This window comes from Mus musculus, chromosome 11 (assembly GCF_000001635.26).
Source record: "Mus musculus strain C57BL/6J chromosome 11, GRCm38.p6 C57BL/6J".
Classification (NCBI taxonomy): Eukaryota; Metazoa; Chordata; class Mammalia; order Rodentia; family Muridae; genus Mus; species Mus musculus.
In genome coordinates this window covers 39577758-39721936 of record NC_000077.6, presented here as the reverse complement: position 1 = coordinate 39721936, position 144179 = coordinate 39577758, and the positions used below count along the sequence as shown (strand labels likewise).

Genomic DNA, 144179 nt, shown 5'->3' with positions numbered 1-144179 from the left:
CATGAGATGTTTAAGAAAATGGACAGAATTAAGGATCATTACTTTGAGTAAAATAAGTATAAAAAACAAATGTCAGCCATTTTCTGACAAGTCTCTAATCCATATTTAATTGATAACTATTCAGAAATAAAAACAGAGTCTGCAGTTTAATTATTTTCCTATAGGTTAACTAGATAATGCATAGAAGTCATAGATTTAAAATAGAACAGGAGGCAACATGATCTTGTTCTACCTGGAGTGGTGGGGCACTGTGCCATTAGTTAAAAATGTCATGTACTTCACACAAAACTTGTAGAACCTGTAGAGACCATATCCAGTGGTTAGGCACAGCTCCCCGTTGAGGGATAGGGCCATCCACCGTTCTCAAAAATATTAACCCAGAATTGCTCCTGTCAAAAGGAAATGCAGGGACAAAGAGTGGAGCAGAGACTGAAGGATAGGCCATCCAGAGACTGCCCCACCTGGGGATCCATCCCATCTGCAGACACCAAAACCAGATACTTTTGCTGATGCCAAGAAGATCTTGCTGACAGGAGCATAGTATAGCTCTCACCTGAGAGGCTTTGCCAGAGCCTGACCAACACAGATGTGAATGCTCACAGCCAACCATCTGACTGAGCACAGGATCCCCAATGGAGGAGTTAGGGGAAGGACTGAAGGAGCTGAAGGGATTTGCAACCCCAAAACAAATTCAACCAACTAGACCCCCTAGATCTCCCAGGGACAAAACCACCCACCAAAAAGTACACATGGAGGGACCCATGACTCCATCTGCATATGCAGCAGAGGATTGGCTTATCTGGTATCAATGGGAGGGGATGCCCTAATCTAGGGGAATGCTAAGGTGGTGAAGCTAGGTGGGTGGGTGGATGGGTGAGGGAGCACCCTGATAAAAGCAGGGGGAAGGGGGATAGGATGGGGAGTTAATGGAGGAAAAACTGGGAAGGAGGATAACATTTGAAATGTAAACAAATTAAATAGCCAATAAAAAAGGAAAAAAAATAAAAGAAAGCAATATTCAAAAAAAAAGAGTTAAGGTGAGATTTCCCCTGAATTTAAGATATCTCCCTCAAAAATTATTTGTCACTCATACTAAAAAAATTTTATTTGTCATTCAAAGTAAGAAAATGTCATTCATACTAAAAAATATAACAATTCTATAATGTTCAAATATGCTATTCCCATGTCTATAAAACATGTAATTAATAATGAATGTGCATATGTATATACATATATGTATATATATATGTATATGTATATATATATGGAGAGAGAGAGATCAGATAATAGATTTTTTTAACTTGTCTACCCACTTACTGAAGTTACATTACCAAGCAGCTAATTTTCTTAGAAAAATATAATAGATACTTATACACCTACTTTGTCATTTCTGAAGTGTTTTCTGACTCTGTTAGCAGAGAGTGTGGATTTGACACTTCTTCAAGTATTTGTTGTGTGATAAGTCACAAGGAGCAAAGCTTGCCCTCCATAAAACATGTCCCCCTCTGAGTTTCAATCATTGTACTTAACCAATTCTCAGAAATGCACACATTTCTTGTTTACCAATCTACTCAGACAAAAATTTCCATTTTGTAGATATCTTTCCTACGATTAACCTCCTTTTAACTTCTGCTCTTAGAGCTGATTATTGGCATGAATTTTTCCCCTAATATCTAAATTCACTGGAAATGAGCTGATGCAATCAGTTGTGCTGACAGACTAACCTCACCCAAGTCATCTGATGTTTCCACTCAATTAAGACGCTAACTAACTATATTATCACCATTTCAAGTGAAGAAACACTTGGAATATTTAGAATTCCTGAGATGAGGCTCATTCTCTGGTCATCATGTTGTGAGGCTATAATACAAAATTTAACCCACACCCCCTCCTGCTATCTAACGAGTTCCATTTAATTCATAGAATTACAATCTAAGCAGAAAATTACTGTCTGGTTTCCCTTTTGCAAAGATATAACCTAAATCTCCTAAATGTCTCCTATTAATAGAAGCCTCTCGCTGAGGAGAGCTTGCGTCTCCCGTTTTCAATAAACGGATGATGTACAAACACTTAGGATTCCAGGATCTATTTTTGCTCTTTCTGTCAATTTGCATTTCTCCCATCCCTGTTTATGTTGACACTCTCACTTTTAATTACGGATGTTCATTTTTCAAGATAAAAGAGGAAGAATTTCACTTCTAAAGTTGTATTTTAACACAGCCAATTTTGTATGTCTTACTAATTCATTTTCTTAACCTAAGCATTTTTCCCATTAAAAAAGAAAATGTAAATACGCACAGAAAAAGCCTAGTAGGTGTTTGGAAATCCCACAGTTTCTTAGTTATTCTGTGCATCCCTGGTGGAGATGAAGACTTGTGAAGTTAATTTAAGATATACAGTAGTAAGCTTGTGCACATGAAAATGTTGTTCATGGTGGCAATTACCCTGCGACTAGCTTGCTTCTGGAGCATTATGCCTTTAGGCTAACAAACACTCCGAGTTTGTTTAATCTTAATTAAACTTTTCTCTCAAAATTAACTTGCTCTCCTGGCAAATAGAAAAAGTGGTTTCTCCTCAGTCTCCTGAAAACTTGCATTAAAAGGCAGGATGTTTGGAATCCCTTAAGCGAAACACTTTTAGGCTTTCACATAAGTGCCAGCTAGGAGCTGACAGCCCAGGTATAAAATTATGCTCACCTGTCTATATTTCCTAGAGAAAGATGGTCCTGTTATTTTGGGTCTGAATTCAGATGCCAGAATAGTGTGATGTGGTTTAAAAAAAAAAAAAAACAATGTTGATTCGACTGCCCCAAACCCCAGTTGCAATGTTACTACTTTTCATTTGGTTTGGTTCTTTTCCTCTAAACCACGTGACTCTAATGTGTCACAATGTGGCTAACTGTGAAAGGAGGAAGGATGGAGTAAAGCACACTTGCTAACAGTCCAAGGCATTGATCAGAACTGCAAAGTTGTATTGCTTCTCAATTCCTTTTGAGCTGAGGCAGTAGGCTATAGAATTGCAGGTACAAATCTTTGTTACATACTTTTCATCTCACACTAGTTCATTTATGCAGCACTCAATGGGATTTCACAGTGACATCTTTTGGCCTCTAAATCTTAGCTTAGAGAAGCTACAAATTTCATGTTAAACAAATCTTGCTTGATGGAATCAATTAGTTAATTAATAGTTTTTAATTTTCCTGGAACTTAAAACCATAATGCTGAATTTTACTCCATACATTTGTCTACATTACTATTTGTTAATATAAATCTACAGTTATCTGTCTATAATTAACTCATACATCTATCCATCTTTCCCCATCTACCTAACATCTCTGTATATCTATCTATCTATCTATCTATCTATCTATCTATCTGTCTATCTATATGTCTATCTATCTAGCAGCCATTCATCTATCTATCCATTTACCTATTCATCCAACATCTATCTGTCTGGCTGGCTGGCTGACTGTGTGCCTATTGTACATGCCCAGAGACATGTATAAAGAGAATATTGATTATTGTATCCCAGACTTACTTCTAGTACATTTTTTCCCTGAAATATCAACTGGAATAATCAATAGAAGTACTGTGTAAGAATCCAGTAATATTTTCAAAGGCATTTTGAACATGTAATAATGAATATTAAGTTTATTTGAAAATAGAAAGTAAGAAAAGTGTATTTTATTGACATTACATCAAATGCAAGTTTTATGGGTTGAAATCCTGACAATACCACATGCGAATAACCATGGATATGAATGTGCCTGTTTTCTAGTTTATTAACTTTGCTTTTATATTCTTTGGTATATCTTTTTAGTTACTACAAGAGATTTGGCTCCCTTCTAATGTAATGTATTCAAAGGATGTAAGCATCTTATGCAAATATTTTTAACTAATAATTTTGCTTTTTATTCTGTTATGCTTCTGGTATTTAAGAAGAAAATGAATTGCTTCATAATATTTTTCATATGCAGCATCTTGCTGAGTTTGTCAGGTGTTTCTTTTTAGTAAGTGTGAGGTCTTACTTGCTTCCCATATTTCAAAAAGTGAAGGATTTTCACTCTGATTCTAACTTCTAATAAGGACTAAGCATCCACACTGCAAAAGAAACATACAAATAATCAAAAAACTAATCTGAAGGAAAGAATTTCTGTTTATTCCTTAACAGCAATGAAATTGTTTTCAATCTCTCACTGTAGTGTTGAATATACTTTTGATTAAAAACTAATTATTTTACTTAGGATATATATGTATATACATCCACATATTTATACAAATCTATATTTTATTTATATATTAAATATATACCTTAGTAATCACTTTTAAATAAAGGGTTTTATAAATTATTCTTCAACCCAAATTAGATGGTGTTTTAGTTACAGTTCTCTAGAAGAATTGAATACAGAAAATGTGTATTTACATATAAAGTACTTAATGGAACACTTTACATGTCACAGACTACATTGCCCAACAATGGTTGTCTGCGTGCTGCAGAGGCTAGGATACCGGTAGCTGCCCAATCCAAGAGGTTGGATGCCTCAGTGGAAATGATTTGATGCCAGAGGAGTGGAGGATTCCTAGAGAGCTGTTCCTCTTAATTCACATTAGGAAGAGAAAGAAGCTGTGTTGCAATCTCAGCAAAAGTTTGGAGGCTCTCATAGCTATGAAGTAAATACAGTCATCAGCAGGGGACAGAGGCAAGCAGGCCCTGCTGTCTCTTTAAACCCCTCTCTATCTGGATTGCCCCTGGAAGGGGCTGCACACTAAGCAGGAGGGCCTGCCTCCATTTACTTAATCCTTCCAAGAGATATCTGTTGCACCTACCTCAGTCGGCAAGGAAGACACAACAAGATCAGATTCTTCGCAACAGACTTTATTGAAGGAATGCCTCAATGCTGCTACAGGGACCCTGGGCACCCAGGGAGGTCTGCTTATAAGCACTCCAGCACAGGGAAAGGCCTCATGTCCTCCTGGGATTGGTCAGTTTACCGACACCCAATTAGCATGCACCCACTCGGGAGGGGTTGGCGCCAGATTCGGGCTTACACCTGCGCTGATGTTGTTTATGACAACAGCACACCTGGAACCCAGCGCCATCTTTGAGTTGGCTTCTTACAGATATCCTCATAAACCTGCTTGAGCCATGTCTCTTAGTCAATCCCAAATCTACTGAAGATGATCATCATGAGTAGGAGGCACATTTTTTCTGTGTATTTTACTAAGCTGTTCAATAATACTACACTTCTTGACATTCAGATTTGGTGCTTTCTTGGATTTTCTTATCAGTACTGGTTTCAGGTTACAAAATAGACTAGGATTTTTATTTTTGCTTTGAATGCTCCAGAGGACTAACATATAAAAAAAAAGTCATTATTACTTTTGAAAGCTCAAAAGAACTGAGCTATAAAACTGCTTAGACCTCAGGTTATTCTGCAAGGTAGCTCTTAGATTCCTCCTCCTCTTCCTCTTCCTTCCTTCTCTCCTCCTCTTTCCCTCCTCCTCCTCCTCCTCCCCCTCCTTCTCCTCTCCCCACTCCTCCTCTAATTTCTCTGCTTATTGGTCTATTCCATATAATGTTTCTTGGTTTTAAAAAAAAGTGTTTCACATTTTCACATACTTTTTAGCCTGCTATTTTCCTTCAGAACTAAGATGTATAAGTCTTGCATTCTGACACTGCTTTCTTTTCTTACCTCTCCTGCTGTATCTTATCATAGAACATGGATGTTACAGTGACCGATTCTGACTGTCAGCAGAAACTATCATTGGGATGTGTGTCAACCCGCATGCTCCACTAGGAAATAGATCTGTGATGTATCACTACAGAAAGGTGGTTAAAAAATAACTTAGTCAACACTTAGAGGGCATTTTAAACATACCTGCAAATGCCTGATTATTTTGAATACCTTTTAATTGACTACATATTTATCATAGGTATTCTATATTGGAGTGTACTATGTTATTGATTAGGAAAGCCAAATAAATTTAGAAATTGTTCTGTAGTAATTCAAATAATTGAAATAATTACCACATAAAGGAAAACAAGGTATTTCCTTTTATTTTTTTTTAGTTTTTGTTTCATTTTTTGATGTTATAATTACATCATTTCCCCCTTCTCTTTCCTCTGTCCAAACTCTCCCATATACACCCCCTTGCTGTCATTCAAATTCATGACCTCTTTTTTCCAATGATTTCTTGTTATGTGTACCTATACCTATACATGCATATATATTCTTTTTTTTAAAGATTTTTATTTATTAATTATATGTAAGTACACTGTAGCTGTCTTCAGACATCCCAGAAGAGGGCATCAGATCTCATTACGGATGATTGTGAGCCACCATGTGGTTGCTGGGATTTGAACTCAGGACCTCTGGAGGAGCAGTCAGTACTCTTACCCGCTGAGCCATCTCTCCAGCCCAATATATATCCTTAAATATAACCTGATTGATCTGGATAGTGTTACTTGTACTCAGTGCTGACCATTTGGTATTGGATAACCAATTGGTATGGTCTTCCTTGGGGAGAACTGCTTCCACTCTGGAAACCTGTTTTTAATTCTCTTCTGTGGTTACACATAACATCTGCAATTGCATTAGGTGATACTGTGAGAGAACACCACCATTATGCTCATCACCTTCTCTGTTCATGTTCTAGACTCTGTTCAAAGCACTGGGAACAAATAGAGCATTGCATCAGTTAAAGGTTTAGACGCAAACAAACCTGCATGTACGTTCTCAGGAAAGTCAAAGCACACAGCGTAACACCAGAGTGAAACAGTGGTTTGGAGTTTTTTTTTTGTTTTGTTTTGTTTTGCTATATTTTTATGCTTTTGTTTTTAAATGGATTGCTACTTTAAGTCAATATAACCCAGGGAGTGTTTTGATTTTTGTTGATTTTTAGACTTACTTACATTTTTCTGTGAATTAGACTTTTGCCTGCATGTCTGTATGTGCCTTTCCACTGTCACCCCTGAGAATCTTTAATGTACCCTTTCTCATGGGATCTTTGTCTTTTACTTGTGTTTGTCTTCACTGTACACTTGAGAAAAAGGTGGCTTTGTTTTGAAAACAATAAAATAATTTATTGTGTAAATGTGAAGGTGATAGAATTGACTTACATCCTCCTTTGAATTCATGAAAGATCATATGATATGATGTTTACACTGATGATTTCCATGTCATACTAAGATGATTTCTACATCATAGTAACTATACATTATAGCAGGACAGATATCACTTTTAATTTTTCAAAGGGGTAACTTGTAGCATCAAGGTTAAGTGATCTTTTCAGTGTCAAATATCTATATGATTATTAATTTTATATAAGGTTTCTAATGAAATGGGAGCAATATATCATCTAACCCTAAGCAATATTCCCAAGGAACCTGGCCGGAGATGCAAGGGGAATAGTGGATGTTGAGTATACACATTCAAATAAGACCAGGGAGGGTAATATTTCAGATTCCCTTTTTCTGTTAAACAGTAGTTACCTAAAAAGATCACTCCTTTTGAATTAGATATCTGCTACCTGTGAATTTGTTTTTTATCCCCCCCACTGAGGCATTTTTGTTATTGCTATTGTTCTAGATTTCTTTCTTCCCAGTCAACATTTGTGCAGAGAAAACACATGATTCTGGTACAGAGGAACTTGAGGAGTTAAATATTTGTTAATTATGACTTTGGGAAACACATTTTATAGTCTAGAGTTTAAAGGTGTTTTCTGCTTCACACAACACAGCATTCATTGTTCTCTGCCTCACAGTTTTCTTACTCTCCATCAGCACAATGGATAGAGTACTCTTTGATACAACAAAATCATCCAAGAGCAGATGAAGCTATAATTACAATCAGAGTTCACACTTGCAGGAGATGAAATAAAAATTAAAAGTACTAACTCTGTGACATTTTGATTATCTGGAAATTCTCCAAGTCTGCCAGATGACTTTAGGGGCACATGGCTACATTTAAATGTAGACCTAAGAGGCTCCTTGTAAATCACATAAATTTGTTGCCAACTGGGATTCCTATGTATTTTCCAATTCTCCTCTTCTTATGGAATTCTAGGTTTTTGATTGAAGATGTAGTTTTTTCTTCAAATTGTGGTTTGATTAAATGAAAAAGCAGCGCTCATGAATTTTACAAACGGAAAAAAATGAGAGAAAAAGGGAGCAACAAGTATGATTTCTACAGAGGAACTAGAGTAGAATAAGTTTTCATGTTAAGAAAGAAACAACTTTAAAGGGTAACTCTGTGGGAGGAGAGGCCCTTGGTCTTGTAAAGAGTATATGCCCCAGAATAGTGGAATGCCAGGGCCAGGAAACTGGAGTGGGTGGGTTGGGGAGCAGGGTCTGGAGGGGGGAGGGGATAGGGGACTTTCAGAGAGGAAACTAGGAAAGGGAATAGCATTTGAAATGTAAATGAAGAAAATATCTAATAAAAAATAAAGGGTACCTCTGGTAACAAAGTCCTTCAGCTAGGTTGGGGATGTTTTAATGGAGACCCATTGTGTGTAGCAATAAAACAGGTATTCTTGTATAATATTTACTTGCTTCAAATCTTCCAACTCTTGTGGGAGGATCTCATTACATTTCAGACAGAAATAGTAGTTATCTATATCAATAACTCTAAGAACTACCAAGAGTGTCCAAAATATCTAGAGAGTATTTTTTGGCTCACCCAAAAGCCAATGTATGGTATCCGGTTTGTACAAAAAGGAAAAGGCCTATTGTATGACCAAAGAGTCACAGTTGCAAAAACTCAATCCCTCCCCTATTTGTTTTGTATATAGGAAGAAAAGAGATGCTATTTCTTGATCAGATGATAGGGTCTGGACTATTAGGTTTGCTTTACACAAGTTGTTTACCTTCATTGTGTTCTTTTGAAGCCACTCTGTGCACCGCCTTATAGTGTTGAGCTTGTGACACGAAAAAGGTCATCAAGAAGATGAAGTTGCTTCCGCACATATCTAACATGCTCAAGATACATGTTTCTTACCTCTCTTGAGGATTGCCTTAGTTTGGGTTTCTATGACCTAACAATTCTGATAAAGGAAACACTTAATTAGAACTAGCTTAGTTTCAAAGGTTTAGTCCATTATCATCATGGCAGGAAGCCAGATTGTTGGAAAGGAGCTGGGGGAGGTCTACATCTTGATCTGCAGGCCACATGCAAAAGTCAATTTTATTTCCTCAAATATAATTCTTGTCTCAGAGGCTTACAGCTGAAGAAGGTCACCTGTTCTAGTTCCTTTTGAACTCTGGGTGACTGATTCAACTCAGCCATTCTGGCTTAAACTCCTCTCTAAGCTGATTGATTCCATCTGGTTTCTCACTGAATTACTTTGTTCGGACTCAAACCAACTCTGACAATCTGTTCTAATCTTCAAGTCCTTCTCATTCTCTGGCTCATTCTATCTTCACCTGAATCCTCTCTATGTAAACTGTCTCATTAAAACTGTCTCCTCTACCTCTATTCCCCTATGCCACTCTCTCAAGTTGCCTCCCTTTTCTCTTCCCAGGAGAGTTAGTTGTGTCCTATCTCTGACTCGTTCTGACAAATCTTTCTCTCTTTCTCACTTTGTCTCCCTCGATTAGAAGTCACTTTCAAACATAGATGCTTCCTTCTACAACCCAACCTTACTTACACTGCATTGGGATTAAGGGTGCTTAGTAAGGGGCATGTCTTTATACCAACTATATCATACTGCAATCCAACTGGATCACATAGACCTAGAAGGTCATTGGATGTGATCAGAGCACCCATGTCAGAATTTGTTGATTTATTTAAAATAAGATGTGGAAAATAATATCCAGTCAATCAAATCCATAGGTCAGGAGATAGAGAGAATGTAAATCTGTTATAAAATTTGGTATTGCTGTTATCTGTGATGAAATATTCACTGCTGTGCTTACTCCATGTGGATACTACTATGCCAGCACCTTCCCCATGTCTCTCTATGGTTATTCCATGAAAAAAGGAACTTTGGACTTCATGAGTGTCACTGTGTCTCAAAATAGTGTTTCTCTCTCTCTCTCTCTCTCTCTCTCTCTCTCTCTCTCCCTCCCTCTCTCTCTCTCTCTCTCTCATCTGTCCACTTCTTGAAACTCTTTTATTCAATCTATGTTTCATAGAAGTTATCCACAATTTATTAAGTAAGATAGGATTCCCCTTTCTCTCTGTAAGTAAACTGAAGGAAAATGAAAACTGTGCATTTGTAAATGCATGAAAAGAATACCTGCAAAAGAGTAAAAGGATGAATACCAGATATTTAGAATAAATCAAATTCTATCTAAAGAGGTATACCACACTTTGTAGCAACTTTGGAGAGTTACTTACTTTCTTTTAGGATAAAAACACACAGGGTTACAGGACAAGACAAATTTTAAATGGAAGCAAAAATAAATAACTGAGCTTTACCAATACGTAGAGCAAAAACTAGTGCAAATTGTAAACACTATTAAACACCTCTCCTCAGGGTGTGGTCTGGTTGAAACTTGTCTGAGATCTGGTTATACAAAGTTATACAAAGAATTCTGAAATAATCTATACTGCTATTGACTTTTCTGGCCCCTGCAGGAGCATCACTTATGTTCCAAGATATAGTCTTGCCTTGATGGATGTGACAAAATTTTTCTGGCCTGTACGGCTTTGCTCTTCCAGGAATCCCAGGTGACAGTCGACTTAGGACAAGGGCTTTCCAGTGTGCCTTTATCTAAAGTAAAGGAGACAGGCAGATACAAGATGAAGGCCAGCATGTCATGCTCTCATCTACTGCTCGTTACCATGTGGGGTCAAGTGAGGAGCTGGTGCGTTTAAAAAGAAGCTTGTAAGCAGCTGTTTCATTTCCCCCTGTACTTTATCCTTCAATCTTGAGAAAATTAGGGTGTCAGTCAATCGGACTCTGTAGGTTTCCTGATCCAGTGATAAATTAGTTCACAAGAAAAGGACAGGCTATGGCCATAGAAGCTTATATGAGAAAAGACTCAGATGCCTTCCTGTGAAAGTAGAAGCCACCACTATAAAACAGAATATAAGAAGAATTCAACACCAGAAAAGTAATGACAAATCCACTGGATGCTCTCTTTCCTGTCAAATAGATCCATAGTATCAATGAATGAGTTCTAGCATAGGAATTCAGTGTCAAGCAGCCATGCCTAGGACCCACTTGTCTTTAGCTGCCTGGCTTGAGTTTTGGTAGAACTGGCACATGTAACTCCATTTTTCTCACTGGCTTTGAGACAGGGTTCAAAGAAAACTCATGATTCTAGGGATTTTTCTGCATCTAGGGATTTTTTTATTCAATATTTTCTTCATTTACATTTCAAATGTTATCCCCATTCCTGGTTTACCCTCCGTAAAACATCCTCCCCCATTCCCTCACCCCTCCCCCTGCTCATCAACCCACCCACTCCAGCTTTCTGGCCCTGGCATTCCAGTGCCTCACAAATACAGAGTTGGATGCTCACAGCCATCCATTGGACTGAGCATAGGATCCCCAATGAAGGAGCTAGAGAAAGTGCCTAAGAAGCTGAAGGGGTTTGCAGCCCCCTAGGAGGAACAACAATATGAACTAACCAGTATCCCCAAGAGCTCCCTGAGATTAAACCACCAACCAAAGCACAACTAGGGATTTTATGCATGAACCATCATCACATGTGACTTCATTTCAACTCTGATCACTTGCGCTCTTGGATATGAACCATTTTGTCTGAAACGAATCATCCTTTGGTTTGTCCTCAGTTGCCTCCCATCACTCGGGTGGAATCTGTCTCACTTTGTCTGTTCTGATTCTACCTAGGAAGAAGAATGACACATGCAACACGTCAGTACCTATTAACACCCACCCTTCCATTTTTGTCAAATTTAATCAGCTAAGACTTTGTAGGAGCATCCCTATGTTGAACTTGCCTAGATTCTTTTTCTCTCTCTTTTTTTCCTTTCTGTTTTTTTTTTTTTTTGAAACCTGATCCCACTGTGTAACTCTGGCAGCCTTGAATGGAGCCTTGAACTCACCATGTAGATTAAGCTGGTTTGGAACTCCTAGAGTTCTACCAGCCTACATGCCTCTGCTCCCTGGGTACCAGAATTAAAGCCCATCTACCACATGCAGCCTGTGTTTCATTAGCTGTTAATTCTATGTTGTAAAGGTAAAAAATCTTCATCTCGAAAGTGACTGAGAGCTTTAGAAGCAATATTTCTATAGAATGATAAGAAAGAATAGTGGCGAAGTTTCATATGAAAAGTGAAAAATGCTACCAATAAAAGCAAATATTTTAATAACTGCATTAGAAAATTATGAGATTCATATTTCACAAGTTTGATTGCTAAAGTTGTATGAAAGTATCAACACTTCAGATTATGAATGACTTTGAATAGTCGTGCTTATACATTTACAGTAAGGATAGCTATCAAGAGCATTGCAAATGACGAAGTAATTTCATTGTGTATTATATTTTCGGGCAAACATTCCAACAAAAACATGGTGTCCTAGAACAAACTAATCACATTAACTTTCTTCTCATAAATATATCTAAATTTGTTTTAATTTAGAGAATAATAACATCTGTCAGGGCTAGGTTATGTGTATATATATATATATATATATATATATATATATATATATATATATCACCTTCCTAATTTGGTCAAATAGGATATACTAGTTTATAGAAATACTCAAAGATGATGAATAAAATACCATTAATTATGCTTGGAATACATGGCCTGTAGCCATGTCTAATTATCTTTACTTAAAGATTATTATCACAATACAGTGAGGAGCCCATGAACACAGGTGTTGAAATGTTAGCACCACCCACACTTTTAATATGGAGGATAGTACCTTGCTAAAGTGTTCTGAGTTGTCTATTCCAGAAGGCTTATTCTCTTTAGGGACATAAATACATTTAATACACAAGGAACCAGAAACAATTAGTATCATATTTACATAAATAAACTTTATATGTTAGCTTCTATTTCTGCAGCAAAATTTAAATTCCTTGGATCTGTAAGATAATAGATTTATAACATTAAAAAATCAAAACTTCAAATATCATTAATATTTAGGGAACACAATAGTAACCACAGTAGACTCATTCTTCATGAAAAACAATTATACATATTTTGCCCCCCAACCAACCTCCCACCTCTCCCCCACCTCTGTGTGTGTGTGTATAGACCAAAGGAGAGCTTGTAGGAGTAATCTGTTCTCTCTCATTTGGAATCTTATGGATATAAATGAGGATATTCGACTCAAAAGCTTCTCCAAACTCATATGGAAAGGGAAATGTGCAGATCATTATGCCTTAACTGGGAAAACTTCCCACGGGTCAGACTTCAGGACAAAAAAGTCCAAAGTATCTTTCTGTTTGGTCACTGGATGTTGATAGAAGGCAATTGAGACCAAAGTAGAAATATCAAACAAACAAACAAACAACAACAACAAAAACAAAAAACAAACAAACAAACAAACAAACCAAAACCAGTTCTGTGTTCACAGCTCACACTAGTCTTTCAGAGGATCTAAGTTTATTCCCACATATTGGGCAGCTGACAACCAAATGGAGGTACGTTCCCTTCTGGCCCTCTGCTGTGCCTTCCAGTGTGTGCCAATGCACAAACACACCACACACACACACACACACACACACACACACACACACACACTGTTACATGCATACACATAATTAAAAGTAAAACCAAGCAAGCAAACAAACAAAAAAACAAAAAAACAAACAAAACAAAACAAAACAAAAAAAAAACCTGTAGAAACAAGCCTCTGGGATTAAAGTGATTCCAACAACTGTGTTGGCGTTCTCTTTTTCAAGGTCAACATTTTAAAAGAGACTGCAGGTTTGGTTTTGTTTTAAGTCTCTTTCTTCTGATTCAATTCATAAAAGTTGTAATCGAAGTTGTTTTGGGGGTAACAAAACCACAGACTACAACAGCCTCAACAGCATAGACTCAGTCACTTGTCCCCAGTGAATAAATTAAAGAAGATAAAACTATTGATGAAAGCAGAAAAAAGTTTATACAATGTGTCCATATTGGGAAGAGTAAGAAATCAAGGGAGTCAGAGATGTTCAGTTCATCTTCGGAATGCTAATATGAGCTTAAACATGTAACCGATTATGGCAAAAGGACAGAAGTAGTCAAGGTATGGTGGCCAGGCTGTTCAACATTTTAGCTCTGATTCTATTAACTGGGACAAAGAAGTTCTTATGTCTACCATCCCTTAAGGGTATCAGTCTGGTTCTTACAGGATGGTCATTTCTGCTCTATGGTACAGCCATGTCTCCAAAGACAGTTTTCTCATGTAAGGGGCAGAAGACTGTCTATTCTGGGAAGCCCAGAAGATTGTAAGTTGAAAGAGAACACTTATCTCTGTCCCTTCCACCAAGGTAATGGGGATAGATGGTCAAAAATGAAGGCAAAGATGTCAGGTTTTTCTCTGATTTTAGTTACCTCATGAGTTCAAGTTAGGAATTGATAACATTGAGCACAAACATAGCTTCTAAGAGTTCTATTTTTCTGAGACTTCTTGCTGTGGATTTAGAGAAAAGCATTTGGAAAAAAAATGAAAAAAAAAAAAAAACGAAAAGAAAATCAACTTGTCCTTTTATAAGGGTGGTACTTGCAGGATAAGAAATCCACTTACATAAAAACTGCATTGATCCAGTTGTGAGCTCACAGTCCCACAGTCCAATCCTCTCTGCTTGATCCCTACCTCCAACTGCTGCACTGGAGACTAAATTCAAACAAATGCTTTGGGAGAAAAAAAATACACCAACCACCATGCTTGCACATACGATATCTATTGAATATAGAACAGAAAGAACATTAAAAGACACTAGCAGCGTACACATATATTTTGAGGCACACAGAAAGTCATTCAGTGGCACACTACACCACCCTTTAAATAATTTATGAATAATTGTTATTAGAAAATCAAAAATTTTGTATAGAAAAACATTCTGAAATTGAATGGATGTGTGTGTGTGTGTGTGTGTGTGTGTGTGTGTGTGTGTGTGTACTTCTATTCTTCTATCTTGATGTCTTATAATCTGGTCAAAATGAGAATCACAAAATTAGCCTAGTGTTAGTCAATAGGAAGATTTAAAGGTGCTATTTTGTAAGCTAGTGAGGTTTTTGTCCATGTGACAAAAGCCAGGGTCACCTGAGAAGAAGAAACCTAAACTGAAACAATTCCTCCAACAGATTGTCCTTTGAGCATATCTGTAGGGCATTTTCTTGATTAATAATTGGCACAATTAGGCCCCGTCTACTGTATAGAGTGACTGGGTAGGTAGCCCTCAGGAAACCAGTAAGAAGCCCACATCCATGACCTCTGGACCAGTTCCTGTCTCAGGTGCCTGCCTCTAGATTCCTTCTGGAGTCCTTGCCTTGGCTCCCCTGAATCTAAGCTTTATATGATGAGGTAAACCTCCTTCCTTAAGGTGGGTTCAGGTTTGGTGCTTATCACAGCAATAAAAAGCAAACTAGAACACTTTCCAAGTCACTTATTCTACATAAAGCAGAAGGTGAAAATGTGTTTATTAAGGAGATCAACACCAATTTGAGAGTTTACTTTATTTATTAAGATGAAATCAGCTGACTGACCTGTCTTGCTATCACTGGCTGAGGTAGCCTGTACTGCCCACCTTCATTTGGTTAGTGTGGCTTCAGATATTTTATGGAGTTGTTCCTTTTGACATTCCAATTCTTGTTATTTTACATTTTAATCAATCTACGCTGTGTAAAACTGCAATTACAATTAATCAATACTTCTATCGACAGAGACAGTACAATAATGAGAAACTGCTGATCAGTAATAAACAGGTTAGAGCTGTATTTTATAAATAAGGGAGGCCTGGTCTTATTGACTAACTTACAATAATGATTTACAAACCATTTTCAAGCTTTATCTGGGCCAGGGAGTTTCAAACTCAAAGTTGAGTAAGTACTTTCCTGGAGAGAGCATTCCTATGGGAATGAGGTCCAGCGAATGACTACAGAGTATAAGGTTACTCCAACAGTTAACTCAGACTGCTATCTGAAAACCCTTCTCCAAATCTTACCACACATTAGGCTTGTAACAATTATCCCTCATGTATTCCTAAATAGTTATTTTTTTTAATTACCTGGCTAACTTGTACTCCCCACCCCCAAATAATTTATTCTTAAATTTACTTCTTTTTAGTCATACAGATGTCCTTCCTTTGTGTATCTTTGCTCCCTTTATCAACTTCACATGTCCATGGTCTGTTTATGACATGCATTTACTATGTGCACTGAACAATTGCTATTTTACGTGTCTGCTTATTCTCCACACTGCCTGTGAGTATTTTAATACCTAGAGAACGACAAAATAAAGTACTGATGACAGAAAATAAGTTTGAAACTCACTCATACCCATAGTTTCATAACACAGCAGAGCACCCGGTAATGATTCATAAATATTTACTTCATGTTCTATAATCTCAGACTTACACGAGTCAAGTAGTAGAAAAACAAGCATAGCTTGAGAGAGCTATGAGATGCTACGGGGTAACTAACCTTCAAAACTGCAAAGATTCTGCATGTGAATGGAATCTTGATTTCTTAGAAGAGGCAGGTACCATGAAGGAGTTCCAGACGGTGCTCAACTTGATCTTTTCACTACTGGAGAAAAACATAAAAAAAACAAAAACAAAAACAAAAACACTAATTCTAGTTTCTCTAGAGGAGTCATTGCCACAATTCTATTAGGATTTTATTTTATTTTAATTTATTTTATTTTATTTTATTTTCACTAATTTATTTATTGACTTTACCTCCCAATCACAGCTCCCCACCCTCACAAGTCCCCCCATTATCACCTACCCTTCTCCTTACAGAAGGGGAAGACTCCCCTTGGCTACCACCCTGCCATGGGACATCAAGTCACAGCAGGATTAAGAGCAGCATCCTCTACTGTGTAAATGTACCACATTTTCTGTATCCATTCCTCTGTTGAAGGGCATCTGGGTTCTTTCCAGCTTCTGGCTATTATAAATAAGGCTGTTATGAACATAGTGGAGCATGTGTCCTTAATACATGTTGGAACATCTTCTGGGTATATGCCCAGGAGAGGTATTGCTGGATCTTCCAGTAGTACTATGTCCAATTTTCTGAGGAACTGCCAGACTGATTTCCAGAGTGGTTGTAACACCTTGCAACCCCACAAGCAATGGAGGAGTGTTCATCTTTCTCCACATCCTCGCTAGCATCTGCTGTCACCTGAATTTTTTATCTTAGCCATTCTGACTGGTATGAGGTGGAATCTTAGGGTTGTTTTCATTTGCATTTCCCTGATGATTAAGGATCTTGAACATTTTTTCAGGTGCTTCTCAGCCATTCTGTATTCCTCAGTTGAGAATTTATTGCTTAGCTCAGTACCACATTTTTTAAATAGGGTTATTTGATTTTCTGGAGTCCATCTCTTGAGTTATTTGTATATATTGGATATTAGTCCCCTATTGGATTTAAGATTGGTAAAGATCCTTTCCCAATCTGTTGATGGCCTTTTTGTCTTATTGACAGTGTCTTTTAAAATGTGGTACATTTACACAATTGAGTACTACTCAGCTTTTAAAAACAATGAATTTATAAAATTCTTAGGCAAATCGATGGCTCTGGAGGATATTATACTGAGTGAGGTAACCCAATCAAAAAAGAACTCAAATGATATGCACTCACTGATAAATGGATATTAGCCCAGAAACTTAGAATACCCAAGATACAATTTGCAAAACACATGAAACTCAAGAAGAAGGAAGACCAAAGTGTGGATACTTCATTCCTTCTTAGAATGGGGAACAAAATACCCATGGAAGGAGTTATAGAGACAAAGTTTGGAGCTGAGACAAAAGGAAGGACCATCCAGAGACTGCCCCACCTGGGCATCCATTCCATAAGCAACCACCAAACCCAGACACTACTGTATATGCCAGCAAGATTTTGTTGACAGGACCCTGATATAGCTCTCTCTTGTGAGGCTATGCCAGTGCCTGGCAAATATAAAAGTGGATGCTCACATTCATCTATTAGATGGAACACAGGACCCCCAATGAAGGAGCTAGAGAAAGTACCCAAGGAGCTAAAGGGGTCTGCAACCCTATAGGTGGAACAATATGAATTAATCAGTTTCCCCCAAAGCTTATTTCTCTAGTTGAATATGTAGCAGAGGATGGCCTAGTAGGCTATCAAAGGGAGGAGAGGTCCTTAGTGTTGCAAAGATTATATGCCCCAGTACAGGGAAATGCCAGGGCCACGAAGTGGGAGTGGGTGGGTTGTGGAGCAGGGCAGGGGAAGGGTATAGGGGTATTTGGGATAGCATTTGAAATGTAAATGAAGAAAATATCTAATAAAAAAAAAATGAGCATCATCCTTTTCCACTGAGGCCTGGCCAGACAGTCCAGGTAGGGGAACGGGATCCAATGGCAGACAACAAAGTCAGAGACAGCCCAAGTCCAATTTTTAGGAGAACCACATGAAGACAATGGTGTACATCTGCTACAAACATATAGAGGACCTAGGTCCAGCCCCTACATACCCTCTGGTTGGTGGTTCAAGTGGATACATGTTTAATGCTATCAATTATTTCAACTATTCCCACCATAGTAACAAATGAATAAATCCATATTCTGGCATTACCTCTGTCAATTACGAAACCTACTGCTCTAGTGTGCTTTCTGTTCCTATAATGAAAAATTTAAAAAGGCAGCTTGGGAGAAGAAATGGTTTCTTTGGCCATATCTTCCAGGTAACAGCCCATTACTGAAGGATTTTCTTTTTTTTTTTTTTTTTCCATTTTTTATTAGGTATTTAACTCATTTACATTTCCAATGCTATACCAAAAGTCCCCCATATCCACCCACCCCCACTCCCCTGCCCACTCACTCCCCCTTTTTGGCCCTGGTATTCCCCTGTACTGGGGCATATAAAGTTTGCAAGTCCAATGGGCCTCTCTTTCCAGTGATGGCCGACTAGGCCATCTTTTGATATATATGCAGCTAGAGTCAAGAGCTCCGGGGTACTGGTTAGCTCATAATGTTGTTCCACCTATAGGGTTGCAGATCCCTTTAGCTCCTTGGCTACTTTCTCTAGCTCCTCCATTGGGAGCCCTATGATCCATCCATTAGCTGACTGTGAGCATCCACTTCTGTGTTTGCTGGGCCCCGGCATAGTCTCACAAGAGACAGCTACATCTGCGTCCTTTCAATAAAATCTTGCTAGTGTATGCAATGGTGTCAGCGTTTGGATGCTGATTATGGGGTGGATCCCTGGCTATGGCAGTCTCTACATGGTCCATCCTTTCATCTCAGCTCCAAACTCCGTCTCTGTAACTCCTTCCATGGGTGTTTTGTTCCCAAATCTAAGGAGGGGCATAGTGTCCACACTTCAGTCTTCATTCTCCTTGAGTTTCATGTGTTTAGCAAATTATATCTTATATCTTGGGTATCCTAGGTTTGGGGCTAATATCCACTTATCAGTGAATACATATTGTGTGAGTTTCTTTGTGAATGTGTTACCTCACTCAGGATGATGCCCTCCAGGTCCATCCATTTGGCTAGGAATTTCATAAATTCATTCTTTTTAATAGCTGAGTAGTACTCCATTGTGTAGATGTACCACATTTTCTGTATCCATTCCTCTGTTGAGGGGCATCTAGGTTCTTTCCAGCTTCTGGCTATTATAAATAAGGCTCCTATGAACATAGTGGAGCATGTGTCCTTCTTACCTGTTGGGGCATCTTCTGGATATATGCCCAGGAGAGGTATTGCTGGATCCTCCGGTAGTACTATGTCCAGTTTTCTGAGGAACCGCCAGACTGATTTCCAGAGTGGTTGTACAAGCCTGCACTCCCACCAACAATGGAGGAGTGTTCCTCTTTCTCCACATCCTCGCCAGCATCTGCTGTCACCTGAATTTTTGATCTTAGCCATTCTGACTGGTGTGAGGTGGAATCTCAGGGTTGTTTTGATTTGCATTTCCCTGATGATTAAGGATGTTGAACATTTTTTCAAGTGCTTCTCTGCCATTCGGTATTCCTCAGGTGAGAATTCTTTGTTCAGTTCTGAGCCCCATTTTTTAATGGGGTTATTTGATTTTCTGAAGTCCACCTTCTTGAGTTCTTTATATATGTTGGATATTAGTCCCCTATCTGATTTAGGATAGGTAAAGATCCTTTCCCAATCTGTTGGTGGTCTTTTTGTCTTATTGACGGTGTCTTTTGCCTTGCAGAAACTTTGGAGTTTCATTAGGTCCCATTTGTCGATTCTCGATCTTACAGCACAAGCCATTGCTGTTCTGTTCAGGAATTTTTCCCCTGTGCCCATATCTTCAAGGCTTTTCCCCACTTTCTCCTCTATAAGTTTCAGTGTCTCTGGTTTTATGTGAAGTTCCTTGATCCACTTAGATTTGACCTTAGTACAAGGAGATAAGTATGGATCGATTCGCATTCTTCTACACGATAACAACCAGTTGTGCCAGCACCAATTGTTGAAAATGCTGTCTTTCTTCCACTGGATGGTTTTAGCTCCCTTGTCGAAGATCAAGTGACCATAGGTGTGTGGGTTCATTTCTGGATCTTCAATTCTATTCCATTGGTCTACTTGTCTGTCTCTATACCAGTACCATGCAGTTTTTATCACAATTGCTCTGTAGTAAAGCTTTAGGTCTGGCATGGTGATTCCGCCAGAAGTTCTTTTATCCTTGAGAAGACTTTTTGCTATCCTAGGTTTTTTGTTATTCCAGACAAATTTGCAAATTGCTCCTTACTGAAGGATTTTCGATCAGGAAATCAAGGCAGGAAACTGAAGTCAGGAGCTGAAGCAAAAACCATGAATGAATTCTACTTAATGGCTTGCTTTCCCTGGATTTCTTAGCTACTTTTCTTACATATCCCAGACCGACCTACCTAAGAGTGACAGCAACAGTTACAGGCTGAGCCATTGTATACCAACTGAAAATTAGTGAAATACCCTACAGACATGTAAACTTTCCATCTAATTGAGTCAATACTTCAAAGGACATTCCTTCTTCACAGAATTGTTTCAAGTTACCAGCTGAAGAATAATGTGACACTCACTTTTATTAAAAATTAATCTATTATTTTGTCAATATTAGCTCTTTTACCTTACAGAAGTATATATAAGATAGTTCATTGATTAAATATGCCCCTTTCTTAGACAAAATCAAATAATTGCTTGTGCTTCCAATTTTCACCTGAAGATGTAAAAAAAAAAAAAAATTAGTTAAAACAATTTAGATAAAAATGTTGCATAGAGTTTTTTTTAATAAAGTATCTGTCCTTATCAGAATGGTTTCTAAGTTTTAAAACTGATAATGAATTAGTTTGAAGGGGCTATGTAGGTCTAAGCAAATATAAATGATTTCTAATATGAATATACATTCATTCTGTGCCTCTAAGGAAACTCAAAATAACAGAGATGGTCTTGCTCTGTTTTCAATTACACACTCTTTAGGCTTTGAATACTCTGTCCTAGTCATAATTGATTAAGAAAAGTGTTATAAAATAGCAGGATATATTAAAGGTACCTTTGTGTGTTTATGGAAACGAGAGAGAATGAGAAGAGGGAACGATGACTGGAGTCTCCAGCCTCCCAATATTTTTTCCACTAATAATTATACTGTAGCAAAACAATAAAAACAAATAATTCATTTCATATCTTTATCCAGTGAGCATGACCATTAAAGGGACAAAAGAATTGAAATGGTTGACAAAAGTATGAGGAAGATGGAAGCTGTGTCCACTTTGGTGTAGATATTGGTGTTATTTCTGAGTAAAACCATATGGAGGAATATGGTTCAACCGTGTGACTCAACAGTCTTATCATGGGTACTTCCCTAAGGAAGGAGCATCGGCTTTTCAGAAAGTTGTCCACCTTCTATGTGGATTGCAGCACTGTTCACAGTAGCTAACAAGTTTTCCATCTGTGCATGAATGGGTGTTGAATGTGGTACAAATTCACTATGGAATTCTTTGCAGTTACTCAAAGGAAGATACTATGATTTTTCAATGACATCGATGGAACTGTATGGCATTCAGTTAAGTGAAATAATGCAGGCATGGAAATACAACGGCCCCATGACTTCACTTATATGTGGGATATGCGTTTTCACTAGCACTAGTGAGCAGAAAAGTTGTTACCAGAGACAGAAGAGGTTAGCTTATGGGCATAAAACTACCATTCAGCAAGAGGAAGGTCTGCAGCCCCATTGGAAGAACAACAATAGGAAGCAACCAGTAACCCCAGAGCTCCCAGGGACTAAACCACCAACCAAAGGGTACACATGGAGGGACCCAAGTCTCCAGATGCATATGTAGCAGAGGATGGCCTTGAGAGGAGAGGCCCTTGATCTTGTGAAAGCTTGATGCCCCAGTGTAGGGAAATCCCAGGACAGGGAAGCAGGAGTGGATGGGTTAGTGAGCAGGGGGATGGGGGATGAGATAGGGGGGTTCTCAGAGGGGAAATGAAGAAAGGGGATAACATTTGAAATGTAAAGAAAATAGCAAATAAAAATTTAAAAAAACAATAGGAAGAATTCAGTTGTTCTGTTTCACAACTGAGTGAAACTTATTAATGATAATTACTTATTTTTTCAGGTATCTAAGGGACAGAATTTTAAATGTTCTCACCACTAACGTATACTCAATGGTTTTTGTCATATATTTTTTAACTATTTGGGTTTGACCACTACACTATACACATGTATCAAAACACCAGGCTGTAACACACAAATGTCACATAAAAATACAAATACAGATAAAATAACTGAGTAAAAATTAATGTGAAAAATGTTTAAAAGAAAGAAATTTAAAACTAAGGCATAAGTAAACTCCAGTTAATGTGTTAGAGCTATTTAGAAAGAGAGATTTATTGTAAATATTTCACACATTTCCTTTTTGTTGGGTAATTATTTGTTTAGAAGTGTTATTCAAGATCAATAAAAATGTATTGAATTTTTTTCTATATCCTAAGAGCATATTTGAATGAATTAGGCATATATTTCTTTTAATAAATGATACCTTTACTGTGAAATATGCTACATGGTAACTGACTCTATTTATTTTAAATGCAATTCTTTGATGCAATATTGCTTTGATTTATTAGGTAGTTTTCTGATTAAGTGGTAGGCAGTTTTGAATCAGATGGGAGGGTTGATTTCCTAGAGATAGCATTTCATTTGACGGATGATGTATCTTATTCAGTATTCAATAAGTAATGATTCAATGGTCGATGTGTGATTTCATAAGTCAACTACTAGATTTGATTTTGATCTATTTCTCAGTAAGAGATACATTTATTTTAATAGTTGATGTATCTATTTTAATGCATAGTGTGTCACATTTGTGATTCCATGTTCTTTTTTTCTGCATTTGTGATTTATGCATTTTACTATTAATATATATGTTTCAATTAAGTGTTATGTGGAACATTCATTACAATCCACCATAGAGCTGAAGCATTGCAAAGTGTATCTAAAAGTTTTTACACATAGTGCTTGCCATTAGTAAGGTGATAAAATAAATCTCAGTTCATGGAAATACAAATGTATCTTTGATAGAAACAAGAGGCACATGTGTATGCCTCTTTGAAATTGAAGTTAAGGTATATTGCATATTTATATTAGTATGTGGTTTCCTCTTTCCCTGCTCTTACCAGGAGTTTCTTCTAATGTTTTAGTTGTTTCCGACCTATATAAATGAGCTTGTTGATGCCAATTTTTAAATGTAGATTAGCTCAAGGACTGTTTTCATTAGGGTTTACTCAAAACTTTTATTTTATCTTCATGACTTACTTCCCAGAGCTTTGTGGATTGATACATGAATCTCCATGTATTCAAGGCAACAATTCTACTTGATATGTTTTGGAACCATGACAGTTATAACTCACTAGATCTGATCAGAGAGCTACACATGGTTGCAACATAAGCTAAGACAAAAAAAAGTGACAAAGGCTCAAGAGAAATAAAATGCCCAATAACTGATGTCTTAGATTTTCACATTGGAAAACCAACAGGCGAAAGGAAAACCATGAGATGTCTTTTATATCATTTTCTCTTGATCTCTGTTCTTTGAGTAGTGGCATTTGCTGTTTCTCTAGCTCTGTGTCATGTGTGTTTGTGACATCTGTGTACATATGTGTGCAAGGGAGGACCATGTATGCAGTTAGCGGCCAGGCAAAGGTGTCAGGCGTTCTCCCATGCTCTGTCACTCTCTGTTTCATTCACTGAGGGAGAGTCTTCACAAAACCCAGAACAAGGTTGGCAGTCAGTAAGACACAGCAGTCCTTCTCTGCCCTGAACAAGACCTAGGGTTATAGACTTATGTATGCATGATGCTAGACTTTTCTAATTTTTTTCTTTATTTTGTTTGATTTTGAAAGCCTAGAGCTGGAAATATGAACTCAGGTCTCCGTGCTTGCATAGCAAGCTCTCCTACATATTGAGCCATCTCTCCAGTTCTCATGCATTTCTTAATAAAAGATTGAAATTGTATGTCACATGAAAAATGAACTGTAGTGCATTCTCTGTTGTTACCAGTCTTGTTCACATCTGGGCTCTGGCTTCATAATTCTGTCCTATTTGGGAGCCATTTAATGTTTTCCTGTCACTTTTCATTTGGGGCCTAGAAAAAATCCATTGGCTTTAGGATGGATGCTTGACAGAGACGCAGAATCCTGTCTGCAACATCATGAAGACTAAAGGCATGTGTTAAGTGAAGACTATCCAAATATGACCACGGTTTACAGAAAGCCAGAATATAGATGTCAGCTTACAATGTCAGTCAGCTACTAGGAATTGACACAGCTGGTTGGTAAGCTTAACCCCACAAGTATGAAAGTTTCTGAAAAAGACAAAGGACTGAAAAAACAAACAAACTAACAAACAAACAAAACAACAATAACAAAAACTTCTGCTAATTCCTTCCACAGATAAGCAAAACAAAACAACGAAAAAAACACCTAGCAGTTTAAACAATAAATGATCCCTGTATTATAAGATGGATATTTATATAAATTTTCATACATTTATAAAATAAAAAATAATGTAAGTACATTATCTAATACAAGGCTCCATCTCAAAAGGTTTAATAATATCAAAATAGACAACAATATCGAAGGACATTTTAACTTACATGTAATGTTCTAATCTTTTGTTTCATGACCAAATGCTCCAATTTTTAAAAGCATTTATTGCATTAGCGTAGGGCATTAAATTTAAAATTGAATCTCATTTAAGATGATTTACTTACAAAATATTTCTTTAAATTTGCTTTGCTAGTCATTATTTTTTGATTTCAAGATGTGCAGTTAACCTAGACTAAGAAAAAAATTATAGCACAATCATAGCATGGTGGTATCTATATTTTCTGTATTCCAGTAGTTGAAGTGGAATGTCTGTAGGTTTGAGACCACCAGTTTCATATAGAAAGAAGCAAAGCAATCTCTTGGTAACAATTACATTTTAATTTTAAAATTGCCTGAGTGCAGGATTTTTTTTTTTTTGAGTTTATCCTTGCCAATTGGCATCCCAAGTGGAAGTCTATCTGATCACATTAAGAGATTAAGGCTTATTCTATCCCTTACCTCTCCTTAGCCCCCATCCCCAGATAACAAACATCACAATTTTAGTATTCCTCTGGGGAACAGATTCTTTTCTGGGAATATGATCCCTGATGCTCAGTGTTTGGTGGTGGTACTGGTGGTAAGGAGAGCAACCTACTTTCTTCTTTCCGTGATTGGAGATACATGAACATTCACACAACCACAGTTAAATATACAGCATCCCTATGATGTTTCTATTACACTGAAACAGCTGGTAACTGGGATCAAAGCTCCTTGGATGGCTAACTAGAAAGAAAGGATTGAGAAATAACACCCTGTGGGAATGACAAAAATGTTGCTTTAAACACTCAGTAGTTGCGTTTCTCTACTAAATTGTGGCACACTGCCCAGATAAGACATAGGATCACCAGGGGGATTTCGAATGACAATGTAAGTATAGAAACAGAGCAGCTTTGTGTTTGCTTACAATATTCCAGTACTGTAGGGAGGTAAGTTGAAATTTAATGTAAATTCTGTAGGGAAATGGTATAGTGTGCTTTCTTCCAGAATCTCAAGCAATCTAAGTTTCAAGCACAGGATATGAGCTGTGAAAAGTTCAGGGATGAGAAAGGGGGCATTGTCCACAAGTTTGGGGTGTCAGCCCTACTGCCTCCTGAAATGTAATTAGCACAGCACCTAGAGAAATCATCTACTTCTCTTAAAACCCAACCACATTTTCTCAAAAATAATAATCTCCCCCTCCCAAAATAACATAACATGTTCTATTGCTAAGGGATTAAGCACATTATTTTCTTAGAAGGAATAAAATAGTATGTATCTGTCTTTACTAGGTAGAATAGTAATATTAGCCAGGCAACCAGATAGGCACTTTGAACATACTCTCATACCTGCATTTTCCTGATGAGGTAGGAATCCCTGGTCAATGGAGGAAAGCACAGAAGTTCTAGGATTAAAGAAAGGGTTGTGTCATTATTCCTCAGAGATAATGCAGAAAGGATTACTAGGATACAAGGACGATAATAATAAACAGTCTTACAAATCCAAGTCAACTTATGTTTTCTTATTTCTGCTTTGATAGTTTTTCATTCTGATTGAAAATATAATCCATAGATATGTTCACATGTGAGATAATAACCTTTGTCTTCAGTCATTCAGTAAGGAAGTAGAAAAAAACTGTTTGAGTTTTTTTTCTGTTTTTTTTTTTTTTTTTTTTTTTTTTTTTTTTTTTTTTGAGACAGGGATTCTCTGTGTAGCCCTAGCTGTCCTGAAACTCACTCTGTAGACCAGGCTGGCCTAGAACTCAGAAATCTGCCTGCTTCTGCTTCCCAAATGCTGGGATTAAAGGCATGCACAACCACTGCCCCAGCAAGAGACCATTTGAACTTGAGATTTATCAGCTCCTAGTAACAACCACTGTCTTGGAAGCTATTATGTCATCTTTTCCCACTGAGTTTCTAGGATGCAACCCTTCTTTTTTTTTTTTTTTTTTTTTTTTTTTTTTGGAATGTTTTATTAGATACTTACTTTATTTACATTTCAAGTGTTATCTCCTTTCCTAGTTTCCTCTCCGAAAATTGCCTCTCCCCTCCCACTTCCCCCTGCTTGCCAACCCACCCACTCCTGCTTCCTGGCCCTGGCATTACCCTATACTGGGGCACAGAAACTTCACAGGACCAGGGGGCTCTCCTCCCATTGATGACTGACTAGGCCATCCTCTGTTACATATGCACCTGGAGCCATGAGTTCCACCATGTGTTTTCTTTGATTGGTGGTTTAGTCCCAGGGAGCTCAGGGTTACTGGTTAGTTCATATTGTTGTTCCTCCTAGGGGGCTGCAAACCCTTTCAGTTCCTTGGGTACTTTCTCTAGCTCCTTCATTGGGGACCTGTGCTCTGTGCAATGGGTAGCTACAAGCATCCACTTCTGTATTTTCAAGCACAGGCAGAGCCTCTTAATAGACACTATATCCTGTTAGCAAGCTCTTTTTGGCATCAGCAATAGTGTCTGGGTTTGGTGGTTGATTATGGGATGGATCCCCAGGTGGGGCAGTCTCTAGACTGTCATTTCTTCAGTCTCTGCTCCGAACTTTGTCTCTGTAACTCCTTCCATGGTTATTTTGTTCCCTCTGCTAAGAAGGATCAAAGTATCTACACTTTGGTCTTCCTTCTTGAGTTTCATGTGTTTTGCAAATTGTATCTTGAGTGTTCTGAGCTTCTGGCCTAATATCCACTTTTCAGTGAGTGCATATCAGGTATGTTCTTTTGTGATAGGGTTACCTTGCCTAGGGTGATATCCTCCAGATCCATCCATTTATCTAAGAATTTCATGAATTCATTGTTTTTAATAGCTGCATAGTACGCCATTGTGCAAATGTATCACATTTTCTGTATCCATTCCTCTGTTCAGGGAGATCTGGGTTCTTTCTAGCTTCTTGCTATTATAAATAAGGCTACTATGAATATAGTGGTGCATGTATCCTTATGACAAGTTGGAGCATCTTCTGGGTATATGCCCAAGAATGATATTGCCAGGTCTTCAGGTAGAACTATGTCCAATTTTCTGAGGAACTGCCAAACTGATTTCCAGAGTGGTTGTACCAGCTTGCAAACCCACCAGCAATGGAGGAGTGTTCCTCTTTCTCCACATCCTCACCAGCATCTGCTGTCACCTGAATTTTTGATCTTAGCCATTCTGACTGGTGTGAGGTGGAATCTCAGGGTTGTTTTGATTGGCATTTCCCTGATGATTAAGGATGTTGAACATTTTTTTAGGTACTTCTCAGCCACTTGGTATTCCTCAATTAAGAATTCTTTGTTTAGCTCTGTACCACATTTTTAATAGGGTTATTTGTTTTCTGGAGTCTAACTTCTTAAGTTCTTTGTATATATTTGATATTAGCTCTCTATTGGATTTAGGATTGGTAAAGATCTTTTCACAATCTGTTGGTTGCCTTTTTGTGTTATTGACAGTGTCCCTTGCCTTAAAGTATCTTTGCAATTTTATGAGGTCCCACTTCTTTCTTCAGAGACTTGAAGTTCTTATCATACATATCTTTCACTTGCTTAGTTAGAGTCACACCAAGTTATTCATCTTGCTGTTCCACGTGTAATCTCATTTATTTCTTTCAGTAGTGCCCACATAATCACCATGAGTATACAATCATTAGCTCTCTCTTGCAGGGTAGGGAAGGGACTTGTTAAGGGAAAATTAAGGTCTTTCAGATACACCATGGTAGAATTAGAGTTCTGGATGCAGTGTGCCATTGGAGGGTTAGATGTTAGAGCAAACTTAGAAGAGAGGCAGCATGTGCCCTCAAATCCTTCAGAGTCCACTTCAGCTATTTTAGTACCTCTAGAGGTACTGTGAGGCCCAGATTCCAAGGTTACTACTAAAAATCAGCAAGCTTACATATCTACAACGTCTCCTTTCCAGATTTGTTATTATTTTGCTTCTCTATGTCCATCTACATTCAAAGCAGCATACTCATAACTGGGTTCTGTTAATTATTGTCACCCTATAGGCATGGTATAACCATAAATTGTCAAAAGCAAAACCAGAATATACCTCATAAAGTTAGGTATTAAAAGATGCTATTTACTAATATTTTCAAAATTGTCTACCAGTTCATATGGTGTGGAGAAAAAGCTGTGTGAGGTATCTGTCATTTCAGTCTAAATTGCATAAAGTAGTCCCTGGTTCTTATCCACTAACAACTGTCCAAGCTGCAAATCCCAAGAGAGGCCATCACTAAATTTACACATATCCAACTATTATCAACCTATAGATGTTTCTAAGTGCCCTGCTACATGAGTGATCTTTTCATTTTTCTAGCCCTGCTTGCTCTGGCCTCACTTTCTCTGGCCATATTTATTTCATATATGTGGGTATGCTGTCACTGTCTTCAGACACAGCAGAAGACAACATAGGATGCACATGACAAATGGTTGTGAATCACCATGTGGTTTCTGGGAATTAAACTCATGACCTCTGAAAGGTCTCAATGTTCTTAACAGATGGACCATCTCTCCAGTCCACATGAGTGGTCTTTTAGTGGCTTGGTGTCTAATTTTAATTTCTTTGAGATCTTACTGAACTATGGTAGAATCTAATATAATATGTATCAGAAGATTGCCTAGTCGGCCATCAGTGGAAAGAGAGGCCAATTGGTCTTGCAAACTTTATATGCCTCAGTACAGGGCAACACCAGGGCCAAGAAGTGGGAGTGGGTAGGTAGGGGAGTGGTGGTGGTGGGTGGAGGACTTTTGGGGTAGCATTGGAAATGTAAATGACAAAAATACCTGATTAAAATAAAATAAAATAAAAAATTAAGATTTAACAGACTTCTAATTGTTTAAATGTATATTGGTTTACAAGTGTATCACAGGAATAGAGTATTTCTTAGGCAAGGTTATGTTATGAGAACTAAGTTCATAACTGAAAAACATATGTAAAATAAAATAAAGAAAAAATATGGAAGAATCCCTGAAAAAAAATTGCAGCCTAATGTCTCCCTGGTAATCTCTCAATGTATTCTAAATAATTTCTCCAAGGAATATAGGAAGGCCTTGAATGAAAACTAGAAAAATAGTATTTGGTAAAAGAGCTACATATGCAATACAGAAAAGGTAAAACCACTAAAGCTAGAAAAGCTGAAACTCAGTTTAAACCATACAGAGTCTTGCTATGGTTTGACATCTTTTCTGCTCTTCCTTTTTTAATAGCATGTCAAGATTTCAAGTTTCCACAGTAGAATTAAAATGTCCCCCTGAAATGTGGCCACAAATGTGGACTAGATATCGAAGTAATTTTCAACTGTCAGATAGTACATGGATCATTAACCATTTTCAGGAAAAAAAAGTGTCCCCAAATGGATTTTGACATAAGTAAAACTAAGAACATGATTCATGAGTGTGCTCCAAAGGTTCTTTCAAGTTATTTAAAGGACTTAGATCGAATAGATTTTACCAGTTCATCTTTCCAAGCAAAGTCATATTTTTTAAAGGGCAGGAACAGTAAGGAGGAATAGGGAAGGAATCGCCAGTTTCATCTGCGGTAAATTATTAAGATATGTGACATTTTATGGCTTACTACAATTTTAAAGAAGGCTATTATGAGAAGAATCGTGTTTCTTTAAAATTCATACATTGGAACTCTGAGGTCTTTTGCCGCACAATGTGGCCATATCTGGAGATAGGTTTTAAAGAAAGAGGTAATTAAATACAAGAGAGACTGGTTGAATGGACTCTAATACAACCCAATTGGTGTCCTTATAAGACCAGGAAATTAGAGTGCATACAGGAATGACCCGAAGCAGGGAAGAGAGAAGCCCTGTACAAGCTGGGGAGAGAGGATTTAGTGGAAATGAAGGCTGCTGATATCTTACCCCTGGGGAAACTGCCTCTGAAAGGCACCCTCAGAGAAGCAGGACAAGAGGATGGGCTAGGGGATTTCCAGAGGGGAAACCTGGAAAGGGGATAACATCTGTAATATAAATACAGAAAATTTCCAATATAAAAAGCGTCAATTGGCCACACAGCCTGGGTCACTCTGTTAAGGCAGCTTGAGCTTCTAGTTCTCTCTTGACCTTCTCTGTGTCTTCAGTAATGGCTGGGCGTATCCTGGGATGATGTCCTACGGTCTGTGCATGGCTCTTCTCCTGCCTCAGCACTGTACTCTGTTTACAAAATTTCAGAAACTTCTGTAACAGTAAGAAATGCTGGGGTTTTCTAAACATAATTATCTGAACAGCAAATTTTGTTATGTAATAACTTTAAATGATTATTTGCTTTGTAAAATTAAAACACAAATACTTGTTATTTATCTTCAGTGCTCAAATACTTAATGTGATACTGATGTAAGCTGTGTAGTTGAAGTAGTTATCTAAACACATCTACAGCCTCACCAGAAACCAAATGATTGGTTGGTTTGTTTATTTATTTATTTATTTGAGACAGGGTTTCTCTGTATAGCCCTGGCTGTTCTGGAACTCACTTTGTAGACCAGGCTGGCCTCGAACTCAGAAATCCACCTGTCTCTGCCTCCCAAGTGCTGGGATGAAAGGCATGCGCCACCACCTCCTGGCTGAAACCAAATGATTGAAAGGGAAGGAAATGCAGAAATTGAGAAACATTGCATATATGGAAACACACACTTTAAAATTTTTATAAGTAAAAATACTCAGTTTTTTGGATGAGAAGAACCTTCAGCTTGGAGTTTGAAGAAACAAACTCAACATTATAAATAAGTTTGTTTCTGAGCCTAGCAAGAAGGCTCAGCAGTTAAGGGCACTTTCTTCTTTTCCTCAGGACATATGTTTGCTTCTAGGATCTACATGGTAGCTCACTGTCATGTGTAACTCCATGTTTGCATCATCCAGTGCTCTCTTCCTGCCTCTGTAAGCACCAGGCATCATGCACACAGTGCATATGCATACCTGCAGACAAAACACTCGCACACATTAAATTACACACACACACACACACACACACACACACACACACACAAAATATCCTTTTTAAAAAGTCACTTCTCTACTAGGAAATAAAATTAAATATGGTAAATATAATTTAAATCATGTTTTATCTTATATTTTAAAATACATTTTGTTTTGTATTTTACTTATATTTTCAACAATTTTGGTCACTTTGTGGAATCCTGTACAGTTAAGATAACTGTAAACAATATTTCCTACACATTGTATACATGACATGGTTAACCAGGAAGAGGTCCTTCATGTGTTCATTTTATGTGTGCTAGTTTAGTTACATAGATTTGCTTATACATTGTTATTTGAACATAAATTAATTGTGGTTCAGGCTTCAGTATTATATATTATTTTTTAAATCAACCAAAACCAATTGAAAAACTTCACTCCCATACAAACTTAGCTCTGCCTTAGAAACTGAAATTCATATCTGGTCACCCTAGAAGAATGAAATAAATATCTAATCAAACTTTTCTGAATTCATACACAGCATAAATCGAGTGTAGGTGGATTCTTTCTATGTTGCACTTCTTTTTTTTATTGTATCTGTTTTTTATTTAGACAATTTTATTTATTTTTATTGGTTATTTCATTTATTTATACTTCAAATGATTTCCTCCTTCCCAGTTGCTACATCACCTTGTCAATGTCCAGTGAATCCTTTTATATGCAGTGACTCAGAAGCAGAAGGTAAGGCTGGGGAGATTCTGAGTCAGGAAAGTGCTTTCAGTGAAAGCATGAGGGCGTGAGTTCAGATCCCCAGCCCTCACTAAAAACCAAAAGCAACAACAACAAGCAACAACAACAAAGCCTAGGTGTAATGGTGTGTGCCTGTAATGCTATAATCCCAGTGCTAGATGGGAGAAAACAAGAGGATCCTGGATCCTTTCTGAGCAGCCAGTGTAGCAGAGTCATCAACCTTCCCTTTCAGGGAGAAACTCTGCCTCAAAGCAGTAAGGTAGAGAGAGGGAGTAATAAAGACACACAGTCTCTACCAGATCCCTCTTTGTGTGGACACATGTGCACACACACTTACAAATATGTGTATAGACACACTATACACAAAAAGAAAATACGAAGAAGGCTAAAAAAATAACAAGACATCATAAACACCCCCATTCTTATACATTTGTTTCTGACTTCAATGTTGTTTAAATCATTTATACTGCATGTTAATTTAAATGGCCTCTGTCGTAGTTTATGAAGAGAGCCCTCCTCTGAGATTCACTGTTATGCTTTCTGGTCACACAGATGTTTGTTTCTGGTTTTCAGTCACTATCCAGTGCCTATCACTTCCAACCCTCAGTGGCACTTGAAATGTAGTTTAAATATTGAGAATCTTCTCTGTCAGCTTCTTTCAGGGAGCTTGTTGCACATCACTCCAGTGGAATCCCTGTCCACAAGAGCTTTTCAGTTCTGAAATTTAGATTTCGGTTTGCTTAATGAATGCCAAATATCTTCCAAAATGCAATAGCCTAGAATTGTAAAATATGGTGGAATATAGATCATTCTATAAATATATTGAGCACCCCTTTTATAGAAGAAAATGATTTTTTTCACATTTCATATCAAATATCACATAAAACATAGTATATTCTCAGTCCAAAGAATATTTATATCAATCTTTTATTTCTTTTAGTTCTTTGAAGACCATGAAATTGTTCAGTACAACATTATTCATTATCCCTTATAAAATATATTTTTTATTATTTTGTGACAGATGTCTTCTTAATGAAATACAATTGTTTCCTTAAGTGTTATTGCTATAACGAAGTATGGCATATTTAAGTACTCCTTAGCAATGATTTGTTCTGTGTCCATCTGCTTTCTGGAATAAAATACATTTTAGAGTCACTACCCTGATAGTCTCAATTGCAAAGGAAAGGCCACTATTTCATACAAGGTAGAAAAAGAAGATTCAGCATGGAGTAACATATATCCACTACTATATTCTCTTCAATCTATTAAACTTTTTTATTTTTAGAGAAGACTACTGTATGTCAGTTACAAAAGCTATTATAGATTTGCACTATATCAATAAATACATTTCAACAAATTGCATTAATAAAGATAACTGTCTGATGAGGACACAGAATAAAAATAGTCCTGAGAAGTTAGAAACGATGCTACATAGTCATGTGGATCTGAATTCAGAACTCCATCATACAAGAAAAAGCTTGGTGCAGGGCATGTGCCTGTGATCCTAGTATTGCAGAGGCAGAAACAGGAGGTTTTCTCATGCTTACTGAAAGTTCAATACAAGACTTTCCCTTGAAAAACAGTAAGGTGGAGAACAAACGAGATAGACATTTGACCCTGACTTCTGGTCTCCATATGCATGTGCACATATGTGAATAAGCATCTCAGACACATTTGCACGTGCACACGTATACACACACACACACACACACACACACACAAATCTATAATGACAAATTATAAGAATGCACCAGATGTTGGCAGCATGTCATGATAATAGATAATAGATACAAAAATCTTTAAAAAGACACATGTATAGAGTCCTAACAACTAACATCACAGAAGAGCAAGAAGAGCTGTTCAGTCAGTAGGAAATTGAACCATGTGTAAAGTAACTATATTAATCAAGGCAATAACCATTAAACTAATCATATTTGAATTAAAAAGTGATGAAGATGCTAGGGGTATATCTAAGTGGTAGGACACTTAACTAATGTGTGCAAGACTCAGAGTTATTTACTCAATAGAACAGACAAATAAACCAACAAAGCCAAAAATTGCAACATGAGTGGCACAAAGAACAGAGTGTAAAGTCTAGTGGTGGGACAGAAGCTGCATGTTTGAGAAAGACCAAGAAGACCCCTGTGTGTAGAGTGGACTGAGTAGGAGAAGAAATGGTGGTAGGGAGGCCCATTTATTCCTCAACATCATCAGTAGTTTGGTGCCAGGACCTCTCTCAGATACCAAAATCTATAGATGCTTGTCACTCATGTTAAAGTAGAAAAAAGTTCGCATATAACCTATGCAATACTCTGATTAAGTTTTGGAGCATCTAAGTATTGTATATGTTAGAAATAGTATATATATATATATATATATGTATATATATATATATATAGTTATATATATAGTTATATATAGTTATATATAGTTATAGTTATATTCTTTTGTTTATTGACAAGAGGAAAGTCTGCAGATTAAAGACTAAATGCAATTAAAGATATTCTTAGTTTTCAGTTACACAAATCATCTGAGATGTGAAAGACTAACAAATTCAAGTAGTTTGTGGGGTGCATTTGCTGAAAAGGCATTGTGTAGAACATTGAAGATCCTGTACAGTATCCTTGCTACAATTTCTGTATAAATAATGTACCCACCACCAGCAAACACATTCCTCTGAGTTGACAGATTAAAGGGTGACAGGATTTGTAAAAGCCCATAGAATAAATTCTTCAGCCTGCAGAAATCATGGTCTCTATGACAACCAGTTCAGTCTGGTATAATAATAATAAAGTAGCAATGAACAATGTATATACACTATATAAATAAATATATGTGGCTATGCATAGCAAACCGTATATAACCTTTGAAGCAGACTTTATTGATCCTATAGAACTTTGTTTGCTGATCTTGTTATATACAAACTTTTTAAGTTGATCTTCCTAATATTTCCGTGTACTTTCTTTCTTTTTAAAAGAAAATTTAAAGATATTTATTTATTTGTTTATTTATTATATTCACCATTGCTCTCTTCAGACACACCAGAAGAGGGCATCAGACCCCATTGCAGATGGTTGTGAGCCACCATGTGGTTGCTGGAAATTGAACTCAGGATCTCTGGAAGAGCAGTCAGTGCTCTTAACCACTGAGCCATCTCTCCATCCCTCCCTGTACTTTCTTTTGCAATTTATTAATCTATCTTTAAAAAAAAATACCCTGGCATGATGGTGCATGCCTTTAATGACATCACTTAGAAAGCAGAGGTAGGTGGATCTCTGTAAATCCATGGTTACATAATAAGACACAGTCTCAAAAAGAAACGATCAAATAAATAATATCCAAATGAAACCCATGTACTTTCAACCTTTGTTCATTTGCTTTGTCATTGCTTCCCAAAATATGTTCATAAAAGTAATACACATATAAAATATGTTGTAACTTTCCTCTCATAACTATATGATACTTCATAAGTAGGCATGCTATAATTTTGCCAACCAATCTTTAATAGATTAACATTTGATATGTTTTCAATATTCGTCTGCTGCAATTACCTGCATACTTTTGTATGTGAGAAGACACATGCACACATATATTTAAACCATCCAGAGCCGCCTCTCTGTCTCTCTTTCTTTCACACAGAAACATACCCACAGAGACACATTATAAACTGAATATTATGATCTTATAAATAAAATAGGGTCAGAAAATATTAAATATTTTAGTTATAATTTCTTAATAAGTTTATGTGTTTACTTATGCATATATATGAATATGTATGCTCCTTAGTGTAATATTATTGTACAAAAGAGAAGATGTCTCCATGCAGTGTATCTGATCAATATTGCAAAGTTCCTTTCCACGTTCACTATAAAATATTGCAACACTAAAATTAAATATATAAACATCCTGGTTTTTCTACAGGCTTTCAATAGACTGTACTGTTAAGTTTTTGAACTTTTTCCAACATTATGTATGAGGAATAGTGTATCAGGGTATTTTTAGTTTTCATTTATCTTCTTATGAATGAAATTGAACATCTTTCCATCAATTGAAGGGCTATTAAAAGATTCACCTTCTGTGAAATATGTATTCTTTTACTTCCACTTTTTACTGGGTCACAGGATGTATTTTCAAATTAATCCCAAGTAGGCTTCCTAATATTGGATTTGATATGTGAAAAATGGGAATTTCAAGTAAAACTCTAGGATGTTTGTGTTCAATAACTGAAAAAGATTAAGTTGGCATTTAGTGGAATTGGGAAAGTTATGTTGAGCAGCTCTGTGCAATCAACCAATGGTAAGGATTTAATTTTGGACAATACCATTGTAATTGGTTTATTAGAATTTCACATGAGCAAACAGAAGGACTTGGACGTGAACCCTATGAAAGGTAACCATGTGCTGCAAGCACAGAATCAGTGGAGTAGAGGCTTAGATCAATGTGTGCAACCCCAGGAGGCCACAGAGTAAGTCCTAGGAGGTTTGACACTGAAATCAAGAGAGAAGAGAAAAACAGTGGCCCAGAGGAAAGTGGGGAGTATCAGGCATGAAGGCAGGTGAAGTTCAGTGTGACAGATTAATAAGCAAGGGTGACAATAAATCCAGAAAGGTGATGGCAGTGATTTATATAAGCCTTAAACAGTGTTTTTTTTTATTTTAAAAAAATAGATTCCTTTCTAATACAATACACTACAGTAACAATACACTATACTATACTACCATTCTAATGCAATATGGTTTCTCCTCCTCCATTCCTTCCAGCTCTACCCCACATAGCTTTCCCCCAGACCCACTCTCATTCTTCAGAAAAGAGCAGGCCTCCAAGAAACAGGACACTTTAGGTAGAGAACATAAAGACTGAATCTTGTCCAAACCATGATGCCTGAAAAATTCAAAAGCATGGTTAAAAAAAAAAGTGGCAGATATGATCAGAGTGATTTGATTTTATAAGAAGTGTGAGTACACTTGAATATAAGCAAAATATATTTCATTAAACACTGAAAGATTTTCATTAAAAGTCTAGTGTTTGCTTTATATATGAATTTCACAAATGCATTGAAAGAATGGTCCATTCTCTCTGTAGAAAAATTATAATTAGCATTGGTAAGAACATTGATAAGTACAAATGTAAAGAATCAGCTCTTCAAACACCCATAAAGTCTGCAGTGGGAGAGGCTTAAAATTAACTTGCAAGTAAGTGGAATACACAATCAGTATAGTTTTGATGAAGTAATTAAGTAAAACAGATTACTTAATTTTTTTTTTTTTTGCTTCTGTAGTGATAGTACTAATATTCAAGGTTGCAAATCAACAACAAACAAATATGCACACATCACTTTTAGTAGCTGTTGTGGTCACCATAAAGATGCTCATCCTAGAATTTCTAAATTATGGCAAACCCAATACCCTGAGAGGAGCTACAGAGCTGGTCCAATAGTTAAGAATGCATGCTCCTCTTGCAGAGAACCTGGGTTCTGTTTCATGGATGCAAACAACCATCTTTAACCCTAGAGAATCCAACACCCTCTTCTGGCTGCTGCAGGTACTGTATGCCCATGGTTCCATGGTGCAAAGGTGTACTTGTAGACCACACACACACACACACACACACACACACACACACACACACACGAAATCTTAAAATAGAATAGTACTGAGTCTTTAAGAAATGATTAGAAAATAGTATTTGTATCTTCTGGCTAGTCAACGCCTTGCTGAGTGCTCAGAGTTAGTCAGTGTACTAGTTGTTGGCTGTGTGCTGACCTTTGCCAACTAGAAAGCTCTGTACTCAGATGTCAGCCTTATCGGGCATCAATGGGAGAAGAGGCCCTTGGTCCTGTGAAGATTTGATGCCCTAGTGTAGGGGAATGCCAGGAAATGAAGGCAAGAATGGGTGGGTGGGTGGGTGGGTGGATGGGGGAACACCCTTTTAGAAGCAGGGGGAGGGAGGATGGGATAAGAGGGTTCTGGAGGTGAAATCTGGAAAGGGGATAACATTTGGAATGTAAATAAAGAAAATATCCAAAAAAGGAAGTCAAGAAAGCTAGAGATGAGAATCAAGAAAAAGAAAGAAAGAAAGGAAGAGAGAAAGAAAGAAAGAAAGAAAGAAAGAAAGAAAGAAAGAAAGAGAAAGGAAGAAAGAAAGAAAGAAAGAAAGAAAGAAAGAACGAAAGAGAAAGGAAGAAAGAAAGAGAGAAAGGAAGAAAGAAAGAAAAGGAGAGAAAGAAAGAAAAAGAAAACATGAAATAAAAAAAGAAAAAAGAAAGAAAAGAAATTCCTGTACTCCAGGCACTTCCTAAAGCCTGCATTCAGTGCCTGCTAGTTTTCTACTCAGTTGTCATACCTGGTCTATTGTTACAGCTACAGTTTCTTTGTGCAACAGAGCCTTCTCTAGACCCTTAAACAACATGTGCCCTCATTATTTGTTCCCTCTGTCCCAGAATTTCACTTAACAGATTTGGTCACCTCTCCTATAAAGACATGGAATTATTCCAGGGTAGTGGTCATCCCTGCTTCCATGTTACTGTGTATCACGTTACTTTTGTAGCTAAAATGTGTGTAACAAATATTTATTGAACAATTTAAAAGAGTTGACATTTTGTGTGTAACTAAATGCACACCTCTGTGCATGCCATTTACCTGTGGTAGGTGGGAGGTAACTCCTTTTTACTTACTTGGTAAACCCCAGGCTCTTTTTTTTCTAAGTAAAATGTATAAAAACTGTATCTACTAACAATAACAATATTGTGACAAGTAGCATATCATGGTAGATATATGGTAGACAGAAAGTGGTATTTATTTAAACAAAAAGCTGTCAAAAATAGGAGTAAATATTCTATGCAGAGTGTGTTAATAAGTGTTTTTGCTACATAAATCTTCCATGGGGGGGAGGATGAAGTTCTTTCATATGGTCAAATGGTTATTAGTGAAAGGACAAAAATATAGACCTTAAAAATTAGACAACTACATCATTGTCCTATTTTATAAATAGCAGGTCAATAATATCCATATCCAAGTCCTGAAACTGGACTTACTCAACATACTGCTACATATCAATTTAAAAAATAAAACAAACAAACAAAATCCCAAAAAACAAAAACTCTCACAAGCTCCTAGAAGTTTTAATTCTGCGTGTAAGTAGAATGATATTGTAGTGTGAGTTATAGAAGCCAGAGGAATATGTGCAAGATAAGAATACAATAAAATTCCAGAGATATCACAGCAAAGGGTATGAATATTGACTGAATGGGACAAAGTATGAGTTATTTTGGTCAGTACACAGTATTGCATTGTTACACAAAATTCACTCTGAAATCTCCCTGTACATCCTTTCTATTGTTTTTCCATCCTGAAATTCATAATACTACTTAAGTAGATATATCTGTACTTACAGTTTGAATTATTATGCTTTTTAAAAATAGATAGCTAAGGTAAATATCACTGAAAGTCAACACAAGGAAAATGCTGTTAGATGCTGTGAGTTCAATTATCAGAGTAGAAGCTTCATAGAGAAAGAAGACAGCTTTGCTATACTGGAATCCGAGCATCATCTGGTGACTCAGCTCTCCTCTCTCATCTGTCACCTGTCCTTTCAGCTGCTAACCCTGGACTTTTAAAATGATACTGAATTTGTGAAGCTGCAAATTTTACCATCTGCATCTACCTCTCCATGTGCATTTTAATTACTGGGTTCTGATTTACACAGACTGATCAATGCCACTATGATAATATCTTGAAAACTTAGGAATCGCTTCATCAAGAGCTAGTTATGCAAATGAAATCAAGAGACTCAGAAAGAGAAAAAGAGAAGAGACTCTAACACTTAGTCTCCTGTCTTGATTGCATGTTGCAGCTTCTGTTGTGTGCTACCCAAGCAGGATTTTGACATTTTACTTTTCCTAGGCAATGTCTTTGATGTTATCAAACAAACCTCATTAATACCGTTAGCAGTCAAAATTACAACTGTAGAAATATGCACAACCAGATATATCCTGCTCTTTAGTATCTTCCACAAACAATGAACAAATAATATTTATGATTCTTGCATTGAATGGGAAACTTATTGTTCACGTAAGCAAAGTTCGAAGGGTAGCAACAGCCAGTTTTTACATTTAAATGATTTTGGGGAGTTTACAATAACTTTGGCTAAGGTCTTTGGGGTCTGGCAACACACATTCTAGTAGATAATAACTCACACAGAAAAAGCAAGCCACTGACTAATGACTTGCTATGAAAGGAGAAAAGAAAAAGCTATCTTATAGATAGCTGATCTTTGCTTTACTCATGTTCTTACTTGGCTTTATTTTGTGTTGCTGTTGCTTTATTTTTCATTTTTTTCATGTAATTTATTCTTATTACAGTTTCTATTCCATCTCTTCTCCCCAATTTGTCTGCACCTCCCTTCTCATCTGGATCTATTCTCTCTCTCTCTCTCTCTCTCTCTCTCTCCCTCTCCCTCTCCCTCTCTCTGTCTCTGTCTCTGTCTCTCTCTCTCTGTCTCTCTCTGTCTCTCTGTCTCTCTCTCTCTCTCTCTCTCTCTCTCTCTCTCTCTCTTATTAGAAAACAAATAGCTGGGGCTACAGAGTTGTCTCAGCTGTTAACGGTACTGACTGCTCTTTCAGATGGACCTGAGTTCAAATCCCTCCACCCACATGTCATCTCTCAACTGTCTGTAACTACAAGGTTTGACACTCTCGGAGACATACATGCAGGCAAAACACCAATGCACATAAAATAAAAGTAATTAAAAGTATTATGATTAAAAAAAGGAGAAGAAAGAAAATAAATAGGTTTCTAAGAGATGATAATAACCTATAACATAATGTAGGGTCCATGATTTACTAAAAAATGATATCCCAGACTCAATAGTGTGTAAGCACAAAGAGGGTTTTATTCTGTAGAAGTCCATCATGCTGGGGTCTACCATCTACAAAGATGGAGACACCCCAAAGTGAACTAGCAGGCCTGATTTAAAGCATATTAGGGGAACTCTGGAGAGGAGTAGGTGACTCTTCATCTTGGCTCTATCTTTACTGACATTCCAGAACCATTGTTGGGACTGGGAGCTGAAAACTGTTGCTCAAAAAGTCTGGAAACTGTTGCCGACCCATTGTCCTTGCTTGCCTTAAGCCTGGTGGCAAGGCAGCTTCTGAGTCCTAGACTTTCCTAGACTTGCCCAGTTTTGGGGAAGAGAGATTTAGCCCTAATCTCCCAAAATGCCAATTTGAAGCCTGTCATGGTGTCAGCCTAGCCTTCTCACTAATAGGTTAAAACACAAAATAATAAATCAGAATAGAGCAAAACAAACAGAAAGAAAATTGCCCAAGAAATATAGAAGAAACAGATATAGGCAAAAAGACTCATTTGCTCACACACTTGGAAATCCCATAAAAACACTAAACTGGAAGCCATAATAGATTCACAAAAGACCTATAGGGTAAACATAGAGAAAAAATATAAATAAAAAGAAATAAAAATTAATATAAAACTAAACAAACAGACAAACGAAAGCTCCGACATAACATTATAAGACAAGAAAGCTCCTGAGTTCATTTTCTCTGACCAATTATTGCAGGACTTGCAGCCTACCCTCAAAAATAGTTTCTTTTTTTCACTGAGACTTCTTTGCAGAAAACTAAATGTTGACTTGGTTATCAAGAGGAGATAGCTTTTGTCTGAGAAATAGAGACACTATGTCACTGTCTTCTTTCAGCCCTAGGATCCCACCTGGTGTAGACCCATGCACCTTCCAAGCATGCTACCTCAGTGTCTGAGAGTTTCTATGAGTATAGATCTTCTGGGTTTAAAATGCCTGTTTCTCTTAGTGTCCTCTATCTACTCTGGCTCTTACACCCATTCTGCATCCTCTTATCTAAAGTTCCCAGAGCCCTGATGGGAGGGATTTAATGGAGACATACAGTATAGGGCTGAGTGTTCCAGGTCTCTCACTCTGTGTATATTATCTGGCTGCCTGTATTTGTTCCAGTTGTATTTGTTCCCATTTGCTTCTCTGATGCTGGCTGAGTGAGGCACTATGAACTGGGTAAAGCAGAATGCCATTAGGAGTCATTTTCGAGGATCTTTTAGGAGAACGATAGTATTTGCTTTTCCCCTAGGACTCTGGGCTATCTAGTCTCATGTTCTTGGTTACTAAAGCAGGGTAGGGCATAGCTTCCATCAAGGGAGGTAAAGCTATTTTTAATAAAAGGGGAGAAAATTTACATTGAAATTGGTAGCTGTGTTTCAGAAGCTCACATACCGATTCTTAAAGTTATTCAGGAGAAAATGAGTGCAGAAGGCTTGGAAGAGGTCTTATTGGCCCATCTAGAAACTTTCCTTGAGGCTCAGAGAGTAAAGGTGAGGACAATTGTTCCTCAGAGAGGGAGTTAGAAATGCAAAGTAACTTTTTGTCATTTAGAGGACATAATCATTGAGATGTAGATTATCCAAAGCCTCAGGCCAGCCCACTTTCTCCTTTAAGGGAGACCTACAGAAAATTAAGTCCTTATCAGAAACTTCCTTGGAGAACAAAGTTTAAACACACCTCAGTTCCTCTGTGTATTGAAGGTGTCCTTTCTTCGGGACTGCTTGAGAAGATGGAAAACCATTGCTCTGGGGACCTGTGTTGTGTATTTGCATTGCAATCATCTATCCTCCCATTACCATAGTTCTCCCTCTGAAGCTACTTTTTTGGCACCAATAATATCCTTAAGGCAATAGGCATATCAATAGGGAAGGAAAGCAGGCCTTTCCTAGGGAACTAACCCTTCAGCCCTCTGAACCTTGTCTAGGGTAGAGCCTGAAGATGGGTCTGCTTTATTTGCATCTTCTAGTTTGCCTTCTTTGACTTAAACTATTAGGTCTAGATCTAACATTCAAACTGGGCTAGTTCAATTTCTTTGGTTGAGAGACCACCCCAGGAAGGTGGGTTCCCCTTAAGCCATGCTAGAAACAGACTGAATAATTCATTCTTTAATGGGGCATTGAATTTTCCCTTCACAGAATCCTTGCCCTTAGTACTGGGCCACAGTCACATGAAGACTATGACTGCCCATGTTTCTGAAATCAGAAAAGTCTGATTTCTAGCCTTCTCACTACCTCTTTGCTAAGTTTACTTTTCTTAACATTCCATGCCTTCCCCTACACACAAAACATTTTCTCCAAAGCCTCCTCCCTACAATGTTATTGCTTGTGTGCCAGGCATCTGGCCCCATGCTAGCCTAACAGGGCCTGAAATTTCCTTTCTCATCTGCATTCTTCTCTGGGCATCTACAAAGGAACTACAGCTTGCTTGCACCAAGTCTTTTCCTTAAACACACACACACACACACACACACACACACACACACACACACACACACACACACACAGTCCTTGAATGCTTATTTGAGTCTCTTCTTGAATCCATTTATCAAAGGGGACTCAGGTTTCACCATTAACAAAACACTGACTCCACCTCTCCACTACTTGCTATCCATTGAAAGGCTATTTACTTAAGTCTTCGTTTCCCTGCGATTAAATGACTACAAGAATAATGACTATTTTATACAGACTTTGATAAAAATTATCCACAAGAAGAGAGGATAGCATAATTTCTATTAGCAATTAAATACTCATTAAATTTTATCTTTTTAATCAGTTTATTTCCAAGTGTGTGGTGAATCCATGACCTTTGGTCCTGCAGCAAGGAACCAAAATATTTATATAGTTCTTTACAGAAGACAAATGCTCAGCCAAACATTTCCTCTTTGGAATGAGCATCTAAAAGCTGAGGATCCTTGACCCTGTTTTGGTTCAAGTGGGATTTGCATATGGTGACTACTATTTCAGCAACTTGAATTCAGCTAATGCCCTTGACTCCAATGCATAAATGTATGCCACAAGAACCAAAGTATTATCCTATATTGGGCAGACTGGTCCAGAGCAGAAAACATGGGTGATAGAGCGTGTCTGACAATAAAAATACAAAAACAAACAAACAAAAACAAAACAAACAAAACAAACAAAATAAAACAAACAAACAAACCAGAAGTGAGCTTTAGACAGCATCTGAACATCTAAACCCTGCCATGCCTGCAGGAATAAGTGGTTATCACTCCTGTGATCCAACTGTTTTGTTGTTTCTTTTAAGACTGAAACTTGTTTTTTGTTTTTTCCTGTTTATTTATTTTGTTGAATTTTCTTTTGCTTATTATTGAAGCTTTTGTTAATACATTTATGTATTTCTATTTTAAGTGCATATGTGCCCAAATCTGTGTTTGTGGACCATGTGCAGTTCCTTTGATTTTGTTTTGTGACCCATTTGGTATAACCAGGCAGGATTATTTTATTTTTTATTTTTTATTTATTTATTTATTTATTTATTTATTTATTTATTTATTTATTTTGGTTTTTTCAAGACAGGGTTTCTCTGTGTAGCCCTGGCTGTCCTTGAACTCACTTTGTAGACCAGGCTGGCCTCAAACTCAGAAATCCACCTGCCTCTGCCTCCTGAGCGCTGGGATTAAAGGTGTGCACCACCACTCCTGGCTCTAGGACTATTTTAAAATGCAATGATTTACATTCAGACAAATATTGAGTGGAGTGGAAAAGAGTGAGGTTACTATTTTTCACAGAGCACAGCCAGGGTATTATTGCTCACTCTCATCATGAAGGCACAGAGATGAAAGCTAAATTGGTATTTGTTTGGTGTGCCTATTCTCAGGATGACTATGAAACATGATGTCTCCTGATGATGGGAGGAGGGAAAGAGGCAGTATCAGAAAGCCAGGAAGGTTCTAGGGATGAGACCCTGTCTCTCTTTGTACGTTTATCCTCCACCTTTCAAAGTAATGGTTGGATATGCTGTTTCAAGAACTCAGTAAAATTGAAGCTAGCTCAGAATGCATTGGAGTTTTTTTTTTTTCTTCAGAGTATGTTTTCTTCGCTATGGGGAAAAGACTAAATTTATAATATTGAAATGTAAATAAATAAAATATCCAATAAAATATTTAAATAAATGAATTTTATCAACTATATATGTGATATTGTATATCTCAAGAATTGTTTTTTATGGAATTTGTTAAATATTGAAGAAATGCCAAATGATCAGTGAAAATACCTGTAAATACTAAATACTAAATACTGTAAATACTCAACTTACCTCAGCGGACAATCCTAGTTCTAACCGTCCACTTTAAGTTGATGCATTTAAGCTCATGGATTCAAGACAATTCTGGTAACCTAGAGACCCTCTTTTTAAAGTATATTTTACAACATATGTTTTGATAGGTTGATTTCTAGTATTATAATATTGAACAACAATATGAACTAACCAGTACCCCCAGAGCTCATATCTCTAGCTGCATATGTAGCAGAAGATGGCCTAGTCAGCCATCACTGGGAAGAGAGACCCCTTGGTATTGCAAACTTTATATGCCCCAGTACAGGGGAATGCCAGGGCCAAGAAGTGTGAGTGGGTGGGCAGGGGAGCAGGGCAGAGGGAGGGTATAGAGAACTTTCAGGATAACATTTGAAATGTATATAAAGAAAATATCTAAAAATAAATAAATTAATTAATTAAAAATAAAGATTAATTAATTAGAGTGATTTTTTCTAATATTAAGTGATTTTTTAAAAAAATCATGTATGCTTCATTTCCATAGTACTATCTTTAAGCAAGTCATTCGAGTGGACTTTATAACTCATAATATTGAAGTTCCAAGACACAGTTTCACTTTGTAATACTACACTTCTCTTTTCAATTACCAGAGCTAGGCATGGAGTAAAAGCCTTTCATCTCAGCTCCAGAAGCAAAGATAAAAATATCGAGATTTCAAGTACAGTCTTAGCTATACACATGGGCCATATGTAATCCTGTCTCAAGGAATAAACAAAAATAATAACAACAAATTCACAATTGTTAGATGAAAGTGGTTTTTAAAAGACTTTCTTAAAACAGACAGGTAATAAACACTTCATATGTTAACCAACAGTTTTATTATTATTTCTAACTTCAGTTAGAAAAGCCATTTAGTTTCATCCATATTACATTATTTTCCCACATAAACACGGAACTTTGAGTGAAAACTGCACATTAGTACACAGAAAACTGACCTCAAAAGTGGTCAGACCAATTTCCTCAAGTATTAATTACAATATATATGTCAAACTGGCAGATCAGGACCAGCAAGGACGCTCAAAGCGTGAAAGATCATGCTTGCTGCCAAGCCTCCTGAACTGTGTGATTCTCAGAGCCGATACGGTTGAAGAGAACTAACTCTTTCAATTTGTATATTGATCTTCACATACATATGGTGGCGCATACAGTAATACATACATACACACACACATACCACTGGAAGAGAAAGAGAGAGAAAGAGTACTTAAGTATCTCTTTTCCTATTTGACCTATTTATGTCTTTGCAGAGAGCTAACTGGAATGAACTATCTTATTCAGATTTTAAGACTAATACATCTTTGATGATTTGAGTCAGTATCCATTCACCTGTACATCATTCATATTTTTAAAAATATATCTTAAATATATTATATAAAATATTATGAGGGTTCACAAAATAATAAAAACCAGAACTACCATGTGATCTAACAATTCCCAATGCTGACTATAGTCAAAATTAAAAGGTATTAGAATGTTGAAGAAACTCCTTTATTCTTGGCTTTATTGTAGGAGAATTCTCAATAGCTAAGGCATGAATTCAACGTCTATCAGCAGAACAGATAAGGAAGCCGTGCAACAGAGATGCTGTGGTACTATTCACCTACGAAAATGATAAAATCCCACTTTCATTTGCACCAACAGACCTGAAGACATTATGACAAATCCATACCAAATGGAAAGGAAAACTGCTGAGTGATCTCATGTATGCGTAGTATTTGAAAAGGGCAATCTAGAATTAGGAGATTCCTCACCAGAGGAAACGAGCAGGTAAGGGGAGAGCAAGTAAGGCTGAGCAACAGGGTTAAGGATGCTGGATGATTAGAGAAAGCAGTTATGACACTCTTTGACATCACTAGGAGATACCGCTAGCTTTATGATGTCATAAATGTTATACTTGCTGAAAGAAAGGAGTTTGCATGAAGTTAACCCAAAGAAATAATAAATGTATGAAACTATAGTGACACTGGTTACCTTGATTTAACCAATACCCAGTGCACTCACATGGAAACGGAAACGATACACTGTATCCCAAAATTATAAACAAAAATAAATGCATCAATTAAAATATAATAAATTTTGGGGAGGTGTAACTTTTTCCATATGCATTAACCTTGCAAGAGACTTGGTGATAGTATTGTGAGCTCATTATTTCCTGTGAACTGGATGCAAACTAAAACCACTTGGGGAGAAGGGCTGCAAATGTTAAATTGCCTACATCTGATTGACCTGTGGGCATTCTGTGAGGCGTTTTCTTTATTAATGAATGATATGCAAGGTCCCAATCCACTGTTTGTGGTGCCATACCTGGGCAGGTGCTCCTGGGTTATATCACAATGGCAGAACAGATGAACGGGAGACTGGGAGCAAGCAGGTAGCAGCGTCTGCTTCAGTTTTTGCCTCCAGGTTTCTGCCTTGAGTTCCTGGTTTGGCTTCCCTTGATGGTGGAATATAGCCATAAAACAAAACCTCTTTCCTTTTCAATTTTGTTTTTGGTCAGTGTTCCATTTTAGCAAGGAAGAGAGTTGGTGTTTCTATTATGAACGAGATTCTGCGGCTTCTATGCCTTAAGCATGTGGAGGAAGGTGAGGGGTTTTAGAACTTTGGGCTGGAAAAACCATTTAGTACTCGGGGCTTACTATGATGTAACGGGAACTTGGAAGACAATGCTGAAAGAACTGTAGGGAATGGTGGCTGATGTAACACTTCAGAGGAAAGCAAGAACTCTATAAGTGATGTTCTTGTATATTTGAAGAATATGTACAAGTGAAAATTTTTGTGCTTTCCTGGGACAGCTGCTGAAAACTTGAGGCACAACCTCCTGGGGAGTATTTCCTCAGAGTCAATACACAGAAGCTGTCATCCAGTATCCTAGAGCTAACTGCCTCTCTGCTGGGAGTGGGTTATGGCAGCACCACTAGGGAGAGCCAAGGCAAATTCCAGTGTCCTCAGTAGTTCCTGGTCTCCTCTCTGGGTACTTGGGTGCCACTGGTATACTGCAGAGAGAGGGAATCAAGAACAGGGGGTCTGAAGTCTACATTTTCCCTCAGGGCATCTGTAATGGCTGCTTTTGTGTCAACTTAATACAAGCTGGAGTTATCACAGAGAAAAGAGCCCCGCCTTGAGGAAAAGCCTCCATGAGAGCTATAAGGCATTTTCTCAATTAGTGATGAAGGAGGGAGGAACCAAAGCATTGTAGGTGGTATCATCTCTGTGCTGGTAGTCTTGGGTTCTATAAGAAACCAAGCTGAGCAAGCCAAGGGAAGCTAGCCAGTATGTAACACCCCTCCAAGACCTCTGCATCAGCTTCTGCCTCCAGGTTCCTGCCCAATGTGAGTTCCAGTTCTGACCTCCTTTGGTGATAAACAGCAATGTGGAAATGTAAGCTGAATAAATTCTTTCCTCCACAATTTGCTTATTGGTTATGATGTTTTGAGCAGGAATAGAAACCCTGACTAACAAAACTAGTACCAAAAGTGGGGTATTCCTGTGATGGCCTGACCATGTGTTTGGGAGACTGTGGAAGGACTTTGGAGTTTTGAGCTAGAAGAGCCATTGGTATGTTAAGAGCTCTGTGGAATGTTCTATAGGAGCTTGGGAGATAATGTTGAGAACAGTGCAAAAAAAGGAGGCTCAGATTATAAAATTTCAGAAGGAAGATTAAAGACTCTTATCAGGGTCCTTACTGTTTTGACTGTGAAGATTCTGTTGTTCTGGTTAGCTGAGGCTGAAGAATCAGCTGTGATTAATAAGACACCAGAACTACTAAAGTGAAACCCTTGCATTACTCTCCAACTTGCTTCTTGGTCATGACATTTTGTGCAGGAATAGAAACCCTCACTAAGACAGCATCTGTAGTAGGTAGAGAGAAACAGGCTAAGCCCACAATGATAGGAATTTGGTCTGATTGGGAGTGAGTGCCAGAATATTGGAGGAAATAGAGGGGTGAAAGCCTGCCTTGGGAGTCTCAGGAGTGGCTCTTTAGTTAAAGGCTTTCACCAAGGCAATCGTTAATGAAACAATTCTCCGAGACAATCCTTGGTTATTCATAATGGTTTATTTGATGGTGGATATAAATGCATGTAATTTATTTGGAGTAAACACGGAATTATTTACTTCTTGTGTGAAGGAATACCTAGGAAGGGAAAGTCATTGGCTGAAGATTCGTGGCCATATAGATATTTCATTAGCACAGGGAAGAACTCCAGGTGTTATTCAATGTGACTGAATACCCATGGCCCTCAGTGGGGTGCTATGGTTATGTGTTCCAGCACAGGTACTAAGACAGGTAGGGAATGGCTCCACTCACCATCGAATCTCTGAGATGCCCAGTGTTTGAGATCCTTCAACCTTACCAGGTTTGCTGTCCGATAGAGCAGTCCCACATGCCATACAATCTATCTCAGACCAAGGCTGCACTTTAAAATAGCATTTGAACAAAGAACTGTGTAAGGATCTCTCACATAACACTGGTTTTCATGGCATTGAAGCTGCAGGACTAAACAGGATAAGGAGAGAAGCCAAGGTATGGAACTGTGGGAGCCAGGAGAGTCTCTTGGGTGAGGTACAGCCCAGTTACAGTGGAAACCCCAGAACTGAATGGGTCAGGGAAGGAAACTGTTGTTTGGTACTATGTGGCCAGGTTCACATCCCTGCATAGAGACCACAAACTCTTGCTGAAGGTATAGCTTCTGTTGCAGACAGGACCACAACATGTTGTATATGATAGAATCAACCATTGAATGCCCATCAAGGACAGGAACAAAGGTGGAGTAGACCTAGGCTGGGCATGCAAAACCAGCTCTGAGTGTGGCAGAGAGAGATAAATGGTACTTTCCAAGCCCTTTGGATCTAAGAGCATCATGAGGAAGTCTAAGATGTCAGACATTGAGAAATTTATAGTTACTCTGCTAAACCTTAGTTTTGCTTTAGTGAATTTTTTTTTATAGCCTGGTTTTTCCTTTCAGAGTAACAGTTTGTATTGCTTATTTCTGAACCTACAGGAGACCACAAGGGAAAAATGTGTCGCTTTAAAAAGATATTTAATATTCAAAGTATTAGAATAGTTTTTCAATGACTGTGAGACTTTTAAATTATGATAGTAACATGAGATCTTAGATATAAACAAGAAAGAAACATTAGGTTTAATTGGGATGTGTCTGTGGGTCAAGTTAATAAGGGGTTCACTTTGTTTGTCACCATGACAAAACTTAATTCACCCAGGAAGAGGGAACCTCAACTGAAGAATTGTTACCCTTAAATTGGACTGTGACATATCTGTGTATGCATTTTCTTGATTAATTATTGATATAGGGCATTCCAGGATACCACAGGTAGTATTGTCCCTGGGAAGACAGGCCTCCTAGTTTATATAATAAAGTAAGCCAAGCAAGCAATAGATAGAAGCCAGTATAAACAGTGCTCCTCTATCTTCTATGCCTCAGTTCCTGACTTGTTCCCCTTTGGCTTCTCTTGATTATAAATTGTAAGTTCTAAGCCAAATAAACCCACTTCTTTGCAACAAGTTTTAATCTTTGCAATATCACAGCAACAGAGAAGCATTATATATATGCTTATATTCTTAGCCATATATATATGGCTAAGAATTTTGTTTTTCACTTTTTTTTTTGTTTAAGGTTGTTTCCAAAACAATTGTTTCAAAAGAAGTCTTCTATAGACTTAATTGTATCATTGATTGAATACAAATTGTGTGAATGTTTTTATACTAACGAAAGAGATTTTAAAATGAGCAAGCCTATTGGAACATTTTTTAAATTGGTACCCTTGTCTGACAGTAAACTAAATCCTGACTCACAATCACTAAACATTGTGATGATGTCACTCACATCATAAAGTCTTCACAGATTTTTTTCCAGAAGAAAAAGAAATAAAAGGACAAAATAGAGTGTGGAAAGATGGGTCATATTTCATTCTTTCTTAGAAATTTATGACTTAGATATAGGGTCACAGAGATTTCAAAACCATCACATCAGTAACAGAACAAGACAAACAAAATACAAAATGGACATGATAAATTTGATTTGTTCTAGACAGAGACTCACCAACTGAGAGGCATCTTTTGCTGTATGAAACTATAAATGTTGTGGTTCTATGCTGGAGAAGATAAACAATCACTTACTTCTGTTAATTTTCCAGTGCTAAATTTAAGCTGGAGAAATATTTCTCATTTGATGAGCATTTTAAGATTAAGACTTATAACCAAAGTAAAATTAACCGCATATAGGCACACTGACATACAAAAAACAAACAAACAAAACAAACCCCATAAACACACAAATGAATACACACGTGCACACACACATATACACAAATGCATATACATGCACATACACAAATACACACACATGCATACACACATATGTGCTCACATACATACACACACACACACACACACACACAGAGAGAGAGAGAGAGAGAGAGAGAGAGAGAGAACATTTTTCTTGCAAACAATTCTATTTACCCTTTAGTTGACAGTCCAGTGGTTGGGACTCATGTAAGTAATTTTTTATTTATCAGTTATGTACTTATTTATTATCTACTTTCTGATTAAATTACTTTTGCTTCATGACAATCTCAGGCTGTCTGAATGAGGTCAAGATTTCAAAGTGTTCCTCTACATCCCTCAATGTGAACATGTCTTTATCCCCCAGATGTTGCTGTCATAGGAACATCTGTGTTCCCTGCCAGGATATAAGAGTGGGAAGACAGCAGACTCTCTCACCGGTCAGTACTTGATCCAGTAGCTGAATCTTCCAATATTCAGTATCCTTTGAAGTCCTTTAGACTCTCTGTGCCTCTTTTTTGGCTAATATTTCTCATCAATGAGAGAAAACCTCTGTGGTTCGTGAGAAATATATTTCAACTTTCATCATTACCCTCTTTCCTAGGGTGGTAATCAATGTGCTTATCAAAATATTCTTTGGATATAGTTGAATGGAATTGACATTTGTAAAATTGCATTTTCTTTAAGAGCTAACAGTTTAAAAGCAAATACTTAAAATGGGAACACTCTCAAGCAATCAAACAATATCCTAATACACAAAATGCATGATTATATGATACTGGGAATGAGATTTAAATAAAATATTTTGTTCTGGACATCAGAGTATAAAAAAAAACCAAACCCATTTGAATATATATATATATGCATATATATGCACATACATGCACATACACAAACAAATACACAAACATGCATACACACACACACACACACACACACACACACACACACATATATAGTTTTACTTGAATAATTAGATGGGGAATTTTTATCAGTATCAACCTGATAGTCAAAATGATAGAAACAAAATGAAAATTAATTTAAAAGTAGCAAGAAAAGTTGGTCGGCTGGCATAGTTAATGAGGTAATTAAATAACCAAGCAGAATGGATAAGCTTCTTGATGCAGGCCATGCTGGATGCAGCAAATAAGAAAGGCATTGCTTTGTTTTCAGCTTTTTCTCTCTATACTCCTTTAACTACAGATAAATTTTGTCCAAAGGACAATGTTGGAAAAGAGCCTCTTTAGCTAGTTTCATGAGAAAAAATTTATTACATTTATTATGTAATTTACAAATTACCTGAGACATGAAAAGATAGAACACAGACTCAGTTTCTAAGAATGGTACTTAGCATTACATTTTGGAACTGTCCTACTAAGACAGCTGTTGGCTCTACCTTGAATTTAAAAATGCCAACAAGTATAGAGGCTTCCTCGTGCAGCAGAGGGGAGCAAGAGAAGAGATCCATAACCAGCCAAACACTATGTGAAAAGAGAGTCTAAAGCATAGTTCTCCATCAAGTCTTCTCACAGTGACTGGAGAATCCAATGGAGGAAGCAGAGGAAGCATGGTGGTAGGAGTTAGAGGGGTTAGAGCATACCAGGAGAGCAATGCCCTCTGAACCAATTAAGTAGGACTCACATGGACTCACAAAGACTGAAGAGGCAACTATGGATTCTGAATGGGTTCCTATCATGTCCTCTAAATATATGCTATGGCTGACAGCATGGTGTTTTGGTGGAAATCCTAACAACAGGAGAGAGTATATCTTGTCACTCTTCTGCCTGCTCTTTGGAACTCCTTTCTTTCCATTGTTTGCTTTATCCAGTCTCAGTATGCGGGCTTTTTTTTTTTTTTTGCCTTTTTCTTATTGTATATTGTTTTGTTCTGTTTGTTTGTCTTCTCTTGGAGGCCTGCTTTTTTTTTTTTCTGAAGAGGAAAAAGAGGGGGAGCAGGTCTGGGAGAGAGGGGTCTGAGTGGGAGTTTTCTTTGAGGAGTGAAGGGAGGATAGAAGGGAGTATGGTCTGGATGTATTGTATGAGAGAAAATCTATTTTCAGTAAGAAATAAAGGAAGGAAGGAAAGAAGGAAGAAAGGAAGGAAAAGAAGAAGAAAGGAAGGAAGGAAAGAAAGAAAAGGGAAGGAAGGAAAGAGAAAAGGAAGGAAGGGAGGGAGGGAGGGAGGGAGGGAGGGAGGAAGGAAGGAAGGAAGGAAGGAAGGAAGGAAGGAAGGAAGGAAGGAAGGAAAAAAAAACCTAGTCACAGAGCTCCATCTCTGTTCCACTTTACACTAGTAAAACTTTCAACTTCCTTCTCAAGATTCAGTTTTGAATTCTTGTTTCATCATATGTTTCATCCGCAGAGTCCAAAGTTCACTTAGAACCCAAACAGGCAGGAAGAATGCAAGATGTAGCTTTAGTGTATCACCTTTGACAGGCTAAGAAAGCAGTCCAGGAAGGAGCTGGAGAGGTAAAGTACTGAATGAATGAGCTTTTGTTGGGAACCTTGGAATGATGCTGGGAAATTCCTGAGTTTACAGTTAGATGCCCAGCCATTGCAGAGGTTCTGGTTTTAAAATTAACAAGGCAAAAATTAAAAACAAAACAAAACAAAAGAAAAGAAAAGAAAAGAAAAATTAACAAGGCAAGAGCTGAAATTTTACCTCTTCCTTGATTCATGTAAACTTTACAAATCAACTCAGATGAGTAGCCAGGAATACCTTTGAGGACATTCTCATTCTTTTGATGGGTGAACTGTCAGAAAAAAGGCTAGATCAATATTTCCAAATTTTACTGAAAATTTGGGGGGCATCCTGGTGAAGTTGCTATATGTTATGAGGAAAAAGATGCCCTCTCTTGGGGTTTTTAGTTTTGTTATGAAAAAAATTTAAGAACATATCCATGGGAGCTTGATGATAATTTTATTGGAATGTAAAAGAGAAAAATCTCAGGTCAGGTAAACTGGAAATTTTGACTGCTGCTTGTAAGAAACAGATGGACAAGTGGAAGACCAGAATGGAGATCAGTCCCGTGGTGGTCAAACAGCCACAGGCATGGACCAAAATTTGGGAGAAAGAATGAAGCCCAGAGTGTTAGGGAAAGTATGCTTTAGACAGAGACAGGAAAAAGACCAAGAGAATTTATTAATTATTCAGAAAAACACACCAATGCAGCATGACTATAACTATACTAAATACTACATGAGGCAAGGGGGATTCTGGGAAGGAGCTGTACATTCTCTTAGCACAGGGCTAATTAGTCCTCCTATATCTTTATCATGGCTTAAGGTGGTGGTGCCACCTGACTGAGGGGTTGTCTGAGCCAGATAAGTGGGTTATCTCCTATGAGTTGAGACAATGGCAAGTTTCCCCGCAGAGATAGATTCCATTCTTTCCAGTAACGTGTGATCACAGTTTTGGAGGCATGTGTATAAAAGTCTGAATGTTATGATTTATCCTTTCTGTGTGTATGTAGCTATCCTCCCTTCTCTGTACTGCATGCCTACTTACCTACTGGGAAATTTAACGTCAGACAGAACACTGTGAGTAGAAATATCCAAATAAGTGATAGTGTTGTAGAAATTTGGCTCTAAATGTCATGTGATCAAGTAGCTGTGGTAGTGCCTACATTGGCCCCTTTCTCCAGAAAATGTCATTATGTAAAGAGAAAAAAGATACAATTGAGGATTACCACTGACATGACCTACACTTGGAGGACTGTGAGAAAATTTGGGAAATGTGAAGCCACATTTTCATTAACCTTGAATTGCCATAAAAGTGGTACCTCTGGCAGGATGTTATTCATGAGAGCATTAGGCAGAATTTTTTAGGATTTATCTGGAGGTATGTGAAATACAAGTAGAGAAGAAAAAGCTATAGGAGCAACAGATAGGAGGAAGGTCACATCTATATAACACATTGATGCTACTATACTATGGTGGAGGGAGGAACAGTGAATGGAAGAGACAGAAGGACTAATATTTACCATCATTTCATACTTTTAATATTTTTATTTATTGTATACTTTCTATAAAACTTATCAATTTGGAGGGGTATAAGGACAAGACCTCAAAATAAAACTTGTTCTTAATATATTAACACATGACTAGATGAATGAAATAATATGATGATGTGTCTATACTAACATATGACCAAACGAATGAAATAATATGACAATGTGTCTATATGTGCAATGCCATCAAGAATTAAAGAAGACCATCTTCCAAAGCAAATCATGGAGGTTACATTATTATGCCAGAGGTAATGGACCCCTCTGGTCAAAGAAAGTGAGTGGTGGGAAGTTTAGCAATCTGTTGCCAAGTCTCAGAAAAGCTGGCTGAATAAAAGATGTGGACTGACAAAAATTTGTGAGGTTTGCTTCTTGTATATGTCGTACTACAAAGATTTGAAAGACTCAGTTTTCTTGAGATGCAAACTAGTCAGATAAGGAAAAGTTGTAAGTAAACAAGAATAGGCTAAAAACAACCACAAAAACAACAACAAAACCCCTTGAGACCACTGCTATTATTTTCATCCCTTTTCTGCAGATAAATAGATCCTATTACAACAAGGCTATGTCCTCATGTAATTCCAGAAGGGCATGGACTGCACTTGCTATGCGCTGTTCAAATGGTGTGTGTGTGTGTGTGTGTGTGTGTGTGTGTGTGTGTGTGTGTGTGTGTGTTTTGCGTGGACCAGAACCATTGATGATAGGATGATAGGAAGACAAATGGTTCTGCTTTCTTGCTTGGCTGCCCCATGTTTACTTTGCTGATTATAGCAATTAGAATTTAGGTTGTTTTATTTTATCAGTCATTTTAACTGTGTTTTATCACTCTGTGGTTTTAAACTAGAGTGCCAGTGTGTAGTAAGATTTGTAATGGTCCTGTCTCCAGGCTTTCCTCCAAGGACCTACTGAGTCACTACACACTGATGAGATGCAGCACTCTCCCCAAGTGCAGTGCATTTGGGGAATCAGATTTTATTGAGAGAAGGCTAGAGAGAAATTCTCAAGGTTGGTCTTTAAACAAGCATGACAATCCACTGCCCATCAGTCTTTGTGGGCCAACACTTTCATTTATCTACAGCGTGCCCCTCTTCAGCTTAATTTTGTAGCTTTATTTCTCTGTCACTTATTTGATCTCTGTTGACACATGCCTTATTCCGAGCTTGAAATTTTCTATTTATAACTTTAAGAATGTAGAAATTAGAACTTATTCCATGATCCTTTAAAAAATAAACTTAGTTGAGCTACACGCAGTTTTCCGTTCAGATGACACCTGAAATCAGAGATACTGAGGTGGTTCAGTGAAGGGATAATTCCCTAATATGTAAAATATTAGTGTGTTTAAACTGGCTTTTCCCTTTGTTCACCACTTTCATTCATGGTAATGCCTTGACCTTTATTCTGAATGGTGTTCCCTCTATTTTTATTTCTCAGAACCCCAAACAAAACATTAAATAAACCACAATACCCACTACTAATAAATGTAACTTAAAAACAGGGAGAAAAATTCTAATTGCTTTCTTTTCTTCTTTGGCTTGGTTCTATATGTGAATCAGGAAGGCTGCAAACCTCTATTCCAGTTGGCCTTGTTTATTTTCAGTGAGACCTTGAAATAAATTTATTGTTTTTCATTTATACTTAAGGTCAGAAGAAAGATAAGTTAGGATCTATTGCAATTCACTGTTGCAACCAATAAAGTATTTCACCACAGTCTGGGGAATACATATGACCTCATCAGAAACAATATGAAACGGAGTCTTATTTCAGACTTTCCCATTTCACACCACATACACAGTCCATGTAAGAGAATATCTTATAGGTTTATCTGCCAAATGGAAGTTTCCACGATAAAAAGTAGTAGATCTAGGCAACATTTGACAAATTCTGTCACCCAAATCTCCTGAATACTAGAGTTTAGCATAATTTTTTGATCTCTACCCATTAAATATTTGTAGTAAATTTAAAATTGCTTTCACTAATATAAGAGCCTAAATAGTTTCTCATCTGTAACAAGCACACACACATACACACTCACACATACACATACACACATATAATATTTTAGATACAAATTGTCTAAAATAAATAAAATAAAATCATTGGCTATGTCCTCCCTTACAAATGTTGGCATTTGTCCATAGTATTTGTTATATAATAAATGAATTCAACTAACTATTTATAGAAAATGTCTAACACTTGAAGTAATATTTTGATCCATAACATAATAATGCTTTATAAGGTTTAAGGCTATAATATCATACATTTTAAAAATGTATCTATAGTAATGTAATTCTTAACAAAGTATGGTTATTTCCTCAGGTAGGTTCTAGTGGTCTTCCACAGACTTGTTGCTATAAAGGCAAAATCACTACAAATTTATCTATAAGCCTATCTGCATTTATTTATTTTGTGGTGTGTGTGTGTGTGTGTGTATGTATGCATGTGTACATGCGTGCACACATGTGTATGTAGGAATTTATAAAACCTAGCATGCTTGCAGAGGTCAGAAGACAACTGTTGTTGTCTTCAGTGGCCAATGACACACAATAATTTTATAAATCATGAAGTTGAAAATGATGAAAGAAAACAATAGAAGTAGTAGAACTCATTAATTAATGGCAAGTCACTCTTTATGGAACTTTTTCCCTTAAAAATTAAAGCAGAATATACTTTCTAATTATATTGGTTCAAGTAAATGGAGATCTTTTGATTTCAGAAAAAAATGTTTAGGTAGACCTTAATTTTCTTATTCAAATTTCTAGTATGATTATGTAATCTTAGCACAAAGAACTCCATTTTGGTTTGTGTGTCTGTTGATGCTATTGTGAGAGTTTAGTCTGGTCTCCTATCTTCATGTAAATTTTAACAGTCATTGTTTATTCCCATTCCCTTCCCTAGCAATCACTTTCACAACAGTTACAAGTTACAGCTCTTAAAATGACATACCTAAGTAGCATCAAACATATGCACTCTTTTGTTCTTGGCTTACAGAGTTAACACATACTTTTGATGTTCTGTATGTGCTAGTGGATTGTTCTTTTATCTTTTCTGGGTGGCTTCTTATATGACTTCAGTTCCATGCTAAGGGAAGGTGGTATAGTCAGAGTGTTTTCTCACATTGTCTCTGTCTCCTTAAGTAAATTAACTTCTTACAGTATGTTTGAATTGCTCATTCAAGTTATGATGACATCTACATTACTCTGTCAGGTTGACCCTGAAGTTTAGAATGAACTAAAAATGAATGCCATTTTGAAAAACATATTTTAATTGAAATAAAAAGATACAAGTTTTCCCCTTTCTTTTTCTCCCTCCCACTTACAGATCCCCTTCTTTTAACTGTTCCCACGTTTTCTTTCCACTTTTGCATTAGTGGCCTTTATACTTTAATTATTATTTTGATTATTATTTTACACACATATTTATATGTATATATACATATATATGTATACACACACACACATACACACACACACACACACACACACACACATATATACACACACATACATATATTACACAGAGTCAGGTTTTGTTGATTGAAAATATGAGGTTTCAGAGATAACCACTTGACATTAGATAACCTACAAGTGACTCATCCCTGAGAGAGGTAAACTCTCTGCTCCCAGAAGTCATTTGTTAGTTGCTTGTAGTTCTTTGTCGGGTTGGGGCCCTTTGGAATCTCTCTTTTCCCGCATTAATATGTCTATTGATATCACCATTGGTCCAGCCTTGTTTATGCAGCCATTTCTAGGAAAAAAACATTTTACAGCAAACTTCCTGGTATTCTGGCTCACTCAAGCTTTCTTGATATTTCCTGAGCTGGAGAATAACGGACTGTAATATATGTGTATCCACTGGGGCTGGGCTTCTCATGGTTCATTCATATTTGCATTTTGTCCAGTTGAGGTTTTCTGCTTTCAAGTTTTTTAGTATTTTTTTTCTTTATCATTTAGATGAGTTGACAATAACCCACTTCTGTATGACATTTTCATACATAATTAACTTTGGCTAACTGTCAAGTGCCATCCTGTGTTTTTTTCTGCTATACCCTTTCATGCCCACGATCCACCCCCCTCCTGACTTGTTCTATTGTCTTCCTCATCCTTGTTGTGTAAGGCATCTCACAGACCACTTCCTGGTTTTCTAGACTTTACACAAATTAACTCCCAGCTGGATAGACAGACACACTTAACTCTAGAGTAGAATTCACACATGACAGAGGACATACTTTGTTCATTCTGATCCTGGGATATCTCTTCCTATAACATTTTCCAGTGTCATTTGTTTTCCTGAATATCTGATAATTTATAGCCAAATAAGATCCCAGTGTATATGTTTTAGGTATATATTTTTCACAACATACTTAATAAGGTTTTAATTTCCCCTCTAGCTCACAAACCACCAGTAGTAGTAGAAAAGAAAGGTTATTAGGATATAGGGTAAGTGGACTTCTTTAGAAATAATTCTTTGGGGCCAATTCCCATCTTCATTGTTGTTAGTCTAGTCTACTACAAACACCAAACATGAATCAGCAGTTGTAGTCTAGTCCACTTGACAGAAAAGCTGCAAGAATTTCACAGAAAGTTCTTTGGCAAGTTTCTTCACATGAAGTAACACAAGAAAAGCTCATTAATGCCATGTAAGGTGAATCAACACCTGTGTATGCTCATCAAAGACCAGTGAGGCGAGGTGAGGCAAGACAAAGGCAAGGCAAAGGCAAGGGCAAAGGCAAGGGCAAAGGCAAGGGCAAAGGCAAAAGCAAGGCAAAGCAAGGCAAAGCAAGGCAAAGCAAGGCAAAGCAAGGCAAAGCAAGGCAAAGCAAGGCAAAGCAAGGCAAAGCAAGGCAAAGCAAGGCAAAGCAAGGCAAAGCAAGGCAAAGCAAGGCAAAGCAAGGCAAAGCAAGGCAAAGCAAAGCAAAGCAAAGCAAAGCAAAGCAAAGCAAAGCAAAGCAAAGCAAAGCAAAGCAAAGCAAAGCAAAGCAAAGCAACATTCCAGCTCCCACTCAGTGGGTCATAGTTATATGTACCTGTTCATGTGTTTGCTATAGCAAAGCATCCTTTCACCTGTGTCTGCTTCAAACAAACATCATTTTACCTGTCTGCTTTAGCAAAACATCCACCTGTCTGCTACAGCAAATCATCATTATTACCTAACTGGGTCTCCAAAGAAACAAGAAATTTCCACTTTAATATATACCACATTTTAATTATCCATTGATCAGATGCTGGGCAACCAGGATGACTGCATTTCTTTGATAGCTTAAAAGAACAATGGTCTGTAAAGATTTTTTGAGATTCATTTTTATTTTTCACTTGAAGACATGTAGGCCAGGAACAAGAGAATCTGTGACTAAGTATTACTGCCATATTTGTTTGAAAAGCGTTTAAGTCATGGTTATAATTTCATGACTGAAATATGTACTAGAAAGAATGTAACATTTTAAATCTGAAGTTGTTGACTTTATTGACATAAAATTGTATGGTTGTGCAAGGAAGCGTTCATGAGCCCCAAAAGACCACCAAGGATCTGACTCCGATGTAATCACATTAGAGTCTCTTTATCACAAACTCCAGTTTGGGCCTACTCACTCCTGGCCCACAGGAAGGTTTGGTGAAGCAGCCCTGAATTCTCACTGGGACAAGATTTTATAGAAAACGAAGCAAGTGAGGTTTTGTCTATTCTGGCAAGCATTTAAATGACTGATTATTTTAAGTCGAGAGGTGAGTGCTCTGAAGCAAGGTTGCATAAAACTATAAGTGTTCTGAAAGCACATCTGAAACAGTCAGATTAACCTTGGACTGTGGCTAGGAAGTAGCTCGGAAGTAGCTATGGCCAAGGACAAGTCATGAGGTCCTTTCTGGTATTTGGGTTTAACTGCAGGTCAAGTTCTCAGACTTTTCTTCCCCTTAAGATGGAGGCCAGTTCCAAGATGGAGGAGGTTTGGCCTCTCATAGTTACTACCTGGTTGACTGCGAAGGAGCTACACGATTCAGCTCTCTGTTTCTTTCTGTAATACAATCTCCACCTTATGGTCTTTTCTATAAGTTGAGCTATTTGCTCATTTTGTCATCTTTCCCGGCACCATTTGGTTTCACTCACTTGCCCACATGGTTGCTTTGCTTCATCTATTTCTGTCAGATGCTTCTGGTCTTTTCTCTTTGAGTCTTATAATTTACTAAATTTGGTTGTCTCTTTCACGCAGGCTAAATTTCTGGCCTTGTATTAAGTTCTTTCCTTGTTGATGTCTATTGGTTGAGCTTTTTAATCTGTTCTAATATGATGATGGAATGATGCCCATTGCCCTCCATAAACTTATTGTCTTGTATCAACATATTCTGTCATGCTATCACTTCATTTTTATTCTTTTCAAAAATATTATCCAATTTTAATTTTGATATATTTTAAGCATAAGCTATTTGGAAGGTATTACAGAATTATCAAATATATGGGGGCTTACAAATGTCTTTCTATTATTACATTCTAATTTCACTACACTGTATTTAAAGAGCACAATTTTACTATTAAAAGTAGTAGTAGTAGTAATAGTAGTAGTAGTAGTAGTAGTAGTAGTAGTAGAAGAAGAAGAAGAAGAAGAAGAAGAAGAAGAAGAAGAAGAAGAGGCAGCAGCAGCAGCAGCAGCAGCAGCAGCAGCAGCAGAAGAAGAAGAAGAAGAAGAAGAAGAAGAAGAAGAAGAAGAAGAAGAAGAAGAAGAAGAAGAAGAAGAAGAGGCAGCAGCAGCAGCAGCAGCAGCAGCAGCAGCAGAAGAAGAAGAAGAAGAAGAAGAAGAAGAAGAAGAAGAAGAAGAAGAAGAAGAAGAAGAAGAAGAAGAAGAAGAAGAGGCAGCAGCAGCAGCAGCAGCAGCAGAAGAAGAAGAAGAAGAAGAAGAAGAAGAAGAAGAAGAAGAAGAAGAAGAAGAAGAAGAAGAAGAGAAGAAGAAAAGCATTGGTAGTGATATAGGAAGAAATTTATTATAGGCTAAAATTTGATTTATCTAAATAGTCTGTTCACCCTTGAAAGTAATCTGCCTGTATTATTCTAGTGTTGGAAAAGTATTGTCATAGATTGTTGATATCTTTAATTTTTAAAAAAAATTATTTGTATGTGTGATATTCTGAATGCTTTTCCATAAATTACCAAGAAAAATTGGAAAATTTCAGAGATATATACAAATAAAGACTCATTTACACTTGATGTTACAGACAAGAGAATTAAGAAGAGAATTAAGTCTTTCAAGAAGTGCTTAGAAATTTAACAAAATAATATCAGAGAAGAATTTTAGAATAAAAGATACATGCATCATTAAAATGTTATTTAAATTTCCCCATTATTTTCTACCTGTAATAAAATTTTAAAACACTGTATTCAGGAATTTCTTCTTCTACTTTGAGTAGTGTTAAAAAGTAGGATTTGGAAATTTATGTAAAATTAGAGTGTGCGTGTGCATGTGTGCTATGTGGCAAAGTAAGAACCCAGAGTAAGGCTTTACTCTGAGCTTAATCTGTGGCTGTCAAATCTCTCACTGTCTTTATTTCATTTTGCTGCCTTGCGTTATGAAGATTTGTCTTGCTGGTGAGAACATAATTTGTCTTGATGAATAGACCTTATTGCTTTGCCATATGTGGTAGAAGAAAACTGAGAATATTTAGATTTGTTTTTAGGCTTAGGTCATGATGAGTACATTGAAGTATTAGAGTATAATTATAAGTTGAAAAGCTGCACATCTTCTCACACGTTGACAGGTGAAATCTGGGGGAGTGGCAGCTTAAAGTGAGATGTGATTCATCAAATCGTGCTCTGCTTATTCTATTGGCTTGATATTATATTTTGATGGTGGAAGAAGTCACAGAAGAATCTTAGAGACCGAATAACTTAAGGATAAAACATAGAGTTTTTCAAGACTACTTTTGCACGAAGGTGGAATAATCACAACAGTAAGAAATTATTGGACTTTTGGAAATTTCATATTTTAACCAAATAGCTATGGAAGCACAGGTGATATTTAAGGCAGTGGTTAGACCTCTTGGAAAAGTGCTTCTGAAGCCTATGTGCTGTACTGTAATCATCATTGAAGTTGTTGCTTCTTTGATGATTATTAGACAAGGGATATCAATATAATTATGCTTGATGGAACTGTGACAGACATTAAACTAAAAATGGAATAATCCCTAACCTTATTGGAAGGGCAGCACATGCTTTCGTAGAATGTAACATACATCGTTCAGACTGCCTGGGGCTTTCTCAGGAAGAACGTGGTAGAGAGTCTTAAAGGGAAGTTTGGCTTTTAGCATGAAATCCTGGAAATGAATTAACTTGCCAGAAAGGATGGGAAAGGTGAATATGAATAGTAATCTAGGGAACAAGATGGGAACAGAAGTGACCTCATGTAGTCTGCCCCCACTGTGGGTCTCTCCTGGAAGAAGTCTTAGTGCAGCTGCTTAGTGAGACTTTATCTGTTTGATTGCCTGCTGATATCAAATCGATGGCATAAAATGATATATTTTTGGCTTTGGTTTCTGAAACTATTTTCAGTTTCACAAGATTTAGCTTATATTTCAGCCAAATTTTAAAGTGGTTTGGTTTTGTGATTTTTGCTTAGTTGTCCTAGCATTTCTGTTTCGTTTTGTTTTATTCTTTCAGTGTTTATATCCATGGGTTATGGTATAATTTTCACTAAGTTAAATATATTAATTTTGATGTTCTGAGACCTCATCAATTCCTTTCCTCCCTCAAACAAAGTAGGCATGAAACCCAAGGGTTATGCCTCTTTAGGGAAATGGATAAGCACCATTAATTGTAAGAATGTGTAATTACTTTGCTCTTTACTGCTGAGTAACTTTCCTTTGTGTGAAGCCTGTTAGGGAACCCAAATCACTCTCCTATCTTTCCACATCCATTGTCACTTGCCACAGATAAGCCATTGTTGAATGCTGGAGTCAAGAGCATGCTGATCTCTCATAGCAGAAGCAATTTCCTGTTTTCAGAAACTTATAATGAGATTTAAAAAATGCAAACAAATCTAATATATCCACAAGAGAGATTGCAGAGTTGGATAAACACAGACAAACTGATGTTTAAACTTTTGTAACCTTCTCTAAATTTCTTTTATTAATTTGCCAGCAAGTTTATTTGCTCAGAGGCTGTACTGATCTTGAGACAAATATTCACAAAATATATGTTCTAAAGTTGAAATTATAGTCATTTGTAGATGGAAGACTTTCACAAATGTTTGTGTGGTGTTTCTCTCTCTCTCTCTCTCTCTCTCTCTCTCTCTCTCTCTCTCTCTCCCTCTCTCTCTCTCTCTCTCTCTCTCTCTCTCTCTCTCTCTGTGTGTGTGTGTGTGTTTGTAAGTCCCAACAATTTAGGAAATTGTTTTTAACTTCAAAATATATGACAAAGAATGTGCTATGTTTATTGGAACTAGTTTTTATTATGAGAGGATGTACTATGGGAATACTTGAGCACATTTGTTTTTTCCCAACTAGAAAGCTGGTGTGTGATTACTGAAAGATGTCTGGTATATTAACTCTATAAGAAAAACTTGGGGTCCTCAACTTGAAAGAGATTCTTTCAGCATTTAGTAAACTTAATTTATTCTACTATAATAATTGACCTATAATTACATCAGAATATCCTGATAAAATATAATTGTCCCACTTGACATAAAATGTGAAGAATAACACTCTTTGAGGGATTACCCAGATCACATAGGGCTGTGCGCATCTCTGCTGGTCATTATCTTGATTGCTAATTAATATGGGAGGGTCCAATCCACTGTAAGCTCTATGATCCTTAGACTTGTTGTCCTGAGCTATAAACAAACAAACAAACAAACAAACAACAACAACAGAAAACTAGAATGGGATGGAGAATGAAATAGCACCAGTGTTTAGCCATGGTTCCTACCTTCACATTTGATTTCCTGCCCTGATTTCTTTCTCTGATGGTTATAACATGGAAGTTTAAGTAAATAATACCAATACCAGTACTAACCTCCCCCAAGTTAACTTGCTCCCCAAGCTCTTGGTCATAGTGATTTATCACAGTGACAGAAAAATAACTAGGAGAGTTGTCAAGCCTTAGGCATTCATGTTGGCAATAAGAATCAGAGAAATCCAGGAATATCTTCAAACTGGACACAACAAACATGTGGCTGTGTCTCCCTGACTCCACATGTGCCATCACTTTAGTTTCAAGTGAGTCCCTAAGTTATCCTGACATAGTTCCACCAAAACAGAGGGATAGTGATATTTGTTCCACGTGGGTCTCTTCCTTCCACCTTTAAACCCTAGCCTGTCATCTCTAGAGTAGCATCCTTGAAAGTTTTCTTATTAGGTTATCAAACAAGGTGGCTGGGCTGCCAGCTGTTAGTTTGATCTCTAGAAGTCATAATTGTATTTTCTAAATGACAGCTAAGGAACCAAGCCAGGTTTTGCTGAAGCATTACAGGATTTTCTATTGATAGCATAGGGAGAAAATACTGTCTTGATAATCTTCTATATAGTATTCAAACTTACTGAATTTCTTCCCCAATACTGAAAGTGTGTGTGTGTGTGTGTGTGTGTGTGTGTGTGTGTGTGTGTGTGTGTGTGTTTCTTTTATGAGAGCATATCCAGGGTCTGTATGTGCTAGGCAAAGGAAAGGCAAACTCCCTAATACTGAACTATATATTTCAGGGGTGATATTTCAGAAAGACTTGTTCCTTACCAGTGGCTATTTGCTTTTATTTATTTTTGCATCAGCTGAACCCATCCCTTATCTGTTCACTATGCTATATTTGCGCTGAGACACACATAAAATCTTGTTTAAAGTATGTTTTATATTAAGTAGAATTCCATCCCTTTCCCACTTTTTCCCCCTCCAGTTGCTCCCATGCACTCTCCCTGCAAGACCTTTAGGCCCTTCTCAATTCTCAATTTGATATCCTCTTGGTTTTTTCTTTGACCATTATTGCTTTGCACACACACACACACACACACACACACACACACACACACACACCCCAAATCTTATAGTTCTCTGTGTAGATGTCATAACTTTTCCACTTTGTAATTTTGCTGCCATGGCCAATTTGCTAAAGCTCATAACTCAGACAAGGTAGTACTCAAATACTTCTATGTATGTCATCCTTGAGGAACTGTAGAATACATAGAACACTAACAAGTTCTTGCTTTCTCCTAGACATAATTATTTTACTCTGTGCCATGTCTTAGTCATGATGTGCTGCTTCCTGTGAGGTCAAAGAAAGGAGGCCACACATTGGAAGCCCAAGATTCCAATATTGTGAGTCCAAATGAACCATTTGTCCTTTTAAGTTGATTTGTCTCAGATAATTAAGAATGGAAATACGAATAGTGCACATGCCTTTCTGCACTTGATGATTGTGGCTTCTCAGTATGTTTCAGGGAAACAAAAACAAAACAAACAAACAAACAACAACAGACAATACTATCTGCATATGTTAAAATATCTTTTGATTTCATGTTTTCCTCCAGTGTTCTGTGTGCTTCAATTTACCAATTGCAAATTGAGGAGCAATATGAATTTATATTTTTACAAAAAAACAATAATCTTGCAATATCACATTACAGAAGTCTGGGTCCATAACTCTATCTGCTCAAAGGAGATTCTTTGTTTGAGCTTTATTATGTGTTATGAAACTAAATGAAATACAGGAAGCCATGATTTAGTATGCAGCATGGATTTGCCAACACTAGTTCAAATTAGACCTGCCAGCTAACCCCTATTTCTCACTTGTGAGTCCAACAAATAAATTATAAATGTTGGCACAATATTTATATTATTACTTTTATAGCCTACGATTTACAACCCTTGCTGTCCTTGAGCGGCTCCATGTATTTGTTACAGTCCCCTCCAGGGAGGATTCATTGAATGAAGGCTCAACATCTGTGCTCAGGGAAAATTCGGGCTCAGTCTACTATGTTCCATTTCCCAAGAAACATTACTATTCCACATTGATTGTGTAACGGCGGATTAATTATGCTGTCAGGTAGTGTATTTATGTCCTTGGTAGTTGTATTGGCTTGCTGACTCTAAAATGGCCAGCATACATCCTCCAGTGGAACACATATTTGTTGTATAAGATGCATCTGTGCTGTATATTGCAGGTGAACAGGTGCTGTATCTGTGTCTGAGGATGACTAGTGGAAAGGCTTCCTCAGCAGTGTTTTACTTTAACTATATAAAAGAATATGAGATGGTGTGTTACTAAATTAGACACTGGTACACACTGATTCAAAAGGAAACTACCTACATTTGAACCCCACATTATCAATTATCAACTCTGCAACTTAAGGTAGGCAAATATTTCAAACAGATTAGTGACTAATCCTCTGAAATGTGTCCATCATATGTTAGCTATTGTTATTGCACCATGAAACCCTTTTGGGAAACTATAAATAAATGACCTTTCCCTGACAAATGTGAACATTATTCATAGGGGAGTACATATAGGAGTATGAAATACTCTTTTTCAAAATACAGAAATTACATTCAGTCAAATCACACCCCTCTTAAACTTACCTTCCCAAGACCTGAGGTAAAGACTATATTAAAAAGTTGTTCTTATTATACAGATCTTTCACTTCCTTAGAGTCACACCAAGGCATTTTATATTATTTGTGACTATTGTGAAGGGTGTTGTTTCCCTAATTTCTTTCTCAGCCTGTTTATCTTTTGTGTAGAGAAAGGCCATTGACTTGTTTGAGTTAATTTTTTATCCAGCTATTTCACTGAAGCTGTTTATCAGGTTTAGGAGTTCTCTGGTGGAATTTTTAGGGTCATATATATATACTATCATATCATCTGCAAAAAGTGATATTTTAACTTCTTCCTTTCCAATTTGTATCCCCTTGATCTCCTTTTGTTGTTGAATTGCTCTGGCTAGGACTTTAAATAAAAAGACCCAGATATAACTGTCTCTTGTGAGCTTATGCTGGGGCCTAGCAAACACAGAAGTGGATGCTCACAGTCAGCTATTGGATGGATCAGAGGGCCCCCAATGGAGGAGCTAGAGAAAGTACCTAAGGAGCTGAAGGGGTCTGCAACCCTACAGGTGGAACAACAATATGAACTAACCAGTACTCCCCAGAGCTTGTGTCTCTAGCTGCATATGTAACAGAAGATGGCCTAGTCGGCCATCATTGGGAGGAGAGGCCCCTTGGTATTGCAAATTTTATATACCCCAATACAGGGGAACGCCAGGGCCAAGAAGTGGGAGTGGGTGGGTAGGGGAGTGGGGGGGAGGGTATGGGGGACTTTTGGGATAGCATTGGAAATGTAATGAAAATACTTAATAAAAAAAGAAGAAGAAAATGTTGTAAAAATTTTAAGTGCTAAATTAGTCCAGAGTTAATCCTGAAATAGATTCTTTCCTTTCATGTACTCAATGGCTTTTGAGTACAACTATACTAAAGAACTCTGTCTCTTCCCTGAGAACTATTAAGATATGTGCATGACACAGGCACATGAGAAATCTCATCATTAGTAATGTAAGAACCAGAGCACATCCTGCCTACAGCTGCTGAACTGGTGTTTCTTAGTCGATAAACACAGCCCTTCCATTATCCTACTTAGTAGTAATCTTGCTTTAGTTGGAACAAATCCCAAACTCCTTACCACAGCCTACCTGCCCTTGTATAATGCACACCTGCCTTTTTCTCTCTTCAATAGTTTCTCTTTCTTCCTAGAATAAAAGGTTCTCGTCACAGTTTGATTTCATAACTTAATAAGTTATTTTCTGGTCTAGGAATTTTGCTGCTTGTTCTCCCAAAAGACCTCTCCCCCCTCTCTCTCATCTCTCTCATCCCCCCTCTCATATATGTGTGTGTGTGTGTGTGTGTGTGTGTATATATAATCAGGTCAATAAGCATTTTTTAAAGCCTTTTCTTCTCTGAAAATATAATCTTTGTGGTGTTGCTATTATTCTCAACCATTCTTCTTAGAGTAATTCGGCTGTTTCTTTCCCACATCCTGTTTCTCTTTATGATACGTGTTAATATTTGTAATTTTATTTGCATTCATTTACCTGTTGCATTATATAACCCTAATAAAGCAAGTACTTTAAAATTTTTATTTATGGTTATATCGCCACAGATGAAATTACAGAACAGTGTCTTAGTAAAGTTTTCATTACTATAACAAATAACTAATGCAATATATTTATTTTAAAAATCTGCCTTTTGTTTCATAGTTTAGGAGTTTTTAGTCTGTGGTTGATTGGCTTAATTGCTTTCAGACCTGCAATAAGATAGTCTGATATAGCAGGAGTATACTCAATTCATACACGCCTAAGGGGGAAAGATCTGAAAAGTAACAGAAAATGGTCCCACAACCCATACTTCCCTACAAGAGCTTATGTCTAGAGATGCAAGGACCTCCCACTAGATAGAACTTAATAATGATTCTGCTGGTTCTCAATAGCAGTTTGCTGGAAACCATGCCTTGGCCTCAAAAGATAGTAAAGATCTATGCCATGGCATGCAGTAGCCAGAAATGGTTCAGACAAAGCAGATAAACAAGAAAAGGAACTGATTGCAGGGGCATCCACCCCAGATTACTAACTCAAATTCACTGTTGAATTGCAGAGAATAGTAAATCTAAGCATTATTAGTTTAAAAAACAATTTTTGTTGTATGGTTATTTTGTTTTTGCTTTCAAGAAAGTGCTACCTGCTCTATTCATCCTAATTCACTATTTAATCATGCAAATAATACTAATGAATAAGCTATCACTATAAAATATGTATTTTATCAAGTAAGACTAAAAAACTACTGAAGGGAATATTAATAGCCATGATTCATCTACATAATTCCAAGGTTATATTGTTCACCTACCAAACAGTTTGACCTACCATTTTAGGAAAAGTCAATGATATCCCTAATATGAAAGCAGTATTTTTCAAATACCTGGGGACTTTTTTTTTTTTAGAAGAATATATAGTTATGAGAATGTCAACTGTTTTGGCTACCATATCTTATTAGCTTGGCTTAATTTTAATCAGAACTTGAAGTTGTGTGGTGCAAAAACAATAATTTTTGCCTGACTTAATTCTGCCAGTTTTGGTGCAAATAATTAGATCATAGTAACTAAATGTGGGAGTTCAACATAGAGAACTGAAAACAGTTCTGATAACAAGCTATTTAAACAAAATGGAATTTGTTCTGAACTGCAACATTGAGCTGTGGGTGTTAGAGCCATTACTGTTTATTGCCCCTTACATAATCAGCACTAAACAGAACCACTTCAGGTTCCTCCCAGAAACTATTTTCCTCCTAGGTGAAATTATAGGTCTGTCCCTCTATGATATATTCATTGGACCATATTTCGACAGATATTTCATATTTCAACAATAAAGTCTCCAGTAAAACCTTATAGAAAAAGTTCCTTTTATTAAAGAAGAATTGTAAAATATCCCCAGTAATCTGGGAAAATGTAGACACACATTGTCAGTATATGAACAGATTCTTATACATATGACAAGATTTTCAAAAATAATTACAATATGCTGAAAAATAAAAACAACCCCCCTATAAAGGTTCTCTCTACTCCATGAACAGAAGATGGAAGGATTGAGTCACACCTTTATCCTATAATTCTTTATTGATTATCTTACATGTCTCTGTGTCCCAGATGGGGTTCTAGCTATCAAAGATAAGAAACCCCAGAAGGCCCTCGGTGTTTATTAGGTGAGTCAGACATATATATGCAGAGAACATCTCTGTCTCTAACATTAAGAATAGATGAGCCCTATAGATCCTGTCCATCTTTCCAAGTACAATTTACACCTGTGTCTGAATACTACAAGTAGCACATGAAAATATGCTTTGTCTGATGCCTTTGTATATATTGTCCTCCATTCCTAAACCAGATGAATGCATATTGTGTAATATGAAACTATGATCTGTTAGTACTGTTGTACATTTAAAAATCCCAGCACTGTGAGAGATTCAGAGTAGACATGAATCCCTGAATAAATAAACAGTCATGGTTGCATTCAATCTCGGTCATATTGCAACTGAATTGTGCTTCCTATTAAAATGCCAAGGTAAGAAATCTAAATCATGTAACTTTTGATCACGTATTACTTAAAAATAACAATTTCCTAAATTCTAACTCCTTCCTTTTAAAATACATTTACCCACATTGGTTTTCATTATCAAATAGTTTATAGTTTCTCTGTTCATTTTCTTTTATCAAGACACTCCAGAGTAGATTGGAAGCTCCATTGGGATAGGGATTTTTTTTTTTTTTTTTACTTAATTATTTCACAGGAGGGGATTTCTCAGTGGCTAGAAGCATGTACTGTTCTTCTTAATGATTTGTTTTTATTCTTTTAAATCTCAAATGATTAAAACAGTGCCAGATCCACAAAAAGTGTGAGACAGATATTCACAGAGTGAAAGGAGGAATAATTACCATCTTCAAAAAAGTCAGTGCAGTTTGCGTTACACGTGGGAAATATATGAGGAATGTAAACATAAACATTATTTTTCTATAAGTGAAGAAATTAATGAGCACAATGACTTTTAATAGGATCACAAGTTCCCTGACCTGTTCTAAAATATGTGTGCAAAATTAAGATACATGTAAAACTCATTAATAAATTGAAAATAAGACTGCATCTTAAAAAGCATATATATGCTTTATATTATGCATATACGTATATACACACACATATATATATACACACAGATACACACACATACATATATATATGTGTGTGTGTATATATATATGTATATGGTGCTTTAATTATTTTCTCTCCATGTAAAGACTCATAATCCATTTATAGCCTTGATATAATTGATGTTTTATTAACACTGAGGTAGTATTGGTGTTTTGTGTGTATTGATTGTCAGTCTCAGTCATAACTCTCGCTGGCTATTGCTAATTGTAATGGGCAACAGGAAACATTTGGAATGAGAGATAGGTCTAATGGCCAAAGCACATTTCCTTTCAGATATTTTTTCTCAACAACCTCATACTGCCATGTAAATTCTTTTCTGGTTTGTTCCTACTCAATGAATTCTGGTGCTAGGGTTAGCAAAACATGCTTCCATGCTGTAAGATTACACAACTCAGGGTGTTACCTTACGTTCCAGTTGTTGCTGTATGGATGAGACTCAGGCATCAAGATGAATCATCTGTCCCAGGTTTGTGTGGAATCTGGGTTAGAATCAAGATACCTTCTGCTCTGTCTGAGATATCTTTCCCTGCTTGCTTAGCAGCTTAAAGACAGAGCCTGAAGCTACCTTTGCGGAGCAAGACCACATACACAGTCACAGGAATTATCCATATATCAACTAGAAACTTCCAAGGAACTTCTCCTAATATTACCATGCCCCTTATACTTAGTTGAAGTGCTTGTTGTCAGAATTTTGAAACTCTTAATTTGAACAAGCTCCATAGTACTTTTGTTTTGCACTCAGCTCTATAAATTAAAACAGTAATCTGACCCAATCAACAATTTAGCATGGTAATGATGCAGAATAATTTCACTTCAGTTATAGTATATTGAGTATTTTTCTTTTGGAAAAAAAATATATAAGCCAAATAAATGTACTACCGAAGATGGATATATGCTAGACATCCCTTCATGTAATCCCATATAATGTGAACAAAATCTCACTGAGAATCCCAAACAAAGGGCCCTTTGTGCCATTCATTCAGATTTATCTTCTCTTTGATGACTTCCTTCTCCCTCCAAAACAACCTGTGGGGAATTCTTCATCATTTTACTTTTAAAAACACATTAAGTTATTTCTCGGCCACTTAACCTCCTTCATACCATAACTGAGGCTGCTAACTCAATTATTACTTAAATATGAATGAAGAAATTATAGCAAGTCACCCACAGTCACCTGCTCAGAACTTCAGCTTACTACCCAGGTATGCTTACAACTTCATCCTTTCAAGAAAGTAATGCACCAAATGGATGCAGCTCTCTCTCTCTCTCTCTCTCTCTCTCTCTCTCTCTCTCTCTCTCTCTCTCTCTCTCTCTCTCTCTCTCCTTCCCTCCCTCCCTCCCTCCCTCTCTCCCCCTCTCTCTGTCTCTTTCTCTACCCCTCTCTTTGCCTCTCTCTCCCTCTCTTTCTGTCAATGTTACCACATGCTTCAAAAAGTTTTTTTTCTAGAGAAACAGAAGCAATGCACTTATGGCCAATGGGGGCTGCATGCTAATTATTAATCTGTAATGACAAAACTGAAGTATCACCAACAAGCAAAATGAGAAGAATGTGCAATTGTTATAAATTTAATAAAAGAAAAACATGACACAAGCGTGTGTGCAGTGGGAGCCCCACTTTAGAAAATGTGGTTCCAAATAAGTGGTTATTATGAAGAAGCAACAAATGAAGTGTGACAACATGTTTTTTGTTTGCTTTGCTTCTTTTTTCTACTAATATTTTTCAGTGATAGAAAATAATGGAGTTATGCCCTTTTAGGTCATATATAAAAGCACTTATGTTAATAAATTATGTACAGAATTTTTATCTCTTTAACTTTATGTCCTTGAGGAAGAGGCTCTAACAAATTTGTAGTACAAGAAGAATATTTATCCCAAGTGAATCTTGTTATATTCTTTTAAGATACAGTGTTATTTTTGCACCTGCTGTTTCCCCAAGGGATTCGACTTAAATAAACAAAGGCCTAGAACAATGTATTTTAACTATTTCACCATTCCTCTAGATCTCTCAGAAAATCCTTAATCAGAAAGTTATGTTATAGTCTGGGCTAGGTTCTCAAATGCTACTGCAAAGTTGGAAGAGAGAAATGTTTAGGAAAAGGAGCCTCCTGTTCCCCTTCTACCTTCTCCTGTGGTGGATTCTGCCTTCTGGATACTTGGCGATTTAAATCTTACCTGTTGTTTCCTAAAGAAAAGAATATTTTATCTGTTAGTTAAACATTATTGCATTATGTAGATATTTCTCAACCTTCTTATGAGGACCTTGCATCAGAGTTGTGCCAGAAGTCTTCTAATTCCCTCATATACTATGCAATGGCATTATTTTGGAAGTAGAACCCAAGTTTATTAGTGCTATATTCCTTTGTTAACATTAGGAAGATAGGGATGTAGTCTTGTCAATTATTGTTCTTGTAAGTGACTGTGATAGATCATTACATACAAAGCAGATATTTGACTTATATGGGTCAGAGTTAATAAGAGAGTTCAGGCACCATCAAGCCATTGCATGGCACTCGCTAGCTATCAATTTTAACAGAGATGGAGGGTTTCATATCTTCTGGTATGCTACTGTCTTGTTTCTCTATATTCTTGTTGAGTGCAAGTTATTTAATTTTCTCTAATAATAGCCTTAAGAATGAATTTATTTACCTTTTATCTCCCATCTTTGTAGATTATTGGAAATAATAAAGAGAGTCAAGTTTGATTCTTTTTTTTTTTTTATACCAATGTATTGACAACCTTTTAAGTTTGGCCAATTTATTTTTGTTAGGATAGTGAGAATCTGAACAAGATGTTCATGAGCTATCCCTAGCACAGAAGTAAACATGGATGTCATCTTTCAATAATGTAATTGATTTATTCATTATCTTATGAAATAACTCCAAGTATCTTAAGGCATTTTGGTATGCACAACAAAAAGTACCTTTTTATAGGTAAGATGTGATGTATGTTCTGAACTTGCAAGCTAGAAAATGTCTTTCTCAACAGATGCTCAGTTTAGTTAGGGAAGAGACACTTTGATAAGTGCAAATATTTTAAAGGAAAGCATTTCATTGAGCCTAGCTTACAATTTCAGAGGTTCGGGCTATTATCATCATGGTGGGAAGTACAGCAGCCTACAGGCAGATTGCTGGATGGGCCAAGAGTTCTGCATCTTAATTGGAAGGCAAGCAGGAGAAGACTCAATTCTGAACAGCCAGGAGAAGGATATCATTTTCACTGGTCAGAACCTGAACATAAGAGGCCTCAAAGCCCAGCTTTGCAGTGACACACTTCCTCCAACAAGGCCACACCTTCAACACTAAGGCCAAACCTGCTGATAGTTTCATTCCCTTTGGCAAAGCATTCAAACTACCACATGAACACAAACTGGTTCAACTCCTTGAGAAGTAACAACAGCATCATTCCAAAGGCCAACTCTACATAATGAAGGCTATTGTCTAAGTTGGAGCTTTGAATCACACATTATACCTGGGTTGGCCTTTCACAGGGGCATTTAAAGGATGTTTCTACTTATGTCAGTAAGCATGGCTTATGCCCATCATCCTTAAGTCAAAAACTATTGTTAGATATTCATAAAAGCTTGCTGTAAAACTGTGCATGGTGATACATTAATGCCAATACTCAAAGTTGTCAGGTAATCGAAGTCAACATAGGATAGAAAGAACGACCCTGTTCCTGAAAAGATTGATATTATTTCTTCATTACCACATTTATCTGGCCAAAAGAGGCACTAAAACTTATGAAAGAATGGTATATCTTACATAGTAAACATCTGAATGTAATAATCATTTTTAAATATGATCAAAGTGAACTAAGTCCGATGATGCTAAAGATATTGTTGCCTGTCTAGTATGTCATCAATTACTTTGTTTTATTTAAAATTCATTTATAAAGTAAGAAGAGTTAGGAGGAAGTAGAAAGTTAATAGGGCTAGTTCATATATAGTAATGATATTATGATTCACTTTATTATTTAGTTGCACTGGAGTCATAACTAAAATGGGTCCAATAGACTTAGGCTGAATATGTACTATAACTGTCCATAGTTTCCTACATCAAAGTTACTTTTGGGGGTGTTGATGAGATGACTTAGTGGATATAGTATTTGTTCCTTGATGTGAAGACCACAATTTGAATCTTCCAGAATCAATATAAAAAGCCATGCATGGCATCATGCTTCTATATTCTTGTTCCTATAGTGATACCTAATCAGAAACAGGAGAATCATATGTACTTCAGACATGTGCTATGCAGCAACACATACAGAATGTAACCCCCCTACACACACACACGCACACACACACAAACACACACAGGAAAGGATAAGTGGTTTATTCATTGGGGATGATAATGTATATCTGAAATAAGTCCTAGGTAAGGGAGAATGAGATGGGCAACTAAAGGATGCAGGCTTTCCTTGATATTTTTAATGACAAGATTTAAAATAGTCAGAGATGTCATATTTAAAAGTGATAAACTGCATTCAAAGACATTTTGCTGTTAGGAATGATGAATGGCATATGTTTCATTTATCACTCAGTTTTCATTTGATGCTGAGAGCTTGCTCTGCCACCCAGATAAGCTCAGTACAAAAACATTCACAGAATGCAATCATTTGTAATCCTTGAAAATTCCCCAGGAGCATCTATGGATGAGGATACTTGACTGCTACCTAAGCTTTCGTCTGGGTCTACAATTTATATTACTAGTTGACTTTCTTGAAGAATTTGTACTAGAAAACAACTTAAAATATAACCCCAGTATTCACTGTCCTAGATCAACCATTACTTTTACAGCTTAAGAGTCTTGGAAAATAGTCAACTTAAAAAGGGTCATTTAACAAGTTAGTGCTCAAAATTTAGATGAACAGATCTTCTAGTGTTAAATAGGACCTGCTGCTTGTACACTGCAAAACTTTAAGCTATTATGAATAATGTAGACATGTGAAAGCAACCCAAATTTATTGAATATTATGATCTTAAAGGAATTTCTACATATGCATTGAAATTTAATATTAAGAAAAACTATAAACTATATTATAATGCATATGAAAACAACTCTAAAATAATTATTTGATTCAGAAATAAGTCTACTGCTACCTTCTTAAATACCTTTGCTTGATCTGAATGCTTAATCCTGAGAGTTCAACAAATGAAATTATTTTTTTGTGTGTGTCACAATATTAAGAGGTAGCGTCTTTAAGGGTGATTAGTCCTTACAAAGGGACAAAGGGAATATATATATATATATATCCACATAAATACCTTGCAAAGTGGTGCTATCTATGATGACCTGGTCTTTGCCAGATACCAAATATACTGAACTCGTTCACTCTGACAGTAAGCAATCCATTAATTTTATTTATAAATACCTGTAAATACTCTTGTACTTTGTTTTAGGTGTTCAATCAAATTAAGATAACATTGCTAGTAAGGTAGATCATAGTATTTGTTGTAATAAAGTCCTAAATAGGTAGAAGAAGCTTAAAATGTTAGAAGGTGTACTTAGAGGAAAGAGCTTCAGCACCCCAATGGAATGTTAAGGGGAATTTTACAAGGAACCAGCAAGAAGCTGTGGTCACTACAGCTTATTCTTCTTAGCTATAGTCATGCTCAGAACGTTGGTAGAACTATAGGCAATAAGGATCATTTTGATGGCAGTCAAAACACAATAAAAGACATGCTAATGGGAAGCTGCAAGAAGGCCATCCCTTAGACTGTGATTCAATTCTAATGTTTTGTGGAAGAAAACTTAAATGATAACTGGATGTTTGACAGAAAAACAATTTAATGGTGTTAAAGATTTAAAAAGTAAGAAACAAAATGAAGATTTTATTTTTTATTATAAAGTATATGTGATATATATCTATGTCTACAGACAGACAGACAGATCAGTATTCATGGAGGCTAGATGAAAGCAAGCACTGGATTCTCGGGTCCTGTAAAAGTGCTGGGAATGCAACCTCTGCAAGAAAGCTCGCTTGTAATTGTGGAGTGGTTTCTCCAGACCCAAGTTCTCAGCCTTGCCGTGACATGAAGGATGAAGAGTGTTGTGAGAACAGTAGTGGTGCCCAATCAATGTTTTATATGGAGATTGATTGGAATAGAAATTTATCTCAATTAAAACCAACCTTGAGCGTCTCACCATTATAAATGGTACTTAGAGAATTCGAGGGTGATGTTGGGACAAGTAGTTGAAGGAATAGTGGGAGTTAATGGACTTATTTTCTTAGCAAAAACAACATAAATGGGGGCCAGAGGGGCATTCTGTGTTCTGAATGTTATCTCTCATCATCACAAGTTGAAATGTACTAACAAATGGAGTTGCATTAAGACATGACCTTGAGGTCACACTGTTCTAATTACATAAAAGAGGGCTCTTTTGGGGAACTTGGAATAGTGGCCTGGATGGCCACAGAAGAGTCTGTAAGCTGCAATCCTTCTTTTTTTTTTCCCCTCACTTTTAATTTTTATTTCTGAAAAACAAAACATATATATATATATATATATATATATATATATACATATATATATATATATATATATATATAAAACTGATGTGAATGAAAATTCTACCTGTAGATCCCAACACTAATATAACAGGGTTCACAAATGCACCTTTCAATTTTCTAGAAGCTACATTGCAAAAGGGAAGAAAAACAGATTAAATGGATTTTTATAATGTATTTTCTTGGCCAATGTATCAAAATGTCTTAACTTCAACATAAAATCAATGTAACAGTATTAACGAGATATTTTATCCTGCTAAGTCATTGAAGCACAGTGTGTATTTTAATCTTACAATAGTTCGCAGTTGGTATTAACACCATTGCAAATGTCCCCTAACCACAGATGACTTTTGGCTATAGTATTGAGTAATGTGGTCCCAAATTATGACTTTTAATCATTTCTTGAATTAGGACACTAGGAATGACTTTATCAAGGAAAAGACTTACTATGATCACTGCACACAGGAAGACTAGTACAAATACCTCCATTTTAAGATATTAGTAGATTTTTCAGCTAAATGAATGTGTACTGCTAAGTCGTTGTAGAAACCTTAAAACCTTAACAATAGAGACCTTTAGTAAGGAGTACAGCCATGAGGTATTATTCATTTCGTTCATTTTATAACAGTACAAAAAGGATAAGCTCACAGGAGTGTATATAAATAGAGCTTATATGCTACTAATTGAAAAATAGATTACGTCTGCATTTTTCATAATAAATATTTCTGAGAAGAAAATAAAACAATTTTATCATAAAAAAGTAGGAAAGCTGTTTTGAAATTGTAATTCTATCAGTGAGTGGGTGTTATTTTTTCTTAATGCCTACATATGTCTTCTTCTAATTGTACAATAAAAATATATTGCTGTTCTATTCATGATTTGTAAAAACAAAAAAGCAAAACAAAACAAAACAAAAACAAAAACAAAACCAACAACAACAACAAAAAACTACATTTGTGCATTTTCTACATGTCTTACTTTCCTTCAGTTACTATAAAATGCCCTGAAAAAAATTAGCTTAGGGCTTATATTAAATCTCAATTCCAAGTTGTACTCCATCATTGCCAGTATGTCAAGACAACATGAATTTGAAGCAGCTGATAATATCCACAGGTTCAAGAGCAGAGAAAAAGATTGCTGCAGGCTTCTGGTCAGCTTTCTTTGTTTACCATTATACAGTTATAGTCTAGGACCCAAAGCCAAGGGTATGGTGCTGCCCACAGTGGCCTATTTTCTCACATCAATTAAAATAATCAAAGCAATCCCCCACAGATATGCTTATAGGCCAACTTGACCTAGACAAGTCTTCATCGAGATTCTTTTCTCAGAAGTTTCTTGAGTATATCACATTGACAATTAAAATTAACCTTCTCACCCTTTCCCTTAAGGTGAAAAACAAGGAAATATAAAGTAAAATATGAGTAAAATTAACTCAGTGATACAGAAGGCATATATAAACATGTACAAAAGAATCCAGAAAAAATATATCAAGTTACCAGGTAATATTTTATTAGATATTAGCATTGGAAGTCTAGCAAAACCATAACTGGGGTTTTCTCATGTTCCTGAAAACATATTTACAGTGTGACAATTTGGTTAGGTTTTTAATTTTTACTATATCTTAAGTAAATAAAATCTAGAAAAATACCTGCCAAGGTAGATGATATATTTCATAGTCATCTGGTTGGTCTTTGATGTATTTTCAGAGTTTTCTGAAGTGAAAGCTCATGACATGATGACCCAGCCAACCAATTCAGTTGCTCAAGTAATAGGACTTTTCCCTGCAGAATATGCATTTATTCAAACCATGTACAAATAATGCCATTGTCACATAGCATTTTCATAGATCTCAAGTTCTTGAGGACTTAGGTAGCACTAAAAACATAACTAACAAAATAATAATTTAGGAAGCAGGGTATCTGAATTGGATATTGTGTTCAGTTAAAGCAGAATTCCTCCCTGGCTTCCAACACATTGAAAAAATGTTCTGATTTTCTGGACATCATAGACTTTATAGGTTTTAAAAATATTGCCATTATATTATGTTGCTTTAATGATAAAGAAATTGCTTATGCAGTTTTCCTCACCTAAAAAGCAAGTTTAGTTCCCAAGGACAAAATGACCCATGGACTTAAGAAGGTACAGCACACACACACACACACACACACACACACACACACACACACACACACTAAATAAGACCTTAAGAGGCCCAGACTAAAAGATTGTTGGCAATAAAACTATAAAATAGAAGAGGCTGGGGACCCTGTAGAAGAAACAGATCACAGGAGCGTGTAATCACTTCTCTCATGAGGCATCTGCTAATCTAAGGAAACCAAGCTTGCAGCTCAGCAGTTCTGATGGGAAGACAGAGGGAAAACAGTAGATGCCTGCCTTCTGGGGCTGAGGTTCCCAAGGGAAACCAAACCTGTGTTAACAGGCACCATAAGAGCCGATGATCCTGAGCATGCCTCCTGAAGTGATTCATGAGTTGGTGGTAAGGGAATTTGTTGTCTACAGTGGTGAAAATAAAAAAAAATAAAATAAAATAAAAAGCAAGTCAATTAGCTGGGTTTGCTGGAGTTTTATCTATGACACGATTCTTCAGAGTTGAGTCAGGAGAATCCAATGGATTATCAGCCTCAGCTGCACAGCAAGAATGAGACCAGTGTGGGTTACATGTGACCCACTTATTGGAAGAGAGACACAGAGACAGAATCAGAAAGAAGAGACAATCCCAAAGAGAGAGTGGGGAGAGAGACAGAAAGACAGAGAGAGGGACAGAGACAGACACAAAGAAAGAGAGACAGAGAGAGAAAGACAGAGAAGAGAGGAGAGAGAGACAGAGAGTGGGGACAGAGAATGGGAGGGAAGAAAGGAAGGAAGGAGAAATAAGAGTTCTGAGAACATCTACACCTTGTAAGTTAGAAATTTGTCTCTTATGCTGACCAAGTTTGGGGCTCTTGTAAGATGTACAACAGAACATTGAAAGGCATGATCGCCAGATTTAGTATGTAAAAGACAGTCTGGAAGAGAAAGGATGGGCACAGAAGAGCAGCTATGTAGTTGTGTACTGTAAAGAAGAGAAACCTGGACCTCAGTGGCATCTGGGAGATGAGGAAAAGAGGTTAAGGCTAGGTGTCAACTCTACATCACTTTGGGATTTTTTGAATGTACAGATTGTAAGCAAAAGGAGAGTCTGACATAAATATAGTCAAAAATATAAATAGTCTACTTTTGAAATATATCCTGAAGTTTTCCCTGTAGAAATGGAATCCCTTATGGGATGAGTACACACAGACATGTACATACTATGTGTTTTTCACTGTTACTCTGTTTCTATCACCAAGAAAATAAAAAGACAGAGGTAGTACATTCAAATCATAGAATATCACCCTAAAATTAATGTGAACCTATCAATGTGTATTAACAAGGCAGAGCCTCAATTTAAGATGAACTGAAAGGATGGAAATTAACAAGTAGAATATAAAGTGATATATAAAATATGGCATCCAGTTCAATATTGTGTAATAAACACACACACACACACACACACACACACACACACACACACACACACACACACACATACAGACACACACACACACGTCTTAAGAAGCAAAGAAACAAATTAGTGTGATTTGAAATACCTATGGAGCACTTAATTTTTAACAATGAATAAAACAGAGTAGAGTTGATATGAATTGGTTATTATATTCTGTATTTCTTTGAATTTTTCAAAATTTCCTTAGATTACCTAGGGATTGAAGCCAAAATACATGTAAAAAGTTCATTTTAGGAAGAGTAAAATCTCTCACTAGTTAAAAATGCTTGCACCAAACCTGATGACTTGACTTCAGTCTCTGTATGGTGGAAGGAGCAAACTGACTCTCACAGTTGTCCTCTGACGTCCACAGGTAGCACATGACATGTGCCCTATGCTGAAGCATCAACCTGTAGGTGGTGACTCCTTTGGGAATCACATCAGCTATCCTGCATATCAGATGTTTATGATTCATCACACTAAAAAAAATTGCAGTTATGAACTAGGAACAAAATAATTTTATGGTTGGGGGTCACCACAACACGAGGAACTCCATTAATGGGTTGTGGCACTAGGAAGGTTGAGAACCACTGTAATAAATGCAAAACAAATGTCAAGAAAACATTTTAATCAATAGAAAGCTAGTCACCGATGCCATGATGCATTCTAGTTAGCTCTCAGACTTAGAGATTCTCCAATTCTCTTCAGTAACTTAACAAAAATCTCATGGGGAACCGGGTGTGGGTTCGGTTCTCTTTGAGACATTTGGAATACCACACAAAGCATGCCCTCAGGAGATCATTAAACCAACACAGGGAGCTCCTGCAGATACGGAGATACGGAGATACGGAGATATGGAGAGAGCAGAGACAGTGTGAGGGTTCCATGCCTATTACACTGTAAGACACTAAACAGGACAAAAGTCTGTTCAAAATTACATGACAAATAGATTTGGTTATTTTAAAAAAAGATAATGTTCTACATCACAGAATCATAGAAACAAAGCATAGTTAGCAAATGCTGTAAATATAGTCAAACTCTTAGAATTCAATTGTAACCTTAACCACACTGGTGTAAACATGGAAAACAAAGGAATCAGCAATTTATTTCTTTTTCCAAATGCAAGCTGCACACTTGGAATTTATATGCCATTTCTACACTTAAAAATGGTGAATGTCAAAGCCTGATCAATACATTTTTTAAAAGAAATCAAGTGTTAAATAACACGTATGAATATACTACATTTAACTGACTCAATGAATCAAAGATACCCAGTCCTTTACATGAATATACATGAATGTAAGTAAAATTGTGCAGGCTGGCTAGATGGCTCAGTGAGTAATGTACTGTCACACAAACATCATGAATTGAGTAAAATTCCGGGACAACACATAGAGATGGAAGGAGACAGACAGCCAATGACTGCATGACTACGTCTCCCAACCTCCATAAATGCACAGTAAAGCATACAATCAATTTGCCTCTTTCTCAAATAATCATAAAATTAAAAAAAAAGATTAATAAAATCCTATTTTCCTGTCTCAGAAATGAAATTCTGGAAATTTTATATGCACAACAAAGCTCTCTACCCCTAGACCTTATTGTCTAGCTCTGGAAATCACTTTTTAAATGCACATTTACTCTGGGTCATGCATAATTGAAATTGGAGTATTAAACTATCTCCATGTATTGTTTATTAAGTTATTATCTCATCTCTAAGAGGTTGTTGGTACTAACATGAATGTCCTATTAAAGATGAATAGCATGCATTTTAGATAAAATAAATGAATGGATCAGCTACAAGGTTCTATAATGAAATTACTAGATTTGTACAGCAATAGGGTCTTCCTGCGAGTAACACTTCAAATCAATGGTTAATTTTAGTTTGGTAATCAGGGTAATCATGGCTCAAATTTTACCTCTACAAATTCCTATCTCATTTAAAACATTCTCTTATATTTACATTTCTTATTTATGATATTATATCATGCTGATTATATTAAAATAATATAAGGCTATTGAGAAGATTAAAGAAATCATTATTTCTTTATCATGATTCATTGAAATAGTCCTTTATGTCTAATGAACATTTGCTATTGAATAGTTTTAAGAATTATTGCCAGGCAGTGGTGGCACACACATTTAATCCCAGCACTTGGGAGGCAGAGGCAGGTGGATTTCTGAGTTCAAGGCCAGCCAGGTCTACAGAGTGAGTGCCAGGACAGCCAGAGCTATACAGAGAAACCATGTCTCAAAAAAAATTGCCATTAGACAACTATGAAGATGATAATGGTCAACTTCAGGAAGCAATTAACTGAATCACAGGTAAAAAGTGGGGAAAATCAAAACATATCTTAAGCTCAATTCTCTGTCATGAAGAGTTTTGTCCTAATTGGGATAAAGTGCAAACCTAAAACATTCACTATAATCAACATCACACCAAAAATCTAAGTCCTAATCATATACTGTTTGTAGGTGTAGATCAAACTTGTATTGGTATAACAATCATTTGTTGGTGTAAACAACTGAAGTTTGATCATCGCTGTTTTTTCTTTCTGGCATAACTATAACTGATGGTTGAATTTTTATGCAATTATCTATTATTCTCCTTCATCCTAAATGCATGAACTCGTCTTATATACTCAAAAGTATTGAAGGATGGTATTCATGATCATTATAGAAGTTAGGAGCTTGAGAAAGTACCCAAGGAACTAAAGGGGTCTGCAACCCTATAGGAAGAACAACAATATGAACTAACCAGTAACCCCCACCCCCCAGAGCTGTGTCTCTAGTTGCATTTGTAGCAGAAGAAGGTCTAGTCAGCCATCAATGGGAGGAGAGGCCCTTGGTCTTGCGAAGATCATATGCCCCAGTACAGGGGGGAATGCCAGGGCCAAGAAGCAGGAGTGAGTGGGTTGGGAGTGAGCAGGGTGGTGGGAGGGTATAGGGGGCTTTCTGGATAGCATTTGAAATGTAAATGAAGAAAATATCTAATAAAGAAAAAGAAGTTATTATCCAATGTTTTTGTTACATGATTTTTCTTGGGGGGGTGGGTGGAGGCTTGAAAACAACAGTTTACACCTGGTAAAGCACTGGTGACCATGGGAACAATTGTACCAAAATCAACCCTCTGAATCACTAGTTTTCCAGGGGTTACTCACAAATATGTAAGTTACTTGCATAAGTGTTGGTGACATTTAGGGAACTGTAGCCGTAAAAAGTTCCACTCAACCATGAGTGATAGCTCAAAACGTTGTATTACTGGAATTTCTTACACAAATTGGAGGCAGCTTTGTTACAGTTTCTATACTCTGCCCAGCAATTGATTACTGCCTATATAAAATGGAGAGAGGACTCCTGAATTATTGAACTTCCTGATTATTGTGAATTTCCTGAGCCTTACAAATTTCATTTGCTTTGTATCAGTCTCTCTTCTGTATAGGAGGTAGCAGTTTAATATGCAGACAATAGCACACAAAAGACCATTTTATAATACATCACAAACAAGAAAGAACAAATATTTCAGATTATATTATTAAGGTGTTTTTCAGATTAAAAACAATCATATATTAATTCTAGCATTTGGGAGACAGAGGCAGGAATTTCTCTATGAATTTGAGGCCTGATCCACATAGTAAGTTCTAGGCTATGCAAGTCTCATAGAGAGACTCTAACTGGAAAGTAGTTATCTCTCACCAATATCATTATAATATATTCAAAAAGGACTTTGACAAAGTATTGTATTTTCTAGTATTATCACTTCTTTCATTGTGTACTAAAACTATGATACCCAAGTGTTCTTTCACAAATTCCAAACCAAATTCAAAATTAAGCTAAATGCACAAAAATTCCTCATTCCTTACTCAATTCACTTTGCCATTCCCCGATGCTTTAACTTATCAATTAAGCACACATTTAGTGGCTTTAATTTACTTTCCTAAATCAACTTAGTTCTCAGTATCCCTTAATTGCACTCCAGGAAACTAGAGCACATGCAAGTAGCTCTCTTTATAAGATGGTGAAAGATTGAAAAGTAGTTTTTTTTTTTAAAGCATTATCTTCACACTTTTCTATGTACATAACTCAAGTTGTGTGAGATCACCATTGTCTCATGTAAACTAATATTTATTGGAATCCAGACTAAGTCATATGTCTTTCTGGTTTTTTTTACTACTTTGTTCAAAATTCTGTAAATATTTTGATCATAATCACCCTCTCTTTCCTAAACTAGTCTCAGATCCTTGCCTCTTGTCTTTCCACCCAACTCTGTCTTTTTCTTTACCATCAAATGGTCAATTTGACTGGTCCAATGATCTTGGGAACGTGGGTTTCTCCAGGAGCATGACTGGCTGACTTATCAAGGGCTATCCTTTCAGAGAAAACTGGATTCTCCTTTGCTGGGAGCTAAGAATTGCCATTAGCTTCTCGGCTAAGTCAGAACTTCATATCCGTGCTGGGATTTGGAGTGGTTTAGGCTTGTACAGGTCATGTTCCTGATGTCACTCCCTCTGAGTTCATATGTGAAGCTGTCTTCCTTTGTTCAAGAGGCACTATTTCCTTGTTGCCACCCACCACTTCTTGCTCTTAACTTTTTGTGAGCCCTTTTCAAAATGATCCCTGAAGCTTTGGAGAAGGGAATGCAGTATAAATATATTACGTAGGGTTGGGCATCTGCAGTATCTTGTTCTCTTGCACCTTTGTCAATTGTGAGTCTTTAAGTTGATCATTTACTGCATGTAGAGGCTTCTCTGATGAGGGTTAAAAGGATTTCTTAGTCTCTGGGAATAATGAGTCATCATGCATAGGTTTAATACTATATCCATATAGCAGAGCAATGCTAATAAGTTTGCTCTTTGGATGTGTGACTAGCTACACATTCTTGGCCTAGTAAACGTTCTGAATATGTGTTGCAACTTGTGGAGAAAGCCTTATATCTAATCAGAAAATGTTTGGTTACTTTAAACCACACATAAAGACAAGCAAACTACATAATTGCCTGGCAATTGGAGTGAAATGTTAATGTTCCTTGGTAGAAATGCTCTCATGAAAACAACAGAAAACAGAGCACATACATATTAAGAGAGAACTGACTATGACTGTGTTGTTGTAGTTACCAAATCCCTTATTGATGGATTAGTTTTCCATCCCTCGCTACTAGTTCATATTTAAAGTAAAAGTCACGCAAAGCTAATAACAACATACTCTTCCTACGAATATTTTTTTAGTAAATCTAATCACAAAGGTAAAATAATACCAGGGAGAAAAATAAGAAACTGTAAACTCTAAAAATCTGGCCTCAAATCATGGCTGCTCATATAAGGCCTTGTGTCTCTGTCCATCCAATCCAGTTCCACATGAAGTGGTTATTTTGATCGTGAAGTCATCCACAGTCTTTCTTACTTAAGCTCATTCTTAACTCCTTTTGTGTATATGATAGGGATTTTCATAGGATATGTGTAAGAAACTGTATGTGCCAATTTTCTAACAATGAACTATGCTATAAATGTTGTGATATTCTCATAAGGTTGCTTGTAATAATGTTTTTTGTATCCAGTAAATCTTTACTTTCAAAGTTGACAAAACTGTTTTGAACCAAGGTAGATTTTAAAAGTTTGACCTTGTAAGTGTAAAGCAAGCAGGAAAAACAGATTCTGAAACAAAAAAGTAATTGCAACTGCTATTATGATCATTGAAATTGATATTTTTAATGATTTATTATTATACGCGTACACTGTAGCTATCTTCAAACACAGCAGAAGAGGGTATCAGATCTCATTAAGGATGGTTGTGAGCCACCATGTGGTTGCTGGGAATTGAACTTAGAACCTCTGGAAGAGCAGTCGACTGGTGCTCTTAACCACTGAGCAATCTCTCCAGTCCCAAAATTGATTTTTTTAATCACAGCCACATATGACCAAAACAACAAAGATGAAAACTTAAGAAGATAGAAGGAATGAGAAGATTTTACTTAAGAGCCATATCAATCCATATTGAAATATATATTTTGCCAGGCAGTGATGGCACATGCCTTTAATCTCAGCACTTGGGAGACAGAGGCAGGCAGATTTCTGAGTTAGAGGCCAGCCTGGTCTACAAAGTGAGTTCCATGACAACCAGGACTATAAAGAGAAACCCTGTCTCAAAAAACCAAAAAACAAAAAAGCAAAAAAACAAAAAGGAAAAGAAAAAGAAAAAGAAAAAGAAAAAGAAAAGAAATAGCTATTTTATTTCTATTTTCCATATATCTTTCATAATCTCATACATATATACAATGTGTCTTTACTATATTCACCCTGCTCCACCTTCAGATTCCCATATACCCCAACACAACCCACTCGTACCTTCATAATCTCTCCTGTTATTAGTAACCAACTGAGCCCAATTACTTCTGCCCAGTGGTATATTAATTAATCCCAAGGATTTGATCAATTTCAGGTCTTGTTCAGGTAACCATAGCTGCTTTGAGCTCATAAGTGCAATAGCCACGTAATGTCAAGAAGATAGCATTTCAGACCTCCTTCATCCTCCAGAACTTATATTCTTTCCAACCTCTCTTCCCTGATAGTCACTTAGTTTTGGATGATTGGTATATATGTCCTACTTCAATCTGAGCACTAAGTAGCCACTTATTCTTGGAGAATAACTAGCTATGAATCTCTGCATTAAGTGCAGCCTACAGAAGATAATGTTTCTGGTCCCAGTAAAAAGCAACCCTAATATATGGGTATCAATACACGTATTTAGAAAGTAGTTTAGCAACATGAACCTATATCAATTCAGCAATAGTAGGTTACTGCTTAGGGACTATGACCTCGTGAGCTGTGGGCTTATATCTACGGTGACAGCACAAATCACAAATTCTCTCATGTCGGCAGGCTGCTAATTCAAATCAAAAGATCTGTTATCTCCACAACCTTTATTATATTGCTTCATCATTGTATACTTTTGGTCTGGTGAGTTTGTATATTGATGTATTCAAAATTAACCACAGGATATTACCATTCATGACTCTTCTTTGCCAGAGAGTAGAATTTAGGAAAACCACTACATAGTGTTCTATTTTAAGATTGGTTCCACTGTATCTCATTACATAGATTTTATGCTCCCTTCTCTGTCTCCAAATAAAAGAAATAATGTTTTCCGGCACGGAAAAACACAATAAAATGGGCTAACATTTCTAAATTATGTTGCCTACTTATTTCTTTTTTATATATTGATAGAAATAAATAGTTTTTATTACTATTGTGATCATCAAGGAGACAGATAATCTAAAAATATTGATATGAATTCCTTTCTTTTCCTTTCATGTCCTAATATTTTCTCCAATTAAGTACTTTTTTATTAGATATTTTCTTTATTTACATTTCAAATGATATCCCCTTTGTTAGTTTCCCCTCTGAAAAATCTCTATCACCTCCCTCCTGCCCCTGCTCCACAACGCTACCACTCCCATTCCTGGTCCTGGGATTCACCTATGCTGGGGCATAGATCCTTCATAGGACCTGGGGCCTCTCCTCCCATTGATGACCAACTAGGCCATCTTCTGCTACAAATACAGCTAGAGCCACAAATTCCACGATGTGTTTTTTTTCATTTGGCGGTTTAGTTCCAAAGAGTTCTGTAGGTACTGGTTAGTTCATATTGGTGTTCCTTGTATGGAGCTTAAAATCACTACAGCTCCTTGGGTACTTTCTCTAGCTCCTTCATTGGGGATGTTGTGCTCTGTCCAGTGGATGTCTGTGAGCATCCACTTCTGTATTTGCCAGGCACTGGCAGAGCCCCTCATGAGACAGATATATCAGGCTCCTGTCAGCAAGCTCTTGTTGGCATCTGCCATAGTGTCTGGATTTGGTGGTTGTTTATTAGATGGATCCCCAAGTGGGGCAGTCTCTGGATGGTCATTCCTTCAGTCTCTGCTCTACACTAAGACTCTGTAACTCCTTCCAAGGGTATTTTGTTCCCCATTCTAAAAAGGATTCTGAGCTTCTGGGCTAATATCCACTTATCAGTGAGTGCATATCATGTGTGTTCTTTTGTGATTAGGTTACCTCACTTAGAATGATATTGTCCAGATTCATTTGTCTAAGAATTTCATAAATTCATTGTTTTTAACAGCTGTGCAGTACTCTGTTGTGTAAATGTACCACATTTTCTGTATCCATTCCTCTGTTGAGGGACATCTGAGTTCTTTCCAGCTTCTGGCTATTATAAATAAGGCTGCTAAGATCATAGAGGAGTATGTGTTCTTATTACATGTTAGAGCATCTTCTAGGTATATGTCCAGGAGTGGTATTGCTGGATCTTCCTGTAGTACTATGTCCAATTTTCAGAGGAATCACTTGACTGATTTCCAGAGTGGTTGTCCAACCTTGCATTTCCACCAAAAATGGAGTAGTATTCCTCTCTCCACATTGTCACCAGCATCTGCTGTCACCTGAATTTTTGATCTTAGCCATTGTGACTGGTGTGAGGTAGAACATCAAGGTTTTTTTGATTTCCATTTCTGTGATGATTAAGGATTTTGAACATTTTTAGGTGCTTCTCAGCCATTTGGTATTTCTCAGTTGAGAATTGTTTGTTTAGCTCTGTACCCCATTTTTTAACAGGGTTGTTTGTTTTTTCTGGAGTCCAACTTCTTGAGTTCTTTATATATATTGGATATTCGACACCTATCAGATTAGGGATTAGTAAAGATCTTTCCCAAACTGATGGTTGCCTTCTGGTCTTATTGAGAGTGTCCTTTACCTTACAGAAGATTTGCAATTTTTTTTTTGTTTTTTTTTTTTGTTTGTTTGTTTGTTTTGTTTTTTTTTTGTTTTTTGTTTTTTGTTTTTTTGTTTGTTTGTTTGTTTTGTTTAGTTTTTTTTGTTTTTTTGAGACAGGGTTTCTCTGTATAGCCCTGGCTATCCTGGAACTCACTTTGTAGACCAGGCTGGCCTCGAACTCTGATATCCCCCTGCCTCTGCCTCCCGAGTGCTGGGATAAAAGGCTTGCATCACCATGCCCAGCAAAGCTTTGTATTTTATGAGGTCCATTTGTTGATTCTTGATCTTACAGCACAAGCCAATGGTGTTCTGTTCAGGGAACTTTTCCCTGTGCCCAGATCTTCAAGGTTCTTTCCCACTTTCTCCTCTATAAGTTTCAGTGTCTCTGGTTTTATATGGAGTTCTTTGATCCAGTTAGACTTGAGCTTTGTACAAGGAGATAAGAATGGATCAATTGTCATTCTTCTACATTCTAACAGTCAGTTGAGCCAGCACCATTTCTTGAAAATGCTGTCTTCTTTCCACTGGATGGTTTTAGCTCCTTTGTCAAAGATCAAGTGACCATAGGTGTGTGGGACCATTTCTGGGTCTTAATTCTGTTTCATTGATCTACCTGTCTGTCACAGTACCAGTACCATGCAGTTTTTGTCACAATTGCTCTTTAGTACAGCTTGAGGTCGGGGATGGTGATTCTACCAGAAGTTCTTTTATTGTTAAGAAGAGTTTTTGCTATCCTAGAATTTTTGTTATTCCAGATGAATTTGCAAATTTCCCTTTCTAACTTTGTGAAGAATTGAGTTGGACTTTTATTGGGGATTACATTGAATCTGTAGAATGATTCTGGCAAGATAGCCATTTTTACTATATTAATCCAGCCAATCCTTGAGTATGGGAGATCTTTACATTTTCTGAGATCTTCTTCAAATTCTTTCTTCATAGAATTGAAGTTCTTATCATACAGATCTTTCACTTCCTTAGTTAGAGTCACACCAAGTATTTTATATTATTTGTGACTATTTTGAAGGTTATTCCGCTAATTTCTTTCTCAGCCTGTTTATCCTTTGTGTGGAGAAAGGTCATTGATTTGTTTGAGTTATTTTTATATTCAGCTACTTGAAGTCTTCCACTATTATTGTGTGAGATGTAATGTATGCTTTGAGACTTAGCAAAGTTTCTTTACTGAATGTGGATGCCCTTGCATTATGCTCAGAATTGAGAGTTCATCTTGGTAAATTTTACATTTGATGTGTAAGAAGTGTCCCTCCTTGCCTTTTTTGAGATCTTAAGGTTGAAAATCTATTTCATTCTATATTAGAATGGCTACTCCAATTTGCTTCTTGTGACCATTTGCTTGGAAAATTGTTTTCCAGCTTTTTACTCTAAGGTAGTATCTTTCTTTGTCCCTGAGGTGGGTTTCCTGTATGCAGCAAAAAGTTGGGTCCTATTTTCGTTACCAGTCTGTTAGTCTATATCTTTTTATTGGGCAATTAAATCTATTGGTATTAAGAGTTATTAAGGAAAATTTGTTGTTGCTTCCTGTTATTTTTGTTGTTGCTTCCTGTTATTTTTGTTGTTAGAGTTGGAATTCTGTTTGTGTGGCTGTCTTCTTTAGGTTTGTTGAAAGATTACTTTCTTGCTTTTTCTTGAGCTTAGTTTCCCTCTTTGTGTTGGAGTTTTCCCTTTACTACTTCTTGAAGGGCTGAGTTTATGGAAAGATATTGTGTAAATTTGGTTTTGTCAAGGAATACCTTGGTTTCTCCATCTATGGTAATAAAGAGTGTTATTAGATGTAGTAGTCTCGGCTGGCATTTGTGGTCTCCTAGGGTCTGTATGATATCTGCCCAGGATCTTCTGGCTTTCATAGTCTATGGGGAGAAGTCAGGTGTACTTCTGATAGGGCTGCCTTTATATGTTACTTGACCTTTTTCCCTTACTGCTTTTAATATTCTTTTTTTGTTTTGTACATTTGTTGTTTTGATTGTTATGTGACAAGAGGAATTTCTTTTCTAGTCCAAACTATTTGGAGTTCTGTAGGCTTCTTATATGTTCATAGGCAGCTCTTTCTTTATTGGAGAAGTTTTCTTCTATAATTTTGTTGAAGATATTTACTGGCCTTTTAAGTTGGAAATCTTCCTTCTCATATATACCTATTATCCTTAGGTTTGGTCTTCTTTTTGTGTCCTGGATTTCCTGGAGGTTTTTGGTTAGGATCTTTTTGCATTTCATATTTTTCTTTGATTGTTGTGTCAATGTTTTCTATGGTATCTTCTGCAGCTGAGATTCTCTGTTCTATCTCTTGTATTCTGTTGGTTATGATTGCATCAATGGCTCCTGACTTCTTTCCTAAGTTTTCTATTTCCAGAGTGGTCTCCCTTTGTGATTTCTTTATTGTTTATACTTCCATTTTTAGATCCTGCATGGTTTTGTTCAATTCTTTCACCTGTTTGGATGTGTTCTCCTGTATTTCTTTAAGGGAGTTATTTTTTTCCTTCTTATAGTCCTCTATCATTATCATGAGAAGTGACTTTAGATCCATATCTTGTTTTTCTGATTTGATGGTGTATCCAGGACTTGCTATGGTGGGAGAGTTTGGTTCTGATGATGCCAAGTAACCTTGATTTCTGATGCTTCTGTTCTTATGCTTGCCTCCTGCCATCTGATTATCTCAAGTGCTTGCTGCCCTCAATAGATCTGATTGGAGCCTGTCCTTCCTTTAATCCTGGTTGAGTCAGAACTCCTCAAAGTTCAGCTTTCTCTGTGATCCCGTGATTCTGGGATCCTGTGAACCTGAGATTCTGGGTGTGTCAATTTCTTGGCAGTCAAGATTTCTCTGAGACCCTGAGGTCCTGGTGTGACCAAGCTCCTGGATCCTGGGATCCTGGAATCGTAAGGTCCTGGGTGTGTCAGAGTGCCTGGAAGTGGTACCTCTTCTGGGGACAATGGGGCTGGCCACAATGTGTTCAAAACCAAGGTAGACCAGTGCAGACCAGAAGGAACCTGAGCTGTTTGTTGGTCAGGCAGGGCTCCTGTGTCCCTGCTCCTGCTGGCCCCAGGCACTCCCAGTTGTGTTGGGACAGATGTTGCATTCCAGTCACTAGTGAACCTAAGATCCTGGGTGTGCTAGGACACCTGGGGTGTGGAGAGTCCTCTGGGCACTGTGGGCTCGTCCGCCAAGTTCACACCAAGGTCTACCTACTTATTTCAAATGCCCTAATTTGCAATAGAATAACAAAGAAATCCACTATGTTCTCTATTTTAAATGAAATTTTACTTCAGCATTAGAAAATTGAAATTTATAACTATTTGAAATATATTTATACACTTTAAATAAAGTTTATATTCAAGTCTTGACTATTCTATTCTCCTTTTTTAAAAATACTTTACTCCTCTTCTTCACATTGTATTTTACCTTTGTTTCCAGCATTATTGCATGAGATTACCCTCACCTGGCCTCCTCCAAGCATGTTGCAGCCTTCTTTATTATATCCTCTATTAGTCATATGATTTTGACTTGGAGTTCTTACCCAGTCATTAACGATGCAGTTATTTATATGGTAATTTCATTTATAATCTAACTGTTACCATTAGACTGGAAGCTATGGAGGTGTTGATGAACCATAGGGTTTTTTATTTTCACTATGTCAGCTCCATGGCAAGAGTGGCTGATTTTATTAAATAACAAATTGGAGTAATTTACCTAAATATACAAGCTCATTTTTATAGTACTTCAGGCTCTTGATTTCAATATGGTGTAAATTCCATGAAAGTTTCCAATTATGTTGGAGTAATGAGTCATTTACTAAAATAGATGTGGCCTTCTCCCAACTTTTTTCTTTCAAACCTTAGGTTCTGTTTTACAGTAATGCTCTATTTAAGGAAGAGAATGCACTCTGAAATTTGTGTCATTAGTTGATTTCATCCTCATGTGAATTCATAAGAGCAAACTTGAGCCACCATGAAGGCTTCAGTTTCACCTCTGGATGTAGTTTTGATTCAACATTGAGATAGTTTGACAGGAAATATTGGAAGTTAGTATCTCTTTATTTGCTATACTGTTTTTTATAGAATAATATCTTAATAAGCAGGAGTATGCCCTGAAATAATGATAAAAACAGAAAATACATAAATCTGAAATAGTTAACACTATCAAGTATCATGCACCTGATACAACTATATTCTTTAGATTTATAGTAGGTTTGCTCACACCAACCTCATCACAAACAATTCATGCAGGGGCCACGGGGTAAACATGGATGCCACTGGAATTCTCAGTACATCATAATTTTATAGGGCCAACACTGAGAATGATCAGCTGTTGACAGCGCTACTGTGATTGTATGATTTCTCTTCCCAGACCACTAATGAATGGTTTCACTGAATTCTTTTTTTTTTCCCAGTCCTTTCACAAAACTACCTGGGTATTGACTATATGAGTCTATATCCTCTTTGTGAGCTCCTTTGTTTTGAGGCAAAGTCTTCCTATGAAGCTCAGACTAACATGGAATGCATTTCTTCCTGCCTCTATCTGCACACTTCTGGGACTATAGGTGTGTACCAGCAAACTTAGCAAGCCTATCTACATCTTTGATCCAAGGCACAAGTACGAGCTTCTTATTACTCTTAGCAGTTTGCTTTTATTGGTCTCATTCTCTTTAGTAGTAAGAACTTTGGCATATTACTTCAGGCACTAACCAGAAATAAAAAATGCTTGGTCTCTCCACTCTTCTCTCTCTTCCAGGTGCTGCTTTGCTTAACCTTTCAACTTGCTTGCAACCTTTTCAAAGACTTTCCTACACTGTCCATTCCCTTCTAGTCTCAATGTCTGTTACACTTTTATGCTGTTCCACACAATTTAGCACTTAATAATACAGTGTCATGTACTGTTAGTGCATGGTTTACATGCCCTGTACTGCAGTCCCTAGCTGGATCAAAAGCTTGTGGATTCAGGAATTATATAGAAAACTTTTTACATTTCTTCAAGTGTCTACATTGCTACTTGTAGGTGCAGATTTGTTTCCAAATGAGTTTACAGTCTCCATCCAATCTTCCTTGTGCCTGCCAGATATTTGCATTAGACATGTCCTCACTTTGAGTTGTCATTACATTTTTTTTCTTTTCTTTCTCTCTCATATCAGTAGTTGGTAAAGTTATAAATAGTGTCTTTCAGCCATTCTTTGCTCTTAGCCATAATGGCATCTCCCAGCAGGTGGGGCTTCAGGATTTGTTTGACAAATGAAGAAATCAGTGCTTTTGACTTATTTTCATTTATGCATGCATTCTAGTTTTTACTTTATGAGAGGAGTAAGTAAACATGTATGTGGAACTCCAGGGTGGGGAAGCAGGAATGAGTGGGTACGTGGGTAGAAGAGCACCCTGATAGAAGCAGGGGGAGGTGGGACAAGGTAGGGGATTTCCAGAGGGAAAACTGGGAAAGCGGATAACATTGGAAATGTAAATAAATAAAATATCCCAGAAAAAAAAAGAAGATATGTATGTTCTCTGATAGAGCTTTTATGTGCTTAGGTCATATGTGATATGTATTAGCATTCAGTTTGCCACATATGCAGCCTGAGCCGTGGGTCCCTCCATGTGTACTCTATGGTTGTGTTCCAGTCCTGGGGAGCTCCTGGGAGTCTGGCCAGTTGACAGGAAGGGAAGGTATGGGGGGGGGGTGTGGAAATACCCTCATAGAGGCAGGGGGAGGGGGAATTGGATAGGGGGGTTCTGAAGGGGAGACCTGGAAAGGGGAAAACATTTGAAATGTAATCAAAGAAAATATTCCCCCCCCCAAAAAATAAACCCCAGGGCCCAGGGGGCATCACTCATCTCCAAAAATAATAAATAAAAAATAAAAATAAATATATGTTATGTATAAAAATAGCATTCAGTTTGTAGGCTTCAAGTTTGCAATCAAGCATAGCTAAGCTGCAAGTCTGGATGACGTTTAGGAAGATACATAAACTTCATAAGCCTCAATGAGAACACAGAGAGTGGGGTATGGCCAGTGGTCTCGCAGTGGCCTTGTTAGAGTTAATGTGTATGATTCATGTAAAACCACAGGCAAATTCCCCATCACACAATGCACTTCTAGACCATGATTTCCTTTTTTCTTTTCTTTTCTTTTCTTTTCTTTTCTTTTCTTTTCTTTTCTTTTTTTTTTTAATGAAGTTTAACAGGGGAGAAAGTCTCCATATATAGAAAAGACAGCTTCTAAGTCAGATTATTATAGATTGAAATACAATATAAAAAAGGAATGCAAGTGAATAGAATACCTTCCATAATACACCTAAAATTATCTGACCATTTGTTGATGTATGCTGTCTCTGTACCAGAACAATGAGTAAATATTTCTGGTTTTCTAAACAATAATTTCTTTCTAAGCCATTCTGTCATTGCCATCTGAAAATAGTTATGGGTAATATTTATATTCATCTGAAAACAGATGTGGTCTAACCTCAATTGTTAATCAACTTTGTTTTTATTTTTATCTTTTTAAAAATTGGATATTTTATTTTTACATGTCAAATGTTATCCCCTTTCCTACTTTCCCCTTTGCAAGCCCCCTATCCCATCCCCCATTACCTTGCTTCTATGAGCGTACTTCCCACCTACCCACCCACACCTGCCTCACTGCCCTACCATTCCTCTACACTGGGCCATCAAGCCTTCACCAGACCAAGAGCCTCCTCTCCCATTGATGCCAGATAAGGCTCCTTCAGCTCCTACAGTCCTTTCCCTAACTCCTCCATTGGGGTCCCTGTGCTCAGTCCCAAGGCTGGCTGTGAGCATCCACATCTGTATTGGTCAGGATCTGGCAAAGCCTCTCAGGACACAACTGTATCAGGCTCCTGTCAGTAAACACTTCTTTTTTTTGGGGGGGGGGTGTTCCATTTTTTATTAGGTATTTAGCTCATTTACATTTCCAATGCTATACCAAAGATCCCCCATACCCACCCACCCCTACTCCCCTACCCACCCACTCCCCCTTTTTGGCCCTGGCGTTCCCCTGTACTGGGGCATACAAAGTTTGCGTGTCCAATGGGCCTCTCTTTCCAGTGATGGCCGACTAGGTCATCTTTTGATACATATGCAGCTAGAGTCAAGAGCTCCGGGGTACTGGTTAGTTCATAATGTTGTTCTACCTATAGGGTTGCAGATCCCTTTCTTGACATGAGCAATAATGTCGGGGTTTGGTGTCTGCATGTGGGAGGAATCCCAGATGGGACAGTTTCTGGATGGCCTTTCTTTCAGTCCTGCTCCACTCTTTGTCCCTGCATTTCCTTTAGACTTAAACAATTCAGTTTTAAAATTTTGGAGATGGGTGGCCCCATCCCTCTACTGGGGGGCCATGCCTAACCTCTGGATATGGTCTTGACAGTTTCTTCCTCCTCGTTTGGGGTATTTCAGCTAATATCATCCCTGTGGGGTCCTGGGAGGCTCTTGCTTTCCTGGCATCTGCGACTTTATGGTTGCTATCCCTGGTTTCACATTCCCCCATTGCTACATACCTCTGTTCAATTTCCTGACCCTCTGTACATTTCCTCCATCTCCTCCCATACCTGATTCTGCCCATCTCCCCTTCTCCCCCGCATATTTTCAAATCTCTCCTACCCTCTACTTTCCTTGATTATATTGTTCCCCCTTATAAGTAGGACTGAAGCATTCACACTTTGATCTTCCTTCCTCCTGAGCTTCATGTAGTCTGTGAGTTGTATCGTGGGTATTCCAAGCTCTTTGCCTAATATCCACTTACTTGTGAGCAAATACCATGTCTGTTCTTTTGTGACTGAGTTACCTCACTCAGGATGATATTTTCTGAAGCCATTCATTTGCCTGTGAATTTCGTGAAGTTAATGTTTTTAATAACTGAGTAGTACTCCATTGTGTAAATATACCACATTTTCTGTATCCATTCCTCTGTTGAGGGACATCTGGGTTGTTTCCAGCTTCTGACTATTATAAATAAAACTGATATGAACATAGTGAAACTTGTGTTCTTGTTATATGTTGGGGCATCTTCTGGAATGCCTAGGAGTGGTATAGCTGGATCCTCAGGTAGTATTAGTTGACTGATTTCCAGAGTGGCTGTACCAGTTTGCAATTCCACCAACAATGGAGGAGTGCTCCTCTTTCTCCACATCCTCGCCAGCATCTGCTGTCACCTTGGTTTTTTAACTTAGCCATCCTGACTGGTGTGAGATGGAATCTCAGGATAATTTTGATATGCATTTCCCTGATGACTAAGAATGTTGAACATTTTGTTTAGGTGTTTCTCACCCATTCAAGTTTCCTTAGTTGAGAATTCTCTGTTTAGCTCTCTTCCCCCCCCCCCTTTTGATAGGGTTATTTGGTTCTCTGGCGTATAACTTCTTGAGTTCTTTGAATATATTTGATAGTAGCCCTCTATCAGATGTAGGATTGGGAAAGATATTTTTTCTAATCTGTTTCCTTGTCTTTTTGTCCTATTGACAGTGTCCTTTGCCTTGTAAAAGCTTTGTAATTTTATGAGGTCCCATTTGTTGATTCTTGGCCTTAAAGTATAAGCCATTGGCATTCAACTTTAAATCAGGAATAGATCATATTCTACAGTAGCTGTGGTGTAACTTTTGAGTTTGGCATAGTTCTTTATAGAGAACTAAAACTCATCTGTTCTTTTGATCTGGGGTTTCAGGAATGAGCCTGAAAGCAGTATCAAATAGGACAAAGCTTTTGACCCATGGAGACCTTCTTTTGCTCAAATATCCATCTTGTTGTCTGTGTATCATGGATGAGATGTGGAAAGACACAAACTTAGTATATGATAAAGAAGGGAGCCATGGAGGTAGAAGACAGGTGCCCATCATACGATTTTAGGGTAGTCCACTTTCCAAAAAAAAAAAAAAAAAAAAAAGGATCCAGTTAATTATATGGTAAGATACATACTCAGTTTAAGGATTCTGCTAAAATTGTTTTGCATACTGTTGTATAGATATTTTGCAGAATATGAGGCTCAATGTATCTAACTGTTAAAAATAACACTCTGGGTCCTGGAGAGATGGCTCAGTGGTTAAGAGCATTTGTTCCTCTTACAGAGGACAGGGGTCTGATTCCTAACACTCATATGGTGGCTCACAACCAATGATAACTCTAGTCCCAGGGGATTCAGTACACTCCTCTAGTCCCTGTGAGTACCATGCACACATGTGGTACACAGATATACATTCAGGTAAAATAAATAAAATTACAAAATAAAATATTTTTAAAAGTAACATTGAATTCTGCTAGTGGGTAGAGCATAATATTTTGAATACATGTACACATTTATAAAAGTAAATGAACTACCCAAGCTTTGTAATACAAACATATCAATATGTGTATTTAAATTAAATTATAAAATTAATGCCTGAGTGTACATATTGACATGAAGATTTTACATGTTCTTTTTGAGCCTCTTTTGTTATTATGAAGCTAACGGCTGCAACCTGGTGTTAATATCTGACTTATTTTAATTCATGTGGGAAATCTGAAAGTTCTATTTCCTATCTTTAAAAAAAAAATCAATGACAACTTAGTCAATGCAGCTACAAACAAGCCCCAGTTCTGGTGTAGTGGAACAGTAAACAAGCCAGAGAATTGAAACTGACAGATTCTGCATGTCAAGGACAGAGAACATCCTTCTAGCCAACTCTCCTATGCTTGCAGCCTGAAAGGTTCCATCTGCTTGGTTTTGTCCTCAGGGACTTGAAACACCTTGAAAGAGATAAGAACCTTTGGCAGGGAAGCAATATTTCATATCACTGGGTTTGAAATAAGTAAGTGAGAGAGGATTATGCTGGTGGCATATTCTAAGCTGGCCTCACCGTTGCTTCTGTTCCCCATTCCCTGCCATTAGAACATTTCTTGCGAACATCAGCTCTGCAGCTGAGCATGTCACCACCCTCTGCTTCCATGAGAAGGCAGAGGCTATTAAGAGGAAAAACAGAATTATCTCTAAAGTAATTTTAACCCAAACCACCATGAATGACAAAGTATTCTAAGCATCCATGCTTCATATGGAAGCTCAGGTTCTCATGCAAATGCAGATATTCACAGTGGCCAAGTCTCTGTGGATTATGGTGATAGGATGCAAACTTACATATAGGCATAGACATCCATAGCTCCTAAATAAATAAGCTGAGAAGGTATAGCAGGGATGTCTAAGGGGGATCTGTGGAACTAAAACAGTTAGTAGACACTCAATTCCAGTCATTTTTAACAAGATGGAAGCAATATGGATCCATATCATGCAATAAGTCTTTGTATGTATGTATGTATGTATGTATGTATGTATGTATGTATGTATGTATTTTATCTAAAAAAGATAATTCTGAATGATGAAATCTAAGGCCAATCTAAAAAAACATTGAACTGGGTTTAGCAGAAGTATGAAACTGGTTTGGAAAACTGGTGGGTTCTACTGAATGCACATCGAGCATAGATCTACTCTAATGCTAGTTATTGCTCTATGTAAATGTAAGTGTGTGCCCATGAAAGAGAAAGGAATAGGAAATATTCTTCTTGTCTGCTTTTGTTTTTTATAATAATCCTAGCTTGGCAATGATTCACAGATGCTCTCCAAGCCAAGCCATTGCCCAGATGGCACACAGTCTCTGCTTTGACTGCTCTCATCTAAAGATGCTCAGTGTCTGCCTCCATACCAAATGGACCTCAAAGCCTCTACAAGATTTTCAATGTTGTTAGACCAAAGAGTATACCATAAAGCTGCTCTCTGCATTACAGTACTTTCTGTATTTTCATATACATACATTTTTATCTTACCCATGTACAAAAATGTGTCATGTTTTAGTTTTAATACAGTGGCATAATACAATCCATTTTAATATGGCGAGTCTGGCTCATCCATTTCTGTAAAGTGTTTGACTGTGAAAATGTTGTCTGTTTTTGAAGAGTAACATTATCTTCATCACTGAGGACCTGTACCATCTGTCAAATGAACAGTTAACATGCATAATCCATGCAATAGCTTGGTGATCTTTTCCCAATTATAGTTGTATAGATCAAAAATTTGAGGTTTCTAGTAGCTGGATCATTTATTAATTGCTTATAGTGAAACTATTAACAAATTGATTGAGAAAGGCCCTATTCAAGCCAATCACTGTGAAGTCACACTTGTAGGTATTACAATTTTGCATACATAAAGCTTGAAAAAAAATCCTCCACCATATTCTATGAATTGCTAATACATACTCTGAGAATAAAGTAAATGCCCTAAAGCATTACATATCACATGTATCTATTTAATTTATAGAGGAAACAACTAGTAGAATTTAAGTCACATCATTTAAAATATATATTGAGGACTACACTTAAAGGCTTTGATACATACTTGTAGGCTTCCCTGTAAAGTCCATGTGTACCAACAGTTTATAAGCATTAGTAGTCAATGTTACATCATAAGTCTTATGAGGTGTTGTTCTTGGTTACTCGTATTGTCACACTTCTGAAATGATGGCGCATCCAAGAACTGATGTGTATATTTAATGCAATGGCATTGCGAAGAAAAGCATCATAGAGGGACGTCTCATTGAGCAGCTAAAGAATAGCTGGAACACTACAGCATCACTTAGAGATACATGTTCAAGATTGATGGGAAGCAGGCTTAGCTTACATCAGAAGAATGACCATCAGAATTCTTAAACCCAGATTCTCTCCTTGGTGTGGCAGAGATGACAGTTTTCTACCAAAAACCAATTAGCTTCTTTCCTACAATAGGATTCTGTTTGTTACACAATTGGAATGCATTGGGACACTATATGATAGGCGGAATAATCCCAGCCTCCCTACCAGTGTGCATGTTCTGATCCCTATTAAGCATGTTAGCTTAAGAAGCAAAGGAGAACTAAGGTTGCTGATGAAATTGATGTTTTAACCAGCTAACTTCAAGGTTAGGAGACTATTCAAAGTATATCACTCAACCCAATGTAACCCTAAGAGTCCCTGAAACAGAGGGAGAGAAATCTAAGAAACACAGGAAAACGTTACCACATGAAAACTTATTCTAACAATGTTGGCTATGAAGACAGACGAGAAGCCCAGCACCAGAGAATGGGGATGACTTTCAGTAGCAGGAGCTCTCAGAAGCTAGGAAATGAATTCTTATCAGGAAGGCCAGACAGTAAGCTACCCTTCCACTTCTCAGTCTTAGCCTCATGAAAGCCAGCAGGGCCCTTTCTCTTCTTTTACTTGTGGAAAATAATGTTGTTTTAAGCTGCCCTGGTTATTTGTTATAGCAGTGAGTAGAAACTCATACTCTATGCTCAAGTTGATCTTAGAAAACAGATGAACACAAATCAAAATGACCTCACTGAGCTTGGCTATTGTCTTAGTCAGGGTTCTCTAGAGTAACAGAGCTAATAGAGTGTCTGTATTGAGGGAATTTATTGGAATGACTTATAGACTGTAGTCCAACTAACCCAACAATGGTCAGCTATGAATGGGAAGTCCAAGAATCTAGGAACATCAGTATTGTCTTGTCTGGCATTTTCTTCAGAGAAAGTCACTGCTGGTTTACCCGACTCTGAGGGATTAATTTTCTCATATGAAAGAGGCATTGTTTCAAGGAGTAGGGCTGAGGGCATTACTTTCTCAGGTGATGTAAACCCTTGAAAATCTGAAGATTCAAAGTTCTCAGCTTCTACAAGGTCCTCCCACAAATTCCCATTCCAAGTTATAGGATCCCATTCTTTGCCAATTAGTGCCCCTGCTTCAACTGATTGTTTATTTGCATCTGGAGTCATTCAATTTATCATACAGTTCATTTCTTTCCTTCACCAATTTGTCTAGAGATACTAAGAGCATTTTCCTAGTTTTCACCCAAAGTGTAAAAACTTGTGTACATCAGGTTACCTAATTCATTGCCAGTTACAATTGGAGATAATCAAACATATTAGCTTCTTTAAGTTTGAAATATAGTTTCTACCACACACCTTCAATATTTTCTGAGCTCCCAGGAGAGAGAGTATCTGGAGTTTTTCCAGTAGTTGGAAGGTACTGGTGAATTAGAAGGCACTGGCAAATTATTAAGCCAACTCCAGTTCCTTAAAAGGTTCATCCTTATACTTCTGCTCCTCTAGATCCACCCTTGCTACAGACTTGACTTGAGTTCCTCTAGAGTCACAGAATTTATGGAATGTCTATTTTGAGGGAATTTATTGAGATGACTTATAGTCTGTAGTCCAACAACCCAACAATGGTCAGCTGTGAACCGGAAGTCCAAGAATCTAGTAGTGACTCAGTCCCACAAGGCTAGTTGTTTCAGCTGGTCTTCTGTAGAAATAGGTTTCAAAAGATGTCCTGGTAAGTAAGTTCAAGCAGGTGAAGAAGAGAGAATCTTCCTTCCTCCAATGTTCTTATGTAGGCCTCCAGGAGAAGGTGTTGCTGAGATTAAAGGTGTGTACCAAGCCTAAATGTGGGACTAGCTTTGTCCCAGGCTGACCTTGGATTCAGAGATCTCATTGCCTCAGTCTCTGGGGATTAAAGGCATATACTACCTTGCACGAGCCTAAGCTTAACATGGCCACAATGCCTCAAGTTTTCCATGCCAAGATCCAGGTCAAGAACTTGTGTTCTTGACTCAAGAACTAGATCACAGGTGTGCCTTCCAATTCTGGATTGTAGTTCATTCCAGATATAGTCAAGTTGACAACCAGGAATAGCCATTGCAGCTATGTGAAATGTTGGTTAGAAAATCCCTAAGGACAGGAGGAACATAAAATCTAAAATATTACATGTCAACCCTCAAGTTAAATGTCAGAAATCACCTAAATAAGGGAGGGGGAACAGTGGGGAAGAATAATACAGGGAAAAAATCTATTTATGAGGTTCTCTGCCACTCAAAGTGTTTTCAATGGAGTGAAAAAGCTCAGTAGAGGCGTGTAATATATTGTGAGGAGAAAACCTTACATAAGTTTACATAGGTACAGACATTGTTTAAAGATACAGCAATGAATACTGTTAACCAAATCCAAATTCTTCGCTACTGCTGATTCTGAAGCAATATTTATGAATCTTGGATGCTTCTTGTGTATGCCCTGTTCTGCACCATGCAGCCTTTGCTTGACTCCGGAGACGCTGTCCTATGTAAAGGTGACATCTTGTGTTGCTTTGATGCATTACATTGCCAGTTCTCCTTGTATGAGCCTTCTGCTTTGTAAACTCTGTTACCCTCAGATCCTTCATCAAACTGGGGGGGGGTGGTTGGGAGGGGGGAGACAGCACTAAATTCATTGCAACATAAAAGGATATGACCCATGCTGTAAAAATCATCAGTCTATTTTCCAGGTTTTACACAGGTTATCTGATAGTGACAACCGAATCATCGGCAGAGTTTATCTGTTCTTGAGATGGATCATGAATCAGAGAGAAAGCAGAGTTTGATTTTTAAAATGAGATTTAGTAAGTTTTAGGAGCTTTTCTTACAGGTGAAAGCTTATAGGTTGGAAATGTCTGAGAATTAGCCCATTTTATAAGGAATAGTATTGAGAAACGATGTTACCATTGATGTGCTTGTTATTACAAGAGTGAGTCTAATTTCCTATCTTATGTTGTGAGTTCATTTTACAGTAAAGTTTGGTCTTTGATACAATTATATCAAAATGGGGTGATTAATTTTGTTAAGTTACACATATAGTACATTGGGAATGAGTAAGGTATTATGCAAAGCATTTAAAAATACTGAGGAAATAAATAAAATCGTTAATGAGTATGTCAGCCTTTACCTTTATCATAGAAAAATGAATGACAATAGAAATACTAGAGAGCAAAATTCCTTGCAGTAGTTCCTAAGGACGAATGGTATGATGGAATCTAGAAAAATGGGGAACAGAAAGAAAAGAACATATGATTGGAAATGGAAAGGAAAATGACATGAAAAAATCAGCATGAGCATGGCCCCTGCAGATAGAGAGGGAGAGAAAAGCCCCCAATAAAAAGTTACAAAGAGCCCATTGGACTTGCAAACTTTATATGCCCCAGTACAGGGGAATTCCAGGGCCAAAAAGGGGGAGTGGGTGGGCAGGGGAGTGGGGGTGGGTGGATATGGGGGACTTTTGGTATAGCATTGGAAATGTAAATGAGTTAAATACCTAATAAAAAATGGAAAAAAAAAAGTTACAAAGAAGAGAAAGTCCAAAATCTCAAAGAGTAAAATGGGGAGAATGCTGGGAAGAAACACTCTAGAGAATAAAGAAAAGGGACCTCGATCAAAGATAGATGACATAGAATCTTAAATGAAGAGGGAACATGGCCGGCAAAGAAGACCATAGATGCTCATAGCCTAGGAAGAATTTGATTGCAGAACCCACCAAACCTCAGAGGAGAAGAAAAATGAAGGACTTGGAGTTTGTATATGAAATTATGGCATAGACAGACTTTAAGGATACTTCTACCAAAAGAAGTAATGTCCTAAGAAGCTACAGGCAGCTTCCATTTGCAGTTTGACCTTGGCATGTTTCCCATCTGTTTGTGCTGTCTCCTCCTTATAAGTCTGTGCTTATAAAAAGAGGACAGTTTTTTTCTTCTTCCTGCTTCATTTGCAGAAGCAGCAGCACGAAACAATGTCATTTTGCCTACTTCAAAGGAAATGCTAGAAAACTTCAGACATATTTTGGTAGTACCCATTGGTACTAGATCCATGCTTTCTCATCTAAGAAAATCATTGGAAGAACCAATGCATCATATCCAGAGGAAGAAAAACAAACCACTTATCTTCCTTGGTAAAACAAAAGTGTGTGGGTAATCAACAGGGACATAGGAAGGAATTTGGGACAGGCCACATGTGAAAGGTATAAAGAATGTTTATCTTATTGTGTTAGCTCACATATAATTGTCTAACAGTTTTTGTTGGAAGACAGTTGTTGGGTTATCTTTCTTTCAAAATGGCATACATAAATCCAGGCACGGTTTACACTGACAAAAGTATGATCTATAGGCTGCAGGTTCAGACTCAAAGGCCTAGAGTCCAATCCAAGCTTTCCAAAATGTACTCCAATATCCCGAGCTTTTGTCCCCGCCGGCAAGAACACACTCGGGATAACTGGAATCTTCTGCGGCAAAAGCTTTATTGCTCACCTCTCAGGAAGACCCCAAACCCAGAAAATGACACTGCTTATATAGCCCGCAGCGTGACGTTTCAGCACCTGATGTGGCGTGACAGCTCCTGATTTGTTGCTTGCCCATCACCCCATTACTACGCCCCGAGATGGCCAGTGACTAGGCGTGAGTTCACTCTTGAAGCACTTGCGCATAAGGCTTGTTTACTAGTTAGGCGCAGTGGAAGCCAGCGCCATCTTATAATGTCGTGCTCACGGCATGGCTCTCCACACTCCAAATCCTTAAGGGTGAAGTAACAGCTCAGTCACTGGCTATTACTACTGTTTCTGCAAAGTCCTTGTATAAGTCTACAGCAGCTGACAATACAAGATCTTCTTAGCTAAAAGATATGGTAACAACCTCATATTTACATGAAAAGCCCTATTTCCGTTTAGTCTACAAAATGTTTTCTAGTCAATAAAAACTTCCTCCTGCTCTTTCGAGACTTGTCAGTATCCTTTTGACTGGCTGGTATGTACATTTCCCTGATCATTATCAGAATGTTCTGAAATTTCAAGTCTATCAAGCTGAGTTTTTAGGCTTTCTACACCACGGAGTATTTTAGAAGCATGACTTAATGGTAGTTTTTAAATTAAGAGTAGGAGATGGCCTGGAGTTGTGACACACCTCTTAACTGACTTGTCTCTATTTTTAGCACTACCTATTTATATATAGAAAAATCTTAGTTTAAGTTCTGAGTAATTTTCTAGGTCTGTGAAATGTATATGATGATAGAAAACAATCTACATGAATAGTATCCAAATACCTGTTTCTTGGGTATTACTACTCCACTTACTAATGGAAATAGCATTATGACTACATAATTGCTTGCAGGGCAAGCAATGAAGTTCAGAGTTCACTGGCCAGGATAAGAAATGTATGGACTTTAAATGAATCATACTGACCTTTCCAATAGGCAGTTGGTGGGAGAAATGCTGTGGAATCCATGAACACTTCCTGGAACAGACACCTGCAAAAAAAAAAAAAAAAAAAGAGAGAGAGAGAAGAGAAGAGAGGTTACTTTTTCAGATTCAGTTTTGTCATTAGTGTTAGGAGCCATTCAAATGAACTCTTTAAATGAAAGAGACTGGATATCCTCAGTGCCCTGAAAAATCTTCTGTTCTTTTAAGTGTCTTATCTACATGCCTCTAACCACAGCAACATCTTGACTGACCATATAAGACCAGGCAGAGATGGCCATGTCTCTCTTCATTCTATCCATGTGTTTGAAAATGATTGTTTATATCCAGAAGAGAGTGCTCCCCTTGGAAGTGAGATAAAATAATTTCACTATGTTTATCTTCTTTACTTATCTAAGGAGTTGGTCCATAGTAAGAAATCAATGTGTATTCTGTTAGTAACTGAAGTTAGGGTATAAAGTTGGTTAAGTTTTTCCTGTCTTTCAGGAGGTGCACTTCAGCAAGAAGTTAAAAGCAAGCATATGAATTACTGTGTTGTAAGGTGGAGTAAGGTTAGAGTCGTCAGAGATTTCATCTAATTAAGGGGATTTCAAAAGGCTTCACAGAAAAGATGGTGCTCCAGATAGGACTTAAGGAATTAATAGGTTTTCAACAAATGGAGTGTGTTTGGAGGAGAGTAGCTATTTCAGATAAGTGAAACAGCGCGAACAAAGGGAGAAGCAAAATCTTCGAGAATATCGAGTGAACAAAGCAAAGGCCAAAGTGAATGGGGTTCATTGTAAGAATGGCAATTAGATTCTATCTTGTACACCATCTTGACAACTGGCAGAGGCTGTGTGCACTGAAAATAATTCCTGGGCCTAGTGGAGTGCAGCAAGCAAGAATGTCATAACTAATTTTAAAACAGGCAGCTATGGATGCAGGAGCACATCATCTTTGATTTAACACCTTCGAAGCCCATCATGTGTATATAAACGTGAGAACAGTTCCCCGCCATTTCTCTTGTCAGACCCTTGGTGTCATTTTTGTGCTAAACACTAAACAGGATGCCAATTAATACAGAAGTAGCCAAGAACAGCAAAAAGGGCACTTGCTACAGTGACATGGGAATCAATCAGTAAGGAAAAAATGTTCATAAAGTGTTATAAGTATCGCCACAAAGGTTAATTCCAAGGTTCTAGAAGGTAGCAAGGGGATTTGTCTTTATGTAAGCTTTGAAGAATACTTCTCTAGGCAAGTGATCTAACATCTGCTACTGGAAGGACTTTGTTCCTTAACTGAGACTTTGCAAAGCAAATACCTTCATAAATGTGTCGGTTAATGTAAATCCTCAGGCCCCGTATCTAATGTTTTAACATTTCTTTCTGTTAAAATAGTGTGTGTGCATATATGTGTGTGTGTGTGTGTGTGTGTGTGTGTGTGTGTGTGTGTGTGTGTGTGTGTGTGTGTATAGGCTTAAAATGAAAGGATGCTTAGCATGAACCAAGGATTCAGTTATAAGATATTCAAATACCCTATGAGGAGACAATAACGAGTTGGTGGGAAAAGGTGGTATCTAATATTCCATTCGTCACTTCTTTAAGAATGCCACAGAGTATCATTTGTTTGAGAATTAATTAGTGTTGACTATTATCTCAAGGAGAAATCAGGTTCGGTGTTCCTCCTTCCCTAGAGTCCATCTGTCAATGTTCATTTTCATAAGATTCTCAAAGAGAGAAATATTTGAAGAGTTGTTATCTAAATAACATAAAAAGAAAATCATCAAACAGTGCCAGGAAGAAGGCCCCTCCCCTCATGCTTAGTTTAAATAATAAATAAATTAGGACAAAAATGGTAGGCATTTTTAAATTCACAATTATGAGTAGTATGAAAAGGCAATACAAATTGTCAGTTATCTTTGCTCATAGGCATCTCTGGTGTTTTAAGAGGGTAGGAGGAGATTAGACCTGATCAGTTTGTAGTATATAAGTTTGATTCTGTCAGCGTGACTCTTCATGAATATAAAAATTTTAGGAGAAACCCTGCAACTTGTAATTATTAAAGTGAATGTGTCACATATTTGGTTTATTACTGACTTTGAAATCAAAGTAGGGTCAGTCTCTGCTAGGAACCTGTTAGAATGCAGTTTCACAGCCCTTTCTGCTCAGCCGACTCGGAATTGCCCACAGCTTAGCACCTGCCGCTGCTGGCTTTAGCCCGGTAGCTGTACTTGCTTCATCCAAGAGCAAAAGAAAGTCTAGAAAAACCTTTGGCAGGCACATACTCAATCCCTCAATGTTTGGAGTTCTCGTGTCAACCCATACTGCTACACAATATATATTCATCTACTATAATCGTAATGATCAGTCAGAGAAGATATCTTGCATTTTTATTATGGAATGATTCAGCAAGACAAGCAAGCAAAGATGTAGAAAACCAAATCAATACTTTAAAATGTTTGTAAACAGCTCTTTATTGAAGAAGGGTGAGTAGTCACCATCTGGTCCATCCTTCCAAACAGCTCCATTGTTAAGGGCTGTCACAGAGAACATTTTGCATTGGATTCCATGAGGGCAGAAGCTAAACAAATCTCTTTTCCTAAACTAAAAAATCCTTAAAGGAAGATAAAGCATAATTAATTATACTTGGAATCTACACAATGAACTGAGAGCAATACACCATAGAAAACAAAAGGATTATTGCAGCCTTTTAACAGGAAGGCTGTCTACTGTACTTGGAAAAAAATCCTTAATTTTTACAGTTTATGACTATGTTAATTCCCCAAACAGGTACTCAAGAGACGTTTATGGTAACTGAGGAAAATTTTCTCTCTCTTTAAGCACCAAAATTTGCATTTTCTAATGTCACATACATGGTAAAACATTGTCATGGAGAGGAAAACTTACTCAAGAGCAGATTTAGCCTACAATAATATCAACACTTCCATTTCAAGCTCATTGATTTTTTTTTTACCTTAATGAGTACTGGAATTAAAGTACAAAAAGCCCTATATTGGTTGAAAATCTTCTCACAACTCAATTTAATTTAATTTGAAAATAGCTGTTTTACTGTCTCTCAAACTAAATTTAAGAAATCAAACACAGCATTAACATGTTAATTAATAAGAGGTTCAGTAGGAAGGTAGGAAATGATTAGCTGCATTACAGTTCCTTCAGATTTTCTCTAGGAAGCTCATTAAAGGGCTCTTCAGACATGCTTTTCTGAAAAGATGACAAACACATGGCGCATATTCTTCAGGTGTCTTGAGATGCATGTAAGACCTGTGTCTGACTTCTTTCCACAGTATAGAAGCTGGCAGATGTAAGCATGGAGCAACTTGCCATGGTGACTTTAATAAATGACGTAGAGCAATTCCTATTATATATGTAACTGATATATTCTATATTACTATAGAATATATATATATACATATATATACATACACTATATATATTTATCGAACTGGCATATATATCTAACTGATATATATTATATATTTATATATTAGAGATTTCTAACTGATACATATATATTATATATTAATATATGTACATATATATGTATGTATATGTGTGTGTTTATGTGTTAGAAAGAGTACAGGCTACATTTGATGTATTTACTACAGTAAAAAACAATATTCTTTCAGCTGGCCAAGAAGGAAAATTCCATGATTTTTTTCTGGTAAACTAAAGAAAGCTGCTCTGATTTAAATGAGAAATATCCCTGACAGGTGCTGACTTTTTCCTTAATTGGTGGTGGCTGGCTACAGGAAATATGTCACTAGGGGTGGGCTTCGATTTTTTTGTATGTTGGCTACATGTCCTGGTCTCTTTCTGGTAAGTGTGGATGGAAATGTGATCAGCCAGCTCTCTGCTCTTGTCACTATTCTTTCCCTGCAAGTTGCCATGCCTTCCTCTCTGTGACAAAGTTTTATGTAACTTTAAGTTAAAAGAAACCTTTCTTTCCTAAATCACATTTTGTCAGGTATCTTATCATAGCAACACAAAGTAACTTAAAAACAGACTGTGGAATATACTAAGCATCCAAGTTTTAATATCTCTTCACCTCTAAAGTTGTTCCTAGTTATAGTCTGAAAATATCAAATGAACATTCTGGAATTAAAGCAATTAGACCGTCTAATTTTATCATGACATATTGTTATACTGATTCTATTTTTATTATGTGTTGGCTGTTAATCTCTTAATGCATCCAATGTATACATTAAGATTTAATGTATGTACACATATATTGGATAATCATTGTACATATTGGGTTTGATAGTATCTATTGGATTGTGGAGGGTCTTAGAGTTGTTAGTACTGAATGTGGGAATATGATAATATAAGCTCATTATATCTAAACCTTTCCAGTAATTAGGAAGCATTGACATAATTCTCATTGAAAGCAAGTGGAAAGCCCACTTAACTTGCTTGTTGCAGGTGTATATAACCTTTTCTCTTTACTCAACCATCTTTGTCTTTATGCCTAAATGCGTGACCATCCCTAAAAGTATTTGAGAATACTTTAGAACTTGGCCTTCTGGCCCACAGTGGCCTGAAGAAAGATAACCAAGTACTCACTTTAGAGACCTGCCACCACAATGATGAGCAAATATATGATAGGGAAAATAGTGCAGGTACAAGACAGCTGGTAGGTTGACCAACTCGACTTCTACCCAGGCCCAGATATAAGGCCATAAATTGGCACAGCCCTACATCCACCCCATCTATGAACTGCTGGAATACATGAATGGGCCAATCCTGCAGATCCACAATCGTAGGAACTGTATGGCACAGGGCAACAACAGGGTACCAGAGAGAAATCCTGGTACGGAACCAGTATTAGTAGTGTAGGAGAAGCCAGAGTCCTTGACCCAGACCAATGACTTACTGCGATAAACATTTGTAAGTAAAGCTGTTGGGATAAAAGGGTGTACTCTGTGATACACCATGATACACCACAGGTTTCTGATTAGATGGTTGTTGTTGTTGTTTTGTTTTGTTTTTATTTTTAAATTTTTATTATTTTTAATATTACTTTTATTTCTTGTTTTCTTTTGGCAGGGATGTTTCAAAGGGCAGACATGTAGGGACAGGGAGATGAATGAGGTTTTGGTGAATGATGTGAAATTCACAAAGAATCAATAAAGCATAGAAATAAACTACGTTAGAGTGTAAACATACAGTTTTAGACGAAATATCATCAAATATCAAGACCAAAATTTAAGAGAACCCAACATGTAAGTAGTATTCAATATGTGAATTGAAGAATCTGGCAGGTGTAAGCATGGAGCAACTTACCTTGGTGGCTTTAATAAATGACATAGACCAATTCCTATTATATATGTAACTGATATAATCTATACCTCTATTATATATATACTATATATATATTCATTTAACTGACATATATATCTAGCTGATATATATATTATATTTATACATTATATAGAGATATCTAACTGATACATATTATATATATATATATATACACGCGCGTGCGTGTGTGTGTGTGTGTGTGTGTGTGTGTTTATGTGTTAGAAAGAGTAGAGGCTACAGTTGATGTATTTACTAATGCTTTTGTGAAAACTTTTCAACCAAACATTTTCTAAAAGCTCTCATTGCAGCAATACAATTTAGTATAGGAAGCAAACTTTTAATAATAATAAATAGAGCATTGTATCATAAGACTTTCATATATAGAGATATATAGGAATGAGTGAACATGGATAGCCAGTATTATGTCAGTGAGGATAGTTATTATCAAGTTATTCTCATAATCAACAGAATTACTTATGGTATGAACAACAAGTATGATTCTTTTAGTATATCTCAAATGGGGCATAGATATATAAATTTTAAAATGTTCTTTAAATAACCATATATATATATATATATATATATATATATATATATATATATATATATATGTGTGTGTGTGTGTGTGTGTGTGTGTGTGTGTGTATACATATATATATCTATATATATATCTATATATATAGATATATATATACAAACAAGTATATGTAAACATATGTGTTTTATTTCTGTATAACTTTAGATTTCATTTTATTTAACAAAAAATACTTATTTACATGATATTTATTACTTTAAGGATTTATATTTATTATAGTAATTCATTATTTAAGCTGCAATTTTCAGCACTTAAGTAGTCTAGACGGTTTAGATTTATTAACTTTTAATGAGTCTGAGTTATTCTTTTAAAGAAATCAATAGTTGACATGTTTCTTGATCTTTCTTTTATTTTAAACACTTTTCAGAATCCCTTTCAGCTCAATAGTCTGTACTGTCAATCAGAGAGACACATGCAGAGTCATGGGCCTGGCAGTGTTTGATGGAAAATATCATGTCTCGCTATCCAGCCATAAACAGAATAAACACGGTTACATAGTTTTTTTCCTTGGATCTTGAGACCCAAAGGAGAAGGACATAGTAAGTCATTGCTGACATCTATATTGTAGTATTGTTTGTATTAAATTCACTGAAGTCCCTTAGTTTTTAAACACTTCTGTGATGTGCTCTTTCAAAAGCTTGATTGAAATTACAGGGTTTAATGTTCATCGTCAACTTGGCTGGAGTTAGAATCACCCAAAAGATAAACATCTTTGTTTATCTGTCAAGGCATTTTCAGATAGGTTTAGAGGGGTAGAGAAGATCTGCTTTGCAGGTGGCTGTGAGTCCAGACCACATGGAAAAGGAATAAACAAAAAAACATAATGGTCCTGGAATTTTCCCTTCTCTATTCCCTGACTGTAGACTTCATGAAACCAGCCACACCTCATTCCCATGGTTGTGCCTTTCCCAGCATGACAGACTTGTGATGCTCAGAACACAAGAAAAACAAACAAACAAACAAACAAACAAACAAACAAACAAAACAAACAACACAAACTAAAAACTCTCTTCTACTAATCTTTGTTATTGTCAGGTTATTGGTCAGAGAGGTGAAACTAAGGCAGTGATTCATCAATGCAGTGTGCCTAAAATATGTTCTCACTGACAGTCTTATTAATTCCCTATCTTCTAAACAACAATAAAGACTCAGAGATGTTAGGTACATTGTCCAGATGCCACAGCTGTTAAGGATACGAGAAGGAATTCAAAGAAAATACCTTTCTTCAGAGTATGTGAAATTAGCCCATTATCTGCTTCCCTGTCCCATTTTAAACAGAAAACTTTGGTTTAATAGTTTATCGATTTTTAATATTTCTAAAATGAATTTAAAAGTGTGATGGTGTGCATAAATAAAATTTTTATATTTTAAAATATGGCAAAATTCTTGATAACTATGATAACTAAAATTTTGGGAAAAAAAGGGAATCCTCAAAGAAATTATAGCTATCTGCCTATAAATAAATATAATCACATTTGTAAGTGTGACATTTAGTAAATGAGTATAGGTAGTTTGATGACCTATAATCAGAGAAGAAGCTAGTTGGTAGAGTTTCTTTAGTTTGTATATTTTTAACAGTGCCAAGTACTGAATCCAAGGCCTGTACACGTTAGGGAAATATTCTACCAAGGAGTCTGAAACTTCTCTTTAACATCTCATTTTATAAATGGCTCATATATAATAAACTAAATTAGTTCTCAACATTCAAACTTCTCATTTTTTTAAATCTGCTTTGGGAAAGCTTCAGAATCATTTGGAAAAATAGATTTGTAGACTTAAGAGTATAAAACACGTATTCCTTTCCTACAGATTGAATCTCTCAAGTTTATTGGAATAGCAGGAAATGGCTGTCTTGTCTGTGGTTGTCTGTCATTCATATTAGGAAGCGTCATCCACTTAATAGGAAAGGGCGATCTATTTGGCCCTTCAGAGCATGAGTCTGCTGAGAGCTAAGTGAAGATTTGTGTCAGAAGCATCATTGTGTTAAACACCTTCCACCTAACAACCTGAAACTTAGATCAGACCTGAAGTTTATGTAGTGTTGAAGGTGATTATCAATATCTCCAAGTTTTAAATGAAATGTTTTCCCACAGGTTGACACAGTTTCCATTTTTAAGCAGCCCTGGAAGATAGGTCGTTCTTGAGTGTTTATCCAAACTGACAATTTTGGTGTAAAACTTTCACTTGCTGTGAATGATGGGACTAAGGACAGGTCTAAAACCTGTTTTCCTCACAAACTGTGATCTGCTAAAATGGAACAATTTCATAGTATCTTAGTGAGAAGGAAATGTCAGAAATTAGGATCAAGAGGAAAAGGCAGGTGAACAGAAAGACCAATTTGAAAGTGTTGAAAACCATGCCTTATATCACCTTTACTAGGTAGACTGTGCTTAATACAAGAATGGAGGGCATTGGCTTCGCCATAGTGCATGGGTGCAAAATAATAGTCACAAATGGAGGACATGGTTCTGGATCTAGAAAGTAAATGACATGTTGGGCTAACATGTTGGACTAGTGTGATGGACCAAAGAGGATGGTAGAGATAACTGACCTCTCCGTTTTCTCATACCTTCACTTAACTCCCACGGTACTATATATCCTATTCTTTACTCTGAGTTTCTTCTCTCTTTTCTGCAGTGGTTATGTTTTTGCTTTTTGTCAACTTCTATAGTGCTCACTCTGTCAATATTTTCCCATGATTCATGCTTTCTCCTTAACTTATAATCTTACTGGTTAGAAATTATTCTACTTCATGCCTTTCCTTCCTCCATGACGTCAAAAAGAGAAATGAAATCCTGTCACTTAAGTAGCCTGCTTGATTAATTTTAGAACCCAAATTGTTTGTTGGATAACATTTTTTGGAAAATTGAAGAAATATATTTCCATAAAATAATGTGTTATCCAAATGACCATCCTGAACATATAAAGCAGGTTATTTTATTAAACACCAGGGAAGCCATTTGAATAACAATTCCTGATGCCAATTTGTAGATGACCAGGGATAAAAGATCACATACCAGACAGAGTAGTTTACATTGGAGCACTTACTATATGCTCAGCAGCTTTGGGTACTTAACTCACCCACCCAATAATCCTGCCCAGTAGATATTGTAATTATTTGTACTATAGATATGAAAATGTCTTAGAAACTAACTTACCAAGGACATAAAGACAAATAGGAACACTAACTAAAACTTTAGATTAAAAAAAAACCTATAAAGCTACTATCTATATTTTATGTTGGTTCAGTGTCTTCTAGGGATACAGTGAAGGGCAATGTCTAGAAGAAGTTTACAGAGACCCAGATAAGACCCATATGTGCTAGGAAAGCAATAGGAATTGGGTAATTAAGTATCAACAAGATTGTCTAAGAGGTGTAAAAATATAAAGAAGAAATAAGAGAACCCAAGAAGATGAGGTTTGTTTATTTACTGTTTTGTTTGTGGCCCATCTGTCAGTAGTCCTAACACCTACATAACAACATTAATAGTTCATAAAGTACTTCCAAAGCTTTGAAAAGCATTTCCCTTTGAATTTGCTATGATTTTTATACTTGTCAAATAAAGCTTCAGTTTTTAGTAATAGCTAACTTGCCCTGAGGGTTTAGTAGTCTATTCTGAGATTAAATGTGTGTTACAATCATTGTTGGTTATAATGAATAAATCCAAAGCAAATAAACAAAATGTATTTTTATATTTTATACTGTAATATAGACTTACTATCGTGAGGAGTTTAACTAATTTTCTAGATGTTCTGGATTCTAAATTGTACTCTAAGTTATCTCTTAACCATCTTAAATCAGGTTGGCAGTTCATTTGGTGTTTATTAAAATTTCATGATTTAACAGAAATCAGAAATTAAGACACCAGACAGAAGTGCACAAATTTCCAAAATCTTAGTTATTACATTAAACTTCAGTCATACCACAAATATACAAGCAAAAATAAACATAAAACCAATATAAATATAGGACCCACAAAAATTAGAGGGAGAGGGCGAGAGAGAGAGAGAGAGAGAGAGAGAGAGAGAGAGAGAGAGAGAGAGAGAGAGCAAGGAACTACAAGTGACATGAAAATGGTGACAGAAAATTAAATAAAGTAACCATGTATCCAAACTTAAACATCATTTGAATCCATAGCTGAAAGATGTTGCTTATTAAAAGGTCAGAGATGAAGGAAAGCAATACCATGCTTGGGAATAAATTCTGATGAGAAAAGCCAACAACTCAAGTAGGTCGGATGAAAAGTGGAGGCTAGGGGCAGGGACACTGATTAGAGCCACCTGGTCACAGCAGTTGATAGACCTTGGGCATGAGCCAGAAAATTTAATAGAAAGGTTACATAGGAATGCTTAACCCAAAGACTCTCTAAGAGGACTCCAGGGCCAAGAATGGCTCATTCTAAGAGGTTAAGCATCAGTGCCCCACAAGAGCAGGACTAGATTGGCTGAAAACTCAGCAAGGCTACTAATATTTAAGGACACATTGAAAAGATTCAGCAGTTGAGTAAAGGATTATAGTTGGCTATGGACCTCATAAATGAGAATGGAACATTAATTGAGGGGCAAAGATCAGCATTTTGTTAAGAAAAGGTTAAGAGGTTAGGATGTGTGTAATTGAGACTACTGGACTGTCAGCTGAAAGCTAACAAAAACACATAGAAGAGACCATGTGGGATAGTGATGATAAGCGAGATACTAAATGTTAGATTTCCTAAATTAAAATCCAGGTTGCACTACGCCAACTGTGTGACCAAAAACAAGTTACTTAATCTCTCTGTGCTTCATTTTTATTATCTAAAAAACAATAGCATAAGTTATATAGTGTCTGTAGCATAGATTTGCCAGGTAAGAAGGGGTAAATTGTTTAAAAACTTAAGGAAACACCTAGATGTAGCTTATGAAATAAACACTTAGGAAATTTACCCATTGGTACATATACAAGGGACATGAATTTACTACCAAGGTCTAGCATCCAGTGCTATCAGGACCAAGCAAATTTGTGGTGGAATAGACAGGAAAGTTTGATATAGAAAGAAGAGTCTTTTCCAGATCATTCTAGATTACTCCAGTTTTGTGTAAGAAGGGGCCAGAGTTTTTCCAGGTATCCCGAAGCCAATAGTGAATTCAGAACACTTTCAAGTTGCATAGGATGGAGGATCAGTTAGATGACAAAGAATAGTCTCAGGAGTTTTGAAAGGAAGGTGTCTTAGTCAGGGTTTCTATTCCTGCACAAAAATCATGACGAAGAAGCAAGATGGGGAGGAAAGGATTTATTCAGCTTACGCTTCCACACTGCTGTTCATCACTGAAGGAAGTCAGGACTGGAACTCAGGCAGGTCAGGAAGCAGGAGCTGATGCAGAAGCCATGGAGAGATGTTCCTTACTAGCTTACTTCACCTGGCTTGCTCAGCCTACTCTCTTATAGAACCCAAGACTACCAGCCCAGAGATGGTCCCACCCACAAGGGGCCTTTCCCCCTTGATCACTAATTGAGAAAATGCCTTACAGTTGGATCTCATGGAGGCATTTCCCCAACTGAAGCTCCTTTCTCTGTGATAACTCCAGCTGTGTCAAGTTGACACAAAACTAGCCAGTACAGAAGGGAACAGGATGCAAAGATATATACATGAATATTTTTGTTTTCTCTACGGACTCATATATGTCTTTCTTACATATATTGTATATACAATTTAAAGGACTATTTTTAGAGCCCTTAAGATGCACAGTGATTTAAGAAGAAAATATTTTTCTATGTATGTCCTACTCCCCCTCCTTCTTAGCTTCTGCCATTGTCAATATTTCCCGCCAAGGTAGCATTCATGAGTCTCCATTGACATAATTACTCGGTGTCTACAGTCAACATTAGATTTTATCCTTGATGAACAATCTATCTGATGGACAAACACAATAATGGTGGTGGTGGTGGTGGTGGTGGTGGTGGTGGTGCCGCCAGTGGCAGTGGTGGTAGTAGTTGTGGTTGTGCTGATTGAGGTAGTGGTGGTAGTGATTGTGGTATTGGTGTTGATGATGGTGTTGTTGTTGGTGGTGATAGTTGTGGTTGTTGTTGTGGTGGTGGTTGTTGTAGTAGTGGCTGTGGCTATGGAGGTGATGATGGTGGTGGTGATGGTGGTGGTGATTATTGTGGTAGTGATGTGTGTGTTATAGTATCACACAGGGAAGTTCACTGTCATGAGAATCATCTGGGCTTTACTTCATTTTTTTCAGAGGTTTGTTTGTTTGTTTGTTTGTTTGTTTGTTTTCAGGCTCCTTGGCACATGGACAAAGCCTGTCATCACACACTGGCAAAACATAATAAGTGGAAGTAGTTTTATAGGCAATGTATAAGCTGAAGAAATGGATTCAATAGAGATTTATAAACTCTTGATCCAAAGGGGAAAAAGTCTCAATGGACCTCAGATAAATTACACACTATCCATGGATTAAACACAAACATAATGAAGCTTAATTTAGATTGCATCCAAAATATGGATGAAATGTTTTATATTCAAATCCTCCTATACCAATATTCCATCTCATGGTATTACGCTTTCTATTTGTTCTGAGTAGAAAAAAAAAAAGACTCTTCTCTTTTCTAGACAGAGTCTCAGATCAATCTTGTCCATATTCTACTCCTGTCCCTCATTGTTTGTGAATGTACCCTGTAGTCGAGATATAAGTGATTTTCTGCAATTGCTTCTTTCGGGGGGGGGGGTCCCATATCTAACATTAGAGCAATGACAAAGATTCCAATAAATGGGGAATCATTTCTTTCAAGTTTCATTGTTTGAAAATTTATATTCTCTTGAAAAGTTTCTGGAAGCAAGGGTAAACATCTGTGTCTTTTATACACATGTACATTTACATATGCAAATATATGGGCACATATGGAAACCAAGTCAGAGTCAAGGTAGGCCAAAGCAAAGCTTATTTTCACAATTAGATGCTGCAGTAATGCAGCATTCACAATTTTCAGAAAGACTAACCACTCAATGTTTACACAGTACCATCTTAACGTACACAAATACAATAGACACATCTATTTCTCAAAACATGTCGTGTGAAAGAAGGAACACAGTTTGTTTTTTAATAGTGATATTAAATAAGCATAATTGTGAGAACAAGCAGTTTCTCCTATCACTGAAAACATAGGTTGGCCCTTCTTGCTCCTAATCATCCTTTTGAATACACATGACTGCATAGCAATGGCTTCAGATGCTGAGTTCAGAACAGCAAAGACAGCAGTGCTAAGTGGTTGCATGGAATGACAGTAGATGTTTCTTTTGTTTTCCAAAAAATTCATGTTTTTGGAACAAATGAATCATTTAAGTTAAATATTAAACATAAGATTCAGAGGTTGTCTTGTATCAGAAAACTGGTTTTAACTTTTTTCTTGCTGTGAAGAAGACATATGATAATTTAGATAAGAAACTGTTAGTATATATTTTAGTACCTGTAAAATCTATCCCCTTTCTGACCTACTCTGCCTTCCTGAAGAATTAGACTGTTTTTACAGTATTATAGATTTTTGAGACCAGTAGATTTTATAATGTAAGGTTGGCTATTGATGGACTGTTCATCAGTGTGTTCTGATTCATATAAAATCAGTCATCAAATCACAGTGGTTCAATCCATTTAAGATATATTTATTTCTCATTTTTTATAAGGGCTGGTAGGAAATTTTACTACACATAGCTACCCAGTGACTAGGGCTGTAGTACTCCTATATTAAATGAGATTCAGTTTTCTCCTTTCTTTCTTTCTTTCTTTCTTTCTTTCTTTCTTTCTTTCTTTCTTTCTTTCTTTCTTTCTTTCTTTCCTTCCTTCCTTCCTTCCTTCCTTCTTTCTTTCTTTCTTTCTTTCTTTCTTCCTTTCTTTCTTTCTTCCTTCTTTCCTTCCTTCCTTCCTTCCTCTTTCTCTCTCTCTCCTTTTTTCTTTCTCTCTTTCTTTCTCTCTTTCTTTCTCCCTCCCTTGCTTTTTCTGTCCCTTGCTTCCTCTCGCCATTCCTCCTTTCATCCTTTCAGTTAGAGAAAAGTATGTGGTGGTTTGATCCTTGGATTATCATGTTCAAGCAGGAAAGCAACACAAATATTACTCCAACTCAGAAGCTACAATCAATCACAGGTCATTCACATTCACCTCTCCTTGGAATGAGATATTGCAGACCTACTATGTGCCCTAGTGTCAACTTGAATACCTTTTCCCTTTCAATTAATTACAAGACATATAAATGGTAAATGAATGATATTTTATAACAAATGAAAGCCTACTAACAAGGGGAGTCAATATTTAGGAAAAGTTAAACTACTCTGGTGAGAATTGAAAATCCTATCATGAATAAATATGTAGAAAATCCAAACTTAAAATCCCAAAAGAATCATAAACAAGCTGTGGCTCAACAGCCAGTTCCTCTCGCCTGTCTGCCAGGGATTCGGGGAACTCAGAAAAGACAGGGTGCCACAGTACATCAATTTGATAATAAGGCTGGCAAAATGTGATTTTCAAAGCTTGAACCTATCAGACTGATTCTAGTGTTTGCCAGCTCCTGTTTCACAGATAATTTTTCAACCAGGACAGGATGACAAAAAAAAAAAAAAAAACCCTGAAGAAATGTGTGCTAGGTGTTAATATGGAATTCAGGTTCAGATTGCAGATGGGTTTTGTTTTAGAAGCAATGAGATTGCCACACATAGAAAGGCATTTAAAACATTACCCTAAGCTAAACAAACACCACTTTCCAAGGTGCTTTGTCATTAACCTTGAAATGTTGATATGCCTAGGGACAGAAAAACAGAAAGGAAGATGACAGGCTAGAGAAAAAAGGCACAGAATATTCTAGTGGGGTGGGGTACGAGTGTGTGTGTGTGTGTGTGTGTGTGTGTGTGTGTGTGTTCACACAATGTCAGGGATGCTGAGAGGGAAGAGAAGGAAAACGGTGCACTCCATATTTTCAGTATACGTAAGAGTCCTGGCACATGCAATTGCGTTTAAAGCTATAGGAGCCCATAGGTATTTTCATCTCACACTATTCTAATTATTGAAAGGAACCATGAAGACTGGACAGGTAAGCATGAGCAAAAGCAACAGAGAGCTGCTTCAGTACCCTTGCTGGTAAGGTCTCCAGCAACATAGTGCTGTTTTGGCACCCCTGCTGGTAGGGTCTCCCACTTTCTATTTTAGTAGCTTTCCCTTTTTTGTCATAAAACAATTCAAATTGTCTTGTCGTTGTCACTTAAGTTGAGATGTGGCTGCTACTTTGTTGTACAGTTGTCAGCATCCGAGTTTGATTCACACAGAGACCATACCTGCATTCATAATGAGCATGCTCACTACAGTGTCTTTCCACGTGAACCGTTGGAGTGTTTGTTTTTAGCTAGTGAGCCAACACCGTTGTGGCTCCTGTCCTGTCATACCTAACACCAACAATTTGTATATAACAAAGCCAGATGTCTCTGCCTCTGCCAATAACTCATTACTCCTGGTACTCATCGATAAAACACAACTGGAAGCCAGCAAGAGAATCAGGACAGTCCCTTGTGGTTGCTTAAAAAAAAAAAAATGGATATGGCCTGTGGCTCTGTTCCTGATAGCAAGCTTTCCTTTTCTCCCACATTTTCCTCTTTTTGAACATTGTTTATAACTTTAAAGTGTGGTTAAGAATAAAGTGGGTGCATGCCCAAGACTCCATCCATCCTACACTGGTGACGGGCATGCTCAGAGCAACTGCTGTTTTAGTGATCAAGAGGTTTTTATCTTTAGAGAAGCCCATTGCGAAGGAGTGAGTCCCCACTTCTCCCATCTAGTTCACATTGCTGACAATGCCTTTTCCTGCTGTTCTTTCAAGGAGGACCTTAAATTAAACCTATTACACCTTAGATCCCAATTACATGGAAATCCACAACCTTTCCGAAATGAGTCTAAGCACCGACATAAAGACCCACTCCATGCAGTATGCCTACTAACTGGTTTAGGGTCTTGACATTGCCTAGTAAGAAGATTATAGAAGTGCCTGAAGGACAATCCTGGGTATAAAACCAAATGTCCCCATGTGCATTACAATTGCCAAAAAAAAAAATCCCTTTCATCATTTTATTAATTGTATAATTAATGCATTCTGTGTACTGATAAGAATAATGCCATGTAATTAATTTTTAAGAATTAAAAACTTGCCTTTATCCAGCCTCATGGTCTACTTTCATGTTTATAGCTGTGAATATAAATCCTCTTATCTAATTATAACATGACTGATTTCATTGTTGAAACAAAGCAGTTCTTTGTCATTTTTTATTTGATTATGTAATATTTATTTTATTATATTAATTATAATTGGTCGAGGGGAAAAAAAAAGGAGCCAAAGACTTAAAAATTTTTAGGCTTCAGAAGCTTATCAGAAAAATGCCATGCTGTTTTGGATAAGGTGTGATATTTCATTTGTTTTCTGTGTCTGTTTTTGTCTTTCATGATTACCCATTCTGTTTACCAAAAGGCTCAATTAGCATTTGAATAGTGAGCCGGGGAGCAGACAGGTTGAGAATTCTCCTAGAACTAATTTGGCAGTCCTTCTCCTTTCCCCCTTCTCTAGCCACAGTCTTTTCTTCGCTTCTAATCAAGCTGCTGTTATTAAAGCTGGAATAAAGGACCTGATTTTCCATTACATTGATGCATGCTGAACAGCGGCTTGATTTGCTTCTTCTTTCAGCAATGCTAATTGGACTCAAAGGAAATATTTAGTTTATAATAGCGAATGAAGAATTCATTTAATTTTAAGGAAAGGGAAAAATCAGCCGTGGAACCCGGCTAGTTTATACATACATATATTTTCTTCTTGCAACTGTTCATTTCCTTCAAGTGTGTTTGTCTTATCGTTTCTCACAAATATCACGGTTATTTAATTATCAATGCTAATGGCCTTAGGTACACCTAACAAGCAGAGATGGCTGATCTCTCTCTGCTTGGGAGAAGAATGTAATAGGCTTGGAAATCTGGTTTTAGCAATATTGATCAGGACAAGAAAGAACTAATTTCCACATAGTGGATTTCAAATGATATAACTAGATATCTCGCAGGCTAAGCCCTTAGCTCCCACTACAGTCCACATCAGCCCAACAGGCTGGTGTTGAGCATGGATAACGTTTAGGAATGGGAACATATCACTTGGATCATCGGTATCCTTAGTTGCTCATATCCAGGGAAGTACAGGCTCATACCAGATTAAAATATCCCACCTCAAGCTGGTCCTCTTCACAGTGAGACAAAACCTCACTCGGAGAACAAACCACACCATTGAAAAGGACGAATCAACAAAATCACAGAGATGCTGCCTCAAACAATGAAAGAAATAATCATCCTAGTGGAAACATTCAGCAACATATGAATATGACACCACTGAGGTGGGATGTCAATGTTTAAAACAAATTCTTCATTCGAAGGAATACATTTCCTTCTGTATGCCAAACTATAAGTCGTCCAAGAATATTGAGTCATCTTAAAGGTGTTTTCCTTTTCATTTTCATGTTATGTGTGCCTCTCAGTTACAAATTTTCCAGAAATTCCCTTGTTCCCTCGAAGCAAGACTACCTTTAGACATATAGAATTTAGCAGCTGCACAGTTGTAAAGGTGGGGTTTTCTTCATACTCTGGTCGTGTCTGTTTATTTGCTCAGGGCACCATGCCCAGGAGGCTCATCTTTGATGCTCTCAGTGTCCCCCCTGACTCCATGCATATGGACTCAACCATTTGGCTTTTAGGAATCAATGTTACCCACTGTATATGGCTGCCCCATTCCCTTCTGGCAGATTTAATACACAGAGCCTCCTTCATGCTGTGAAGAACAGTGACACATTTATATATACCCTGCAACATGTCTCTCATCTTAGCTAGTCTTCTACTGGTGGAATTGAACTAAAGGTGCTGGACGCTAGTAGGAGCTCTTTCATTCACCATTTTCCAGTTGTTCCCTAGCATGGTGCTTGGCAGAGGGACTGAATGCATAGAAGTAGAATATATTGACTAGAGGTAAATAAAGTCATTATTCATTTATGTTAGGAAAATCAAATACTTAAGGTGGAGTTTCTGTCTGCTTTGTAACTTATTTAAAAATTATTTCAAGATTTGATCTCATTCAGTTTTAATAGCTCATAATGATGTGTTAGAATGGCAGGTTACATCTCAACAGCACACTAGGCCAAGACAGTTCCATGTGGAAGAGGTTTTATCCAGGGAGAGAGACGGTGCCCGCAGAAAGAGAAAGAGGTGGGGGAGAGAGGGGGGTGCTTTCTCCTTATTTATATTAAAAATGATGTAATACAGGTAAAGGTGGGAGGTGAGCCAAGTGGATTTTGGGAATATGGTGACTGTTGCCTTGGCAACCAGTCTGCAGGTCGCAGGTCATGCTGCCGCCTATGTGATATCATAGGTTTGGGAGGTCCTGATGCCGAAAATTAAGGTAAAATTGCTTGCATATTTTTAAATAATGACATTAAAACACATATATGTACAATACTTATTTAAAATGTCTCTCATACTGGTATCTCTTTACATGAATCTCTTTCCCCCACTACATAGATATTGATATCTTAATAATATTAATAACTTTAACCTAGACTTCTCTAGACCTCAGGTAAACTTTTCAACTGCATGTGGGATATCTTCCTTTAGGAAGTCTCAAAGCACTTCACGATCAACAGGAAATACCAATCTCATGCATTCATTTGGATTAAGCACAGATCTTGAAGCCTCATGGATCAGCTCTCTCCTGCTTTGCTCATGTCCAGTGGTGGAACTTACCCTCCCCACACACATCTGCTCTGGGCAGACTCCTGAACTGCTTCCATCTCTGACTGCCCTGCTTCAACTCAGTTACACAAAACAAATGAACTTTCTATTTCAGAATGGAGCATCTTATTGCTTACATGTCTTTGCACCATCTCACCCCTTTTAGGTTAACAATTACCAGCTCATTAGCCTCACCTGCAGGTCTCCTGGTCATCTAATCTATACCCATCCCTCTCCTGCTTACCCCCAACTCCCCACTTACACTCCATCACTCTCATCGTTCCTCCAGCTTTAGCCATGGTCTTAAAAATCCTTGTGTATTACTTTTAGGATTCCGTGAACAAAATGCATGATAGATCATTTTCAGAGAAAGGATTTGCTTTCATTCAGAGTTTTTAGAGACTTTAGCTCTCAATCCTTGGTTCCAGCTATTCTAGGAACATGTGACAAGGGCTATTCAGGGGAAGGAGAGGTATGGGGAAAGAAGGACAAAGCACAGCCCCTAAAAGTTAGTCCTCACTGATCCACATCCACTTGATGAGAGTGAGGCCCATGTTCCCAAGTTACTTGGAGCTTCACAAAATTCCGTAATAATCCAGCAGTCAGGAGTTGAACACACTAGATTGAGAAACCACTTCACATTTAAAGCAAAACATTCCCCCACCTATCATAGGTTCTCCTTTACCACACTGCTTTCATAGTTCTGTTCCCTCTACCTTTCTGTGTGATTATCTGTGTAGCCTGTGATGAGTGTGTATACGTTTGCTTGAATGACTATGGCTGTATGTGTGCAAGAGCATGTGAACATGTGTGTGTTTGTGTGTGTGTGTGTATGTGTGCATTCATGTGTATATGCATTTATGTGTGTGCACGTGTTCATGTGTCTTTGTGTGTGTTTGTGTGTGTGTGTACATTAGAAGTAGAGGTCAGTGATTGACAACTTATTTAAATTTAAATACCATCATTTATTTATTGAGCCAAAGTCTCTCTCTGAATCCAGTGCTTGTCAATGAGTTATGCTGCCTAGGCCATGTGAGTGCTGGGATTAGAATGTGCTACCACAACAGCCTGGTTTTATGTGGATGCTGGAAATTTGCATTTGGATCCTTAAGCTTCTGCAGCAAATGCTTTATTCCTCAAGCCATCTCCTTCACTTCTGTTCCCTCCGCACATACCATGATTCCTTTATCCTCTGTTTCCCTATCAGTCTTCCGATTTTCAGGTTTTTTTTTTTTTTTTTCAAAGAAAACATATGTTGTCTCTAGACTCATTTGGCTCCTAGAATACTTTTGATTCTCTGGTAACATTTCCTGTAATGTCTACAAGTCTATACTTCTGTGATACTTTGGCACATGTAAAGGATTGTGTGTGTTGTGTTTTATAAAAAAGATAAAGAGAGAAGGAGTATGTTTGGTGGAAGTGCGGTAAGGTGTGGGGGAAAGGGGTGCCTCCGAGGGCCCATGTTGAGGCATCCTTTTCCCCTGAGGAATCAGCCACACTATTCCATATCATAGACTAGAGTTTATTCAGGGCATGGGGAGGGTTGAGGGAGTAGAGACAGAGAAAGGCAGAGAGAGAGAGAGAGAGAGAGAGAGAGAGTAGAGGAGTACAGGCAGACCATGAACACATGGAGAGGGGGGAGAGGGAGATGGGGAGAGAGCAGGACCAGGAGAAAGAGGACAGAGAAGGAGCAAGAAGGCAAGAGAGAAAAGAGAGGGTGAGCAGCTCCTTATACTGTGAGTCAGGCACACCTGGCTATTACCAGGTAACTGTGGAGTGGAGCAGAGATAAAATGCTAACAGTGTGCATGCAGATTATTGTTTACAAGTGGGTGTGTAGGTTCTCTAATGTGTTTATATGGAAGACCAAGATTGATGCTGGACAGTTTTCTTGATATCTGTCCTTGAACAATAGCCCAAAATCCTAAAACAGCAGCAACAACAAACAACAACAAACCAAACCAAAAGCCCAAACAAACACATTGGAAAAAAAAAAAAACCTAGCAAACAATCAAAACAAAACAAAAACAAAAGCCAAGCAAAAACAACAATAACAACAACAACAAAACCAAAAACACCCCAAAGCAAAAAAAAAAAAAAATCAAAAAACCAAAACAGGTACAAACAAACAAAAACCCTTGCCAGTTTCTGCTGGTCCCACCAGCTCTCCTGTCCCAGGGATTCCCCAGTGTCTGCCTCCAAGTGGCTATGATGACAGATGGCCATTGCCACACCTGCATAGCTTTTCCAGCTTTTCTGGGTGATCTGGGCTTCAGTTCCTATACTTATGACACAAACACTTCATCATCTGCTAAGCTGTTTCTCTGGGCCCTGCTTTCAACAGAATCTGTTTTCTTGACCCTACAGGACTACAGGAGAGCAGTGCCAGTATTCCACATTGTGTTGACATGCAGTGGCCAGTCCTGCCCAGTCTGTGTTTGCTGAAGAAAATTAAAGAGTCAAAATGTTACTGTTGTGGGGAGCCTACCAGAGATGACTAACCCCCACAAGGTTTACAGCCAATTAAAACCCTTTATGCCAATTGGCTGGGACTGTATTCATGTATTTGGGGACCCAGGTATAGGCCAAAATGTCCAAAGCACAGGGTTTGTGAAGGCATAAAACCATGTCCTGGCAGGGTCATTAGCATCTACCAGGAGTTAAGGTTGGGCTTCATAAAAGCATGTGGTTTAATCAAAGTGAAAAAAAGCAGTTAGCTCTAGGGGGGTTTTCATAACCAGGAATTTAGCAGAAGTGGTGGTAAGTTAGCTGAGGCATCTTGACTTTGGGTTTCTAAAATAGCATTTTCTGATTGTCTGTGGGATTCTCTCCATCAAGGAGATCTGGTTCTAGTTAAACATAAGATGGCCTCAGCAAGAACACAAGATGGAGGAACCTCTACACTGTCTTGTCCTTTACAACACGGTCTGAGCACTGTGCTAAAAGTTATAGCTCAACACATATTTGTCTAATAAAGTACTCAGTGACCTCAATGTTTGACAATGTGGAAAATAAACATAAAACTTTTCCTTTTTAAGAAAATCTGTGACCATGAGTGTTAGCATTCCTTCTAGGCTCCACCCTACAGTTACCTACAGATAGGACTGACTTGCTCGAAAAGGGACTGCTTGGCATCTCTTTGCTCTCCTCTTTTCCCTCTCCAACCCCTTTCTCTACCTCTGTTTCTCTCCCTCTATCCTCTTCACCCTCCCTGACCTGGCTGGCTTCTGTTTCTCTGTCTCTGTCTCTGTCATTGTCTCTCTGTCTCTCTCTGTCTCTCTGTCTCTGTCTCTGTCTCTCTCTCTCTCTTCCTGTGCCCCTACTCCCTTCTCTACTCCCCTTCCTATGGCCCCAAATAAACTCTAGTTTATACTAGACCTCCCTATGGCTGGCTCCTCAGTGTGGGTGATACCTCAACATGGGGCCTACTGTGGTACCCCCTCCCACTGCATCATACCATGCTCTACAAAACACATCCTTGTGTTTATAAAACGTATCAATGAGTTGTTTTAGAAAGAAGTAGAATTAAGCCAGCTCCTGTTAGGATTGTTATACAAAGTAATAAGTTGGTAACTGTTGTATTCCCTTCAAATATGTGTTAATTTTTGTTATGAGAGGCTGTGTTGTTAAAAAAAGACGTGAACAAGTTAACATTTGTGGTATCACTGGTCTTCCCTTTGTTCCCCCACCCCTGGTAATTTCAAATATCCCAGGCTGTTTGATTGAAAGCAGTGAAACAGAGTCCGAGAAAATAAGGAATTATGTTATGTACAAATTTTCAAAAATGCCATTCTCAGATAAAATTTGAATTTTACAGGTAACAATGTACTTAGAATCTGATCCTTGGCTGTCAAGTCTGTCACTTGGCCAGCTACTGCTTCCAGTTCTGTTTTAACTGCTTTGGTCAAGAATAAGTAAACTCTTGCTGGAAGCACGGTTGTTTTTCCAAGTACTCACTTTCTCATCAAGATAATTACAATTTACTAAGCTGCCACTCTCTTAAAAATCTAAAATTAATCTTATTTATCTCGATAATGCTTATAGTGAGTAAATAATTCATGTTTACTGGTAAACTTCAGATTGTGACCTTCATTGAAAAACATTACTTTCGCAGATTTAATAGTTAAGGACTGAGAAGATGGGATAAACAAGATGAGAAGATCCCTAAATCCAGAGACTGTTGTTATCAAAGTAAGAAATCCCAGCAGCCAAGCGTCAGCGTCATCTGCCTCGTGAATGGGTTGAATGCCTCATCTGTGTGAGTCAGAAAGAATGGCTCTCTCCGCAATGCTTTCAGAGACCCTACTCTAGTTATAACTTGACTTTGGAAGTCTAGCCTAGCCTCCAGATCTTGGAGAAAAGAATTCCTTGTTGTTTTAAGCCCCCTGCCCCAGCATAAAAACACCACCGTGCCAATTCAGTGCCCTTAGACAGAAGTCACAAGAGGCATGCTTTGTAGATGGTAGATGTGATGACCCACAGGCTCCCAGCTCTGGGATCTTTTCAAAAGCTGCCTCAGGGGGCAATATTTTAAGACCTTTAAAGGAAGATGGACAGCTTTCTTGGTGTTCAGGACCTTTTAGGTCATGATGATAGACATAGGAGAGAATAGTTGGGTTTACTGTGCCTAAACGAGCGTATGTATTGTAAGTAAGAGCACAGGAAAGGGCAGGAAGTCAACGTGTAAGAAATTAGCTCTTTGCAGAGTTAGAAAGACAGAATTTGTGGGTGCATATTTCCATATTTTGACAGCTTTCATTCACCTCTTTTCCAGGTAAGCAGTTTATACATTAAAAAGAAAAATCAAAACATCTTTTGTATATGACTAAAACCATATATCTCGTTGTTTATAAAACTCTCCTTTGCTTTGTACTTGATCTTTGGGGCAAAAATCTCCTATCTGTGTCTCAAACTTTTACTCTCAATTAACCAAAGATAAGGGTGGTTTCTTTCAACATCCAAACCCCTATATTTGTGGGGAAAAACAACTAACTAGCCAGAGGGTAAATTCATTCAAACTACTATGTGATACAGACCAAGTCTGGCCAAAGCCAAGATGTGCTGATCGCGGGCCTGGCTTCAGTAAAAGAAACAGATCATTAAATCTCATTGCAGTGTCTGTAGCTAGGTTGTTTATTACAAAAGTAAGAATCACTAACATGTCCTCTTTGCTAGAACCATAAATCTGAAAGTGCAGACGCTGAGACTTGACAACTGCAGTACCTTAGCGACCCCTGCTGTTCTCAGGCAGTGTCAGCCGCCTCTGGCAAAATCCTTTTCTGCGTTTCCTTTCAGTTCAGCCCTTCTTTGACTTCCTTTTAATACCCCCCTCTCTTTGCTTAATTCTCCATCTCGCTTCTCTCTGCAATTTAGCAAAGCAGGGGCAATCTGAAAATTGATTTTTTTATGATTCTCCTGTTAATCACGTCTTTCACACTCAGGCGGTTCTAGAATGATTCTGCCTTTCTTTAAGATCATTTCAACCACTCAGTGAGAGATCCCAAAAGCATCTTCATCTTTCTTTGAAAATGCAGCTTCCGCTTGTACGAACCCCTCATACTAACCTTGCACACGCACAGTAGTAGAGGTAAACCGGAAACAAAAGGAAGGCACGTGGAAGCAAGTGTGTCGCCAAGAGCTTCTGAAAACCACCCAGAGAGCAAGCTCTTTCCCCCTCCCTTCTCCCCTCTTTCAGCTTCTCTCTTTCTCTCTCTTCCCCACCTCCTGTGTGTGTGTGTGTGTGTGTGTGTGTGTGTGTGTGTGTGTGTGTGTGTGTGTGTGAGACTACCAACTTCTTTGTTTTTGCCAAATAAACACGCCATAAACATGAACATGCCACAGTACCAACTGGTCATTTTCACGTTTTCATCAAGAATTAAAAAAAATAAAATAAAATTGAACTAAGCGTGTTTAATATATTTCATGTGCATTTATATGGCCATGTGCACCCTGTGGCAAGTTTAAGGGAACTTAGCAGACAGGCTGTGGTTGGTGGTTCTCTCTTTCCCATGTAGGTTCTCAAGAGCAAACTCATGTTTGTTTTACACATGGTAACGTGTAGTTGCAAAGGTCATTATGAGCTAAGCCATCTAACTAAGCCATAAAACATTTTCTTAAAGAACTTTAGAGAAAGCCTGTACAGAGCTATCCAGCACATAACATTCTTCTCAGACTAATTCATGACCTCTGCTAAACTTTTAAATATCTTGAAGGAGAGAGTTTTTTACATACCTAAATTTAATAAATGTATTGATATATGTTCTAGAAGGTACTTGGAGTGTAAAATATGACTTTAAAAGCCAGGTGAGGCAAGATCTAGAATCTATGGCAAAAAAATAAAAAAAAAAGAAAAATAGAAAGAAAAAAAGAAAAGGGAAGAAAAGAAAAGAAAAAAGAAAAAAAGAAAAGGAAAGGAAAGGAAAGGAAAGGAAAGGAAAGGAAAGGAAAGGAAAGGAAAGGAAAGGAAAGGAAAGGAAAGGAAAGGAAAGGAAAGGAAAGGAAAGGAAAGGAAAAAGACAAAAAGGTAAGCACAAGGCTATGTTGTGTTCCCATGTTGGCAGGGACATGTGGAGCCAGGCTAAGCAGTTTTAAGGCCTCCCAGAAGCTGTTGTGTGATGTTTCCAATCTTCTTCTTCTATGTGCCCTTTGTCACTGGACACGAAGCTATGTGAAGACAACACAACACATGTTCCTTTGCTGTTTAAGTATCTAGGAGCCATTAATCTTATTGTGGCACTTTCATGGACCCACCTGAGGTATAAATAATGACACAAGACTTCTATTATAGATTAAAGATTAGGCCTTTTGCTGGGACATCCTCCTGGCTACCGTTTAAACTTAGATTATTCTAGTCTATGCCTCACCATGTGGCTAGCTCTTGTGGAATTTTCTCTGTTTTAGCTGGTGTCTGTCTCTTTTTGTGTCTGCCTTCAATTCTCCTGCCCCTGCTTTCTTCTCCCTAGATTTCTCTCTGTCTCTGTCTTTCTGTCTTTCTGTCTTTCTGTCTCTCTAAGTCTCTCTCTATGTCTCTCTCTCTCTGTCTCTGTCTCTCTCTGTCTCTGTCTCTGTCTCTCTCTCTCTGTCTCTCTGTCTCTCTGTCTGTCTGTCTGTCTCTCTCTCTCTCTCTCTCTCTCTCTGGAAGAACATCCCTTCTTCCTGCCCGAGCTTTTGGCCCTCAGTACTTTATTACAACCAATCAGCAGTGAGAGAACCTAGATTGTGATATAATTCTAGATTTCCTCTGGGCACAGAGGGCTGCCTGACCTTCAAGCATCTGAACAGCTGTGGAAGGACACACATTTATAAACATAAGGCCTATGATGGGCCACAGAAATAACAATACCAATGTCCAGCCAGCATTTAGGTGTTGCCAGTACAGAATTAACAATTGAAAATACAGAACTGCACCTTTACACAATGTTAAAAAAAGATTACCCCAACAAATTTGGCATAGTGTAAAAATTCAAGCAAACATGAGTTTGGTAGAATCTTGCGACTGAGTAAGGCTTGTCTTGCCTTCTAGATTAATCTTGTAAGATCCGTTACAAAATATAGTCTCACAAAAATATTATTTTAGCTGTCAACATTCTGCTTCATATTCATTTTGTTTTCTTTACATTTTCCAACAATAGTTCTTGTGTGAATATTCAATGAAGTTCTTGAGACATGGATCTAATAAATGTTATTATATTCAACAAGATTGTATATAATATAATCTGATGTCAGAATGAAACTACAAAGGAAATCATAGATATAACATTTCATTTTCAAAGCTGAGCTCAGTGTTAGGTACATGCCTGTTAATATCAGTATGTAGGAAGTGGAGATAGGAGTTCAAGGTCAACCTTGGCCACCTAGATTGTCTCAACAAAATGAAATAATAATAGGTAGGCTCTCCAATTGACAAGTAAGTATTTATCAGCCCTTTTTTTCTTTCCTCCTTCTCCTCCTCCTCCTCCTCCTCCTCCTCCTCCTCCTCCTCCTCCTCCTCCTCCTCCTCCTCCTCCTCCTCCTTCTTCTTCTTCTTCTTCTTCTTCTTCTTCTTCTTCTTCTTCTTCTTCTTCTTCTTCTTCTTCTTCTTCTTCTTCTTCTTCTTCCTTGTGTCCTTTAAATGAAGTACTGCACTGTCATCATTTTTAGAATCTGTGTACCTACATGAATAAATTAGTAACCCCTGGGGCTGCCGCTATCAAAGTTTGTGTAAAACAACATTTCTGGGATAGCTCATCATCCATGACAGTGTAATATATGGCATGCCCTTTCAGTTGTAGTTAAATGTGAACATTACAATTCTTACAAAGATACAAGTGTGCTAAACTTCTCTGATACCCTAGCACTGAGGCAAGCACCACCAGGAGGCTCAAGCTAAAGTTGAAGAATCACAGTGTCTGCTAGTCAATAAAAGGGACTACAAACCACACTGACCAATAATGACACTTGGGTGCTATCTCAAGGAGACAAATACCCAGCATCAGGCCTTGTGTAGTGCACCTAAAAGTATACATGGCCAGGGATGTAACTTAGTACTATGAGGGGTCTTTGCCCACAAAGAATGCCCAGATGTTATATGTACATTCATTCATTCCAGCTGGAACATGCAAACACTACTTACTTCCTTTGTTCTCTGTGAATTGTAGAAGAGGATAAGACAGCTGTAAACTATAATTTTATACTCTATATACTCCTGTGGTCATCCATTATTCTGGGATAGAGCTACTGTGACCATTTTAGGCAACTTTTTTTGCAAAAGAGTGTTCTAGTGAGAGTGTGCATGTATATATTTCCATATGTAAGCCATTTCCTTCATTAGAGATTGATTTCATTTTTACTATCGTGGAGCATCAGTTGATATAAAGCTGGATGCCTACACAGATGAACCTTCTGTCAGTCATAGCTTTGGAGCATGAAGAGAGCATCCTGAGTCCACTGGCTTCTCATGTGACTGCTTGTCCAGCTCTCTCCTAGCTCATCTGATCTTCCCATGACTCATCTTGACAGAGGTTCATTTTCAACTAGTATGTTGGTTACTTTCCTGATGCTATGTTAAAACATCACGATGAAGAGCAACTTATGAGAGAAGGAGTTAACTTGAGGATGAATACATTGAATGGGGAAGGGTGGAAACCAGAATCAGGCATGAGAGAGAGATGGAGGGAGGGAGGGAGGGAGAGAGAGAGAGAGAGAGAGAAGAGGAAAGAGAGAGAGAGAGAGAGAGAGAGAGAGAGAGAGAGAGAGAGAGAGAGAGAAGAGGAAAGAGAGAGAGAGAGAGATCACAACTTCAATGGAAAATGAAGAATGGAGTGAACTGGAAGCCCAATGGGTCTTAAGCTCTTAGAACGCCGCCCCCTGCCCTTGATGCAGCTCCTCGTGCATGATCCCATAACATCTGTAAATAGTACCACCAACTCAGAAACAATTATTCCAGTGCCTGAGCCTCTCATTGAAACCACCACAGCTGGTGGGAACAGCTCAGTCTTGCAGGTTTCTCCCTTTTTAGGTTTAACTAAACTAGTCAAAACTCTGAGAGAGTATATATTTTTCTCCAACTCACTGGAATAACTGCTTGTCTGAGGCACTTTGACTCCACAAGGATAGAGAACGGACCCTTCTCTTCTCCCTGCAATCCTGTTTCCAGTTCTGGAGTTTGGCTAGGCATGACCTGTGGTTAGTTCTTTATGACCATCTTTCCTGTAATGGTGCCATCCAGTGGTCTCAACATTTGTATTTTTTTAAATACATTAGAAATTTTAAAATATTGATTTTAAAATCCACAAAGTTAGCTGAATTCCTATCATGTAGTAAAAATGTCAGTGCTTCTTATGATGAACACAACAGAGAATCATCAGGGCCCTGTGTGGCAAAGAAAGGGATTCAGTTGCTTCAGGAAGATTCCAAAAAGACATCCTATACACTATGAGTAAGAAATCAGTGTGTGTATCATAATCCTATTTCGTTTGCCTATATTTTATAACTTTTTATGAATCTTTTTTTTTACCGATATGTGTGGCCTTTATTGCTAATTTAATCATTCTAATTTAATCCTTTAAGAATTAAACTTTTTTTTAAAAATTACATTGGATTTAGAAAACACCATCCAGTAACCATTGTCAGCATTCTGGTTCCCACTTTTATACAAACAATGATAGCCTCACCTGCCATATAAAGTTGCCTAGTCTCTTCATGTGTGAACATGTTCACACTATAACACTGTCAGCATTTCTTTTCTGTTGACTTTCAGTAAAAGGCTTTGACTATTAGTGGACAAAGGGTGTTTTGTGTGCTAGTAAAGTTGAGACAGAGGAGTAAGATGAATTTACCAGAGATTTCAGAATTTTGAGCCCAGTTGTTACAGTGGCTGGTCCCCTGTGTGCTTGTCTCATCAACGGAGCTGACTCTGAGTCACATCTTCTAGACCATGTGCTTGTTACATTATTTGGGAAATACTGGTTTAGCTCTATTCTTTTCTGCACACTAAGAAAGTGAAGGCAGTCCAGCTACTTCCATATTGTAGAAATAAGCCCATATGGCATCTTATACGTCTTGAGATTTTAATTTTTAAAAGTTAGCATATTAGAACACTAATTATATTTCTTTTCAACATCAACCTGTAGGCCCAAAAGAAAGATAGCCCAGCAATATTGGTGCATGATACTGCAGGTACCAACTTATGACTATCGCTGTGAATCAAAATTCCCTTTATATTATTATCTTGCTTCCAAATGAAGAACACAAACATGAACTTCCTTTCAGGAAACTTCCCTCTCAATTTCACTTTATCCTTAAAACCTTGCATCTGATCCTAACATGTGTCTAGTTATTTCTATTCATTCTCCTTGTAAGTGTTAGGTAACTTGCATGGTTTCACCATGTGTAAAATTTTAAATACTATAAAAATACCTTGGGCTATTTGCATGTAGTCAGTTGTCTTTGAACCGAGGTGTTTTTACACATTTTCCAGTTGTTAAAATAGAAAAGAGGACAATACTCACATATAGCCAACCTACTAAGAGGAGAAGGGCATTGGTACTGAAGTTAGTGAACTGGATTTGATTTGTTTTTATTTGAAACATAATATTTTTTAAAGAAATAAACAGTTTATCTAGTTTAAAACTGTAAAGTCCATGGGTTAATTTAATGGTCATTTTAGAAATGTTAAATATCACTCTTAAAATGAAACACCATTTGCTCTATCAAATTTTAGACTAATAAAAGTGATTGTATAAACGTATGCATTTCACTCTTTTGAAAATAAATTTAAAAAAAAATAAAGCAGTATGGATGGTTGGTACTGTGGCTCAGTTATTAGAGTTTTTATGAGTATACACGGAGTCCAAAATTGTGTTCCCCAGTACCACCTAAAACCAATGTGGTGGTATCGCCTTTCTATAATCTCCCAAGGCTATAAGGGTGAGAGGATTGGAACCTCAAGTATCTTCAGCTTTATAATGAGTTCCATGGGCTGCCTGGATTATATGAAAATTTAAAACAAGAAAACAGGATTTACTTTATTACCCTTTGTTATTTTACATACAGCAATGCAAAGCTAGTAGAGACATAATTTGCATTAAGTAATAGAAGGCATGTGAGGCAATAAGTAAGATTTCTCATGCAACAGTATTATTTTCATAATTGTATCCTTTTCATGATTTAATGAAAATAAACCTTCACAACTTTAAATGATAGATCTGGACATGTAATTCTGAGAAATAACCATTTGTGTGACCTTTTTTAAAAGGTAAGACAGGATCTAAAATGCCAGCTGATGTTCCATCACCTACAAAAGGGGGATCAAGAGTCTATTTCTCTGGCTTTCTCAGGAAGCCCTATGATCCACACTGATTGACCATGGACTTCCTTCTACCTTCAATCAGTCTGTGGTATCAGTTTACTGTCTGCCATAAGGATTAAAGTCAGATGTGGACTGTGTCACCCAAGGAAAGATTGATAGGCATTACCACAAGACAGATTGCTACTTAGCAGGAAAATCAGGGCTTTACAACTTCCAATCTTCCCCCAGGATTGTGTTCTTGCTGTGTGAACACTATTTGGCTCAGCAGATCACCAGACTTTGTTTGTTTGATTGTTGAGATGGAATTCTCTGTGTGTGTCAAGCTGGCCTCAAACTCCAGATTAACCCGACTCTGCTTCCTAAAAACTGAGACTGAGATTATAAGAGAGCCACTATGTCAAGTCCAGCCTCACAACTTCTGATCTTTTAAATGAATGGTGGCTAGAGTTACCTACCACGTATGTATCTACTGTTTTGTTTTGTTTTGTTTTTTTCCTCTTCTTTTTGCTTCAATCTTTTGCACAGATGGGAATGCCAAGGATTATTTGGTATTTGTTTTGTAAAATTTCTCAGCTGACGTTGGCTTGTTTTGTTTAATCCTTTTGCTAATTCCTGCTGTAACTGTTAGCATTACTATATGACAGGTATCAGCTAGCATCAAGCTCTGGTCTGATAGTGTTCTGCATTTCCCCTCCTAACCATTTTGGAGAAGACTGTTATTTAAGGTGAAAGAAGACTCACATGTACACCTTTCAAAATAAGAGTGGTAAATATTCTCTTTCATCCTCACTGGATGCCCAGGACTCTCTCTACTACAAAGTAGAGAAGAATAATTTTATGCAGTGTCTGAAAAATATCTTAGAAAAACAGACAATTAGGAAAGATTCAAATTCAACTGCTTTTATAGATTTCAAACGTTAATTTTTTTTAACCAAGAGATTTTCTGATCCAGATCTAGATTAATGAGCTCATTTGCAAATAGAAGATTATAAGAGAAAGCCAAGCAGTGTGGGAAGATGTTGCATTAACCTACGGTTTGTAAAGAGCCTTGTTTATATTACTGAGTGAGATTAAGTTGATATTCAGTTATTTCTGTTGATATAGGGACAGCTACTCATATAACATGTTTATCATGGAATTCAATGAAAGTGAATTACAAATAAGAAGAAAATATAGTGTTTTATTTTAGAAATCTCTTTTCATTTAATACTGTCAAGCTACTACAACATTAGGTTGTTTTATTTTGCTAAGCAACAGAAAATTGAAAAATCTTGAGGAAAGCACATGTTCATATAAAATTATGTCATATGTGTAATATCCTTTAGGTAAATCAAATTTTAAAATGGTGGGTAAGTTATACTGCAGCAAAGCAATGTTAAGGGTATATTAAAGTCTGAGATTCATAAATTGTAGGAAATACTTTAAAAATACTTCAATCATTTTGGTAACTGTTGTAGAAGAAGATATGAAAATATATTTATAGACTGGAGAAGTGGCTCAGTGGTTAAAAGAACACTAGTTGCTCTTTCAGAGGACCAGAGTTCAGTTCCCTGAACCTACAGTAGACAACTCACAACTATGAAACCTAGGAGTTTTATCCCCTCTTTTGAATTCCATTGGCCTGCATGCATGTACATATACACTCTCTCTGTCTCTATTTCAGTCTGTCTCTTAAAGAAAAATAAAATTAAAAAAATATTCTCTGAATATAGAATTTTAAAAAGTAATATCACTAGTCATTACCAGAAAATATAACATTTCCTTGCCCTAATTCCAGGATATAAAATCAATGGAAACTCGATCTTTTGGGACTTATCATTAAAAATAGGTGGCAATGAAAGGGGGCATGGGATAAGAGCTACCGCTGCAAATGCAGATGACATGTTTTCAGATGATGTTTTTGATGATAGTGACAGGCTTTATTTATGTTTTTAAATTTTCCTCATTTGTTGTTGCTTATTTTCTCTTTCTGTTATTCAACTGCTTCCAACTCTTTATGATCTATGTACAGAAATTGATAAATGGTTACACATTTCCACTTCGTAGTCTAATGATGTGACATGGTGTTAAAAAAAAAAGAAAGAAAAAGAAAAAGAAAGAGAAAAAAAGAAAAAGAAAACGAAAGAGAAAGAGAAAAAGAAAAAGAAAAAGAAAAAGAAAACATCAAGATTGCTAACTCTAAGAATTACTTCTCTAGATCTACTATGAGGTCACTTGACTCTCATTTGAACACATCTGTTGTACTCAGTGTGTCTAGGACACGTTTTTTATTAGATATTTTCTTAATTTACATTTTGAATGTTATTTCCTTTCCTGATTTCCCCTCTGAACATCCCCTATCCTCTCCTCAATCCCCCTGATCATTAATCCACCCACTCCCACTTCCTGGCCCTGGTATTCCCCTAAATTGGGGCATATAACCTTCAGCGAACTGAAGGCCTCTTCTCCTATTGATGACCAACTATGCCATCCTCTGCTGCACATGCATCTGGAGTCATGAGTCCCTCCATGTGTGCTCTTTGGTTGGTGGTTTAGTTCTAGGAAGCTCTGGGAGTACTGGTTAGTTCATATTGTTGTTCTTCCTATGGGCTGCAAACCCCTTCAACTACTTGGATCCCTGCTTTAGCTCTTTCATCGGGGACCCTGTGCTCTGTCCAATGACTGGCTGTGAGCATCCACCTCAGTATTTGCCAGGCACTTTTTGAATAGTTGACCTAAGTGTAGCCAGAAGTTGATGTGCAATGTGTTCTACTTTATAAATATTAAACAAGAAAAAATTTCACTGTTGTCTTAAATATCAGGGTCCTGATTCATGCTTTAAAACAAAAGCCAACTAAAATATATGAAAGCATTATGTATTGGCTACACAGTAGATTTTTCAGTAGAGTTGAAAAATCGAGTCACCTTTATCCAACGCCTTTAAACTTAACATGATTTATGTAACACATTTAATGTTGATTGAACAATAATTTATTATTTGTGTAATAGTGGGACTGTGCCTGATTCATCACTCATCTGAGCAGGAGACAAAACTGCATTCTCTCTTTGTGTAGGGTTATCTGAGACTTGGCATTGTATTGTACAAACTATTTGTAGATCATTCTTTATTTTGTATTTTATAAACAGTATGAATTTAAGTATATATTTCACTAGCTTCCTTTTACAACTCTTATTATATATTTAAAAAATCCCATAAAGTGAGAGGAAAATGCCATAAAACTTTAATGAAATATGAGATAAGCCATTCAGAGTTAAGGGAAGACAATGATTTCAGAAAAAAGAGTAGGAGTGATACAGAACACAGAGAACCTGGATTGGTTCAAATTTTACCTCTAACATTTGAAATAATTTTTGACTGTTATTTGGATGTTATAAGGGAAAATATTTCTTGCACTGTAATGAGTCAGTTCTGTCTTTGAATACTTACTACATATTAAATACTGCCGTGCTAAGTGCACTCAGCCATGGTAACTACAGTTAGCTTTTGTTATTGACTCTATATATTACCACAGAACAAGTCTAGGATTGTTCAAACAATATATGGTTGTGGGTGGAAGAGAATATGGGTGGGAGAGTCATCTTATAAAGAGTAGGAATGAAGTCAGTCATCTGGAGAGAGGAAGAATAGAATAACTTCTTTGTTCTGGACTAAAGTTTCCAGATGACATGCATTTTTCTTTTTCTTTTTCTTTTTCTTTTTCTTTTTCTTTTTCTTTTTCTTTTTCTTTTTCTTTTTTTAAAAGTTGGAGCTGAACAATTGTTATAACATTTAAATGTTACTTAAATTTTTGTTTTATCTATCTATCTATCTATCTATCTATCTATCTATCTATCTATCTATCTATCTACCTACCTACCTACCTACCTACCTACCTATCTATCTATCTATCTATCTATCTATCTATCTATCTATCTATCTATTTATTTAGCCTTTTCTTTTTAGACAGAGTCTCAGAGGATAGCCATGGATTATCTATAACTCTTTATGTCGGCCAGACTGGCCTTGGATTCACAGGGTCATATCTGCCTCTGCCCCCAGAATGCTGAGATTAAAGGTGTGTACCCCCATTCCTGGTTCTAAATTCCCCTTCCTGTTTGTCCCAGATATTTATTAAGGCAGCAGTAGTGTCACATAACAGGTATTCATAATTAAACTTTTAAAATAAATTTTGCTGAATACAATTGTTGAGGTTAATTTTTAAATTACTATATACTACTAATCTATTATTTTAAGCAGACCATGTGATTCCCTCCCTACTAGAATCCCTCTTTTTTTTCAGCTTCATTGGAAGCCCCACTTTAAACAACCTTAATTCAAATGCAACCCCACACTGTGTTGAAAACATACAGATATTTTACTGATGAATGAAAGGTAGGAAGAATCATCCCTTAAGCAAACCTCCTAAATGTCTTCGTAAATTTCTACATTCTCCATCAACCATCCATAGTTTATTTGCTCAAAACCATCTCATCTCTTGCCTCCTCCTTGTTACTGTACAGTTTGGGGACAGGGCAGGGCAGGGCAGGGCAGGGCACGGCAGGGCGGGGTGGGGGCATTAGAATCTCTCAGCTTCACACACAGAGAGTAATGGAATGCTGGGTTTGGTGATGTCTATAAATTAGATCCCATAGACATATGGAAAAAGGTTCAGATTAACAAAGGCCCTATTAACAAGAAGATGTTTGAAAGCCTTAAAAAAAAAAACAAAAAAATAAAAAAACAAACAAACAACAAAAAACAGGTCTCAGTCTTTATCTTCTGAGTTACAAAAAGAAAAATTGAAAACCTTAGTTCATAGGATCACTGTGAGATTAAATGAGATAAGGCAGGTAATCTACACATTTTTTTCAGAAACTTTGCTTTTCTACTTCCACTGCCAGAAGCAGACCTCTTTATATCCTA

At 37.2% G+C, this 144179-nt stretch overlaps 1 long non-coding RNA gene across 1 annotated transcript; it reads right to left on the bottom strand.

Moving 5' to 3' along the window:
- Positions 1-26501: 26501 nt before the first annotated feature.
- Positions 26502-133195, bottom strand: Gm33963. Its single transcript, XR_388578.3, has 3 exons — positions 133053-133195; positions 108812-108876; positions 26502-26557 (listed from the first exon to the last, which is right to left on the bottom strand). It is a non-coding gene; the product is annotated as a predicted gene, 33963 (long non-coding RNA).
- Between the last annotated feature and the right edge of the window lie 10984 nt (positions 133196-144179).